At 35.9% G+C, this 144,179-nt stretch overlaps 9 protein-coding genes and 1 long non-coding RNA gene across 14 annotated transcripts in view; 1 reads left to right on the top strand and 9 right to left on the bottom strand.

Annotated features, from left to right (window-relative positions):
• Window positions 1–7,818: 7,818 nt before the first annotated feature.
• LOC141844036 (protein MICRORCHIDIA 6-like) lies at window positions 7,819–60,262 on the bottom strand. 2 transcript variants are annotated; one of them, XM_074732022.1, is made up of 21 exons: window positions 60,139–60,262; window positions 59,735–59,838; window positions 59,200–59,547; window positions 52,225–52,299; window positions 52,090–52,124; window positions 33,979–34,057; window positions 33,798–33,887; window positions 33,642–33,717; window positions 21,561–21,639; window positions 21,279–21,413; window positions 20,844–20,942; window positions 16,690–16,779; window positions 16,465–16,611; window positions 15,924–16,016; window positions 12,418–12,469; window positions 12,185–12,296; window positions 11,151–11,386; window positions 10,968–11,071; window positions 9,677–9,750; window positions 9,339–9,381; window positions 7,819–8,887 (listed from the first exon to the last, which is right to left on the bottom strand). In XM_074732022.1, exons 3-21 carry the CDS (start codon window positions 59,537–59,539, stop codon window positions 8,774–8,776), a joined length of 2,073 nt encoding a protein of 690 aa, XP_074588123.1. In that variant the 5' UTR covers window positions 59,540–59,547; window positions 59,735–59,838; window positions 60,139–60,262; the 3' UTR covers window positions 7,819–8,773. The 2 variants fall into 2 exon arrangements, with proteins under 2 accessions (XP_074588123.1, XP_074588124.1); XM_074732023.1 differs by lacking the exons at window positions 52,090–52,124; window positions 52,225–52,299; window positions 59,200–59,547; window positions 59,735–59,838; window positions 60,139–60,262 and adding exons at window positions 34,239–34,273; window positions 34,374–34,446.
• Window positions 40,504–42,395, bottom strand: LOC141844037 (pentatricopeptide repeat-containing protein At1g08070, chloroplastic-like). The gene has a single exon (XM_074732024.1). It carries the CDS (start codon window positions 42,393–42,395, stop codon window positions 40,791–40,793), a length of 1,605 nt encoding a protein of 534 aa, XP_074588125.1. The 3' UTR covers window positions 40,504–40,790.
• A 5,570-nt stretch (window positions 60,263–65,832) lies between the features above and the next one.
• LOC141843931 (protein ETHYLENE-INSENSITIVE 3-like 1a) lies at window positions 65,833–67,128 on the bottom strand. Its single transcript, XM_074731949.1, has one exon. The coding sequence runs from the start codon at window positions 67,126–67,128 to the stop codon at window positions 65,833–65,835; it is 1,296 nt and encodes a 431-aa protein (XP_074588050.1).
• Window positions 67,129–69,868: 2,740 nt separating this feature from the next.
• LOC141844106 (phosphatidylinositol/phosphatidylcholine transfer protein SFH2-like) lies at window positions 69,869–75,392 on the bottom strand. Its single transcript, XM_074732107.1, has 11 exons — window positions 75,219–75,392; window positions 75,064–75,092; window positions 73,774–73,857; window positions 73,648–73,701; window positions 73,103–73,180; window positions 71,985–72,038; window positions 71,539–71,598; window positions 71,362–71,457; window positions 70,639–70,740; window positions 70,455–70,535; window positions 69,869–70,349 (listed from the first exon to the last, which is right to left on the bottom strand). The coding sequence occupies exons 1-11, from the start codon at window positions 75,271–75,273 to the stop codon at window positions 70,029–70,031; spliced, it is 1,014 nt and encodes a 337-aa protein (XP_074588208.1). The 5' UTR covers window positions 75,274–75,392; the 3' UTR covers window positions 69,869–70,028.
• Window positions 75,393–81,855: 6,463 nt separating this feature from the next.
• LOC141843752 (uncharacterized) lies at window positions 81,856–86,011 on the bottom strand. Its single transcript, XM_074731786.1, has 3 exons — window positions 85,840–86,011; window positions 82,049–85,399; window positions 81,856–81,922 (listed from the first exon to the last, which is right to left on the bottom strand). The coding sequence occupies exons 1-2, from the start codon at window positions 86,009–86,011 to the stop codon at window positions 82,146–82,148; spliced, it is 3,426 nt and encodes a 1,141-aa protein (XP_074587887.1). The 3' UTR covers window positions 81,856–81,922; window positions 82,049–82,145.
• Window positions 86,012–88,439: 2,428 nt separating this feature from the next.
• LOC141843843 (uncharacterized) lies at window positions 88,440–93,405 on the top strand. Of its 2 annotated transcripts, XR_012603090.1 has the most exons (5): window positions 88,440–88,518; window positions 88,786–88,848; window positions 92,218–92,302; window positions 92,381–92,761; window positions 92,887–93,405. It is a non-coding gene; the product is annotated as an uncharacterized LOC141843843 (long non-coding RNA). The 2 variants fall into 2 exon arrangements; XR_012603091.1 differs by having other exon boundaries at window positions 92,218–92,761.
• Window positions 93,406–93,633: 228 nt separating this feature from the next.
• On the bottom strand, window positions 93,634–95,094 carry LOC141844405 (protein trichome birefringence-like 19). The gene is made up of 2 exons (XM_074732461.1): window positions 94,603–95,094; window positions 93,634–94,529 (listed from the first exon to the last, which is right to left on the bottom strand). The coding sequence occupies exons 1-2, from the start codon at window positions 95,092–95,094 to the stop codon at window positions 93,714–93,716; spliced, it is 1,308 nt and encodes a 435-aa protein (XP_074588562.1). The 3' UTR covers window positions 93,634–93,713.
• A 10,704-nt stretch (window positions 95,095–105,798) lies between these two features.
• Window positions 105,799–130,620, bottom strand: LOC141843872 (E3 ubiquitin-protein ligase UPL1-like). 2 transcript variants are annotated; one of them, XM_074731888.1, is made up of 16 exons: window positions 130,322–130,620; window positions 124,751–124,846; window positions 124,466–124,672; window positions 116,361–124,220; window positions 115,977–116,291; window positions 112,096–112,294; window positions 111,729–112,015; window positions 111,359–111,648; window positions 109,619–110,708; window positions 109,383–109,529; window positions 109,228–109,308; window positions 108,013–108,238; window positions 107,803–107,942; window positions 107,339–107,445; window positions 107,019–107,171; window positions 105,799–106,223 (listed from the first exon to the last, which is right to left on the bottom strand). In XM_074731888.1, the coding sequence occupies exons 1-15, from the start codon at window positions 130,352–130,354 to the stop codon at window positions 107,069–107,071; spliced, it is 11,181 nt and encodes a 3,726-aa protein (XP_074587989.1). In that variant the 5' UTR covers window positions 130,355–130,620; the 3' UTR covers window positions 105,799–106,223; window positions 107,019–107,068. The 2 variants fall into 2 exon arrangements, with proteins under 2 accessions (XP_074587989.1, XP_074587990.1); XM_074731889.1 differs by having other exon boundaries at window positions 116,361–124,217.
• Window positions 130,621–132,924: 2,304 nt separating this feature from the next.
• LOC141844167 (uncharacterized) lies at window positions 132,925–140,890 on the bottom strand. The gene is made up of 9 exons (XM_074732192.1): window positions 140,685–140,890; window positions 140,410–140,576; window positions 140,182–140,275; window positions 139,670–139,789; window positions 139,541–139,589; window positions 135,664–135,763; window positions 135,514–135,575; window positions 135,336–135,394; window positions 132,925–133,219 (listed from the first exon to the last, which is right to left on the bottom strand). The coding sequence occupies exons 2-9, from the start codon at window positions 140,559–140,561 to the stop codon at window positions 133,115–133,117; spliced, it is 741 nt and encodes a 246-aa protein (XP_074588293.1). The 5' UTR covers window positions 140,562–140,576; window positions 140,685–140,890; the 3' UTR covers window positions 132,925–133,114.
• A 1,553-nt stretch (window positions 140,891–142,443) lies between these two features.
• LOC141844235 (protein TIC 21, chloroplastic-like) overlaps window positions 142,444–144,179 on the bottom strand; it is a 3,813-nt gene continuing 2,077 nt past the window's right edge. For both annotated transcript variants that reach the window (XM_074732265.1, XM_074732266.1), the window contains exons 2-4: window positions 143,778–144,032; window positions 143,279–143,482; window positions 142,444–142,802 (exon numbers count right to left, since the gene is read on the bottom strand). In XM_074732265.1, coding sequence (XP_074588366.1) covers window positions 142,689–142,802; window positions 143,279–143,482; window positions 143,778–144,032 — 573 coding nt within the window. In that variant the 3' untranslated portion in view covers window positions 142,444–142,688. The remainder of the gene's footprint in view (window positions 142,803–143,278; window positions 143,483–143,777; window positions 144,033–144,179) is intronic.

The following is a 144,179-nucleotide window of genomic DNA, read 5'->3' as shown; positions in this document are numbered from 1 at the left end:
AGAGACGGGTGTCGATGGAGTGGGTCCGAGACCTAATTATGTCGGTGGAGATAGCTCGACCCCGACTATGTCCGAGTCGGGGGAGGTTGAACCCCGAGACGGGTGTCGATGGAGTAGGTCCGAGACCTAATTATGTCGGTGGAGATAGCTCGACCTCGACTATGTCCGAGTCGAGAGAGTATTGGAGAATGGTTGAGAAACTTGGTGTGAGAAAGAGGGCCTGCGGAAGTATCATTGTTTTTCAAGTGTAGGAAAAGTAAAGTACGTACCATGACACTTAGTGTTCTTAACTGCTAAATGCGGTAAGGCCGGAGATGTATATCGTTCCACAGCTTGGTTAAGTCCTTGCCCTCTGCATCGGCCTGAGATGCGTAGTGTTGTTGTAGGGCCGGGCCTGTGCCTGAGCCTGGTGGGCCGAGGCCTGATGGGCTTCCGCAGGTTCGAACAGCCTGCGGATCGGTGCCGGTGGAGCTTCCGCAGAGGAGGAGGGGAGTCGTGAAGGAGCGACCGGCGCTTGCTGTTGTTGTTTAGAGACTGCTAGAACGGCGGTGGCCACTGCCCTGTCAAAATCTTCCTGCATCATGGTGAGAAGGCGAGGTTGATGAGCGTTGTCCGTCGGCATCTCAAATCCGGGCTAAGAACGTTCCCACAGACGGCGCCAAATTATGTTCCGGTTGAAATCCGCTGCTGGACAAATCACCAACGACCAGCCTTCGACACCAAAAGAGGGGACCTGTAAACATGAAGAGAGCGTGAGAGGGAAGGCCAGGGGGTGCCCTAGCGTGACCACTCCGACGCTCAAGTTAGACAGTGGAGGAGAAAGCTGAGCAAGCAGCAGAATAATGAAATGAGAGATGTGAGGCGAATCTCGCATATCTGCGCGAAGTGTGGAGTGGTCGTATATATCATGGAGGGGTGATGGTCCTGTCCCATCTTAATTAATGAATATGTCCCTTCGGCAGTAATAAGAATGTCAGAAAAGATATAATTATTAGATTGCATGTCCCATCTGCATGTGGGTGGTAAGGCTGTGAGAGAGCAGGACCTGGGTGATCTGACTCGGGTGATAAGGAGGACTTGGGTAAGATAACACCCGTAACATGAGATAATAGGAAAAAGGTTATTGCTAAAATAGTGATCGACCACCTTAAGGTCGTGTCGTGTTGTTTTAATTAGCTAGCTAGCATGATTCACCTTACGCTTTGGAAATTTCACCTCAAGAGGATGAATTGGCTTTGATGCAGTCGACAGTCGTGGCATTATATTGGCGGGCAAAGTTAACAGCAACTTAGGATTTGTGGTAGATGATAATTTTTTGAAATTACTAAACTGATAATTGTGAAAGGAAAAGAGTCATGAAAAGGATGAGCAATTACGTACCTTGAGCAATGATTCACCACTTTCATTCACCCTTAGATGGACTTTTATTTCTACGACTGATAGATTGAACTTACGGTCAACTAATCGATTAGAGAAAGAAAAGAAAAATGCCAAAAGAGAAACTTGGTTTCTAAGATAATGAAGAAGACGATAGAAGAAAAATTATTGTTGCGATAGATGCTGCCAATTTCCAAGGTCACATTTGCTAATCGACTGGCATGATTCCAATAGCTTTGGAAATCTCACCTCAAGAGGATGAATTGACTTTAACACAATCGACAGTCGGGCTTTGTGGATTGTGTAATTGTGTAAAAGTCCATTCATTCTCGAGGTGAAATTTTCAAAGCTATTGGAATCATGATATGCCTGAAAATATAGAACCTCAAATATTAATATGCCTGAAAATGACATTGATATACTTGAAAATGGCATTATATTTTAACTGTATAGAAATTCTATTTGAAAAGAGTAGTCACCAAAATTGACCAATTAGAAAACAAGATATAGTACCAAATCATATAAGATATCAAAAACATAGATTTTGACAAAATAATCTAAAGTTGCATATCAAGTCATTCGATTGTTGCTTTCCTCATTCCTCTTCCTCTTCCTCTTTTTGCTCTGTCCACTTCTTGCTTCATCACTTCCTTCAAAAACTTCAGATTCAGCTTTTACATCAAGAAGTATATTCATTGATCTTGACCCAAATGTCTTAATAGTGGGATCATTTTTCAGCAGAAAATCCCCATCAGATAAGCACTTTCTGAATGTATCATTTTTGCTTTTAATCTTGTTCAACAGTCCCTTATTTTGTTTAATGGCTTCCTCAATAATTAACTGATATTCTTTTTTGACTTCCTTCAGCTTTGTTTCATAATTTCTCATTATGTTTGCATGTTCCTTCAGTTTGTTTTCCAGTTTCTTCATCTCTTCCTTATATTCCTCAATTATAGATTTTTCTCTCTTTTCCCACCATTCCAAATTTTGCATAATCCCTGATATATATGACTTGTAAACTTCTTTTCTAGCCATTTTTCCTACAAAAGAATATATTAATATAAAACAAATTAACAATCATGTCTGAATTAAAGATGACTAATAATATAGAAACTCAAATATTGATACGGTACCGAAACTATAATTCTATGATTGATAGATTGATCTTACCAACGACTAATCGATTAGAGAGAGAAAAGAAAAGTGTCGAAAGATAAACTTGGTTTCTAAGACAATGAAGAAGACGATAGAAGAAAAATTATTGTTGCGATAGATACTGACCATTTCCAAGGTCACATTATTTAATTCTCTTTTTTGGTAAGATTAGATCACAATTAGTTGTGATATAAATATGCATAGAGCTCAACATAGGAATAAGATTTATGTAGTCAACTTCAAACTTGGTGAAGATGAAGATGATAATGATGAGTTTGGAAGTTCCTATCATTATGATAAAAGGATGAAGATTCAGTATCGTGGATAAGAAACTCAACATAAAGACATTTTTAATTGCTTAAGATAACAACTACAAGAAGTAATATCTTGATAGTCTTAAACAATGACAAAATTTGGTGATGAAATAATGCTAATGCATTTGATATATATTTTGATGATAATACATGTCCTATTTTATAGAGATGATAACATGAACGATAATGAGACTTAGCATAAATGGAAAATACATAAATAATTTAATATCACAAGGAATTGAGAAACTATATTAGGAGGATCTGATATATTCGGAGACAAATTTAGAAGGAACAAAACCAACTCAGATGGGAGGATCAGAGAGAATTAAGTAGGAGATTAAAAATAATTTCCCTCCTTTAACACCCCATAAACTGAAGATGCTAGATGCAGGAAGTATCTTTAATTTGCATCAAGCATAAATGAACTTATCTAAGACACCAGATATTTCTTGATTACCAAAGTTGCATGAATGTCACACCTAGACTTAGGATGTTCTGCATAAAATTCAGGATGAGAAGATATCTACAGAGGAGACGGAAATAAAGAAAAGAGCGGCGAGATCTTACCTGGACGGCGAGTGCGGCGGCGACGAGGGACGGTGAGGTTTAGCGTTTAGGGTGAGCGACAGGAGAAGGGTGAAAAGGGATAGGGAAAACTTAAAGCCTAACCTCAGTATTTATAAAAAAGTAAACTGTTAAAATATACATAACTTATATTTTATATAGTTAAAATATAATATATTTTAAATTTTTATAAGTTAAAAAATAGAGGTATTTTTTATTTTTATCCTAAATTTTTTATATTTTCTAAGTACCACATTGTTATCACATAAATAATTCACATATCTTTAAAAAAACCCTAATATAACGAATATATAATATTATTGCAAATAATAATTTGTTAAAAAATTATTAAAAATTTATAAATTTAAAAAGAAGGCAACATTAAATAATGAATTATTATAAATAATTTATAAAAAACTATAAGATAATTTATAAAATTGTACTATAGCATATAGGGATTCGTTGTCTTAATGAAAAATCTTGTTTAATATTTCGAACCAAAGCAACGGTTTAAAAAAACCCTATCCCTGAAGCGATGATAATTAAATTTTTGACATAGTTCTCGATAAAAAAAAAACTTTTGAAAAAGTTTGCACTGTGAATACCCTAACTATTATATAAGTTGGAGTAAATCATATGATTAATTAATTATATTATTTTGATTAAAACTCTTTTTTCTCTTCTTGGTGCATGTTTGCAATTTTCATGAGAGAGGCATGGGTTTGCTATAGGCGGATTAACCAAAGTCTAATGACAAAAGTGAAGATTATAGATGAATTAACTAAAGTGTTTCTCAAAAAGATAAAGTTACATTAAAAATTAGTAGGGGTGCCAATTCAGGTAGGACAGGTGGGTTGAGGTCGAAATGAAGCAAGGGTATTATAAAAAATTTTCAACCCAAATTTGATCCAAACTTGAAATCAATCCAAAACCTATAAACTCGTACCTAGATAATCCAACCAATCCAAATAATCCGAAAGCAAGATTGTTGTAGAAAGTCTAACTTTAGGGTCCTCTCTCTTTTAATGATCAAATTGAGTTGAAATAATAACTATTATTCATCACAGGATATATATGTGTGGTATTGAATTAGTTTTTCAAATAGAAAATTGTGCTGCATAATTATTATTCAGTGTTATTCTCATGATATGTTTTGCAAAATGGGGCGTAGCAAATCAAGCGTAGATTAGTTTCCTTTTGACAAATAACAGTTGGTATAATCTTTTCAAAGATTTTTCCACATTTTAAATATTTAATAATTAATCATTAATTTTAAAATAAATATATTAATAAATCAAAAAGCTGGGGGGCGGTGGCCCCTACCTGCCCCCCTTGTGGCTATTGAGAAGTAGTTTGTAAATAAAATTATGCCCCTATTGCAGATATGCTACACCCATAATAGTTGATGTCGAACACACAATAGCAAATCAAGCAACTAAGAATCCAATTTGATGATATTAATTAATCACATATTAGTACTTCCTTGGGAGTGTAAATAACAGTTGCTATAATTTTTTAAAAGATTTTTCTCTTTTTTTATTAAAGGCTAATTTGTTTGGTCATGGGAAGGATGCCACTATAAAGTAGCCATTGTGTTTTGAGTGGGAAGGATGATGCTAAATTATCAAAGATGTGTTCAATATTGTTGTAGAAAGTCTAACTTTAGGGTCCTCTCTCTTTTAATGATCAAATTGAGTTGAAATAATAACTATTATTCATCACGGGATATATACGTGTGGTATTGAGAATTAGTTTTTCAAATAAAAAATTATGCTACATAATTATTATTCAGTGTTATTCTCATGATATGTTTTGCAGATATGCTACACCCATAATAGTTGATGTCAAACACACAGTAGAAAATCAAGCAACTAAGAATCCAATTTGATGATATTAATTAATCAAAGATTAGTACTTTCCTTGGGAGTGTAAATAACAATTGCTATAATTTTTTAAAAGATTTTTCTCCTTTTTTATTAAAGGCTAGTTTGTTTGGTCATTGGAAGGATGTCAATTATGCTATGAAGTAGCCATTGTGTTTTGAGTGGGAAGGATGATGCTAAATTATCAAAGCTGTGTTTGTGTTATATTTCTATAATCTGAACCTTGAATGACGACTGTTTGTATATATTTTGATTGAAATCTCTTCTTTTTTGCTAGGGATTGTCCTCTTCATCCCGGTGATTACTTCATTGTTAAAGGAACTGAGAAAGTCATTTAGTTATTTTATGCAATCTTAGATCAATTATTTCTAAATGACTTTTTAATTTTGACTGTCTTCAAGTTTGACAAAACCAGTTAGGCGAGTTAATTAGTGAGGACCTGATCAATGATTTTGCTTTGAGTCTTAGTATTTAATTTGTCTTTTTCACTCAATTGATAATTCACTAAAGTAATTTAACTTCCATTCCTTCTTTTGAGATTTATTTCCCAATTGAAGCGTGTTGATGCTTGTTATTGAACAACCCAATATGTAATTAGTTGTCCTAGTGTTTTGATATTGACTTTCTTAGCCAATTTTTAAAATTATAAAAAATATTCAGACAATAAAGAAAATTACATCTGGCAATGGAATGCTAGTGCGGTGCTAATATCAATGTCTCATTCAACCATCTTGCAAAGTTGATGTTTAAGTCAACAATGTCAAGAGAGAACCTCATCATAGATCAAGCTTAGTGATATTGATTGAATGAATATAACAATGGATAAAGTGAATTTTAATTTGTATTACAATAATGTTGTCTATTTTGTTTATTTTATTTGGATTAATTTGTTTCAAGATTCTATTGTTATTATGTCTCCACTAGAACTCCATTGCATGTAAGTTGAAATGGAGGAATCGAAGCATTTACCTCATGGTTATCTTAATCTTGCGTCATCTCTTCTATTGAACGACACTACAAATTAGCATAAGCGTGGAAGTATTGTATATTTGTCAATTATGCTTTTGATGTTTGGTATTATAGTGTTCACAATGGCTGCTAACATTACAATTTTAACTTTGCAATCTAGAATGATAGACTACATCTCTTACCTCTATGTTTTATTTCCTATATTATTCTTTAGGTTTTTTTATAGCTTGCCTATCTTTTACCTTTTTGATCTTTTATGCCTTTCCATTTGCTTAATAAATTGGTTGGAGAAGTTGATGGCAATTAATGTTGAAAATGCTACATTTTATGATCTTGATAATGAGGTGTGGGAACACCCCATTTGATGTTGATGTAGAGGTGTCCCTTGATATTATTGTTTGTTTGTTTGTTTTTTTTTTTTGCATTCATTTTTTGTTTCCTTTTTCCTTTATTGAATTATGATTGCATGAGCCAATTATTAATAATATTGTGGGTTCCAAGTGATTTTGATATAGGAACAACTCTCTAAGAATTATATTATCATCAACACTGATACTAAGGGATTTCATGCTTTTCTATTCCTTATCTTCTCCGTATTTATTACTTGTATTTATTTTTTGAGCTATTATGTGATAGTTATTACAATATTTTCTCCCTAATTTAGGGTTGTGCTTTGGATATAAGGAACCATTGATTTTAAATTATTGTTGAAAAGATAACACTATCTTTAAGACTTGCATTTGCAAGAGCACTATCAATCTCTTTTCTCTTTTAGTTCTAGGCCAATGCCACCGGAGCTTGAGACCCTAATGATTTATATATAGATTGATTAAAATCATGTCTACAAATATGTTAAAATCAGGTAATGGTTGTATATCTTGTAGTTCCTTCGTGACTATCTATTCGCTAGTGATGTTTTTCTATATGGATGGACTAGTCAATCACCACTCAGATAAAACAATTTTGTCTAATGTTTAACTCGAAGAAATACCTAAGAGCTTTAATAGATATTATGCACCTTATTTTTGTTGCATAATGTTCTAATTCTTGTTACTATGGTCATGAATACTAAATACCGGAAATTATAGCCTATCTAGCAGACTACCTTTCTCTTGGTAACTGTGGTGTCAATATTTACAGTTGTAAAAATTTCTATCCTTTTGTCTGAAAGGTACTTTTATATTGATATTGATAGTGTTCACAATAGCGGCTAACATTACAATTTTAACTTTACAATCTAGAATGATAGACTACATCTCTTACCTCTATATTTTATTTCATGTATTATTCTTTAGTCAATTACAAAATTGTACAATAAAGGAAGGTGAGTCTATTAATTAATTGCATAGCAGGTTTAAGAAACTTCGAAATGATCTCCACTATGGAGAGAGTATTGAAAATAAAGACCTAATAAGGTATGCACTTGGAGGATCTCTATTGTAAAATGAAATGAATTATTTTATAAATTTGAACTACATAACAAAGTTAACAAGTTTAAAGAGAATGATATATTTCTTCTTACATATTTGAAGACCAAAGTAGATACAAGGGCCAAAAAGAAGGGGAAAAGAAACAAATTAACTCAGATAAAAACAAGGCAATTGAAGAATAATGCAGAAGTATTTTCATAGTTGGTCCACTTGACCCTGATTAATGAACAGGTTGGTCAAAACAATTTGGTCAGTCTGGGCCGACTCACAATTCATTAACTTAAAATAAGAAGCGAGCTGGTCCAACTGTATCAATACAAAACATTTGGTTAAATAAAATTTTTAAATGTAACTCAGCATGGTCTTCGACAGTGATAAATTTTAACTATACCACATTGAACATTCAAAATTTAGAGATACAAATCATACTTACGCTAACCGAGATATCCACATTTGATTCACAGTGGGCTGGAATGTTTTGCGGCCGATTGGACAAGGACGAGAGGCAGAGGCTATGATTCAGTGTGCATTAAGTTTGCAGAGCAGTGTCAAGAAGCCGCCAGAAGGAAGACTCCATCCAGTGATCCTGCCAATTGAACAACTACCTGAGATTGAAAGGCAACTTCTTATTCATAGCCATGAAATCTACAGCATGAATCTAATGATCAATCAAAACTAGGATGTATACCACCTGTCACCTAATTGTTACATGACATGAAAACTAGATCTACTATAAACTTGAAAAGGGAATGATCTTCCAAAAGATAGCAATGGAATGCTAAAACCACTATGCTCATACTTCTACAAATTACAACAGCCCAAGAATGGTTACTTAATAATATGTCACAAAATAAGCACAAGGTAACCAGATTTACAGGTTCATCTCACATGAGAATAATGACCATACAACATATCGGCTGGAACAACCATTTCTGCATCTAAGATATTTGCAAGCGAATGTTTCACATAAGATGAACTCATCCTTTCCAAGAACTTTAAGATCCTGGGCAGTTTATAATGGATCATGGTCGTGATCATCTGATGTTTTGTGGTTTGGCAGAGGGTGACTAATAGACGTGCTTTAGATAAAATGATCTACAGTCTCTGTTTTAACATCTTCAACTGGTATGACATCAATCAGCAATTTCTTGTATGCCTCTAAAACCACTAGAAGCTCAGCTCTAAGTTTCTTCGCCTGCCAGATAAGATCAACAAATATTCAGCAGTCCAAATATCACTCTAAAGCATTCAATCATATGTTACTATGCGACCACTAGCAGGGTTTAATAATACCTTAAAGAGCACATCAATTTTGAAAAATTATCATGCATTGTCATTTCACAAAAGACTATCCTGGGCTACACAAATGAGCATATAGATATGATGATAGGAAAGAACGAGCATTAAAAACAGCCAGTACAACACTTCCTTTACGGAGTGTAAAAGGGAAGATGGAAAGTGGACAGAAGAAAATCCTCATAACTTGATTTCCAAAGTTTGTAGCTTAATTATATTGAATGTAGAAGGACAAGGCAATGAGTTAGGACTGAAATCTAGTGGATACTATGGTATTATCTAATGCTACTTAAAATGCAAAAACATCACAGTTTCAGTTGATCATAAAATGAAACACTAAGGGTTGAGACCTTTTGCATAAGTTGTTTCTCTGTCTCTTCGTACTCCAAGCACCTGAAAACAAGAAACAATGGTAAAAAAACTTGCACACAATTTTACCCAATAACTTTTGAAACTCTTGTGAGATTGGTAACACCAACGATACAAACATTACTTTCACAAGATTTTAAAGATAATCAAAAGAGGTAGCTAAGATGGATAATGGAAAGAAAAGAAAATAATGCCTTGTAAAAGTAGCACCAAAGAGTTTTCAAAATACCCCATTGTTGCACAGATTGACAAAGTGAAGGAAAAAAAATACATTTTAAAGAAACAAAACAACACTGGGAAGAGACAAATAGATACTTACTGATCACGTAGCTCCTTATTTTTTAGAATCATTGCTTTAATATCAAGAATTGGTTGCACACCAGAACCAGAAACCTGGACAAATTGATACTAGAGCATCAGAAAAAAAGTGAAACATTGTCATTACATTATGCAACATGAGAAAGCTTGTGGTTAGGGATATAAACTAAATTGAGACACAAAATCACGGTTCTCAAAGGACAGTTTATCTTCATGTCTGTGTTTTCACATTTTATCATGATTATAGAACAATTTGGACTTGTTACTGCCGCCTGAAAAATATGAGAAATAATATTTATGCAATTACATATCTAGAATTATATGTTTTATTGACTAGCACATAAAGGAAGGCCATGGAATTAAATATCTTATTATTTCTTGCAGCCAAAACTAGAAATGCTCCAGGATTTTGTATCCGGTTTAGCCTTAAACTAGCCTAGATAAAAATCTAGAAGTTGAATCAAGTCTAACTAAATCATAATGGACAAATCTTACTGTTGCACAGGTATGTGATTATAATTGTTAAGCTGTGTTATAATAAACTGTCTCTCAAGTATGCCGATGTAGTGGTTAGCTGTACTTCTGATCTGGGTAGCTAATATTTGTAGGAATGCTGAATATGCTTTGGCTTCACCTCAAAATTAATATCACAGCCTTTGTTCTTTCCTTAATTATTAAGTTTTATATATTTTTTTCCGCCTTCACAATTCCAAATGTTTGCTCTCTAACCCTTTTTCAAGTTTTACTTATTACAAATATTCAACTCCAGGCCTAAAGGAGTTTCTATATGCATACAGATTCTCATATTTGGATTGGCACTAGATACTGGCTACGAGATCCATTAGGTCTAAAGTGCATGTCTGGCTATCAGAACAATTTCAGTGGGGAAAAAAGTTCTGAGAACAGATTCTCATATTTGGATTGGCACTAGATACTGGCTATGAGATCCATTAGGTCTAAAGTGCATGTCTGGCTATCAGAACAATTTCAGTGGGAAAAAAGTTTTGAGAAAATTTCTTTCCATCATTGATTGATAATAACAAAAAACCAATACATACAAATATAATAGTTTCTCAAGGCGCGATCATGGAAGAAAAGTTTTATATTTCAAGTCCTAGAATTAGATCCAAAGTTCTAAGAGAGACAGAATGAACATATTCAATATCATAATGGTCTTAACATTGCCTGCTGCATTTAGTGCATGCACAGGAACATGGTGGTATCAAATTCATGCTGCATATCTTGTGGAAACAATAGAGTTATCAGAAGCCTGTTGCAAAAAACTTCCATACTTTATTCTCCTTGATGCTTCTAGATCCAGATAGATTAGATAAAATCTGCACTTTTTCTTCTGTGGCAGCAACTTGATTTTCATGCTTTCTTTTATGTGGTAGTCCTGGTTTGAACATCATAATATAACTGAGGTTAGCATAAAAAAACAAATTAGCTAACACTGAAGGAAATAGTTAACCTACCGGTCTGCATACTACCATCACGTTTTAAGTCTGTAGGTGTTACGCAAGATACAGGTTGGGTGGATGCGGTAATGAGTGTGGTCCTCTCCAGGTTAGCTGGTGTAAAATGGTCAGTCTCAACCAGATCCAAAGAGCTAGATGTTCCCAACTGAGGCATCTGGCAAACAAGAGCAGATGGACTTGGTGCTGTAGGCTTCTTCTTGTTATAGTAGCCCACCAAATGGCAATGAAGATCCCTGTTAAGAGAATCATAAATACAATATAATTTACTTATGTGCGCAAACAAAAAAGAGGAAGCCCGGTGTACAAAGCTCCCACCTAATGTGAGATCCCAAGGAAGGATCTATTGTATGCAATCTTACCCTGTGACTTCCAGGTCACACGGCAACAACTTTACAGTTGCGCCAAGGCTCCCCTTCTTATACGCACATACAAGTAGATAAAAAACATCATAACAGCCAAAAAAATATTAAAGATAACAATCGAAATATACAACAAAAGCTGAAAAGAATTTATGACCTAAACTAACGAAATTTCTCAATTGAATTTGTTATAACTTCAAAACATTTCCAACAAGAAAGTGACTCTTTATATACTGAAGGAAAATTTGCTTATGCTTGCTTCAATGGTTTTTATAGAAAGGCATCAACTGTTTGAATAAAATGGAATTCCAAATATTTGATTTACATCAATTAACAAAAAGAGAACAGATAATTGCCACTGCAAACCCCAAGAAATGTTAAAGAAACAAATTCTGATTGTGAAATATCCTCAAAGCTTTTAAGTTATTTTCCACCATCCTTACTGAAATTACTTGCCGTGAAAAAAAAACTTATTGCTGGTCAACCAAGTCAAATATGCAAATATATATTCATGCAAATCATTTTAAATGCACAAAGCATGTGTAAAAAGCTTCATCCATAATTGTTAATAGCAAGCAACAACTTCTCATCAAACAGGAAAAAAATATTGATAAGAGCAAAGAATTCTGAGGTTTGGGCCTCGTCTTCCTGTCCTAGAACAATCAGACTTACCAATATTCATATGTCATCTCTTTCAAGCGACTCTCAAGCCTTTGGTAAAGGACAGACTTCTCAAAATCCTGCTTATCATGAGTAGGTTTTATGAAATTTGTCTCAAGTACACCTGACAATTTTATAGGAAACTGGAAAATAAGTTGAGGATAGACTTTGAGCAGGAGGCCTCCAGCGTGACAAAAAGATTGAAATACAAAAAAGTGCCATCGGAAGGAATTTATAGTGCATACCAACAACTCCTCTGCCTTTTCCATAGGAATTATTTGCAACTTTCCAGTAAGGCTGCAAAATATTTACATTGCATGTTTAGTACTGTGTTACATTTGAAAGATACCAATTTCAAATAAAAGGAATCAGTTTCAGAAAAAGCAATGACAAAAAATCAAGCAAGAAACTAGCTTTGTCAATAATGGATTGTATCTCACTCCATAGCTATGTATGATTGAAATAAAAAATCTAATCTAAAAAACAGTGAGGAATATCACTATCAAGCAAGAACTAGCTAATAGCAGGTGACCAAATGGTTTTCTGATTTGCAAACTACTCAACAAGAAAGTGACAAAAATTGGCAAACATTATGGAGAATTATTCAGAATTTCCAAAATGAGTGTATTTTTTATTCAACACGAACAAATCATGCCACCCAACACTCACTCTCGACTAACAAGGAAGGAAATATTGTTAAACTAAAAGATAATTTAATATATGTGAACTTACCGTTTTTATAGACTTGAAATGAGATCAAGTTGCCTAAGAAAAGGCCTATTTTATCTCTAAAACTATAACCAATTTTTAAAAGATCTAATTTATCTCTAAGAAATATACCAAACACTTAAAAATTTACAAACTCATACAACTTGTAAACTATAAAATTTTAGAAGAAATTTCTAAATTGATCTCAAATTCTTGGATTGTGTTATTCTCCTTGATCAAGGAGAACTCAATTCTGAGTGAGTTGTTAGCACCTTCTTTGGTGGTTATTCCTAAGCAGAAGTGTTTGCCTCATAAAGATTGTTGAGTATTTCTTTGTTGTTCATTCTTGGACAACTGTTCCAGTGAGTGAGAAGCTAATGTACTTTCTTTTTATTTTAATTTTTAGAGAATTGACCAATGATTTTTTGTCTTTTCAGTCATCCCTATTAATGCGTCTGGAAATAGTCTCTGATCTGGAAGTGGAAGTAGTCTCTATGGTTCTCTAGTGACAAAGTCAACATGTAAAGCAAAGGCCCGAATGTCTCCTAGTAACTTAGCATACTTTTCTAATTTGAAAATTGGACTAATGTTTAAATAAGTTGATAATTAAATAAACATGCATTACAATCAATTTTTCTCAAATCTAGATACTTGCATAAAATTTATGAAATTTCTAGGGCTCAAGAATATATAAATTGTTGGTGAAATCAACCTTTGGTTAAGGTTGACCAAACTCGAGTTAGATTTTGATATTTGATCAATATATTTATTGGTTGAGCGAGATGTCAAGTAAAAGGGGAGATTGTTGGAGGGAGTGATTGTTGGTGTAATCGATCTCAGGTCAAGGTTGACCGAGTATGGTTTGGGTTTCGATGTTGATGGTTGACGAAAAAGTCAAGTAGATAAAGGTTGGCTAAATACTTGACAGTGCAAAAGTCCAAATAGATTACAGTTGACCGGACATTTAACGGTTGAAAATTTAATAGAGCGTTAGAAAGGATAAAGTCCAAGTGGATCACGATTGATCAGACACTTAACAATTGAAAATCCAACAAAGAGTTGGCAAGAGCAAAGTCCAAGTGAGCCACAATTGATGATATGACACTTGACAATGATAGAAGTCCTAACAAGTCACGGAAGACCAAATGACGGGCATGAGAGGGAATCTTGACAAGTCATGGAAGTCAAGATTGACCGGATGTTAGGCACTAGAAGAGAAGTCCAAACAGGTTAAGATGTTTGGTAATGGTGAAGTCCTAATAGGTCAAAGTTAACTAGATGTTAGACATGAAAAGGGAAATCCAAATAGGTCAAAGAGAACATGATGTTTGACAATAGTACAATCCTAACAGGTCATGGTTGACCGAATGCTAGACAAATGAAATGTTAACAGATCAAGATTGACTGGATGTTAGACGGATTAAATCTTAGTAACTGGATACTAGGCAAAATGAGAGTTCAACCTTGACAAGGCTGGAACAGAGATATCAATCGATTGTTATGAGAATAACCATCGATTGATGAGTACAAAACCAAGAGTTTGAGCTTTAAAGAGGTTTGTGCTATAAGCAATCGATTACTGTGTTCCAGCAATCCACTAATTTATCAATCAAGTTCACTCGACTGATGATGTTGCAAAGCAAACAAAAAGTTTTGAACTTGACTGCCACACTAGACTAATGATGGAATAGCAGTCAACTGTTGCTGAGCTGGATGGAATCATTGGGCTAATAGAGTAGAACAGCATTCAAATCTTGACCAAAGCAATTGACTGATGGGAGAAAGCAATCGACTGTTAGACAGTTTTCAGTCCTGACCTGAACCCTATAAAGGAAGGTTTCATGGAGGATTTTGTATGCTAGTTTTTGAAGATTTTGAGGGAAAGTGCTACTGCAGTCCGAACCTTTGAGAGACATTTCAAAAGAAATGAACAGCGAGCAAAGAAAATATTGTGTAAATAGTTTATTTACATTGTATTCATTTTCATCTTTATCTTTGCATTTAGTTTGTATTGCTTGTAAGAACATATATTGTAAGAGATTTTTCCGCCTTAAAAAGGTATCCAAGAAGGAGAAAACATAGTAGTGCTACCGCTAAGACACTAAGCCGTAGAATAGGAACCGAGAGTTTTGAATCATGTAAAAATTAATTTGTTGTGTTTATGTTGCTTAATTTGTATTTTCAACTGTGTTAACATTTTATGAACGAGCACACAATTGACAATCGAGAAGCAAATCGCTATTCACCCCCCTCCCTCTAGCAACATTAACAATCCTAATATAAAGGTAGTGCACAAGATGCTTTTATAATAGTATTTACTCAACTCAATTATTTTCCTAGTATCAACACAAAAGTGATGAACACACAACACACACACACAATTACTAGGAAGAGCTAATCATAATATTTCTCACTTTCTTCAAAGATTATAATTTTGTTATGAGTGATCTCTTTTGGAACACACACACACACACACACACAATTACTAGGAAGAGCTAATCGTAATATTTCTCATTTTCTTCAAAGATTATAATTTTGTTATGAGTTATCTCTTTTTGTTCCAACAATCAAACAGTCCTTTTCACTAATGATATCTTCCCCTCTCATTCATCCATGGTTTATATTTATCCTAAATTAAGGGCACTCATCTAGTTTATTCAAAGAGATTGATATTGAATCAATAAAATAACCAGGAAAAGGATAAACAATTGAAGATTTAAATAATACAAAACTGTATGTATATGCAGGTATATGCAATGGGGCGAAGCATACTTGAATGCATCACAGCACTTCATGTGCCACTGTAGCAGCAGGTGCAAAGAACACTATTAAAACAATTATACAGTCATACAACATCAAGCCAGAATTTAGCAAGCAAACTTTGCAAGAGTCAGAATCATTTGAAGAAAAAACCAGAAAGGCAATTTATCTATTTCAAGGTTCACTTTCAGATGATATACAAGATGATTCATGAGAATTTAAATAGGCAAACAAAATAAAATCTAGTAATACTAATAAAATGGTGAAAGAAAGAATGTCAAACCAATATAAGGCGATTCTTGTGGTAGACATTGAACCCATGGACATTAACATTTGGAGCACCATCTAGAAATCCAATGGTAGTGACAATAGAAGCCTAAATTAAGACAGAAACAGATCAACAACCCATCAATGATGTATAAGAATATTAAACATTCTTCTAGTTTGTACCACAAGTATCCGATGAATATTCTTACTTAACATAAAGAAGTTACTATGGTAGCTAGTTTTGGAATCATTTTCTTTAAAACATCATTCAAATAGAATTTAATTTTAGGTGCAATATCTTTATCCAGCTAACACAATTACAATGGATCCTTTCCCCGGAATGGCGGGAGCTTCGTTATCTTTATCCAGCTAACACAATTACAATCAATTAACAGAAATCTCAGATGTAAATTTTTAAGACACCATTGAGGAGCATAGAAATAGTCAGTTAACATAAAAATCGCAGATGTACGAAAATTTGGAAGACTGGTTACTGAGACATACAAAACATATAACAAAAGTCGCTCACTAGAGATGAAACAAGTTAAGAGGCAAACCTCTGAAACTCCACAGACGTGTGGTTTATACAATATGCATTCCCGATATATGAGATCATTAGCTATGTTGTGAGGTTTAACAACTTCCCCACGCAATACTATCCTGAAATTTTGTGGTATCCGTAGATATAAGATGGATATGTATGCCTGTATAGTTTTGTATAAGAAGCAATAGTTATATTAGGCAATGCTATTCAAGATCACATATTACTAGTTCAAACTTACTCGAAGAGAAAAACGTAGCCTATTTGCAACTTGTTTACTGTCAAGTTTATTTTTCTGCACTTGTCTTTGTGCTTCACTAATCATAATATCCTGCAGCCAATTAATATCCGCCAAAATAGATTAATCCCAGAACGACTAGAAGTGATATATTTTTAGTAAATCAATCTATTATTACACAACCAACATGAAGGCAAATATCATGGTTATCACAGGTGTTCCATCCAGCAAGATTTTCAAAAGGTTGGAATAGAAAAATACAGGAATATCTTTGATCAAATTGTGCAGGATCTGCTAAGTATCATTTGTGCTCCACCTTAGAGCAGCTTTAACCAATGTTGTACTACCTTGGAGCAACATTGCTCAAAGTTGCACCACCTTGGAGATAAATTGTTCTAGGGGTGAGAGCACCTTTAACCAAAGTTGCACCACCTTAGGAGTAGCTTTGGTTAAAGCTGCTCTAAGGTGGTGCACCGTTGGTCAAAATTACTCCAAAGTGGAGCACAAAAAGGTATTTTAATATCAAATTTTTAAAGGTGAAAGGTTGTTTTGTTAATTTTTAAAAGAGTGATGCCCTTTTGGCTTACATCTTCTCGCACAACTAATTGAAAAGTGTCAAAAAAAGAAATAAAACTTACACAAGGTATTCATTGGCCTAAAAAAAACTTATGACAACGTCAAATTCTAAAAAAAAAGATGTTAATGTAATGTATGTTGAAATAATTAAAGATATATATGAAGATGTAATGACAAGAGTAAAAAAAATATAAGGTACATCAAGGATTAACTCAAATTTCATATAATTTTACACTAGTCATGGATGAACTCACTAGAAATATTTAAGACACATTATCATAGTACGTGTTGTTTGCAAATGACATTATTTTGGTCAATGAGACACATGAAAAAGTAAATGTTAAACTCAAATCTTGTCGAGAAACACTGAAAGTAATAACTTTTAAGTTTAGTAAAGTAACAACAGAACATATGAAATTTATGTTTAATAGTATCAGACATAGCAAGACAAGTGTTAAGCTAGGAGATAGGTATATATGACGTTTTTGTAATCACCTATAACTGAGAGCTATAGGTATATATGATCGTTTTTGTAAAGGATTGAGAGGTTAATAGAAATATTTTATATAGAATACAAGCAGTATAGTTGAAATGAAGGAGAGCACCAAATGTTCTTTGTGATTGTAAGGTAACTCTAAAACTTAAAGGAAAATTTTACAAAACAATGGATAGAACTACTATGTTATATCGGATGATAAAGCGAGCAACGAGTAAAAGATGGAAGTCACAGAAATAGGAATGGTAAAGTGGATGTGCAGATATACGAGGATGGACAGATAAAAAACAAAAATATTAGAAAGTCAAGGTTGCGCCTATTAAGTGAAAATTCTAAAAAATGCATTTAAGACAATATGGTCACGTACTTAGAAGTCCATAAATGGCTCAGTTAGGTGATGTGAGACCATGTCAAATACGCACATTAATAGGACAAGAGAAACTAAAGAAAGCATGGTTAGCAACGATAAAAAAAATTCATTTAAATATAGATGATGATATATAGTAGGGAGTTGAGCCCAATAACAAAAGAAGATCAATATAGTCGACTTCACTTAAAGACTTGGTGGTTGTTGGGCGCCCTTTTGACGATATAGATAATTAAACGCCTCTTTTTGTTTTTTATCAACAATGTTTCAGTTTGTTAAATGATTCATTTCCTAACAATAAAAGGTAACCACATAAATCCCCTTAAATGACTTGACCTTAAAAGATCTTTGATGACATGACATTAGAAGAGCCTCCTATTGAGTTGACGCCCTTTGAAAAACAATTGTTATGCTACTAACCAAGATTTAAACTCATATATTATAATTTTTTAATGTTATCCGAAAAAACCAAATGAGGAATATGTACAAAATAAACATATTGAAATAAAAAATGTAAGACATCCATTTGACAATGACAAATGAATTACGTCCTTAATTAGCAAGTGTCCTTCTGTAGATATTTATAACTCTAAAGCTTGTCAATCTCAAAAGTTGATTTTCATGCCTACTGCTTACCACACTATACTATATTTTCTCCTAAGGTGATACAAGAGACGCATGACAAGGCAAGAACTTATTTCAAGCAAGAATTATAATTTCGAGTCATATCAAAATTTCAATCTTTGACCAAAACAACATAATTTCTAACTATTGTGTCGGAGTGCAAGCATATAGAGCCAATCACGAATTAGAGGTGAATATAAAAGGGAGATGAAGAAGAAAACAATGACGAAGAAGAGACGACAACTACATATCTAGGACCTAAATTTAAAATATTACTCCATGCCACATTTTTGTTCCCTAAAGTGTTATGGTTTAAGCATTGAGATATGCTAACACACTCGATGCGATTTGGTAAGTGAGAATAATGCAAATTAGGAATTTAATTTTTAAAGGTTTTAGATTTTCTAAAAGTTTATTTTCACAAATATTTTTATTAGGTGTATAAGTTAGTTTTGGAAATTCTTAATTTGATAGCTACCATAATTGAGAATAGGAGATTTATTCCAAGTTAGCTTGAGTCTTTTTAACCACTATTTCTTCTTTTAGATACTTTTAATTTATTTCTAACTTTGTTTGTACTTGCACGTTTAAAAGGGACCTCAATTCCCCATGCTAAAACTTCTTTGCAAGTGAAACTTGTTTTTTGTGAATTTTTGTTTATTTGTGTGAGATTGCTTCTCATTTTGTGAGTATTGATATGCTTTTGTGCTGCACCATTGGGTAGTCATCAAAATTTCAAAAATTACCAATTGCACTAGCTTACCTTAGTAATTAAAATGATCAATTATTCCCAACAATTTTGCAAAACATAAACTCAACTGGGGGATAAGATCCATGCAATTGACCCCAATGTAGCTTGACCCCAAATAATTCAGAAACCCATTTTTGTTGTTGAACGAGTATACCAAAGAACATAAATAAGAAGCCAACAATCTCAATTCTTACAAGTCTATAAAAGAACACATCATTAGATCAGTAATGGAAGCACAATACCAATGCCAATCAACAAGGTCCTGTAACACCAAAAGTTGCTCACACCTAGACAGAATCTTGCACAACAGAGGATGAGCACATTACTTTCAAGACATGAAAGATTATTGATGTGTTACTTTCAATTAAAGCAACTGACGTAGAACTACTTAGAGAAAACATGGTTCCTAATGTCTTCATCCAAGTAGAGCCAATTCTCTTACTGGAAACTAGAATCAACCCTGATCTATCAATCTACTAAGATTTCCATGTCAATTCGCAGAATCAATCCATTTACAACCTATCTAAATCACATTAATTGGAAAAGATCAAAAGAATCAACCCACGGTTTGAAATAAAATGTATGGTCAAAATGTACCATTCCAATAAATTAACAAAATTTGATCCGATTTGCAAGTAATCACTCCGATTGCCTATGCCAACATGTTGATAAATATCAATATTATGCTGACACTTGGCACACTTCAGTAAATATCAAGATGACATATGTTAATATTCTTTTAAGCTTGCTTCTTCAAAATTCTAGTTCAAAATACACAAGAAGAGTGTAGGTCTAAAACTTATTTCTTTTGTGAGAGAGGGGGTGTGGAACTTCTCTGAGATGATTAGGAATAGCTTTCCGCAACTTGTGAAGTTCTAATAGTGAAGGAGCTTCTTTTAAGTTCTGAGATGACTCATTATAGCTCTAACCATGATTACTTACAAAATCACTCACTATAGTTCTAATAGTGAAGGAGCTTCTTTTAAAATTGTATAGCTTGTTATAAAACTGAATGAGGGTTTTCTTCATCTCGGAGCAACTCCTTTAGTATTGTAGGCGTTCAAGAATATTTGTTTTCAATCTGTGAATAACTTTTTGAAAGGGCCAAAGAAGCGCCCAAGTAGCTCCTGTAAGTATGCAATTGTCTCCTCTTCCTTTTAGTATTCTTCATCTTCTTTCTAAAATTTTAAACCTTACAAAAAATTGAATCCTCCTAAAGCCAAGTAGTCAAAATACTACTCCAATCAGTTTTCTACCCCCAATTAATAAAATCAGGATGTTACATAATGGTCATGTCTAAGAGGAAAAGAAATGAACTCAGAAATTTAAAACGTCTTGCTAACCTTTGCATCTGACTGGAAATCAAGCTCGATATTCCCATCATCATTCAACCATAAGTTGAATATAATAATCTTTGTACCATGATGCCCTATGTCATTAAACTGTTCAGTAATCAGAAACAAGAAAATAAGTTAAACAAATAAAGCCATAAAATCACAAAAAGGTTGACCTTAGATTTTCATTAAACACACACATATACTAACACTCGCGTAAAAGGCAACCAAATTAGAAAAATGATGTGACATTAATGTACAATTAAAACACCACCAAAGCAAGGAAATAGTAACAAGTGATGTTTGAGAAATTATAGTTACTTCATAACTGTCCAATTTTTCATCATTTATAAGATAAAAATTTTCTTGCATGGTGGTAGTAACGAAATTATTGAATATGACAAGATGGTCCTAGCAACATTATAAATAATAATTCACTCTTACTTGTGCTAACAGTTTGCCTTCTGTGTTAAATGGTGACCACTCTAAGATCGTCGATAAATTTGAAGAAAAATGTTTCTCATCATTACGATATAATCTCTTGAATGAATCAGTCAGCTCGTCAAATTCATAATCAGCCTGCAAAAAATTGTGTACGCCAATTAAACTAGCATTTTTTGGTGGAGAAGGGGGATAAGTCCTACAACAATGGCATAATTTGCAAATAATCATGTAAAGAGAAAAGATGATAGCATAATTATTTTTTTCCCTAAGGATTGAACTTACAGTTGGTACAATAATGTCATCACAACCTGTCTCCCTGAGAAAAGTATAAGAAAGGAGCCCTATACTTTGAGTAAATGCCCTGGACAAAAGTAAATTTCGTCAGGTATTAATGACTTCAATTTATTAAGAGGATTTATAACAACCAAATCATTTTGAAGAAAATTGTATATAAATAAATGAAGTTTCACTAAGTTCAGCAATGAAAATTAGGCAAAAATCAAAAGGGCACTCATTTCCAATTAAAGTCAAATAGACGTCTCATTTAACTCGAACTACCCAAAATACCTTTACATTATCTAATCATTCGGCCGTGTAGAAGCTAACAACTAGCTTCTACAAGTTGTAGAAGCTAATTGCTAGCTTCTACAACGGTGTTATATCATTTTGATTTTGCTTCTCTAAGTGATAACCTGATTAAAATAACATTTCAACGAGCAAAACAAACAATGGAGGACTCCATAAAACTCACTACATTTTAAATAAATATTATTTGATCACGATCGATCGTGTGGAAGCTAACATGTAGCTTCTACAACATGTAGAAGCTAATTGCTAGCTTTTACAACGACGACTTTATATCATTTTGATTTTGCTTTTCTAAGTGATAACTTGATTAGAATAATATTCAACGAGCAAAACAAACAATAGAAACTCATTACATTTCAAATGGGCATAATCTAATCATGATTGAGCATCATTACATTTCAAATGGGCATAATCTAATCATGATTGAGCTGGCATGCAAGGTTTAAAGTATTATTCCCTATGATGCCAAAGTTTCAATATAGCTTTTTCTACAACAGTTTTATTAAAAGTAGAAAATCTAAGTGAAATAAGATTAAATTAGTAATCTTGTTCTAAGTAATCTTGTTCAAACCATCGAGATATGATCTCATGATTAGCGAACTGGCTTTAACTTGAAGGGTTGATTTATTGGACTCTCTCCAAGATCAATGTAGACAGAGGTGAAGTTAGGTGTTATACATATAATGTATATGTGTTAATGTGTTAACAACTCGATTTTTATGTAAACATTCAATTAGTATATGTGTTAATGTGATAGTTACGTATATGTGATACATAATCGATATATGATACCTACCACTGTAGCTAAGAATAGCTTGTTGGACTCTCTCCAAAGTTATTCTTATCTATAATGGATATCAACCCATTTGGAGAGAACCTACTATCTCCCGAATTCAAAGTAAGGGTTCTTGAATTCGTAAAATAAATGAGATCAATTAATACATGTAAAGTGTTTACAAATACATTGCAAATCATCTCTTATATATGTTCAATTGTATTTCTAGATTAATTGATTATGCATACCATGTTATTGAACTTGCGCACTATTTTTGACACTAACAAGTTAACTGATCCTAACTTTTTGGACTGGTATAAAAATTTGAAAATTGTTCTCAAATCTGAAATTGTAAGTTTTATCTTAAGTACATAAAGAGAAAGTAGGCATGTGATACCTCATCCGCTTCATATATTTTCATGATTGAATGTCATACTATTTCCTCGGGCACTCGAGTATTGGATACTGAATGCGGCTCTCATATATGTAATGACATATAGAGCCTAAGGAATAGTAGAAGATTTGTCAAAAGAGATTCAAACTTACAAGTTGGCAACGGAGCAAAGGTTGCAGCTGTAGCCATTGAGACTTATTTATTAAATCTTACTAGTGGACTTGTCTTAAAGTAGGAAAACTATTACTATGTTTCTGCTTTGATAAAGAACATTGTTTCTATTTTTGCTTAAATAGAAAATGTTCCATTTGACTGTTAGTAACAATTGTTGTTATAAAACTTTGAATAGAGTTCTTTATGGAACCGAAACATTAAGTAATGATATCTACGTGTTAAATATTTCCAACAAGACATTCAATATCGAAATGAGTAACAAGCGTACTCGAAAGGATGATCAATTAACCTCCTACTCGTGGCATTGTCGTCTTGACCATATAAGTAAGAAACACATATCTGAACTCCAAAGGGTTAGCAGTTTAGAATCATTTGAATTAGATTCATTTTATACATGTAAATCATGCTTTAAAGGCAAGATGACTAGGTTACTTTTTACTGGAAAGGGTGAACTAGTGGGAAAGTTGCTTGGCCTTATACATACTGATGTATACGGTCCAATGTCAACTCAAATACGAGGAGGTTATAACTACTTCATTACTTTTATCGATTATCATTCATGATTTCCATATATATATTTAATGAAATATAAATTTGAAGACTCTGAAAAGTTAAAAAAAAATTAAGAAATGAAGTAGAGAAACAGCTTAACAAGAATATTAAGATACTTCGATCCGATAGAGGTAGTGAATACTTAAGTCAAGAGTTTCAAGATTATCTGAGAGACAATGGGATATTATCTCAGTGGACTCCGTCATATACGTCTGAGGATAATGGTGTATCCGAGAGGCGAAATCGAACTTTGTTGGACATGGTCAACTTAATGATGAATCATGCAAGTCATCTCAGATTCTTTTTTTGGGTAACGCACTTGAGACGATTGTTTACTTATTAAACAGAATCCCGACTAAGACAGTCTCTCCTATTCCATATGAAGAGGACTATATCAGATAAGCTGGAAGCTAAATCTGATAAATGTCTATTTATTGAATACCATAACGAAATAAGGAGTTACCAATTCTATTCTCTAGTGGAATAAAAATGTTTATTTCAAGGCATACTATATTCCTAGAGAAAGAGTTTCTATGGCAGGAAAACAATGGGAGTAGAAGAACTTAGTAAAATTCAAGAGACTTAAATAGACATTGATGAGACACCTAATCAATAATAAATATTTAAAGAGAATAAAATAAATATTATTTAAATTATTTTCTAATTCTGGATAAGATAAACTGCAATGTGTAGATCAAGTTTTGTGTTTTTTTTAAACATTTGCAGATCTGGATAAGTTCAACAGTTTCTATATAAAGCCTTGTCCAGTGCATGAATCTTACAACTTCGACCAACGTCATTCTTCTGCGGCAACCCGAGCTTCGACACGACTAAGTCCAACTTCTGCCGGAAGATCACCCCCAACATCCGAGCGCACCCAGAATTTTCTGTTGTTGGGTAACAGAACTTTTTTTTTAATTTATTTTCGGCATTTATTTAAAAATCAAAAGTGTGGGGTTGTCACACTTTTGATCATTGTATTCGCCTACTCTACCAGAATTTTTGTCTGGTAGAGAGATTTAGTGGATTGCCCACAGGAAAGGTCCAAGGGACCTGGGCCTTCGAGTAGGAGTCGTCGACGGCTCCGAACGGAGTAAAAAATTACTTGTGTCTTCAAGCACCACAACCGATTACTTATAGTGATGAGTCATTAGCTGAACCTTTGAAGACACAGCCTCTTCGTAAATTCAGTAGGACACACAATATTCCTTAGAGATATGAATTTCTCGTAAGTGAATTGAATGACGTATTACTCATTGAGGATGAGGAACCTACTGATTATAAAGAAGTTCTGAAAAGTTCAAAAAGAAATAAATGGTTAACAACCATGAAGTCGAAAATAGATTTCGTGAAAATCAAATTTGGAACTTGATGGAATACCCGTTTTGATGAGACAATCAAAGAATTTGATTTCTCACAAAATCTGACGTACCCTTTATGTATAAGTGGGAGTGCGATCATATTCCTGTTATTATATGTTAATGGCATATTAATGATAGGAAATGATATGCTTGTTCTGCAGTCAGTCAAACTATAATTGGTCAAAAATTCTCCATGAAAGACGAGAGAAGCAACTTATATCCTTGAGATTAAGATCTATAGAGATAACTTAAAGCGGTAGCTTGGTCTTTCGCAGTCTACATATATAAACAAGGTGCTAAAGAGATTTAGAATGTTTGAATCTAAGAAATGTTACATCCCATCAAGCATGGGATTTACCTTAGAAGTCTATGTGTCCACGGACAAAAAATGAAAGAATTTATATGAGTAAGATTCCTTATGCTTCGACAACAGGATTTATCATGTATACTATAATATGTACGAGGTTCGATGTATCATTTGCTCTAAGTGTCACGAGGAGATATCAGTCAAATCCAAGAATGGATCATTAGATGGTTGTCAAGACAATCCTTAAGTATTTGCAAAAAACTAAAGCTATGTTCTTGGTATGGATATGCTGATATAGTTACATACGGGTATATTGATGTCAGATACCAGACAAACAAGGATGATTCCAAGTCATAGTTTGGGTGCATATTCACTTTAAATGGTGACGTAATAATTTCGAAGAGTTCCAAACAAGACACCATTGCAGCTTATGAAGCAGCAAAGGAAGCGGTTTGAATCAGAAAGTTCATCACTAAACTTAGAGTGGTTCCAACCATTGTTGAAGCAATACCTGTTTACTGCGACAACAATGGAGCAATCGCGCAGACGATGAAACCTAGGTCTCACCATCGATCTAAACACGTGTTTCGGCATTATCAATTGATCAGAGATCATCAGTAGAAGAGAAATACAAATCGAGAAAATTTCCATCAAAAAGAACCTTGCAGATCCTTTGACGAAATCTCTATCTCAAAGTAAGTTTGAGAAACACATAGAGGTGCGTGATATTGAATACCATGGCGATTGGTCTTAAGCTAAATGGGAGTATGTTATATTTGAGAGGTGTCCTACGGTAATCGTCTTATGGTAGTACTATTTATTAGATAAATAATGATTCACTATTTAAGTGCATATTCTTCTATGTGTTTAATTGGATCTAAAACTCATTTACTGAATGTCCGCAATACGATTCATAGCATGAGAGAATTTGTGAGTAGATTACAACTAATGAGCATCTTTACATGTAGAATTATGAATGTATTGAAATTATCCCTTGTCAATGAATTGATGAACACGGATATCATCGATTCTATTGAGACTAACATATTTTAAACTCTTTGGTTTACCAAGCAGCTGTTCCACTGGCTGGATACATTGGATGTTGAGAGTTAATGTGGATGCTAATTAAAAATAACTAGTTCATTGGAGTGACCTGCCATGAGACTTCATATAATTCTATACATATAGAGATATATAAATGAAGATCTCAGTGCAGCTTAAGTGCGAGTTTTCTTTGACTTGCGGTATTCAAGTCATCTTGGTCATGGAGACTTATACTTTGACATATTAAACAAACATCTTTAAGGAGGTGTAGATCCGGTGTATGATTGGATATAAGTCGATATACAAAAAGATATTTAATAACCCACAGAGGATTCACTGCTTCTTAAAAAGTAGATATATACCCTGTGGTCGCTTGTCAGAATTGTTAATGGAAGTCGTTGGTCAAAGCATTACATGTCAAGAGTATTATACTCTTGGATACATGTATAAGTAACTTGAATCCACAGGACAAGAAAGCAAGTTTGGACTAGATGTGACATAATCAGTCTAGTGGAGACTGACAGATATAGATCACGTCCTGAACTAAGTGGGTATAAAACGATGAAAGGAACGAAGCACGTTTTTCATTGTACTACAGAAGGGTTTAGAACATGTTCTACAATTAATCATTGATTTTTTGATCAATTGGAGGTTATGATGTACTACTAGATGTCACTTATGATTATTCCATAATTAATGGTTAATTATGGACGACCAACATAGCCAAGAACCTATTGGGTCACACTTACTACAAGTTTCTCCGAAAGACTTAAAATGAGTTTGAAAATTAAATTCTCAAAACAAGAAAAATAAACTCTGGTTGGACCAGACAAAGGGCAAAGATGATGAACTTCGTCTTATAAAGATAAAATGAATCAAATTGGTTTGGTTCTAATGAAAGAGATTTTGGCAGATCGAAAGTGATGATGAGCCTCATCTTATGAAAATGAAATAATCAAATTGATTTGGTTCTGATTGGAGGTGTTTTGGTTATTAAATCAAACGATTTGATTTTGGACCAAATTAGACCAACTAGATTTGGTTTTGAACCAAACTTAAATTAATCGACATATGAGTTTTGTATATTGAGTTAAGGGATGGGATTTTGGATTGGATCCAAACTTGATAAGAGATATTATATGGGATATAACATTAAAAAAAATTGATAATCCCAGTAGCCACATCTCTGGGGGTGGTCGGCCCGGTCCCACGGAAGTTTCCCACCGACCACCAGGGTAAATCGGGAAGCGCATACGGCGGCCAATCCAAATGCCCAGCATCCTTTGATTAATCCCATATAATCAAGGATAAATGGACGGTTGATATTAAATGGGTTATGATTAATCAAGACCATCCATCCCTAAACCCCATTTTTGCTACAGTAACCTGATTGGTTTTCTTGATCGGGTTTCTTTTCTCCCAAAACCGCGCCGCCTCCTTCCCAATTTTCCACATGAGAAAAAATCCCGATTTATAGGCTTGAAGGAATCGCGATTTGGGGGTGGCTACCTCGGTCGATAGTGCGCGACTGGAAAACCCCAAGAGAAACCCTAACCACCCGCCTTCCTTGGATTTGGCTTGCGTGAGAATCGCGAGAGATGTCGCCGCCTCCTCCAGCCACAGTAAGCAATCGAGCTGCATGAGAAGAAGAGCACAGGAAATCGCGATTTCCCCTGTTGATCGCGTCCCCCCGATCGTGCGCCGTCTCCAACACCAGGCTCTCCCGAGCGACGATGACCGACGGGGTGGAGGAAAAATACCTAACCGTGTTTTCTCCTCCCCGGAATCGTGATCTTCTCTCTGGCCGATCCCTTCACGATCGTGTTTGGTCTTCCGACAGCTGATCTTTCTCAATCGGAAGAATCGGAGGCTCGTGAAGCTTCTCCTGTGTGTGACTATTCGCTGAACCTCATCGCGGTTTCTACCAGCCGTCTTCTTCCCAATTGGTGAAAACCCTAGTCGGCATTGGGCGCCGCCTCTTCTTCCCGCGATAGCCTTCTCCCCACTGCAGCAATTGTCGCCGTTGGTTGGAACATAGGGCTCCAGATCGCTCGTCGACTTCACTCGTTGGATTACGACCGAAGAAGAGGGAAAAGTAAGGCGTTGCCTTTATCCCCGTGAAGCATCTCCCGGAGCTGGAGGCTTCTGAAGCCACCGGAGCATGGCGTACACAGCCGGAGTTGCTGTCGGAACGTCGGAGTCGCTGCTGGAGTTGTTACTGGGTTGCAGTCGGGGTTTGTTGTTGGAAGCTTACGAAACTACAAAGAACAATCCATCTTTGTCGGAAAGGTTCCAACTATTTGCCCCTTTATCGACGGTCAAAGGTTGACCACCGAAAACTACACCAGAAATATGATTATCGGCGTTAGTTACAAAGCCCCAAAAAATGATCGCGACAAATGTTGTTGCATGTTTTCGATATTAAGGTTTTCCCTCGTATCGACCATTGCCGATAGTCAGCTAGTACCGAAGACAGTGATGCGACTCGTGAGTTTGGAAGCCGTCTAGACGAAAGCCTGGCGTGGATCATCGGTAGCAGCGGAGCTTCGATAGAACCGCTCGATTGATGTCAATCTCATTCCCGCTCAACGTCATCTGTCAAGTATACCTAGAATAATTGTTATTTTGTAAAATTTTAATTTTCAGTTATGTCATGTACCTGTTGTATCATGCATACGTGTGTTGCGAGTGTTGTAATAATTAATTGTAATTATTTATTTTTTCTTTCGCTGCGCACATTTGAGAAATGAGTAAACACACGCAACGCACCAGACCGAACCTAACAAGAACAAGTAGTTGTTTGCTTCCCTTGTTAACCAAACAATGAGTATTCAGACTCAAAATTGTTTCTTCTTATAGAGAAGTCACATAAATTAAAACCAAGGGCCTACACAGGATGTCTTTCCTTGCTGAAGTTGCTGCCAAATGGAGGAACAAAAAGAATGCAGGGGGCAACCAAGAAAGTTTCTTTCCAAACAGGATAACAGTTTGCCTGATTCACCTGCAAGAGTTTAGCAGGTTGTTAGAACAATGTCAAGACTAGGTCAACAGCTCACCGAGTTGATTGCAGCAAGGACACAGAGCCGCTGGATCTCAAAGAAGGAAAAGGAACTATTATGATGCATCACTACTTGGAATGCAAATCTAACTCTTGAAAAGAAGATTCAGCAAATCTCTTGAAGATCAGTGACATGGGAGTTATGAATTCGGTCTGAAGACAGTAGCTAGGATTGTCAGATAAAACAATGAGCAGAGTGGGAGCAATGACAATGTGGTGCAGGCAAAGGGTATGCAGAAATTTCATGATGCAAGTTAGCAACCAAGTGCAAGTGATAGTGCAATATATGCAAGCAGCATCTGGATGCACAAGCTGTGAGCTGCATGCAAACTTATATAAGATCTCACATGAATGCAAATATGCAGGTCGCAAACAGCCACAGACTTGGAGATTAGAGATCTCCCACACACATAGATGGAGGTCGCAAGCGAATGAGATCAACTCCAAACAATCACATTAGGAGTGTTGGGCATGAAGGATACACAAGTTGCAAGCAGCTAAAAAATTGATGTTGGCTTATGAACATGCTAGGGAAATCAGCACTGAAGGTGTTGGAAGATCAATGTCAGCATGATGACTCTAGTACCATATAGAAGTTTGCGGGCAAACGAATATATCATACAGAAGGTAGTCCCTCTACTTATGATAGTTATAATTAGGTCCAATTTTAAAGATATTCAAATCAACCCAAATGCCACAATAAGAGATATTATACGGGATATAGCGTTAAAGGAGAAATGGACGGTTGATATTTAATGGGTTATGATTAATCAAGACCATCCATCCCTAAACCCCATTTTTGCTACAGTAACCTGATTGGTTTTCTTGATCGGGTTTCTTTTCTCCCAAAACCACGCCGCCTCCTTCCCAGTTTTCCACATGAGAAAAAAATCACTATTTATAGGCTTGAAGGAATCGCGATTTGGGGGTGGCTACCTCGGTCGATGGTGCGCGACTGGAAAACCCCAAGAGAAACCCTAACCACCCGCCTTCCTTGGATTTGGCTTGCGTGAGAATGGCGAGAGATGTCGCCGCCTCCTCCAGCCACAGTAAGCAATCGAGCTGCATGAGAAGAAGAGCACAAGAAATCGCGATTTCCCCTGTTGATCGCGTCCCCCCGATCGTGTGTCGTCTCCAACACCAGGCTCTCCCGAGCGACGATGACCGACGGGGTGGAGGAAAAATACCTAACCGCGTTTTCTCCTCCCCGAAATCGTGATCTTCTCTCTGGCCGATCCCTTCACGATCGTGTTTGGTCTTCCAACAGCTGATCTTTCTCAATCGGACGAACCGGAGGCTCGTGAAGCTTCTCCTGTGTGTGACTATTCGTTGAACCTCATTGCGGTTTCTACCCGCCGTCTTCTTCCCAATTGGTGAAAACCCTAGCCAGCATTGGGCGCCGCCTCTTCTTCCCGCATTAGCCTTCTCCCCGCTGCAGCAATTGTCGTCGTTGGTTGGAATAGAGGACTCCATATCGCTCGTCGACTTCACTCGTTGGATTACGACCGAAGAAGAGGGAAAAGGTGTTGCCTTTATCCCCGTGAAGCATCTCCCGGAGCTGGAGGCTTGTGAAGCCACCGAAGCATGGCGTACACAGCCGGAGTTGCTGTCGGAATGTCGGAGTCACTGCTGGAGTTGCTACTGGGTTGCAGTCGGGGTTTATTGTTGGAAGCTTACGAAACTATCAAAGAACAATCCATCTTTGTCGGAAAGGTTCCAACTATTTGCCCCTTTATCGGCGGTCAAAGGTTGACCACCGAAAACTACACCAGAAATACGATTATCGGCGTTAGTTACAAAGCCCCAGAAAATGATCGCGACAAATGTTGTTGCGTGTTTCCGATATTAAGGTTTTCCCTCGTATCGACCGTTGTCGATAGTCAGCTAGTACCGAAGACGGTGATGCGACTCGTGGGTTTGGAAGTCGTCCAGACGAAAGCCTGGCGTGGATCACCGATAGCAGCGGAGCTTCGATAGAACCGCTCGATTGATGTCAATCTCATTCCCGCTCAACGTCATCTGTCAAGTATACCTAGAATAATTGTTATTTTGTAAAATTTTAATTTTCAGTTATGTCATGTACCTGTTGTATCATGCATACGTGTGTTGCGAGTGTTGTAATAATTAATTGTAATTATTTATTTTTTCTTTCGCTGCGCACATTTGAGAAATGAGTAAACACGCGCAACGCACCAGACCAAACCTAACAAGAACAAGTAGTTGTTTGCTTCCCTTGTTAACCAAACAATGAGTATTCAGACTCAAAATTGTTTCTTCTTATAGAGACGTCACATAAATTAAAACCAAGGGCCTACACAGGCTGTCTTTCCTTGCTGAAGTTGCTGCCAAATGGAGGAACAAAAAGAATGCAGGGGGAAACCAAGAAAGTTTCTTTCCAAACAGGATAACAGTTTGCCTGATTCACCTGCAAGAGTTTAGCAGGTTGCTACAAAAATGTCAAGACTAGGTCAACAGCTCACCGAGTTGATTGCAGCAAGGACACAGAGCCGCTGGATCTCAAAGAAGGAAAAGGAACTATTATGATGCATCACTACTTAGAATGCAAATCTAACTCTTGAAAAGAAGATTCAGCAAATCTCTTGAAGATCAGTGACATGGGAGTTATGAATTCGGTCTGAAGACAGTAGGTAGGATTGTCAGATAAAACAATGAGCAAAGTGGGAGCAATGACAATGTGGTGCAGGCAAAGGGTATGCAGAAATTTCATGATGCAAGTTAGCAACCAAGTGCAAGTGATAGTGCAATATATGCAAGCAGCATCTGGATGCACAAGCTGTGAGCTGCATGCAAACTTATATAAGATCTCACATGAATGCAAATATGCAGGTCGCAAACAGCACACAGACTTCGAGATTAGAGATCTCCCACACACATAGATGGAGGTCGCAAGCGAATGAGATCAACTCCAAACAATCACATTAGGAGTGTTGGGCATGAAGGATACACAAGTTGCAAGCAGCTAAAAAATTGATGTTGGCTTATGAACATGCTGGGAAATCAGCACTGAAGGTGTTGGAAGATCAATGTCAGCATGATGACTCTAGTACCATATAGAAGTTTGCGGGCAAACGAATATATCATACCAAGGTAGTCCCTCTACTTATGATAGTTATAATTAGGTCCAATTTTAAAGATATTCAAATCAACCCAAATGCCACAGTTGATCATTTTATTTTTTTTTTGCCCATTTGCTCATTTTAATTTGAGGTGCAATATCATACATATTTTTAATAGCAATCAAGGTAGGAAACATGAAAGAACTTACCGAATCATCTAACAGTGAATATGCAATTATTTAAGGTTAGTTGTATTTTATACAAAACGTAAATTAAATATTGTTAAGAACTTAATAGGACAAATATTCTAGTAAAAACCTTGTATTGATCCAAACTCAGTTTGTATATACTGACCAAGTATTGATACATTGTTATATATTGAGGTACAATGAATACTAATCTTTGAGATAACTTATCAGATATTGTAACTTTTACAACTAAATCTCATCTCAAGTCTGATCCTAGTATAATTACACTGTCTAAAACCAGAACACCAATCTTGAGTAGAGAGACAAGATTTCCATAAAGTAATGATGCACTTGCAGAGCCCTTTCAATTACGGAAAATCCTAGCTTCTCATTTGGTTAATTCTCCATATTTAAATCAAATTAAATATAGCCTATGTGTCATGTTCTCAGCTAGTTATTCTTAAAGATAATATAAAACAAAATAATAAATTAGTATCTATGACTGAACTAAGTGAACATTAAGATTGTGTTCTTACATAAGTTAAATGCACACAGTGAAGTGAAGCTGCATATGCAACTGCATCAGCAACCAAATGTACCAGTTTCTAGTGAACACACAAAATTGTAGAATTTGTGAAACCTTTATTTGAATGGAGAGAGAAAATAAAAAAAAAAGACCATACACATACTAGAAAGAATAATCAGACTCAAATCTAAAAGACCAAGCTTTTCTGCATCTACACAACAATTACATATCATGAATCTATGAAACAGACTTCAATATCAAAAAACTAGAAACAATTCTTTAAAAGAGGATGAGTAAGATGTTAAGTAGAAAATTTCACCTTTCCTTCTTGGAACGGCTAAATACAATTACATCTGCACCAAGCCGCATGGTACTTGTCTTGAAACCATTTCCATCTTGAGTTAAATTTATGTATCATTATCAGTCATAATGGAAATAAGCAAAAACCAGAAGCACAAGTAAAAAATGCATGTACATTGGCCAATCGAGAGTCCTGATTGTTTATCTGAAAAACCAAAGCTCATACACCGACGCAGAGATTCTGGATCCATTCCTCCTCCATCATCTTGCTCATCATACACAACTTGTCATTATCAGTACCAATTTGAAGCACAAGTTCATAAGCATGTAAGCACAACTAACACATGTTCAATTACCTTGAATAAGCAAAGCATGACTTCCATCACGTGAATTTATGAATTTTTCTACGGTAACTAATGTCGCTCCATTTTGTGCCTATAGGTTGAGAATGTCAAATCATAGTAGTGTTGGTATAACTGAGAATTGCATGATAAACATTGTAAAGTTTAAAAGATAACTTATTTCAAAATCTCAGAAAAAAGGAGAAAAAAAATTCAAGCTAGTAAATATTGAGTATCCGCACATAGTAAGTAGATAGGTATCAATAAGAGCATACCTCATCAACTGCATTGTCAAGTAATTCTGCAATAGCTGCAACAAATTAATTAAAAAGATAGTACAGCCAACAGTCTCTATAAAGTAATAAAACCAAAAAAGAAAAAGCCAGCTAATATTTAAATGGAACACATACCACCAAAAGCCCATTTGTGTGAAGTTGCATTTGAATGGAGGAATTTTGGATGGATGCGCAAGCGATTTCTACCATCTGCTCAAGTAGAAAAACTAATCACAGATAATGCAAACTTGCTTTTGTAAACCAACCAACATCATATAATTATGGGAAACAAAAGTAAAATTTAAACCCTTATATAGCGTATCAAATTGCTGAACATGTAACAAAAAGGTAAGTCTCATCACAAAGATACAAAAAAAGGCTCAAAACAGCTCAACTTTTGATGTCGTGGTCTGATGTCTAGACTATGCTGCCTAAAACAGATGATGTTGATACAAGAAGATGTTAAAGGACTGACAAAATTGATAAGCAAACCGATATACAATTCAGTAACTCCCCCAGGCAGATCACAAGTTCCTTATGTCTGCTCCATGACGGAGAAAGTAACTGGCTCCACCACTAAAGGCAACAGCAATATGGGAGCAACATTGAAGTTATCTTTTCCACTCAGCTACAAGGACAAGGGCATTCTAACCAGCATGGGGAAAAGGGGGAAGTGGAAGGAAGTGGTGCAGGAAGAAGGGAGAGAGGAAGGAGGACACAATAAGAAGAAGAGAAGCAGGAGATTATTGGGGAAGAAGAAGAGGGAAGATTAGATCAGCCCAATCAAATTGTTTCAACATCCTACTTGTAGCAACACGTCCACATTGGCCTGTTCTCAATCTGGCCAGACACCCAACTCTGGACTAGACTGACCTCAATCCTTCCAAGGTTTAATATTTATTCAAGTGACAACTTCGATATTAGTCTCGCAATTAGCATCGTGGACCCAAGTCTAGTATTTGCATGCTTTGGCATGGATTGGAGCATGTCATTCTTGGGAAAACAATACTTCCTTGTGGTTGGAGTTCAGTACATTATTTAATGTTGACAATATGATTAAAGTTAGGGCTATTTTAGGAGTTGATATTGCTTATATAATGTGCAGGTAGTCACAGGCTCGAGAATGCATAGGGAGCTCATGAAGCTTGTTGGCAATTGATGATCAAGTGATGACAATAAGCAATGAGTCTAGCACTAGCAAAAAGGGAGCATCATGCAAAAACAATAATGTGTGTGTTCACTTCTCTTGTAGATGAACTGCTTACTATTGATAGTCTAACCAATTCAGTGAACAAGAATGAGGATAAGAGCAATCCCAATACGAAGGAAAATAAAAATACTTAAGGCCTGAGTTAGTTCACCTCCATGTGAAAAGGAATAATTAATCTCGTGTTGAAGCTTAAGGTTGAAAATGGAAACCTAAAATTGCAAGTGAGAGGGTTGAAGAAAGCCTTAAAAAAAAAGTATCCAATAGCACCAAATACTTTGACATCATCATAGGAAGCCAATGGATGACTTATAGCAATACAGTATCCGAGACCAAAACAAAAGAAAAACCTTCTTCCACCTTGATTGTTAGAGGTCAACCAAACTCAAAGAACAAATCAAATGCACCCTCTAAAAATGTCATTAAGAAAGCAAATAAAGTAGCTAGTAAATGCATCTCTAAGGAATACCTAGTTAACCAAATTGAGCTCATCTTATTGGTAACCTAAGCAGGGTTTCCCGTTACCAGCTTTTATAGCTAATCAAGAGGACGAGGTCTCTCATTGATAACCTTATAAATCATTTGCCTTTCAAAATTTTAGAGTTCAAGAGTCCAATGGAAACACTCTTAACATTCTATCCAATCATGCACACTATATGTAATATTGTCACTTGGATATTTAAGTTATTCCTCAACTCAAAAATAGAACAAGTGTTATCATCCTTCATTAAATAAGTTATATGTCTTCGTGGACATTACTTTCAATGAACAAGCGTCTTACTTTAATGCACGTTATCTTCAAAGAGAGAATTTCATACCAGAGGATGAGGGTATTTCTTTCTTGACTTGTCATTACTTCCGTTGTCAGTCAGTATCTAAATGTCATTGAGAATGTGAGACTTGACAAGAGAGGCTAAAGAAGATGATTGTTCCTGAACTAGTGCAAGTCTAAAAATCTAACCCACCACCACCAATAACAACAACAACCAAGTCCGTATCCCACTAACTGTGGTCGGCTATATGGATCCTCATTTGCATTGGGACTCGATCCCCTATTATATCCTCATTTATATTTATATTTAAATAAATTTTATCTTGTTTTATCGTTACTAACCAAATTTTCTTTGATCTCCCTCTTTCTTAATTAATGTGTGCATTTGTCATGATCTCACATTGCTAACTAAGCCATGTACCAATCGCCTAAGTACATACTCATATCATCTTAAATGTGTCATCTAGAGTTTTCCCTTAGTAAACGCAACCCTAACTTTCACAGTAATGTTCTCATTTCCTATTCTATCTATCCTTATATATCCGCACATCTACTTTAACATTTTCATCTCTACGACTTTCATCTTCTGCTCGTGTGCTCGATTCATATCCTATGATATAAAAGGTTTAACTATCGTTTTGTAATGTAAGACTTCCCTTTAAGCTTTAGAGGTACCTTACGATCACAAAGAATAACGATTTCCTTCATTTCAATGATCCTACTTGTATCCTATGCAAAACATCTCCATCAATCCTCCATCCTAAAAATGCAACCCACCAAGATATTGAAATAATTTGGAATCTCTATATGAAAACCTTATATAAACTTAAGCAATCACCACGAGCATGATTTGTGAGAGATATGATTGTCATGGGCTATAGACAAAGCAAAGGGGATTACACATTATTTATTAAACACTCTTCTTTAAGTGGAGTCACAATGCTCTTAGTATATGTCGATGATATAATTGTGACAAGAAATGATGTTAGTCACTCCAAGACATCTTTATCTCCCAACAAAAATATGTTTAATGTTTCAACAGAAATAAGTTATAGATCTCCTAGACAAGACAACATGCAACACAGCAAATACTCCGATAGATCTAAATCTTAGACTTAGAATGGTAGTGCAAAATGTCATAACAGAAAGGAAATGTATCATTGGTTGCTCACCAACTAATATGATACCCCAAAAGAACACGGTATTCTATTTAAAAGACATGGAGGAGTAAGAAAGAGCATGTGGTAGCATGGTCTAATGCAAAGGAAGAATTCCAAGTAATGACTCAATGTGTGTCTGAACTACTTTGGTGAAAATTTATCTTAGAAGACTTGAAGCTCAAGTGGGACGACCCAATAAAACTTTATTATGATAATAAGTCCACAATTAGCATAACTCACAATCCAGTCAACATCAAGGAGACTAGACAGCTAGTTAATTTGTACCTCTTATGTTACTAAAGGGTTAAGTAGCTCACTAGATTACAGGTTAATTTTGTAATCGTATATAGACTAAAATATTCCATAAATTCTAGGATATAATAGTGTAACTAGTTTTCACAAAAGTCTTGTCTAGCCTTTTAGAAAACTGCTGTTTTGGGATTTTATTAGAAAAATCTATCATTTATGAAGAATAAGTCATATTATCAATTTAGGATTCCATGTATTTGACAAGTTTTAGTTAATACAATTTTCAACAGTATGAACTCAATACATTAATGCAAGACTTTTTGTTCATGAAATAGCGACTCAATTTATTTATATAAAACTCTAATTATCTCAATCAAAACTCTAATTCTCTTGATCAAAACTCTAATTCTCCCAATAAAAACTCTATTCAAACAAACTAAACACTTTTACCTAATTTTAAAATATATAAAAAAAATGAAGTTTAAATAAATTTAATACCATCAGCAAATATTCAGGCTTGTTTGAACAAAAAGAGCAAACAGAAATATAATACCAGCTTTATATGATTGCCGCTGATGTCTGTCTTTCACCCTTTTTCTCTTTGGAATTTTGCTAGCTGGTCACCACAACTGTTCATGAATATTAAAAAAAAAAGGACAAGAATACCAAAGAAAGAACCCCTTATTATAAAAATCACCAAATAATGCTCCTATGGCTAATATTATAAAAGTACTCCCATGACCTCTAAATGCGTTTATTATATACAATTTAAACAGTCGAATGCACTTGTGAATGATCAAATGGTTTACAAAATGAACATTCAAATGCACTTACATTGGAACCAAGTTTTTTTTTTCTGTCACCCGCTCTGTACACATTCTTTCCAATAAAACTGTGAAGTGAGATATAATGGTCATGTTAGAGGAAATAAAGTGCCAATTTCGTAGTAATCAAAACTGGGGGATTCAAATGTTTACATAAAAGATTGAAGAGGTTGAGGCCGTGACTCTTTTTTTTTTTATCTTTTCATTTATCATGCATTTCCCAGGCTGGAACCTGCTGTGCTGACCGTAGTAGTATTCAATAGTATCCTTACATTGTATGCATATGCATATTAATGTGGTTTTAATAGTGTGTACTTTTTTTTGTTTGCTCCTGGACAGGGATCAATAATTGATTCAGTAATTTTAATTCAACTGTAGTAAAACTTACAGAGCTAATAAATCATTGTTGATGGTAACATGTGACAACATCTGAAGTCAAGATCTAACCTAATTTAATTATTTAAAACGATAAAAAGAAAAGAAATATGTTTAATTAGGTCGGTGTACTAAATCTCCTTTTTGCCTAGCTGCGCATCATCTTCTAATGTTTTTGAAATGCAAAAACAAAAAAGTAGATCAACAAGGGGCAGAAAAAGCTGTTGATTTCAGTTCTGATCTAATACCCATACTTTACAAACTATTATCACGTTGTGTGCCACATGATACAAGTAGAATCAAAATGAAAGAAGCTATGAATTTGGAAACTGATCCTTTGGCATGTATTCTACTTCTGAAAAGTGCAAGATTGGCACGGACATTTCTCTATTTATGCTTTTGGAGGGACAGGAAAAAAAAATACATGAGAATGACATTACTGATAATTGCTTCAGTTAATATTCCGATTGAAAAACTGAATATCTGTCATCATGAACAAAAAAATATAGCCTTCAAGTTAGAAGTCAACAAAGTGGGTGAACATATATTATCTAACGATATACCTTTATATGAGTGTATTGGGTTGATGAAATCACCTGTCATGCTGTTCAAAATAAGATCAGGAAGCATGCAAAAATAAAATAAAATGCCTTAGGACTCCCTACATCACAGGTTAAAAGCAATTAGTGAGATTAAATAGAAATTTATGAAAAGTTGTCAGAATAGAGGAAATGCAAAAGGCAAATGTCCTATGATGCAAAAGTGGTAAATTCTAATCTATTTTGTGATAGAGAAAAATTTGCAAAACATGGGTATAGCAGAGTGAAGATTTTTGCTAGCTATTATAAGTTTGAACACCAAACCAAAGGGATGTGACTCCATAAGTAAATGGTTGATCATTGGATCAAAATAAAGATCGATTTAAGATATTGTAATATGGAAGATGATAACTATCTTGAGGAGCTTTGTTAGCAATGCAAATTCAGAAAAAGAACACAACAGTTGATGAATGAGGAATAATATCACAAATCACTTGCAACTTGCTTATTTAAAAAGTTTAATGATTAGTTTTGAACTTTGAAGTGGAAGCAGTAGCGGTTATGGTTGTCAATTCATTAGAATAAACATCAAAGGAACAAAAAGATAGACTAATTAATGCAATGATGCGTCTTAAGTTAGATGGAGGTTATTATAAAAAATTAAAATGGTCCCGGCCAATAAATATGATACCAGCACAAATAATTGATGATCATCTTGTCATAGCTTTTATAAGGGGTTAATGTGTTTGGCAACCCAACTAGTGATGTAAGTTTGGCGTCTCTAAGTTAGAACTTCAGAAATTATTGGCACATTACCTATGAATCATGTAATCATTTGCTGAAGGTACACAAATAAGAATGCAACTGGATATGCTTCCTTTACAGAATTGTGGAATGAGAAGCATATCTTTAAAAGGTTCACCTCCCAACTAGGCACTCATGCTAGAGAATTTTCAGGCCATCACGGTTCTAGTGTTTGTATGAACTGTTAGGCTAGAAGCTAAGATTTGCATAGTATTCTAGAATAAGAACTGTTTATGTTAGTGTAGTACAAATAATTGCTAATAATTGAGGAAACCAAAATATGCCAAGTGATGCTCATAAATGTGAAATTGCAGAGATCTGATATGGAACCCAATTTCATGGCATCGTGATCTGGAATACTCTTAATGATGGAAAATTATTTCATGATCTAGGCAGATTGTATACATTAGACAATTTCAATACAGCAGAGTGCATCAGAGAAAAAAAACAGTTATACTGTGCCGTAGGGGATTGAAAACTAATTTTCAGGATATTGCAGAACCTACAAAAGCTGAAAAGGTTCTTATTTCATAATCTTTTAGCTCTCAGTCAACTGAGTTATAGTCTAGCCACCCATTTATCCACTGTGGATGTGAAATTTCATTGAAGCATACAATTCTTTTTACCAGTAATCCTTGCAAGAACAAGAACCATTGACAAAGTGGTGGAACCTGATTCTATCCCTAATGGTTATTTCTCGATTATAGACCTTAGATATAAGCTTCATTGCAGTGTGGCAATCCTCACAAGACCTTAAGTTCTTGACGACCAGGATTTTCTCCCCTGGGTTAGTGCTGATCAGCCCAAATGCCACTGCGAGTCTCTCACTATGATGATGCAGTTGTAGAATTTTTTCATCATCTTCCATATCAAGCAACACCTCTGATGCTTTCGGAGTGTAACCTTCTAACCTTAGTTTCTCTGCCATCTCGTTAATTTTCTCATATATCCTCTTTGCTTCGGGGTGCCCACTATCACCAGCCTCAAACTCATGGACTATGCCATTAACTTCTATCCTACTACAACCAGGGACTTTGTTAATTCTATTGGCAAGCATTAACTCCCTAACATTTGCCTTGTCCTCCCACTTCCCAATAGATGCATACATGTTGCCGATCAGCACAAAATTTTCACTTTCAGTGGAATTCTTTTCAAGCACCTTCCATTCATTCATCAAACGCTCAGCATGGTCGAATTTTCCATGTAACTTTGAGGCCCAGATCAGAGTCCTCCACATGATACCATCAGGTTCTATTGGTATCCTTCGAAGAAATCCTTCTGCTTCATCCAAATGCCCAGCCCGGGCAAGTAGATCAACCATGCACCCATAATGCTGAATCCTTGGCCTCAACTCATAGCGGTGCATGTAATTATAGATACGGTATCCCTCTGCAACCTTTCCAGCATTACGACAAGCGCTGAGCACAGCTGTTATCGTCCTATCATTAGGCCTCACTCCATCTTCCACCACCTGGTAAAACAGTCTCAGAGCATCCTCGCACCTCCCATGATTTGCAAGGCCAAAAATCATGGCTGTCCATGCGAACAGATCCTTGTTTGGCATTTGCTCAAACAGCCTCTCGGCACTGGCAATGCAGCCACATTTGGTGTACATGTCTATCAGGGACGTTGCGACCTTAGGCTTAGAATCGAGCCTTGCCTGTACAGCCATCTCATGCACCCGACGGCCGAGGCCCAGAGCTCCTGCTTCCGCACAGGCTCGGAGCACAGCTACGATCGTCGCATCATTTGGCTCGACTCCATGTCTCTGCATGGAGTCGAACAAGTGGAGCGCGCGAAGCGGTCGGTTCGCCTCGACCGCTCCGTTGATCATGGAGGTCCAAGAGACGACGTCTCTCTCGGACACCCTGTCGAACACCTCGGCGGCATGGTCGAGGAAGCCGCAGGCAGCGTACATGTGGATGAGTGAGTTCTGGACGCGACGGTTGGAGGAGAAGCCGCGCTTGAGGGATAGGGCATGGAGCTGGCGGCCCTCGGAGGCGGCACGGAGGCGGGCGCAGGACGAGAGGACGAATGTGAGAGCGAAGGGATCCGGGGTGGGGTCGGACCGAGCGTAACATCGGACGACGGAATTGGCGATGGCAGAGGAGCGACCGGAGTGGGAGAAGGCGAGGGAGGAGTGGGGATGGAGGTGGTCGCCGCCGGTCTTGAGGATCAGAGCATGGAGTTGTAGAGCATGGCCAAGGGAGGAGACTTCCGCGGCCATAAGAACACGAACAGCGCGCGCACGTGTGAAGGAATCGCGTCGCGTGCTACCTTACCTTAATAGTTAATGGTCATGATCAGATTTTTATATAATCCTGACCGTTCGTTTGTTGGATCTGGCGAAAGGTGTTGAGATAAACCTTTTACCATCCAATTTTTGGATGTTTAAGTGTGAGTTAAGCTTTTCATCTTACCTAACCCCTTAATTAAAGGAGTATTACGAATATTTTTATGAAGTCATCTCTAATTAAGTGAGTGTATAAGAAGATCACCAATTGCTCTATTTTGTGGTCATTAGTTTACTAATAATTATGTTGCCAATTGAGTAGACTTCTCAACTTCTAGTCAATTAATTTGAATCTCTAATATTTTATTATTCGAACTTTTCTTCACTTGGTTTATCTATCTCGTTATAAGACTACACAGAGTCCAAGGACAATGATAACTCACAAACAATAACTTGAGACTAACAATCCAATAGTTAAAGACTTCAAACTAAGTAATTAGCTAATCTATTCCTACTCGTACTCTCATGATGCATCAAGCTAATGACTTAGTTCCATTGATTGCATCAAGCTCCCCAAGCACCTCGAGCTTGCTCCATGCTATCCGATCTTCCTCGCCTTTGAGTTCACCTCGAATCACGGCTCTAGCACATTCAAATGCATCAAACTTCTTAAATTTATTGCATGTTATTTAATCCTCCTCTAACTAGGTTTCAAAGCCATAAAACCCATAATCTCATGATCGTATCCACAATTCCTTATGTGTGCAAGTAAAATTCTAAATTAGTGGAAGGGGAACAAGGAAGAGATAGTTTTGACCATATATATACTTGAATATGCCAAAGCGGATATTTTGATAATATTAGTCGATATGTTTTGGATGATATTTTGAGGGCCAATGTCTTCTTGCTACTTGGATAGCAAAGATCGTATATTGGCTAAAAATTGATAAGGGAGGTGGTCTAAATGCATGTGGGGATTGCAAAAAGAATTCTAGGTTTTGCAATTTGCGGACGATGCTCTTCTCTTCTCTTCTCAAAGGCAAATGCCAATATTTCCATTTAGAATTGTGAGTGTTGTTGGCTTCATTTTCTCAGTACATTGAATTGCAAATCGACTTTAAAAAATCTGTCCTTTCCTACATTGGTGAGTTGTAAAGAGAAGAAGGCACGTAAGACTCGTCTATCAAGTATTTGACTTTCGGAAGCCTAGAAGGGAGTATCGGGATTAGGGTTCGAATCCTAGCGAAGTTAGACAATACCCTTCTGCGTCGTGATCAACTGCAGTTTCCCGATTTACCGCCTCACAAATGGTCGTGGGGCCGATCTTGTAAGGCCGCTAAGGTGACGGATTCCACCGTTGCAGAAGAGTATCGGGATTAGCTTATTGCAGGGGTGCATCTAAGACTAGTTTGTTGGCAAAACTTCAACTTCTGCCTCTATTGCGTGGCTGATGGTACAAGTAGTACTAGATAATCTATGGATCTGATGCGGGTGTTAAGTGTGTATGTCACTTGACAAGAAAAATCTTAATGGATTAGGAGGATTGAACATTAGACAGCAAAATCCTAAGGGATTAGGAAGATCGAACTTTATGCAACAAAGTGTTAGTGGATTAGGAGGACCAGATAGATAGAAAAAGTTTAGATGAGTTAATGAACCAGACATTTGATAGAATACACTTAATAGAATGCAAGGGTAGTCCTTTGAGTTAGATATTGATCTAACTAAGAGACCAACATAGATTTCAAATTAAATCGAGATCAGATTTCTTATTGTCAAAATAATAGAGCATGCATGATCATATTTGTACCGTTTGCTAACTCTATTTCGCAGGACTATTATTTCTATTGTGCTAATTCTATTTTGCAGGAAATGAAATTTCAGTCGACCTAGTGGTGCTTCTAGTCAATCGGATGGCTGAGACAAACAAACAAGGAGATTTGATCGACAACTCAAGATAAGATCAAACGATATATAATTCAACTCCGGAAAGAAAGATCAGGATTAGTCAGGCGATTTTCATGGATCCGACAACCTAAAAAGTGAATCGAGCGAGATGCGATCTGACCTGAAAGTAAAGTTGGGGATCAATCAACTATTTTAGATGATCAGACAATTGAAAAAAATAGATCGAGTGAGATTTTATCCAATCTGCTAATGAATTTAGACGGGAAGGTGGAACAGTGCTTTGATCGAAAAAGGGGAATTCAAGTGCTGATTTGACGCGATTATATCTTTATCAATCAATCGAAAAAGTATTCGGTCAATCGATAAAGTTTTATAAAAGAGGGCTCGATGGTAGAGTCTCAACATTCAATTTCTTCTAATTCTTTTCGACAACCAATGTCGAACTCTAAATCTCAAATTGTTGATAACATTTTTATAATTGTGTATTGAATTTCATTTATAAGAGATTCAATAAAGTATTATCGTAATCTCCATGATTGTAAGAGATTTCTTCGCCTTCAAAAATTTTTCAAAATGAAAAGATATAAAAGTACCTATTCGGGAAGCGATACACCTAATGAATTGTAAATTTTGGAATAGCAGTCCGGGAGACTGTGAATTATTAGAAATATGAATGGAAACAAAGAAATGGAAGGATGGAGAAGATCCTCATATGGAGGAGTTTAATCCCACATTAGTAGATGATGAGCAACTTGGTTGGTTTATAATGTATCACAAGCATTGATGTTGTAAACAAATGCATGGGAAGAGGCTCTCTCTCATGCGTGGGTGCACAGGGGGTGCAAATCCAGGGTCCGAATTGCACTAACCGCAATGCGACTCGTGTGCGAGCATGACCTACGCGCGTCGAATGTATGACCGGTTAGGGCATAATTTGCCCAAGCAGATCAACCAACATTTTGCATCCCGTTCCATTTTTTGTAAACGGACGAGTTAATTACCTAGCATTGAAATGACTAAGTGTTATTACAGCCGTTTCAAATCAAACCATTAATCCATTAATTACACCATTAATTGGAGATTAATGGGAGAAATGTTATAAAAGAGGAAGCGATGGGAGACCACAGGCTAAGTGTTCTCGATCTCTGCCTTCCCTTTCCTCTACTTCCCCTCTTTGGTGATAGCCTTTGGGTGTAATCAGTTCGCCGAGAGCAATCTGTGCATGATCGTTTCACCGGTCCTGTCATTGTGTCTTGGGAAATAAACGTCCATCATGACCTCTATATTGGGATCATCCCGGTGTAATGCGCGTGTTTACATGTTTCGTAAATGTGCACAGCGGAAATATACAGATAATTACAGCTAATTATTACAACAACACACGTATGCAAAATAGGAAATAACATATACAAGGCATGACAGAAATTTAAAATTTGCAGAACATTAAATTATTCTAAATGCGTACCTCGCGATGGCGTTGAGTGGTGTTGGTATCAATCGAGCGGTCCTCGTCAAAGTTCTGCCTCTACTGGTGATTCACGCGAAGCTCTCGTCTGGATGGCTTCGGAAGCCACGAGTCACATCATCGTCTTCGGTATTAGCTGATGATCGAATCGAGAGAAACCTTATTTCGGAAACCACGCAATAACATTTGTTGCGATCGTTTCGGGACTTTCCAACTATCACCGAGAATCGTATTCTCAATGTAGTTTCGATGATCAATCATTGACCACCGATAATGGACAATAATCGAAACATTTCTGACGTTGATGAAATAATTATCCGAAAGTTTCACTAACTTCCAATAGTTAACTCGTGCATGACTTCTTCGGTAGTTGAAAACGATTTTCAACAACAAAGAATACACCGGTGGTTAACAACAATATTTAACTATTATTCCAGCAGCAATTTCACAAATCAATCCGCAATAAGAAAAACCAAAAGATAAAATCTACTCCTCCTCTCCCACTTGGCTGAAATAAAACAATCCGGCAGCATCTCTTCTCCGGCAAAGGATCCAGCCTTGGACAGCGAACAGAGGCAGCAGCTAGTCTCCATCACGCGGGTCAATTGACTAGGGATTCCGGTAATCCCTTCCAAGGGAGGTAGCCGGCTTGCTTTGCTTCGGGGAGAAGATGATCGGGCAGAGAACAACTAGAGCTCCGGCATTCATCCTCTCCCACACGAACAGCAATAGAGGACTGCTGCAAATCAGAGAGGATGAGAAGAAGAGGCCGACGATCGCGTTTAGGGTTCAGGCCGGCGAACTACTATGCGGCTTCCTTCTCCTCACGCGAACCAGCGACGATCATGCGGCCGGGAGAGCTTGGCCGACGGTGGACGAGCGAAGGAAGACTCCGCGACAACGCCTCTGTTCTCGGTGAAGAACAGGGCGCATATCAACCCCGTCGGCGGCGATCAGCAGAAGAGGAAGAGGAGAAGACTAAGAAATAGTGGCTAGGATTCCCTTCGTTTAGGGTTTTCCCCACACCATCTTCTTCTCTCCCTGCGCTCTTCTTCTCCAGCGCCGCCCGTTTGAGAGGAAGGGGAAGACCTTCCTCTGTTTTGCGCGTGCAAAGGAGAGCTACAGGACCCCAAATCGCGCGATGCTTAAAAGGGGAAGCTACAGTGGGTTTAAGGGCAGGCGGGGTGAACCGGACCAATTAAACCGGATGAAACGTGTTGAACCAAATTATATTAGTGTAGCGAACCAGATTCAATTTGGTTCGTTCGGTCATTAATCAAACGAATTTCGATTTGATCCAAATCAGTTTTATTCGATTTGTCTTCACAAGATGAAGCTTCTCATCTCTTCCGTTTTGCCAAAACCTCTTCCATCGTGAACCAAACCAAGTTGGTTCAATTCGATTCAAAATTGAATCATTTGTTTCAACAACCAAACGGTCTCTGATTTAAATGAAATCAGTTTCATTCGTTTCGTCTTTGCAAGATGAGTTCCATCAATTTGTCCTTTGTCTGGTCCAATCAGATTTTATTTCTCTCGTCCGAGAATCTAATTCTCAAACTTGTTTTAAGTCCTTTGAAGAACTTGTAGTGCGTGTGACCTAATATGTTTCCGGTTATGTTGGCCGTTCGTAATTAACCATTAATTACGGAACGATCATGAGTGACACCTAGTAGTATATCATGATCCCCAATTGATCAAAAAATCAACGATTGATTCCAGAACAATTCTAAACCCTTCAACAGCTTCAATTAAATGTGCATCGTTCCTTTCATCGTCTTATACCCGCATGGTTCAGGACATGGTCTATGTGTCGGTCCCCACTAGGCTGACTATGTCACACCTAGCCTAATCTATTTTCTTGTCCTGTGGATTCAAGTTACTTGTATATGTATCCAAGAGTACCGTACTCTTGACATGTAATTCTTTGGTCAAAGACTTTTAGTAACAATCCTGACAAGTGACCGTAAGGTATACGTTTCCTTTTCCAAGGAGCAATGAATCCTCTGTGGGCTATTCAAACACCTTCGGGCACTTCGTCTTATATCCAATCATCTCGAGTCCACACCTCCTCGGAGATGCTTGCTTAAGATGTCAAAGTATAAGCCTCCGTGACTAAGGTGACTTGAATACCGCAAGTCAAAGGAAACTCGCACTTAAGCTGCACTGAGATCTTCATTGACATATATATATATATATATATCGAACCATATGAAGTCTCAAAGCAGGTCACTTCAATGAACTGGTTACCTTTAATCAACATCCACGTTTAACTCTCAACATCCAATGTCTTTAACAGTGAGATCAGTTGTCTGGCTAACCAAGCAGTTCAAACGCGCTAGTCTCGACAAAATTGATGACGTCCGTGCTTATCAATTCCTCGACTAGGGATAATTTCAATACATTCATAATTGCACATGTAGAGATGCTCACGAGTTGTGATCCAATCACAAATTCTCTCATGCTATGAATCATATTGCGGACATTCAGTATTTGAGTTTAAGATCCAATTAAACACATAGAAAATGTGCACTCAAATAGTGAATTGTTATTTATCTCATAAATAGTATAACCGTAAGGCGATTGTCTTAAGACACTTTTCAAATCTAATATTAGGAAGTATACTAAAAAGACTAGCTCTTTTGTATATAAACATTTATGAAATAAAGTATCATATTTTGTGTCGCCGCCTCCTCCAGCCACAGTAAGCAATCGAGCTGCATGAGAAGAAGAGCACAGGAAATCGCGATTTCCCCTGTTGATCGCGTCCCCCCGATCGTGCGCCGTCTCCAACACCAGGCTCTCCCGAGCGACGATGACCGACGGGGTGGAGGAAAAATACCTAACCGTGTTTTCTCCTCCCCGGAATCGTGATCTTCTCTGGCCGATCCCTTCACGATCGTGTTTGGTCTTCCGACAGCTGATCTTTCTCAATCGGAAGAATCGGAGGCTCGTGAAGCTTCTCCTGTGTGTGACTATTCGCTGAACCTCATCGCGGTTTCTACCAGCCGTCTTCTTCCCAATTGGTGAAAACCCTAGTCGGCATTGGGCGCCGCCTCTTCTTCCCGCGATAGCCTTCTCCCCACTGCAGCAATTGTCGCCGTTGGTTGGAACATAGGGCTCCAGATCGCTCGTCGACTTCACTCGTTGGATTACGACCGAAGAAGAGGGAAAAGTAAGGCGTTGCCTTTATCCCCGTGAAGCATCTCCCGGAGCTGGAGGCTTCTGAAGCCACCGGAGCATGGCGTACACAGCCGGAGTTGCTGTCGGAACGTCGGAGTCGCTGCTGGAGTTGTTACTGGGTTGCAGTCGGGTTTGTTGTTGGAAGCTTACGAAACTACAAAGAACAATCCATCTTTGTCGGAAAGGTTCCAATCATTTGCCCCTTTATCGACGGTCAAAGGTTGACCACCGAAAACTACACCAGAAATATGATTATCGGCGTTAGTTACAAAGCCCCAAAAAATGATCGCGACAAATGTTGTTGCATGTTTTCGATATTAAGGTTTTCCCTCGTATCGACCATTGCCGATAGTCAGCTAGTACCGAAGACAGTGATGCGACTCGTGAGTTTGGAAGCCGTCTAGACGAAAGCCTGGCGTGGATCATCGGTAGCAGCGGAGCTTCGATAGAACCGCTCGATTGATGTCAATCTCATTCCCGCTCAACGTCATCTGTCAAGTATACCTAGAATAATTGTTATTTTGTAAAATTTTAATTTTCAGTTATGTGATGTACCTGTTGTATCATGCATACGTGTGTTGCGAGTGTTGTAATAATTAATTGTAATTATTTATTTTTTCTTTCGCTGCGCACATTTGAGAAATGAGTAAACACACGCAACGCACCAGACCGAACCTAACAAGAACAAGTAGTTGTTTGCTTCCCTTGTTAACCAAACAATGAGTATTCAGACTCAAAATTGTTTCTTCTTATAGAGAAGTCACATAAATTAAAACCAAGGGCCTACACAGGATGTCTTTCCTTGCTGAAGTTGCTGCCAAATGGAGGAACAAAAAGAATGCAGGGGGCGACCAAGAAAGTTTCTTTCCAAACAGGATAACAGTTTGCCTGATTCACCTGCAAGAGTTTAGCAGGTTGTTAGAACAATGTCAAGACTAGGTCAACAGCTCACCGAGTTGATTAAGCAAGAAGGACACAGAGCCGCTGGATCTCAAAGAAGGAAAAGGAACTATTATGATGCATCACTACTTGGAATGCAAATCTAACTCTTGAAAAGAAGATTCAGCAAATCTCTTGAAGATCAGTGACATGGGAGTTATGAATTCGGTCTGAAGACAGTAGCTAGGATTGTCAGATAAAACAATGAGCAGAGTGGGAGCAATGACAATGTGGTGCAGGCAAAGGGTATGCAGAAATTTCATGATGCAAGTTAGCAACCAAGTGCAAGTGATAGTGCAATATATGCAAGCAGCATCTGGATGCACAAGCTGTGAGCTGCATGCAAACTTATATAAGATCTCACATGAATGCAAATATGCAGGTCGCAAACAGCACAGACTTGGAGATTAGAGATCTCCCACACACATAGATGGAGGTCGCAAGCGAATGAGATCAACTCCAAACAATCACATTAGGAGTGTTGGGCATGAAGGATACACAAGTTGCAAGCAGCTAAAAAATTGATGTTGGCTTATGAACATGCTAGGAAATCAGCACTGAAGGTGTTGGAAGATCAATGTCAGCATGATGACTCTAGTACCATATAGAAGTTTGCGGGCAAACGAATATATCATACAGAGGTAGTCCCTCTACTTATGATAGTTATAATTAGGTCCAATTTTAAAGATATTCAAATCAACCCAAATGCCACAGTTGATCATTTTATTTTTTTTGCCCATTTGCTCATTTTAATTTGAGGTGCAATATCATACATATTTTTAATAGCAATCAAGGTAGGAAACATGAAAGAACCTACCGAATCATCTAACAGTGAATATGCAATTATTTAAGGTTAGTTGTATTTTATACAAAACGTAAATTAAATAGTTAAGAACTTAATAGGACAAATATTCTAGTAAAAACCTTGTATTGATACATTGTTATATATTGAGGTACAATGAATACTAATCTTTGAGATAACTTATCAGATATTGTAACTTTTACAACTAAATCTCATCTCAAGTCTGATCCTAGTATAATTACACTGTCTAAAACCAGAACACCAATCTTGAGTAGAGAGACAAGATTTCCATAAAGTAATGATCCACTTGCGGAGCCCTTTCAATTACGGAAAATCCTAGCTTCTCATTTGGTTAATTCTCCATATTTAAATCAAATTAAATATAGCCTATGTGTCATTTCTCAGCTAGTTAAGATAATATAAAACAAAATAATAAATTAGTATCTATGACTGAACTAAGTGAACATTAAGATTGTGTTCTTACATAAGTTAAATGCACACAGTGAAGTGAAGCTGCATATGCAACTGCATCAGCAACCAAATGTACCAGTTTCTAGTGAACACACAAAATTGTAGAATTTGTGAAACCTTTATTCGAATGGAGAGAGAGAAAAAAAAAAAAAGACCATACACATACTAGATAGAATAATCAGACTCAAATCTAAAAGACCAAGCTTTTCTGCATCTACACAACAATTACATATCATGAATCTATGAAACAGACTTCAATATCAAAAAACTAGAAACAATTCTTTAAAAGAGGATGAGTAAGATGTTAAGTAGAAAATTTCACCTTTCCTTCTTGGAACGGCTAAATACAATTACATCTGCACCAAGCCGCATGGTACTTGTCTTGAAACCATTTCCATCTTGAGTTAAATTTATGTATCATTATCAGTCATAATGGAAATAAGCAAAAACCAGAAGCACAAGTAAAAAATGCATGTACATTGGCCAATCGAGAGTCCTGATTGTTTATCTGAAAAACCAAAGCTCATACACCGACGCAGAGATTCTGGATCCATTCCTCCTCCATCATCTTGCTCATCATACACAACTTGTCATTATCAGTACCAATTTGAAGCACAAGTTCATAAGCATGTAAGCACAACTAACACATGTTCAATTACCTTGAATAAGCAAAGCATGACTTCCATCATGTGAATTTATGAATTTTTCTACGGTAACTAATGTCGCTCCGTTTTGTGCCTATAGGTTGAGAATGTCAAATCATAGTAGTGTTGGTATAACTGAGAATTGCATGATAAACATTGTAAAGTTTAAAAGATAACTTATTTCAAAATCTCAGAAAAAAGGAGAAAAAAAAATTCAAGCTAGTAAATATTGAGTATCCGCACATAGTAAGTAGATAGGTATCAATAAGAGCATACCTCATCAACTGCATTGTCAAGTAATTCTGCAATAGCTGCAACAAATTAATTAAAAAGATAGTACAGCCAACAGTCTCTATAAAGTAATAAAACCAAAAAAGAAAAAGCCAGCTAATATTTAAATGGAACACATACCACCAAAAGCCCATTTGTGTGAAGTTGCATTTGAATGGAGGAATTTTGGATGGATGCGCAAGCGATTTCTACCATCTGCTCAAGTAGAAAAACTAAGCACAGATAATGCAAACTTGCTTTTGTAAACCAACCAACATCATATAATTATGGGAAACAAAAGTAAAATTTAAACCCTTATCTACCGTATCAAATTGCTGAAAATGTAACAAAAAGGTAAGTCTCATCACAAAGATACAAAAAAAGGCTCAAAATAGCTCAACTTTTGATGTCGTGGTCTGATGTCTAGACTATGCTGCCCAAAACAGATGATGTTGATACAAGAAGATGTTAAAGGACTGACAAAATTGATAAGCAAACCGATATACAATTCAGTAACTCCCCCAGGCAGATCACAAGTTCCTTATGTCTGCTCCATGACGGAGAAAGTAACTGGCTCCACCACTAAAGGCAACAGCAATATGGGAGCAACATTGAAGTTATCTTTTCCACTCAGCTACAAGGACAAGGGCATTCTAACCAGCATGGGGAAAAGGGGGAAGTGGAAGGAAGTGGTGCAGGAAGAAGGGAGAGAGGAAGGAGGACACAATAAGAAGAAGAGAAGCAGGAGATTATTGGGGAAGAAGAAGAGGGAAGATTAGATCAGCCCAATCAAATTGTTTCAACATCCTACTTGTAGCAACACGTCCACATTGGCCTGTTCTCAATCTGGCCAGACACCCAACTCTGGACTAGACTGACCTCAATCCTTCCAAGGTTTAATATTTATTCAAGTGACAACTTCGATATTAGTCTGGCAATTAGCATTGTGGACCCAAGTCTAGTATTTGCATGCTTTGGCATGGATTGGAGCATGTCATTCTTGGGAAAACAATACTTCCTTGTGGTTGGAGTTAAGTACATTATTTAATGTTGACAATATGATTAAAGTTAGGGCTATTTTAGGAGTTGATATTGCTTATATAATGTGCAGGTAGTCACAGGCTCGAGAATGCATAGGGAGCTCATGAAGCTTGTTGGCAATTGATGATCAAGTGATGACAATAAGCAATGAGTCTAGCACTAGCAAAAAGGGAGCATCATGCAAAAACAATAATGTGCGTGTTCACTTCTCTTGTAGATGAACTGCTTACTATTGATAGTCTAACCAATTCAGTGAACAAGAATGAGGATAAGAGCAATCCCAATACGAAGGAAAATAAAAATACTTAAGGCCTGAGTTAGTTCACCTCCATGTGAAAAGGAATAATTAATCTCGTGTTGAAGCTTAAGGTTGAAAATGGAAACCTAAAATTGCAAGTGAGAGGGTTGAAGAAAGCCTTAAAAAAAATTATCCAATAGCACCAAATACTTTGACATCATCATAGGAAGCCAATGGATGACTTATAGCAATACAGTATCCGAGACCAAAACAAAAGAAAAACCTTCTTCCACCTTGATTGTTAGAGGTCAACCAAACTCAAAGAACAAATCAAATGCACCCTCTAAAAATGTCATTAAGAAAGCAAATAAAGTAGCTAGTAAATGCATCTCTAAGGAATACCTAGTTAACCAAATTGAGCTCATCTTATTGGTAACCTTAGCAGGGTTTCCCGTTACCAGCTTTTATAGCTAATCAAGAGGACGAGGTCTCTCATTGATAACCTTATAAATCATTTGCCTTTCAAAATTTTAGAGTTCAAGAGTCCAATGGAAACACTCTTAACATTCTATCCAATCATGCACACTATATGTAATATTGTCACTTGGATATTTAAGTTATTCCTCAACTCAAAAATAGAACAAGTGTTATCATCCTTCATTAAATAAGTTATATGTCTTCGTGGACATTACTCTCAATGAACAAGCGTCTTACTTTATTGCACGTTATCTTCAGAGAGAGAATTTCATACCAGAGGATGAGGGTATTTCTTTCTTGACTTGTCATTACTTCCGTTGTCAGTCAGTATCTAAATGTCATTGAGAATGTGAGACTTGACAAGAGAGACTAAAGAAGATGATTGTTCCTGAACTAGTGCAAGTCTAAAAATCTAACCCACCACCACCAATAACAACAACAACCAAGTCTGTATCCCACTAACTGTGGTCAGCTATATGGATCCTCATTTGCATTGGGACTCGATCCCCTATTATATCCTCATTTATATTTATATTTAAATAAATTTTATCTTGTTTTATCGTTACTAACCAAATTTTCTTTGATCTCCCTCTTTCTTAATTAATGTGTGCATTTGTCATGATCTCACATTGCTAACTAAGCCATGTACCAATCGCCTAAGTACATACTCATATCATCTTAAATGTGTCATCTAGAGTTTTCCCTTAGTAAACACAACCCTAACTTTCACAGTAATGTTCTCATTTCCTATTCTATCTATCCTTATATATCCGCACATCTACTTTAACATTTTCATCTCTACGACTTTCATCTTCTGCTCGTGTGCTCGATTCATATCCTATGATGTAAAAGGTCTAACTATCGTTTTGTAATGTAAGACTTCCCTTTAAGCTTTAGAGGTACCTTACGATCACAAAGAATAACGATTTCCTTCATTTCAATGATCCTACTTGTATCCTATGCAAAACATCTCCATCAACCCTCCATCCTAAAAATCCAACCCACCAAGATATTGAAATAATTTGGAATCTCTATATGAAAACCTTATATAAACTTAAGCAATCACCACGAGCATGATTTGTGAGAGATATGATTGTGATGGGCTATAGACAAAGCAAAGGGGATTACACATTATTTATTAAACACTCTTCTTTAAGTGGAGTCACAATGCTCTTAGTATATGTCGATGATATAATTGTGACAAGAAATGATGTTAGTCACTCCAAGACATCTTTATCTCCCAACAAAAATATGTTTAATGTTTCAACAGAAATAAGTTATAGATCTCCTAGACAAGACAACATGCAACGCAGCAAATACTCCGATAGATCTAAATCTTAGACTTAGAATGGTAGTGCAAAATGTCATAACAGAAAGGAAATGTATCATTGGTTGCTCACCAAATAATATGATACCCCAAAAGAACACGGTATTCTATTTAAAAGACATGGAGGAGTAAGAAAGAGCATGTGGTAGCATGGTCTAATGCAAAGGAAGAATTCCAAGTAATGACTCAATGTGTGTCTGAACTACTTTGGTGAAAAATTATCTTAGAAGACTTGAAGCTCAAGTGGGACGACCCAATAAAACTTTATTATGATAATAAGTCCACAATTAGCATAACTCACAATCCAGTCAACATCAAGGAGACTAGACAGCTAGTTAATTTGTACCTCTTATGTTACTAAAGGGTTAAGTAGCTCACTAGATACAGGGTAATTTTGTAATCGTATATAGACTAAAATATTCCATAAATTCTAGGATATAATAGTGTAACTAGTTTTCACAAAAGTCTTGTCTAGCTTTTTAATAAGTCTTTAACTTTTTTAATAAGTCCTTTTAGAAAACTATTGTTTTGGGATTTTATTAGAAAAATCTATCATTTATGAAGAATAAGTCATATTATCAATTTAGGATTCCATGTATTTGACAAGTTTTAGTTAATACAATTTTCAACAGTATGAACTCAATACATTAATGCAAGACTTTTTGTTCATGAAATAACGACTCAATTTATTTATATAAAACTCTAATTATCTCAATCAAAACTCTAATTCTCTTGATCAAAACTCTAATTCTCCCAATAAAAACTCTATTCAAACAAACTAAACACTTTTACCTAATTTTAAAATATATAAAAAAAATGAAGTTTAAATAAATTTTAAAATTAATGACATAGACAAGTTTGAACGATCATAAATTGAATTAAAATTATTGACTATGTTATTAACCGCAATTGTTGAGTTGTGAAAGCTCGTAAAAAAATTCTAGCTATAAAGGGAGGTAATAAGGAAACATCAACAATGAAGGTTGAGTGACAGCAAAAAATTAGCTATGAAGGCTGGTAAAAGAAAAAAAAAATGGCAATAAAGACCAAGCGACAAAAAAATACAACAAAAAAGCAAAAGAAATCAAGCTATAAAAATTGAACAAAAGGAAAAAATCCAGGTATGAAAGGTGCTAAAAGAAAAAAATCGACAATGAAGGTTGAGCAAAATAGAAAATCCAGCTACAAAAGCTAGTAAAATAAAAAAATCAAAATTGAAAGTCAGGCAAAAAGGAAAAATACAATTATGAGGCTATGAACTCTGAAGTCTAGTAAAAGAAATTCAACTATGAAAGGTAATAAAAGAAAAAAAAAGAATCGACAATAAAGGCCGAACAAAAGGGAAAATCCAGCTATAAAGGCCGGTAAAACAAAATATCAACAATGAAGGTTGAGCAAAAGAGAAAATATAGTAAAAAGAAAAATTAACAATGAAAGTCAAGCAAAAAGGGAATTGAACTATGAAGACTAGTAAAAGCAGTTCTTAAAAGAAAAAATCAACAATGAAAGTTGAGTAAAAGAGAAAAATCCAACTAGAAGGCCGATAAAAGAAAAACAGCAATGAAGGACAAACAAAAGGGGGAAAATCTAGGTAAAAGAAATCCAATTATGAAGACTAGTAAAAGAGACAATGAGGATTGAGCAAAGTAAAAAATCTTGGATTAGAGAACTAATGATGGTGGTATAACAAAGCAATGAAAGGCAAAGATGGTAATAGGTGTAGAGGATGCAATGGAGGAAAGAATTCATGATGATAAGGAGAGAAGGGGATGAGAAGAATGTGAATTATGAGATTTGTTGTATTAGAGTTTCGATTGAAAGCATCACACAGAAATGAAAAAAAAAGAATAGAAAAGGAAAGGAAAAAAGAACAAAGAAAGAATAAAAGAAATGAAATTTTAAAAGATGAAAATGGTGGAAAGAAAGAATATAAAGATAACTACTAAGAATAGAAAATCAAAAACAAAGAAAAAGAAGATAAGAAATATAAAGACAATAAAAAATTAAAAGAAGTTATCATGGATATGAAACAATGAGAGAATCTGTGCTTCCTAAAGCAAATAGTTATAATTAATAAGCTTGATGGGTAAAAAAGATAGCATATTTATTGGTAAGGAAGAGATTTATATAGCAAGGAGTATTTCTCCGATTGAAAATAGAGATTAAATTTGAGACATTTTTTTGTATTTTTTTATTTTTACATGCTAATCAAAAGGATATATATATATATATATATATAGTTTTAGAGTTAAGAGGTGATAACAAAAAGAGTCCAAGCACAAGTAAGACAAGGGAATGATAACAAAATGATTTTAGCAAAACTAGAGTGGAAAAACTAGGGGTAAAGGAAAATAAGATTAAGAGGACATGAAAACAAAGAGAGGGGTCACATTTGGAATAAATATAGAATATTAAAGAATGAAAAAGGAAAGAGTTAACTTATTTGTAAGGAAAGAATAAGGAGACAAGGAACCAAACCATATATCAAAGTGCGAATGACTCATGGATGAGCTAGTAATAAGATTGAATTACCAAATTTCAACTTTGATAGCATGTTTACAATTGAAAATTGTATTAGCTTAAAATTTGTTTAATACATGGGATGTTAACCCCTTTTTAAATATTAATAACATGACCTATACTTCATAAAATTACTACTTATTCTACATAAAATAACAATCTTTCTAATCAAATTCCTAAATACTCAAACAAACTTTCCCACATAGACATTAAAAAATTAAATAAATTTTTATTAAAATCAGTTACGCTATCCTATCCCATAATTTTTGAAATATTTTCAACCTATATATAGTTACAAAGTCATGTTTTCCCGCAAATACAATTTTTAATTTCTTTTCTCTAAGTGAGATTTCTAACTTTTCAATGGGTGATAATTGTTCGCCGTTATATTACAACAATTGGATATAGACTAGTCATACTAGAATAAGATCAAACATAAATACAAGATAAAAGATAAATGTAGGTCGCCTAACACGGATTTAACAGATCACCATATCATCCACCAGAACAAAAGCATGTGATACATTGTGTCATAAATTTCTTTTAGACTTAATCTCAACTAGGCTTTTCCTAATATCTTAAAACCTTTTAATGCTAAAGTTTTCTCTACACAATTTAAATTTCAAACTAAGCTAATTACACTCTCATCAATTAACAAAATAATGTCTTAAAATAACTAGTAAGAGCTTTATCTTGGATATGATTGGATAGTTCATCTAACTTTAATGTGAAAGGAAAATGACTTGGAGCTTATCCTTAATGCAAATGTATAACTGAGAAAATTCATATGTTACTTACACCCCAATGCAACTCTAGCACAAATAAATAAGATTATCACATATCTTTATCCCATCAATATAATTACTAAATATTCCTTTCAAGTAATCTACTTACAACAATCTATAGTTTTGTCAAGCCACTCTAGGAAGCTTGATTTATATTTTTGAGTGACAAACTTAGCATGGTAGATATAAAGCTCTAGCTTAAGGATGTATTTATCTAAAATACAATTGGATAATTCATCTAATGCAAATGTAAAAGAGATGATGACTTAAAGCTAACCCTTAACCTAAAACTACAATCATATGAAAATCATGTCATGCTCCACATGGCCTATTATTGTTACAAGCATCTTTTATTTTATCAGAATGATTAATATTACTTTCTATCAATTACTAAAAACAAGTCCACATTTTGGCTAAGCTACTCCATGAAGCTTGATTATGTTTATGAGTGACAAACTTAGCATGGAAGATATGGAACTCCAGCTTGAGGGTGTTCTGAAAGTAAATGAGTTTAGTTGCATTGATAGTGTGCCACAGATTGTGGACTCAAAATTATGAGTGTGTATGTATAAGCCTACATCTCCACTACATGTAAAAGCAAGTTACTCAAAAGAAATAGCAAGAGGATCACTGTCAACAATTACCAGCCAGAAACCAATTATTAGAGCATTACAAGAATCCTTGGAGAGCAATTTTTAAATCACAAACAATAATAGGTAAAAGATTACTTTCAGATGTGGAAGAAATAGCTTGTCCAACTTCATAGTCACCAGATTTCCAGAATTGTCGACATAGAGGACCATGAGAAGATGGTGAGGCAAAGTTCAGAGAAATCATATTAGCTGAAGGACCCCCTTGATCTGTTACGCTGGAACCACTAGTAGAACTTCTGCTTTCCTCAAGTTCTTGCTTTAAAGAGACACCTCTATGAAGTGACTGATCATTTACTGTGGAACACCCACTTTTACCATGACTAATTTGTGAAGGAAAAATAGGTTTAACATCTTCAAAATCTGCTTGCTCAGATTCTTCATCACTGGACAAGTCGATGAAGTTTGTATAGCTCATCCTGAGGACTGCAGTTGCAACAGACATCAAATGAGCATAAACCAACAAAAAAAAATCCTCCAAAGACCATTAAATGAAAAAAAAAAAAAAAAAACTTGCAGGTTATGTAGGACAAACATAGAAACCCTGAATTCTTTGATTCACAGGAAACAAGAAGATAAAAGCAGATCACTGAATAAAGGAAAATCACACCACTTGCTGTGCAAGAGAGAATTGGAAAGAAGTCTCTGGACCTCCACCCCACGATAATAGTCAGCTAGAGCCAAGTCATCACAAGTGAAATAGACCTTGTCACCCACCTGCAGAGGAGCACCGAAGCATTTAGCTTAAAATTTGACAACCCAGTGGCCAAAAATGGAGCTACATCAAACAGGTCAGGCCTGACCCTAGTTAAATTTTAGATGGATGATTTATATATAGGTCATTCGAAAAAATATAAAAAAGGCTTTTGAATATGTTGTACTCGTGTATTTCGCACCAGAAATCATACAAATATTGATAATTGTAAAATATGTGAATAACTTTTTGCAGAAGATTTGATAAAAAAATCATGCATTTTATCTTTTTATATATTTAAGATTTATAAAAGCATCACGCACCCATTCAGAAAATATTCTAGCACTATCTCTGCCTTTGATTGCAAGAGTGATTATGATTAAATAAGCTCCCTTCAGCCTAATGGACTGTACGATCCACTATCCTAATCCACATGAAACTCAAGCCCAAGCCCTGCAAAACAGTTTTAAAAAATTAACAAAAAAGCAAAAAACAACATGAAAGTTTGAATCACCTTGTAGAATCTCTCTGCAAAATGTGTCATAAATAGACCTTATCATGTAGATATTATAATTTATAATTATCCTTTCTTGTCTAAAACTAACCATATCAACTGTCTAAGGACTTCATAATAAGTTTTTTAGGGACTCGACGAATACACACTTGACAACTATTTTCAACTTTGATATCATTTTATCCATGTTATATTCAAGTCGCCGTATAGTTCTCATAATACTCCTACCCTCTCCTTAAATATATTTTGCTTCTCATCCTTTAACTTCCACCACTTAATTCTAGAAGTCGTGCATATTTTCCTTTTATTAATACAATGCTTGAGGCGTATATAAAAACTACTAACCTATATTGGGTAATTAGTTTTCTCTAAGGATAACCTTGCAATCTTTATAAATTTTTATAACCTTCTTCCTAACCATAATAAAATCAATTTGAGATTTATTATTCCCACTTTTGAATGTGACCAAGTGTTATTCTCTTTTCTTAGAAAATGTATTACATAGTATAAAGTCATATGCTATCGCAAAATCCAATATAATTTTTCCTTCTACATTTTTTGTTCCAAACTCATAACTCTCATGCACCCTATCATATTCCTCATTTTTCACTCCTATATGTCCATTTAGATCTCCTCCTATTAAAATTATTTCGGTTAGTAGAATGTTTTGTAATGCCTCATCTAGGTCATCCTAAAATCCAGATTTGGTGTGATCATCTAATCCTACTTAAGGTGCATATATGCTAATTACATTAATAGTTTCTTTCGCCACCATTTTCTTGAGAGCTATAATCATATCCCTCTTTTAACTACTACCACTACTTCATTCTTTAGTGACCTATCGACAACAATATTTACTCCATTTCTTATTTTACTCTTTCCTATGTACCATAACTTAAAGCCTGAATTCTCTATCATCTTTGCCTTCTCTCCTACTTAATTTATCTCTTGTACACATAAAAATATTAATTCTTCTCCTAATCATCGTATCTACTACCTCTATTATTTTACCTGTAAGTGTTCTTAGATTCCATATTCCAAATCTTAGACAATTAGATTTCCTATATTTCATATATACTATAAAATCTAAAATCCAACTAAGTTCTAAAAAAAATTGTAGCCATGACTTGACCCAATATACAACTGAAATATTACAATAAGCACAATTGATTCAACAGACATTGTTCGACCAGCATAATAGTACTCTAGAGAAAACTAAAGATTTGAGAAACTTGATGACTAGCAATCCCCATAAATAGCCCTTCAAACATCCATATACTCTTAATAGATAAATACAATAAGTCAAAAATGGGTTGTCCACAATTTGATTAGGTAAGAACTCCATATTCTATATAAACATAAATAAAGATAGGCATCATCATCATGGTCACTTATTAAAATTTAAATAAAGACTAGTTGAATGACCCACACAACAAGTAACGATTGATCAAACATGAGGGATATTAAACAATTAAACTGAGCTCAAACAAATGGTAATAACTTACATAAAAGCTAGTTGACTAATAGGTATTTGCACATGTGACAACCAGGATTTGATCCCATTGTTCATCCGACCATTCAAAATTCACTATTTTAACATCAAGCTACATGGCAAAAGTAAACAATTTCTCTCATGCAAATCCACATCTAAATCAAACAATAACAAACTTCATAGGCTTCTAAAGGCTTTGATTAACAGGGAGAACCTTACATCTGTTGTTCTACATCCGGTACCTCCTCTAGCCACAATATGTTTTCTAGCTACTCCTTGACCGGAACATGAACACATCATAGCCAGAGGAGTCATTAAACCACCAATTGTGGACATCCGATGGGGCAAACCAATTAATTTAATTAGTAGAAGCAAGGGGAAAAAATGCTAATGTTGTGTTTCTTTTTGAGGAGGGGAAAGAAAAGAAAGGAAACGGGACATTGGAATTTGTATTTTTTTCAATAAGTTGCTAATGTGTAAATAAAGGATTGTTTAAGGACAAGCATAAGACTCTGTGACAAGCATTAGGATTTGTATTTGCAGTTTTCCATTGATTTCAATTCCTTCAGTTAAGTCAATAGACACAGCATAAAGGTTTTGGAACTTTTTTTAATTATGAGCAAAACTCTACTTTCAAGCTTAGATTTCAACAAGTGAGATTGGTGAAAAAGCTAGAAGCAATAACATTCAAAAGACTCGCATAGGTTCCGGGGACTTTTGTTTTTCTTTACTCCAAAATCAAAGTCTCGGGTCATGTTCTCAATGGTTTGAGCAAATGCTGGAGCTTGCTTCCACTAAAAACAACTCGAAATAGTTTGCTTCCACTAAAAACAACTCAAAACAATTCATTTTCCCTTTTCTTGACGGAGAAAAAAAAATCTCAAAGCTTTGATACATTTTTCCACAGAAAGACCACATGGGAATACAATTAATGTAAGCACGAGGAGGAGGAACGGTTGGAGGGGGTCGACCGCAGAGGGAGAAACCCTAATCAATGAGGGAAGGCGAAAGTGTGCAGCAACGGCGAGACAAAGGAGCACGAGGAGGAGGAACGGGTGGAAGGGGTCGACCACATAGGGAGAAACCCTAATCAAAGAGCGAAGGCGAAAGTGTGGTTATCCAAATAGACGCGGCCGGCATCCACCACCACAATGTCCGATCCAAAACAGAAAGAAAGCCAAGACGAAATCTTGGGAAAGACTCTAACTGAAAGCAACTAAAACAACAAAAAGGGAGAGGCCAAGAAGAAATACCTAGCCTGCGGCACTTCGAACGAGGGCCGCTTCCGCCCAAGACTGTAGAGGGAAAGAAGAATGGAATATTAACAGGAGAAACCACTCCCCTCGTCTTGCCTCATCGATCTCACCAACAACGCGCGCTCGCCCGCCTCAGATTGACGAAATGAGTATGCACCAAACCGCACGCAAGGCGGGGTGCATCCAGATTGTGAATCTGAAACGTGGAGCTTTAAGGAAAGTTTTCAGAAATATCAAGTTGACCACGCGTCAAAAGAGTTTAGTTGAACATTCGGTGCCCTCTAAAAAAAAAAATTCGCTCGTACCTGCTAATCATTTGATGGTCGGTGACAAAATTAATTTCATGATTTATTTTTTTTTCGTATAAATTTGAGAATCGTCTAATCTAATGAATATAATCAACTTTTCCTACAATTAGTTAATCATTCGGCAATTGATCTAAATTAAGAAAAGGGCGAACATATTTTCCATTATACTCCCGGTCAATAATTCATCCATTATGTTGTTTTCTAAAGCATCTAAATCATAATTTATAAAAAAATTAATTTTATGATTCGAATGTATATAATCATCTCGTCTCCCTTCTTTTCTAGTGTACTGAGATCAAGATAAAAAAAAATAAAAACTTAGTTATATTATCAAAAACTTTCATCTATAAAAGATATGTTGATGATTCAAATTTATTTTTTTATTTAATCAGTAAATTCAAAATAATCCTCTAAATTTATTTTTTTATTTCTAATTTTAAAATATTAATTAAAAAGAAGATTAATAAAAAAAATAAAAATATTTTTCTATTTATATCTAATTACAAAAGAATGAAAAATGAAATAAATTAACATAAAATAATAAAATAAATTTTTAATTATTTTATTAAATATTTTCATTAAAATTCATAGTTGATCATAAAATTCTAAGATTTATATTAATTTAATAGTATTCGCTCTAAATAACTATGAGTGAGAAGAATATATAATATATTGTGTTATTTTTAGAAAATCAATATTACAGTAGTGTTAATCTTTAAAAACTAATATACGGATTTCAAAATTAAGATTGTATACTATATATACCTCATATACACTCAACACTTTTATCACATAGTAAGTTTTCATAAATCAAAATCGTCTAGATCCATCGATGGATTTTAACTAAAACACATTGATGAACCAAAAGAACTCTGTTCAAACTCATTTTAACTCTTGTAGGTTTTTACAATATCCAATGGTCCAAATGTGTCCTTCGTTATTATCATAAACTATTTTCAACATTGTTCAAAAAGTTTAAAACGTTTCAAACTTTTATCAATTAGCGCAAGTCCATAATTTCTTGTAAGAGACTCAGGCTCGGGCTTTTCACCATATCTACCTTCTACACGCTACCTTCTTCCATTATATGTCAATTTTTTAAAAATTTAAATTTCTTAGATCCATCAATGAATTTCGATCAAACTCAATTGATGGACTAGAGAGTTTTGATTGGACTCATTCTAATTCCTATGGATTTTTGTAGTTCATCGAAGTCCAAATTTGACCTCCTTTACTATTTCACGTTAGACTTTCAACATCATCAAATATCTAGTCAATCGTGACCTACTTGACATCTCACTTTACCATCTTGATCAAATACCGTATTGGTCAAATATCAAAACTCTCTAATTTTGATTTGAAGTCAATTGCCCTAACATATCCAACAATAAGTGTATATATAACATTTTCTAGGTTCAACCTACGTCTAAGACTCAAATCAACTTGAACTTGGTCAACTTGGACCTGAAGTCGATTGCACCAATATATTACACTAGTAACATATCTAACAATAAGTGTATATATAATATTTTCACATGTTCAACCTACGTCTATAGACTTGAGTCAACTCAAACTTGATCAATTTAGTTGATATTGACCCGAAATCAATTGCACCCGACATTTACACTAGTAACATATCCAACAATAAGTGTATATATAACATTTTCAAGGGTTAAACCCACATCCGTAGTGTGTTGATCTTCTTACGTGATGAGTAGTAACTTCAAGTCTAAAGATGAATTAAACCTGTTTACATGAGACCGCTTATAGACACTAAATGACATTCGAAATAGATTTTCATGATGAGTCATATTTAGTGAATTGCACTTCAACAAACACACATACTTGCTTGTCGTCTAAACATCAATGTGTCTAGATGTGACACTGACTATTACTATCACATAGTAGAAATATAATATATACTAGTCTTATCTTAAAACCAATATTTCCGACCTTTCAATAGCATAACTATTACAATATACTAGCTAGTAACATAAACTTAACAAGATCATAAATAAAGAATAATGAATTTATAATGTACAATTACAATTGTTAGTCATTTTATTTACAATCTAATTGTTTCAGTGCATTATCATCAAAATTACACTTGCTCACACACGTTCATATGATATGGTTAATGCTTATATAATTTGAATATAAGGCATAATATATTCATGAAATTAACTTATAATGATGTTTTTCCTTAAAAAGATAACAAAATACATTGTAATTGTTGTCACTTGGGAACAAGTACAAATCAACCAGTAGCTAATGAAAATATCAGTTCTTCCTCATAAATTTTCATTATCCTGAAGCAAGAAGGATTCTAAGTACCTGAAACAAACATTTTCCCCCTCTCTGTTCTTGATAATTTAAAACAAGGGTATCTAATCGCCCTAAAACAACAAGTATCAAGCTCTAAAGTTGATAAACAGACAGTCAGTCCCTTAGTCTGCAAACTCTTTGGACCAGTCATATTCCTCAAACTTGGAGAAATTTTCCAACGCTCGAGTAGCAGGCAATCCATCCAGTCGACTCATGATCAAGAAGTTATCCGCAGTAGAGCCTGCTGCATCATCCTGCTCAAGAACAGGCTCGAAGAATTGGTTGTTCTTCCCAGCGGGGAACAGCTCAGACCAAAGTAAATTGCTTTCTGCAACAGCATCAGTGCTCCTCCTTTCCAGCAGTGACTGGTTAGTAGGGTTCATCCCCTCCTCGATAGCAGGCTGCAGACGAAATGGTAGTACAGGTTGCCGTTGCAGATTGAAGCTTTCTTGCAACAAATTCACGCCGATGGCAGCGTTCTTCTTCACGCTGCTCCATCCGTCGAGGAAGAACGGCGGAATTTGTCTTGGGCCTTCCCTGGCCCTGCTGCTCCTGAAATGGCTCTTGAGCTCGTGCGCCAGAACGGCGTCGAGAATTTCAACCTCCTTGGCGGTGATCTTGTCTTGCAGGCACACGCTGCGCTCGACGGAGTGCTGGATCCTGTCGACGTCGGGCATCAGGTGCCTGAGGATCGCAATCAGGACGCTCACCTTCCACGACTTCTTGAGGTCGTGCGGTTTCTTGTAGGGCGGACGAGACCAGTCCTCCTCCTCCTCCTCCTCCGCGGCGGGCCACCACGGCGGCGGGTTGCCCTTCCTGAGCGGGAACTTGCGCTGCGGCGGCTCGCAGATGGGCATCAAGGCCGAGATGAGCGAGCTCAAAATGCCGTCCTGCAGCTCCGCCAAGGCGGCGGGGATAGAGAAGTCAGCCATGACCAGCTGGCTCCGCGCCTCCGCGCAGTGCGCGGCCATCGCCGCAGGGCCGTCGCGGTCGAAGCGGACGGCGTCCTTCCACCAGGCGCGGAGGTTGGCGGAGGCGCCGCCGACGGCCTCGCCGTTGCAGGGCACGAGACCGAAGACAAACCCCTCGATAACGCCCTCCTCCATCAGCGCCGTCAAGCTCTCCAAAATCCTTCCCTGACTGCGCGCCAGCCTCTTGCGCTGCGACTGCGTCTGCGCATGATCGATCAGGGCGGCGCGATTTCGCCGAAGCTCCTTGTACCCTCGGCGATCCTCGAGGTGCTTGAGGGAGACGATGTTGTCCCAAATGCTCAGTCGGAGTTCTTCAATTGCGGCCTCATCGGCGTTTTTCCAGTCAATCACTTGCGGCGAAGCGACATCGAAGCTGCTCGACGGCGGAGCGCCGAGAAGACCTTCGACCTCTGTCCATGGATCGAAGGCGACATTCGCAGCGTTCATTCTACTGGATCTGCAACAGAAACACTCTATTTAGCGATATTTGGGATGTTGATCTTGTTTATGTACACATGCGTATGTCGGGAGACTTACTTTATTTGGTAGGAAATCTACAATAAATCTTCTCGTGATCTATTGATTGATACGCGAAATTTTACTATATAAGGAAGCTAAACCAAATTGACTATCGTACCCTCAAAACTATACAGTTCAACTTATTTTTCTCAGCTTAGGAAAATAGATATATTAATTTTTAAATAGGAAAAAAAGATAAAAATATTGTGTATATTATGGAGTAGTAGAGACGAATGAAAGTTGCATGGGCATCTTACGACAACAAAGAAAATCTTTATCAAGAGATCTAATTACTTTATTATTTTAGTAAATATGTGCATCCGATTTAGCATTATGATAATATGGAAGGAGAGTAATATATTTTTAGTGAAACCCAATTTACATAAAAATATTTGCTCGAGGACTTTGATTCATGGACATTTGAAATATATTGCTTGCTTATTGTGCTTTGATTAAGTTTGTAAAGAAAAATTTGTTCATGAAGATATGTGGGCATTTTTCATATTAACTGAAGGCTTGAAGGTCATCAATTGCTTCATCGAATTAAAATGTTGAATGTATAGATATATATTGAGAATAGAAAATTGAATATTATATTTTTAAATTGCATTTAATGATTTTCTTTTTGAAGTATAAAAGGAAAATAGTAAAATAGATCTTGAAGATCTAGTGTTCATCAAGAAAAATTATAAAAATCTTGTCACTTCCCAATTAATTAAGATTCTGGATGCATAATTTCCTATAGAAGAAGATTGAACTTGACATAATACATGCATCAAATCATCTGTGATTGAATATTGCAAAGAATATTGTTGCAAAGTATATACAATATTGACTGTCTTGCTACTATTTCAAGATCATGTTTGAATTAGAAAACCTAGAATTATTATGATTTAGATTTGAAGCTTGATCTCCTACTCAGTGGGAGCTTCTTTTTGGATTATTATTATTATTATTATTATTATTATTATTATTATTATTATTATTATTATTATTATTATTATTATGTAATAGATTGTCAAATATAAAAAAAAGATTGTCAATTATACTTTGAAAAATCTCTCAAAATAAGTAGATCTCAAATTAGCAATTTAAAATAAATTTGTTACATGAGCCTAAACGAATCAAAATTGTAAAAGAAAGTCATATATCTTGACTCTAGACGATTAAAAAAATTGTATAAGAGTATTTGCTTATAAAATTAAAATAATTTAAGTGTATATAACAATTTTGAACAAAATAATTATATATTACGCAGCCTTAAACTAGACAAAAAAATTATTTTTATATTTATAAATCATGTAACAATTAGAAAACAATTTATATATTAATATTTTTAAAAAATTTAATAATTTTGATCATAACTGTGGTAAAATATATTATAATTCTTTAAACCAATTAATCTCGAAAGTGATGATTTTACAAAAAAATTTTGCACCGATCATCCCAGTAAATGAGTAAATCTTACGAGAGAGACATTCTTTTAATTTTTCTCAAAATTAAATGTAATAAAGTGCCAATTAAATTATTGTATTTTTTTTTTTCAAAATTAAATGCAGTTTACCCTCAATCTATGCTGTCTGGAAACTTGAAGACGAGAAACGAAAAATACGTAAACAAAAACGGAAAACGGCAATATATAGTTGAAGTTTCCAGATTTTGGAAACGTCGAAGCTCTTCTTCCTCTTCCTCGCTGTGGGCGTTGGGGCGTCTTGTCGTCCTTTTCCTATCAAAGATAGACAGACATGCCAAGGCTCTTAGACTCTGACGTCCTTCGAGGCTCAAACCTACCGCAGCGAAGCCTCGCCTTCCCCTGCCATTCTCCTCTGCTGATCGAGGATGGTCAGGGATGGCGAAGGGACAAGCAGAGGGGAAGAGATCGGAGCCGGTGAGTCGTTCTAACGAGGCAGTGAAAGGGTTCGCGTGGAGTCTCCTCGTCCTCAAAACCCAGGATCTTAGGAAGATCGGCCCTGGTCTTGGAGTTGGCGCCCTGGCTGCGCAGATGGGATCTTCGACCGAACGCCTCCAATGCCGCCACTGCTGGGACCTCATCGTCCTCCTTTCTCTCGGCCACCTCGTCTTCTACGTCGCCGTCGCACAGATCCTCCGCTGCATCAACGGGTTTAAGTACCAGCGGCGGTGCCACAAGCTGACCCTTGCCCTCGCGACCGACCGCCTCAAGCTCGTCAAGCTGCGATTCGCCGCCTCCTCTGCATCCGCCGGAGGCGAACCCTCTCGGCTTCTGCCGGAGGACTTCAAGATCCACTACCAGGAGCCGCCGAAAACTTAAAGTTCACCGTTTCTTATAAGTTTCTACGGATGGAAACGTTTCCCAGCGTTTCGAAAACGGGGACGTCACGGTAAACGCCGTTTCCAGACAGCGTAGCCCTCAATCATTGAATATAAAAATGGTTAAACGAGTAGATTTATTTAAAAAAACGAAATTAATTGAATATGTAATAATATTGCAGTAATTTTGCACAAACGTCTAAACCTCATTGTTCTTCGCCATGACCATCGTTGGCACTCCGGCGAGGCAAACCAAACAACTCTGCTACCCACCTCCTCCGGCAGCTAGCCGTTGACTATCCTCGCCGGGTCCGGCACCGCCGGTGTCTTTCCTACACGAATTGGAGGAAAATATTCATCTGTGATGCTTCTTCCCATTCCTTCCTTTCTAAATAGAACATAAAACTACATGGTTTGGTACATTCGCGTTCCTTTGCATCAAGATAAGAGATTGAAGAACTTGTTAATTAATACAGATAACCTTGCTGCACTAAACATTTCTGTGCCGCTAGAGATAGCTTCTTCAATCAGTGGCATCTTTACACAACATCAACACGAAGAACACTGAATGAGGAAGCAAGCTTGCTGTCGTCTCCGATCGAATGGTGCTTGGACTGTCTCGTCTCGGCCATCTTTGTTCCCTCTGTGTCTCCTCTGGGTACATCTACATGCGAGGATCCTTGCTTTGGTAGCAAGGCATGCCCCCGGCTTGGTGCATTGTTCTTGATGTAGCCGTATAGCTGTTGGTGGAAGGGATGGTCCAAGGAGTAGCAGTCACCAGTTCCAGCAGAAGAGACTCCAGCCGAGCTGCCATTTCTTTTGCTTCGACAGAAATGAGGAAGAGAAGCATAGTCCATGATCTGCAGATAGGGTGTACATTAGAGAAACGATCGATCGCAAACGAGTTTGTAAACAAGTAATCGCACAACATATCCTGGTTATTGCAAAGATATGCGTTTTCTTACCTTCAACAGCTCATCTCTGCCACAACCATGAAGTACTTGAACCTTTTTTCTCGTTCGCTCTTGCAGAAGAGGTTTCACAACCTAACCAAGCATCAGATCAATGGAAAGCACCATCTCATCTTACTCAGACTAGAGATATCACTCAGAAAAAGCAAAATTTGCTAAAATTAAAAAATATATGTACCTTCCAACAGGCTGTGAAGACATATGGAGCATTAACTACATAGTAAGTTTGTGTCTTCTCTGGATAATTTAGGTCATCAATAGTAGAGATCATCGTCAATATCTGAACCAAGATCAAAGCCATAGTGAGAAAATTGAAATGTTGCAAAGACATGCACATGTAATTCTAACAAAGCACAGTAGGACATGGGAATAAAATCTAAATGCAACAAGATATGAATCTAGTTTGCTGAGAAAAGTTGTGTGGTCATATCTGTACTTAATGCCTTAAAGATGTGCAGCACCAAAAATTTTAATCCATCAACAGGAACTCAAGATACTAGAAACTTTTATCACTGTGTCTTTTGGCTACTACAATACACACTCGATGGCAACTTCATCAATGACCTGAACCATGAAGGGAATAAATGATCGACGAGATTATTCTTAACATTGCCGTATTTTACAGGGAAGGCCTCCTGTAAAAGTAGGATCATAGATATCATGAACAGACACTCGAATTTCATTTCTCCAGATGATTTTTTTTACTTTAATATGAAGTATTGCCTGGTTATAACGTTCGACACCAAAAGGGGTAAAGACAAACAGAAGTAACAATTCCACTGTCATTTAAAGCGAAGAATTTCTTTCAGATAGGATTTAGAGAACTCTGCAGTTATTTTTCAGATTATTCAACTTCATAGCTTGTTAATAAATTTAAATTTGGAGGGCAAAAGAATTGTACCTTGAGATGGCTTAGTGATGAAAGCCTCAGACCAGTCATATCTAGAACTTTCACGCACTTTCCAATATGCCGACCATACATTTTAGTTGCAGCAGGCTAACAGAGAAACCCAAAATGAAAATTAAAATGATGTACTTGCAAGAAGCTGCATGTAATTTGTTGAAAACTGCTACTTACCAATATTACCCTATCCCTGTATTCATTAATTTGAATGTGTGACTGCACATAATAATTTACCTGATATGAAGATGTGGAATTAGATATAATGCAAAAGGACTATGATAAGCGAAATAACTTTCTGAAAGTTCTCTGGTGCAAAATTTAATCAAATATGATCAGTTTGTTTGTTGGCATCAAAATGAAGCTAGCATCCTAACATAATGTCTATTCAAAGAGAAGTAGCTCGTGTAATATCTGGTTCATGAGAAATAATTTAATGCGAACCTTTTCCTGTCATTCCTTAAATGAATTTATCCTTCTAAGTTCTAAATACCGAGACAATAAATAGTAAAGAAAGATACCAAGGTCACAAGAGATTGGCAGGGGCATACCATAAGAAATGAGACATCAAATTATTTGTTTAATAAGAGCGTTAATTGAATACAAGAACATGACAACCATACCGATGCTTTGTCAAATGTGCTGAGTCCAACACCAAGTGCAAAAACAGGAAGGCCCTGTAGTAGATGTTAACTTGAAATAAGCTATTTAATTATATTTTTCTGATATAAATCACAAAGAAGACAGATATAGAGCCGAATATAATGTCCTCCAGGCATTTCTTGACTGCAAACAAGTAAACTAAACTAAATTTTACTAAGTGATAACATTTCAATGCATTGCTTTTAATTATGCACAAGTAGGAAGATGATCTAATTCATCTATGCTATGCAAGATAACTGTGAGAATATATACAAAGATTCCATTAGAATCGATAAAGAAGGCTCTTGGATAGATAAGAGTATTTGAGACCACCAAATCAGTTGTAAGACAGAATCCATGCATTCAAATCCAAGAAACTGGGATCTAGTGCTTGCTGATAACTCAATAATCATAAGTTGTTGATGAACTTAAACCACCCCATTTGTCAACATAAGTCAGAACATATGCATAAAGGTCATGTGTTAGCTATTCTAGAGCATGCTAGTGAAAAGTTCAACAATATGAACTTCAATATAAGCAAGCAAGAAGGGATGGATGTGGATGCAAATGACCAGAGGTATCCAGAAAAATCTTCAACAAAGAAAATACAGGTGAGTTCTAAAGAAATATGCTGTAAATTGCCACAACATGGCACTGAGCTTTTGCTTCAAATCCCAATCTATTCTGAAAATTCAATTTGGCATAGTTCTTAAAATCTAAACCATAATATACTTTTTGCTGTTTTTCTTTTTCATAAATGGATAATGTTTCATCTACTTTAAGCTGCTCTTCATGTTACAAGTTTCCTTAATCATCTTCAAGATATGCTTGAGCACAATACCAACACCAAGTTTGGGAATATGATCTTTAGTGCTGAATAACAAGATAATTAAACAAAGACAATAAAAAAATTTAAAAAAGATCCACAAGCTAGGATAGATGACTATTGATTACAAAATGAGATATTTTTGGCCATAGAAAGTGTATTATGTTTGCAGCAATAAAGAAGCTAATAGTTAAAGATGTTTAACTGAAAACATGTGGTCTTGTAGCGCTATAATAGGAGACGAAGTATGTTCTAGAAACAACAAGGCAATACCTCTTTCGTGTAGCCTGACAATCCTACAAGCTGTGAATCTCGGATCCCTCTGTACAAATCTGCTGGAATTATAGGCTTCTGTGCTCAGAAAAGCCTGAGTTAGATCAAATAATCTTAGTGTTGGTAAAGCTACGCATCAAGTGATAAGTACATGTTTATGTTATCTTAGTGACAGAAAGAACAGACACTAGGCATTCAGGTCCTCTTATATAAGTTTGTGTTCTAAGATTATGCATACATAGACATCTTATTGTATTTGAAATATCCTAAATTATATTTTGATTGACCAAATTCTGAATATATTCTAGGAAAAATTTGTTTCTATCCAACTAGTTGATTGTGGATCGTTTAACATTTAAGGTTCAGGTCCAACTTACAAGAAAATGGTAACCAACAATAGGAAAAAAGCAAATACCAAAGATAGTCAAGAATATGTTTTTAATATACATTCTATAAGGCCTTACAAATTTGTTATAGTTTTGCCAAAAACACAGCTTAACAAAGAATTGAAATTTAAAATATTTATTTCAGCAACAGTAACTTACACACAAGATGCCGTCAATATGATTTTGTATCCTCCAATTTAAGCAATCTATCAGCTGTTACAGGAGAAGTGTTATTATTTTTATTGCAGACAGAAAAACATAATGCAAAAGAAAACATGAACAAACCATCTTATGTGCTTTGGAAACAGTCCACTCTCTAGCCTTCAGAAAGCGCAAGAGTGTCGCCGTTGGGTATCCCTGATGCATATTCTACATATGAAACTATCCATTAATAAATCAATCATCCTGGTAAAAAAAATTCATGAATCTCTTTTGTCTTCCTCCTAGTGAAAATGCATTTCCACTTCTTTTTTATTTGAATAGCCATTTTAATCCAATAAAAAGAACCAAGTAAGATGCATGTGATGAACAAATCTGAAAAAAATATATATATATAAATTCGCCCTACCAGCATGGGTACATGAAAAAGTTTTAGGAGTGAAGCAACACGTTCCACATTGTTGATAAATGGAGAAAAGAATTTTAAAAAAAAACTTTGCTTTAGATTGCACACATGCAGGTATCATAAGACATTTGGTGTATATGGGCTAAAGAGTAAATGAACGCTGACTCCGATAAGTCCAATCCACCAATAGGATGAAACACATGATGATGAAGCAGATGTTGCTGCTAATAACCGTGTGTGAAATGATTGCAAAAGCTAAGTTGCCACGTCTAACAGATCATTTCATGCTAGCTAGAATATAACACAGGAAATGCTAAGCATCTCTCTTTGACAAGTCACAAATCCATTGACGAAAATACAACATTCTAGATAAATTCTTTGTAAATATTAACTAGAATGGTGTCAAAAACAACAAAAAAGACTGTAATAAGATCATGAAGAAGTACATGAGTTGACATTGGCAATTCATGATCAACTAAGTTATGCTTATCTAGGAGCAAGTTTTGAATAAAAAACTTCCACTAGGATGCCAAGTTAAGAACTACATATGTACAAGATGAAACTGGCCAGGGTCCTAGAGAAATTAAACATTAAAAGCATGAGCATGACATGACCAAGACAAACAGTCATCTTTTCCAGCGTCTTCAGACTCTAGACTTTATGCTTTCAGGGAAACATAATACAAATTACGATCTAAGTTTTCTTCGAATGCAAATGCCTAAAAAAGCTTCTTGGTTCAGATCCTACCACTGGCATCATTATTCTCCCAAAAAGATTCAGAGTCATTATGAAGCACCATCACCCAGAATGTTCATCCTAGACTACACTAAAGAAAAACAACCGAAGGGGAAAAAAAACATACATGACATTTTTAATGACAACGCCACTCTCACATGGCTGATTAGCTCAGAGGGCATGTTTCAAGAATCAAATTCAATGAAGCGAAAGGGATACTTCTTTTTTCCTTAAAATAAAAATCCCATATTTCAAAGTTAGAAGAATCTTAATACCTTGAACGTAACCTTGAGCGGCTCATCCACTGTAACAATTCAAACAGAAAAAAAAACCAAAGAAAATACTAAAAAATCAAACTTTATGAAACAAAACTATGCGAAGAAAATAGTTTAGAAGACATCGACACATAATCGTTACGAAAAGCAATGACCTTGCTCCATGAGAGCTGCCAGCTGCTGGATGGCCTCCTGGGAAGTGACCGCCATCCTACTTGGGGAAAAGGAACTGGGGGTGGTGGGAATTAGGGCTTGCTGATTAGATCGGAGCAGAAAGGAGAAGACTTGAAAAAGGAGTCGTCGTCTCTCTCTCTCTCTCTCTCTCTGCCACAGCGAAAGCGCTCTTCTGCATCTGTATGGCTCTCCATCGCTTTATATACAGGAAAATATTTAAACCGGGAAGGAAATTTGGGTGGAAAAGCAACACGTGCATAGAAAAGTTGTGTGGAAAAAACATTTGTGGAAAAAAATAATTGTCATTATTTTATTCTATTTACAATTACTCACTTGATATTTAAAATTTTAAAACAAAAATTTGGATTCAATGGTAATTGGTAGCCTAGATCGAGGATGTGCTTGCACAATTCAAGGATAGTTAATTAATTCCGATCAAATCAAGTCAAGGTGGAGTCGCCCTTATTTTTGTTATGTGCTTGCACCAAGGAGTGGATCATCATCTCTCCTCTCATCGCTGATGAATTTTATAGCAAATTCACATGCAAATCTTAATTAAACTCAAATGTATTGTGGTAGCAATTACAGTAACTTAGTTTAAAGATTCACCCTTGCAAATGATCACACGTTGAAGCCCATCCTATGCCCTACGACACCCATAATTAACATATTTAATTAGCGAGGACTAACATTAGATTATATTGCTAATTCAATACTGTAGTAAAAGGTGGAATCTATTATCCAGTGTGAAGAGGCAAATTGATAAACTACAATTGACCACTACATAGAGAATATTTCTTCGACTTTATCGAGATTCGATCCTTATCCACTACAACAAATTTGTTCCATAATAATCAACTCAACTATACTTTCCGGACTAGATTACTAAAGTAAGTATCTAGTTTTTTGAATTAATTAATTCTGAAGATGTTTAATTTTCTTATAAAAATTTTTCATCTATAAATGAATTCTAATAGATGATCCAATATCATGAGTGAAGTATCTTGGGAATCAAACTGTACGTATAAAAAGATTTAATAGGTTACTCGAACACATTGTATAAAATATTTTTAAAAATTTTTATTTCTTTTAATTTAAATATTAAACTTTTATATATATATATATATATATATATAACTGATATGCCGCGCGACAAACGCCGCGCGACACCGTACGCGACAGCCGACCTCCCTTCGTTCATCGTCGCCGTTCGTCGCCGTCCGATCACCGTTGGCCGCAATTTCGGACTCGTTGGAAGCGCAACTCGACGGCGCACACATTGGCATCGGATTCCGGCCGGATTGTGGCCGGAATCCGACCGAATCCGGCCAGAAACGCGACAGAGGATCTGTTCGGCGCTTTCAGCGGAAATCGACCGGTCTCCGACCGTGATTCGGCCGGATTCCGGCCGCGTTTCGGCCGGAATCGGCCAACAGCGTTTGTTGGCGATTCCGGCAGAAATCGGCCGGATTCCGGCCGATTTCGGCCGGAATCGCCCAACAGACGCTCTGTCGCGTTTCTGGTCGGATTTCGACCGGATTCCGGCCACAATCCGGCTGGAATCCGGGCCCGGCCGGAGCGCCGTCGAGTTGCGCTTCCAACGAGTCCGAAATTGCGGCCAACGGTGATCGGACGGCGACGAACGGCGACGATGAACGAAGGGAGGTCGGCTGTCGCGTACGGTGTCGCGCGGCGTTTGTCGCGCGGCATATCAGTTCTCTATATATATATATATATATATATATATATATATATATATATATATATATATATATATATATATATATATATATATATATATATATATATATATAGAATTTTGATCTACTGCGCGACATCCCCGTCCACTACCCGTGCGCGACACCCGACCCACGCCCACTGCCGCTGCTGCCGTTTCACCGTCCGGCCACCTCCGGCGGCCGGACCGGGCCCGATCGACGCGCCACTCGCCGGCGCGTCGACCGGCGTCGGTCCGGCGGCCTCCGGTGGCCGGATGGCCTCGAATTCGGCCGGAATCCGCCGCTCTCCCACCCACGCCCACTGCCGCCGCGATTTCATCGCCGTCCGGCCATCTCCGGCCGCCGGACCAGGCCCGATCGACGCGCCACTCGTCGGCGCGTCGATCGGGCCTGGTCCGGCGGCCGGAGATGGCCGGACGGCGATGAAATCGCGGCGGCAGTGGGCGTGGGTGGGAGAAGTCGCGGACAGGGTCGCGGAAAGGAGTCGCGGAAAGGAGTCGCGCGGCTGATCAGTTAGTTGAAAGAAAGAGAGCGTAGACTTATTTTGATGCATGCATGCTGGCATCGTACGTACTAGCTCATTAGGAACATATTCCTAGGGCTGGTTCGGTACGGTATACCGAATTTTGTATACGATACCGTATACCGTACCGAAAATTTCGGTATAAAAAAATCTATACCGTTACCATACCGAAAATTCGGTATACCGGAATTTCGGTATTTTCGATATACCGAAATACCGAAATACCGAATTTTCAGTATATTACATCGAAAATATTGAAAATTTTGGTATACTGATAATTTCGGTACGGTATTATACCGAAAATGTTGCTATACCGAAATACCGAACAATAATAATTGCGTACCGTTACCGATACCGAAAATTTCGGTACGGTATAATACCGTACCGAATTTTTCAGTATACCGAAATTTTCGATATGGACGGTAAATATCGGTATGATATGTGCGGTATACCGAAAATTCGGTATTTTTTCCCACCCCTACATATTCCATTCAACTGAGTCGTCATTAACACAAAAACATGTCCAACGTGGAGCATTTGTATACTTCTTAAATCTAGAAGACAAATTATTTTAAAAACCAAAAAAAAAACCCGCCCCGAACCTTTTTGGTCGGTCTACTTTGACCATTATATTAATCAGATCAGATTCCTACAATGACACCGATCCGCGTCATGGAAGTCTTTGTTTAATCAGCGCACACTGTTGTTTGGTGGACCGATGCTCCATTTTGACCGCTTGGAATTTGGAATTATATTGGTTTAGGAATTATTTAACTACTGTTTGATCGACTTTGACTAAGCTCAGTGCATTACACATCAGCTTTGGATTATGAAACTTTCCTTTTTAAAAAAAACAAGGACTTGGTTTGGTAGTTTTGTGTTCCTAGCTACTACACCCTTCGCATGATCATAATTAGGTTAGGGTTTTGTTTTTATTGATTATGATCGCAACATACCACAGACTCCGTGGATTGAAAGAAAGATTTTACAAATTGTGGTCTACAGCTTTGGCTTGAGTGATCACAACATAGATAGATTTGAGTCGGATTACGTTAGCTTAATATAGAAGAACTCTGTGGAGGAGATAGTGTTTTGTTGAACGATAAAAGCCTATAAAAGATGATCGACTCTCTCAGTAGTGCGCTTCACTTTGCTATCACATTCACTGTTCATGATAACATAATTTTATTCAAAGACTAATCCTAAATTAGTAGATTCTTTTTTTTTTACTTATTTTTAGATAGACGATCTTCCTGTTTTCTTGAACTTAATTCATGTATATTGAGAAAATAATTTTTAAAATATTCATTTCTAATGGAATTCGAATTTTGATCCTTAATTTTTTTTTTGATAGACTTTACCACTGCATCACACACATGGTGGTGTCCTAGACCAACAAATTGAAACTCTACGAGGCGACATCAACTTCATAGCTTGAACATCCACTTTGAAATCCTTTAATAATTTTGGAGAATTTTACTAAAGGGGAATATATGCCTTACACATACGACAAAATTAAGGGCCAAGCACGAACATGTTATAGATCACGCTAGCTCAACATGAACTTGAGCACGATACTACCATAGATTTTACGCATGCTCAACTTGGCATGTAGCCTAGCACGACACGATCATACTCAACCTGCTCTAAATCAACCCAATGCTAGAATTAGAATACACTCAGTTCCCAAATACCCCTTCCCCCTTTTCTATGTTGTATAAAATAAAATTTTGATAAAAAATTAGCTAAATGCTAAAAAGGAAAGTGTTACATAAGGCTAATGTGAAGTTGAAAAAACATATAATATGTTTTGACACACAATCAAAATTTAATCAACATATAATGGAGTTTAACATAGGAAAAATGGTGTGTAAATTCCTAGCAGGGCCACAAATGGTTATAACACAAAGAACTGAAGGTAACAATCCCTCTGAATCCAAAATTATGCAGAACTGAACAGTCAGCTGAGAGAGCTTTGAGTAGAATACTTTTCAAGCAATTCCTGAAAATACTTTCTGACATTTTTCAAGCAATTGCTCAACTCTACATTCATCTGGTTGATAATACCACCTATCCGATTGCCATGTTTCGGTCTGAACAAACAGCTTCATCATGTGAGATATTTTAGCATGACCCGGAAGGGGCTGCTTGGGTTGGCCTATCTACTTGAGATGCAGAAGGAGTGTTTAGTTGAGACTGCTCACATAACTGCAGCATGAGAAGGGACCGAATGAGTCACATTCAAGTTGCCAAAAGAATACGCCCAAGTTTATAGGACAAAGCAGCTTTGTCTCTTCTCAAATGGCTGAAAAAGTAAACAAAGAACAGGAGATAGTTAATAAGTCTAAGAAGCTGGAGTTGTAATTCAATTTAAGACTAAACAAGGCAACAAATTGTACCAATAAAGTTCAAGCTTAAAAGAGGAACTGTCGGTACATTTTGAATGAAGTTTCATCAAGTAGTTGGTTGGCCACATGGTTCAATATATAAGAATGTTGCTAAGTTGAAATTTCTAAATGATTCGGATCCTTTACATTTCCTGGGAGTATTAACTAACAGCTTACGGATGAAAGTTTATAGTGCTAGATATACTAGTGAAGACCAGAAGCCATCTCAAGTGTTATTCACCCATCAAAAACCAGAACGCCAAGTAGAACTTCCAATGTGTACGTTCGATTCTTATTAAACAGATAATGCTATGAAACCACTCAATAAAATTCCAGATAGTTAAACGGAACCTTTTTTTTTCAGGAGCAAGGTTGCCTCAATCATTGTTGCATCAGCTACTGGAGTTGCTCACCAGACTTCATTTGTCATCACCTGAGTCTATCTTTGACTTGGTGTTGAGGTTCCAAAGGTCCCTCAATGTCATTCTCTAGGCAGGATGAATGAAATCTCAAACCTCATATGCTCCCAAGAATTTGCACAAAAATAGCCAAGGGCTTTATAGCACCTTACATAAGAGATGACCTGAAGATCACTATGTTTTTAGCATGCAATTTACTGCTTATAATCTTAACCAATGAAAAGGACTTTAGGTACAAAGATAAGTCACAAGAGAAACTTTCTGCTGCAAACCTAATTAAATCCTCATGCAGCAAGATCACTAAAATTAATTGAATTTTGCTAATGACAAATTGTTGATACCAAACCTAGGTTATACTCGATCACTTCCTAAGTGATAATTAGCCAAATGAGTAGCCAATGCTGCACACACACAAAAAGAAAAAAAAAAAGACATTTTTGTTTGTGACTACAGTATCAATGGAGGGTACAACTACAGCATAGTAGATTAAGCATCATGTCATCTTCTCTTAGTATGCACTTAGTTCATGGTAATGAATAACTATTGATAAATACAAAATATAGCTGTCAGTCATATACTGCCCTATGAGACTTCACAAAACCATTGAACAGCTGCAATCTAATGCCTTTATTTGAATATTCTAATAGAAAAGTCTACGATGAAAATATAATGCAAATTGTAGCACCTAATAATCGATGTATTATAAAATTATCTTCTTTGACCAGATCAGCAGAATCCATTCTTAGATGAACTAAACATGCAGACAAATGCAAATCGTGGAGCGGACCAATAAATTTATGGTTTACATAGCACAGGAACTTGCTCAAACATAGCAAGAGTTTCTCACTCTGCTAATTATCCATAATTCCAGCATTCTTTCAAATGAATACCAACGTTCATGTTTTTGCAGGACCACATCCCTCTACGAATCAGCCATCTTTCCAAGACAAGTAATTGTAAACACTTGCTGCCAAAAATTTCTCACAGTCAAAATATTTACCAACATAAAACAATAAATTAATCAACTAATATGCCGGGTTCCCATCGGAAGAATGGAAAATACAGAGCTTTCATGTTGCACATAGAAATGTCAACTATAACTTTCATAAAGTATGGACAACTCTGTTCAGCTCATGTATTCTCTGGTAACTGCAATAATTCTAAGAGGAAATAAACGACATGACAAAAGAAACCTGATATTGATAAATAATTTGCAAATCAAGAGAGCCACAAGATCAAGCTTACCACACATTTAAAACACACCAAAAGCTACAGCCAACTGCAAGCTTGGACTCAATATTTTAGGTAACCAAGCCAGGCACCAACACTTCTGACACTAACACTTTGAGTTGACATTTGACCCTCCTATTGGTCATATATAAAAAACTTTAACCAGATTTGGGTGTGTCAGATACTTAGATCAACAGCTGTGTCAGATAGTCTTGCTCGAGTTTGGATGACATAAAGAAAAGCAATCCAAATAATATTTTCCATTGCAGTGGATACTGCACAATCATCCGATGGACATACTTTAAATAAACAAATGGTGCATCAAAACAGACTATTGATGAGCAATGGCGTCCAGTGGGTCCACAGGGACTAAACAGAACCCTAATTCTGAAAGAGAAAGGAAAATCAGTATTGTTTATGTTAAGCAGTAAGCAATAGGAAAATAATTCACAGTGAGAAAAAGAAATGATGACAAAAGGACAATTCAAATTCCTAGGGTCCAAAATCACAAACCTGTACAATATCCTTGTCAGGAGCATATCATCGATGTGATAATCACCAGAGCTCTTTCAAAATGATAAAGGATGATTGAACCATGAAGTAAGGAGTTTCATGTGTCATTTGAAATAACACTTTTCCTACATCGCCTTAAACTATTTAGTCTTCTCATAGCATTTTCCAATCCCTTAGGTATGTTTTTGGAATTCAGTTGTGGAGAAATGAGGCCTCTGATTTCTAAATCTTTCAAAAGTATGTCTACCTCAATAAGCTTATGTTCCTTGGAAAAGGCATCGATGAGAACAATATATGTTGTGACATTAGGCCAGATGCCCTTCTCTTTAATTTCCTCATAGAGCCTCCAAGCATCAGAAAGGCGGCCAGTGCTGCACAATCCTGTAATAAGTACATTATACAAAATAATATCCAGCTTCATGCCATAGCTCTCCATAACATCCTTCAAACATAATGCATCAACAAGCATCATTTCTTTGCATAGCCTATGCATAAGTGTGGTGAATGTTGGAATGGTTGGCAATGAACCAGTCTGAAGCATGCGTTTGAAAACAAGTATCGCTTCTTCCAGTTTTCCACACTTACAAAGACCCCTTATGATAGTGCTTCCAGTGACTTCACTAGGAACTAGATTCAAGGCTTCCATCTCATCTCTCAGTCTAAGTGCCCCTTGAATATCACCAGTCCTGCATTTTCCATTAATTAGTGCAATATAATGTGTGTGTTTGATTCGAATTCCTTTTTCCATCATTTCATGCAAAACCATATAGGAGTCATGGAAAAAACCTTTTCTGTTTAATCCACTTACAATGGCATCATAGGTCTCGGCACTTGGCAACATGTGTAACTTTTTCATACAATCAACAAGCTTAAAGGCATCAATCATCTGAGTTTTATCACAGTACTTAGTAATGAGCATATTAAAAGTCCGATCATCTGGGGTGACACCCTTCAACATTATCTTTTCCAAAAATTTTACTCCAAGATCAACCATATCAAACTTAGAAAGCCCAAAAATAAGTGAATGGTATGTTAAGCTATCTGGCTTGAAACCCTTTTGTACCACTTCTTTGTAAAGTCTAAATGCTTGTAGTAGTTGTCCTGTCTTACTATATCCACGCATAAGAATGTTATAAGTCACAAGGTTTGGAGTCAAACCCCTTTCCTTGATAAGATGAACCAACTTATCCACATGTGGCATCAACCGTGCTCTTGAATAACCGTCAAGTATTGTATTAAAAGCAATGATATCAGTGTCTAGACCTTTTATATTCAGCATCTCATCAAAGAGGTATGAAGCAGCTCTTAGTTGACCTTCTTTAATTAATGCATGAATTAGACATGTGTAAGCAATACAGCTCGAAGAAAATGCTTTACTCCTCATGCTTTCGAATACAGTAAGTGCAGGAACAATCTTTCCCTTCTGACAAAAACCACTAAGAAGAATTGTATATGTATAACTATCAGGCAATATGTTCATCTTAATCATTTTGTTGCATAAATCCAAAGCATCATGGAGGTTTCCAAATTTACATATTGCTAGAAGTAATGTGTTGTATGTATGATTATCAACAGCAAAGGGTATATCAAGAATTTGAATAAAAAACTTTTTTGCTTCAAGTAAATTCCCTCCCTTGTACAACCCTTTAAGTAAATTTGTATAAGTAAGATGTGTAGGTGGATGACCCTGGACAACCATGTCATCGAAAACAGACAATGCTTCTAGAGCATTACCCTTATTTCCATAACCATTTATAAGAAGATTGAAACTAGTGCAATCAGGACGTAAGTTCATTCGGTTCATATGTTGCACAAAGAGCTCTGCATCTCTTAGTTTCCCCATTTTGCAAAAACCAGAAATCAATGAGTTACAAGTGATTAGGTTCGCTTCCTGGCCCAAGTGATACATATCCGCATAAAATTTCATTGCCTCTGTAATATCTCCACAGGAACAACAATGATGTATGACTGTCCCATAAAATATTTGATTTGGAAGAACACCAGTTTTGTACATCTTTGACTGAATCTGTTTAATTTGGCCTCTCTTGCCTACTTTGCACAAACCATTAACTAGTGTAGAATAAGTAACAACATCAGGAGAAACCCGAGCTCTGACCATGCTATTAAGAAACTGCAGAGCTTCATTGACCTTGCCTTCTCTGCAAAGGCCATCAATCAAGATTGTGTATATCACACAGTTCATAGCGATACCTTTTGATCTCATTTTTCCAACAAGATGTAATGCAGCATCAAGATCTGAAGTCTTGCAATATCCATTGAGAAGAGCACCATAGGTTACCTCATTGGGAGTTACTCCCGCAGTTTCCATTTCATTAAATATCCTTAAAGAATGATGCATTTTCCCAATTCGACAATACCCACTAATCAAAGCATTGTAGGTAATGGAAGTTGGCTGAAGATTAAACTTCAACATCTCTTTCAAAATATGATTAGCAGCACTAATTTTACCTTCCTTACAGAACCCACTGATAAGAGTATTGTACGTGCTTTCTCTTGGAGATAGTTTCATCTGTCTCATCTGCTTTAATAGCAAATAAGCTCTAGCACTCTTATTTTCTTTGCACAAGTTGTTAATAATAACATTATATGTATAGACATCTGCTTTGATGCCCTTCAGCTCCATGAAATCCAATACATTAAGAGCAGCCTTGAATCGCCCTTTCTTGCAAAACCAATAAAGCAATGTATTATAGGTAACTATATTTGGTAAAACTCCAAACTCTTCCATCTTATTGCAAATGTAATTAGCCTTTCTAAGTTTCCCAGCTACACAAAGAGAATTAACCACTACATTAAATGAGCTCACATCAGGGCAGTTCCTTCCCGTGAGCATATGTTTGAAGAACGATAAGACAGAAAAATAACCTTCCTCTCTTGCAAGAGCTGAAAGCATAACATTGCATGTATAAACAGAAGCTGAATATCCATGGTGATTGATCAGCCGGAAAGTTTCCATAGCACACTTGAGCATCCCTTCCTCAATATAATACTTAATTAGAATATCAAAAACTGAAGGCTTGGAGTTACAACGAGGATGGATATGCACAAGAGAATTTATAAGGGAATGACTGGTAATATCACTATGGGAAAGATATTTGATTATTGACTTGGCGGCAGTATACATCTGTGCCCGAACTAGTATGTCGATTGTAATACAATATAATGGTGTTAGTCCATCAAATTCAGGCTGCCGTATGATCCACTTCAGGAACTTCAGAGCTAACTTGCCATGAACCTTCCTAAGGTTGGTTAACTTGTAACTCATATGATTTAAGGACTCCCAACGGTGAATGGTGAGCATAGTGTAGATACTATTCTCTAGAGCTCGAGCTATTGCAAAAATAATCAGATTTAGACACAGAAGAAGACAACAGTCTGAGGAATAATTACAAATACTTCTAATGCAAGTGAAAATATAACACGCACGGCTACATATCAATAAAAAAAAGATAAAAACTAACCATTGTAAAATAATCTAATTGAAGAAACAATAAGACAAACCCTAAACAATTGTAAAAACAAAAGAAAATGCCAGCGAAATGTAAAAGATCAAGAGACTGCGACAATGTGTGGGCAAATACTACAGCAAACGGAGAAATCCCAAAAAAAGGATAAAAGAGATCCAGTACGATACGATAAGAAATACTCTAGCAACAGGACGAGGAAGAAAGCACAGAGAACAGATACAGAAAGCCAATCAAAAGAAGTAATAAAAGGGCGGAAAACATCTTTCAGATGTTTGAGCGATGTGATGGATGGTAGAGGTGTACATGCGGTGGAATTCCTGGCTCTTATTGGGTTGCTGGCATCAGTCCATCGCGCGGCCGAACAAGCAGAGGAATTCGAGAGGCGGCGGAGGAGAAAAGAGATGTTTTTGGTCTCAGCAGCTCTTGCGGCTGCAGGGAGAGCTGCTGCGCGGAGTCGAGGAGATAAGCCAGGCATTTTTTTTTCCGGCGGATTTGCCTTCCTCCGTAAGTTTGGATTGATCGGCGGTTACCGCTCGGATGGAGGGCGACGCAGTGCTCGTGGAGAAGCAGCAGAGCGAGCGTAGACTAAAATTAGTGTAATTAAAAGATTTATTGTGGTGATTAAAATTATTTAATCACAATCACAATTTAAATCTCACTTACAATATATTATATCAGGGGGTTTTAAAAATTTATGAACGTTAGACTTACCTATAATATATTATATTTTATTTATCTTAATAAAAAAAATTTTATAGCATAAGATCAATCAAAATAATTAAGTACTCTATTAAATGAAAGACATGCTCATGAACTTCAACAAAAGATAAAATCTGTCATTCCAACGATCCTATACTGTCAATTTTACGACCATATATAAAAAGTAAATTGAGATGTATCTTTCAAACATAGAACCCATCAAACAATAGTCAGCATGCTCGTGAACAAGTAGTAAGGAAGGGAAGTGAATTGAGTAAAGAGTTGGAATGACCTATAAAGTATTTCTCTCATAGTATTGACTGATCAAATATAAGGTTATTATATTTGAGCTTCTCCTATATTAGTAGAGTGTTAGAGGATACCTCAAACTCAAAAGATGAACCATGTGGTGAAATCAATTTGATGGTACAAGAACCAAAACAATAAAATCTAATTCATTGCATTAATAGAATATAATCATAATTAATAATTGAATCACATATATAGAGAGACACCTTTGGTCCTTGTAAAATGAAGCATCCTACTAGCCAAAGCTCTAATATCTCATGGTTGACAAACTATGCCTCTTGAAATTTAGAGGTAAACTTCAACAAAAAATGAAATTTACCAACCTAACAGTCTCATACGGTTGGCAAAAATTTAGAGGTAAATGCAATTCCTCAAGGTGGTTTACTTAGAAGATTGGCTTGAGGGGAGGGGAGGGAATTTAAGTAGTCTTGAGGTGATTAAGATGTACTACACAAATAATTGAATAATCATAGATTAAATTGGGTCTTTGAGATTTGCTGCTTTAATCAGAATTATAGGCCTCTCAAGAGAAATAGACATGATCAAATTTCTTTTATGATAGTTAATGTATTATTATTATTATTTAAGTATATTAATTTTGCAACGTTATTCATATTCTTTTGAAGTACATTAAAATGAAAAATAATTAGGCAACAAGAATTAACATCAAGAAATAACGAAAAAGGTAGGGAAGAAGAAAAATTTTAAAAAAAAATAGAAAGAGTAGAGAAAAGGAGATGTTAAATGGGGAAATGACTTGTTTTGCCCTATGTGTGTGATACAGTGGTAAAACACTATAGAAAGTAAATAAAAGGATCATAATTTGAATTTCAATAGAGACGATTCTAGAGATCGGTCCTTTGAACTTTAAATAGAGATGATTATTTTTATAATTTATATGTCTTAATGCTAATTTGATTTGACTTAGTGGTGTTAAGAGAAAATTCTTTAACTAGAGAGGTAGATATAACTAAGTGGATCAAAATACACTAAATTATAAATAATTAAAACAGTAAATAAATCAAGTCGAATTAAATGTTATAATGTTCAACTTGATCAAACTCAAGTTAATCGAAATCTAAAATGAATCAAGATTTTAAAATGATTATTTAAGTTTAACTTTTAGATTGATTTTGTTTAGATGTATTATTAAACTTTCAATTAATTTAAACTTGTTTGATTATTTAAAATTTTTACATTTTAAATTTATTTAGTTGATTATTAAGTTTGATAATATAAATTTATTTAAATTTTTTATTTTGATAAAATTTTATTAATGAATATGATTCATAATTATTATTCATAAATATTATTTATGAATGTTGTATATGAATATTATTCTTGATAATTGTACATGATATTATTCACGGATGATATTTATAAACATTAAAAAGTTGAACATATTCATGTTCAAATTGATTTATTTAATTTAATAAATTATTTAAATTTATTTATTTAATTAATTTTATATATTAAATCAATATAAATAAATTTTATTAAATCGAATATTAAAATTATTACTAATATTGCTACGGATAATTCACTGGCATTTAATTTCCATTCACTCATTATATTTTTTAAAATAAAAAAAACTATTTTAAAGTAGCGATGAAGAATAAAATAATCATTATATTTTTATAATCCTAAGGGGTTAAAAATCGTGTACCTTCGTGATTAATCGGAAGAAGTGAGCTCTATCGTATACTTAAACATGCCGAAGCCCATATGTGGAGTGGGTGTCAGTGTGCGTCCCACTTGATTCTCCAATGAAAGAGCAGGTACAGGCCCGAGTGAAGGACTCTGTCGCTCTCCATAGGAATCGCGCTGAGCTCATCGATCCTCTCTCTCTCTCTCTCGATTCCATTTCTCCGTTCCACTCACTGCCCCGTCAAATCGCCTGCTTCAATCCTCATCCACCACCATTCTAACCATCTCTGGTTCTTTATCGAAGTGCGACACTGGATCATCTCCACAGTAAGCGTCCCAATCTCCGAAGATTTTTTTATTTTTTGGATTCTTTTTCTTGTTGCGGCTATTCGGTGGTCTCTGGGCGCAGCGGTTTATCGATCTCTTCCTGGCCTTGATGGTCTATTTCGTGGTGGATTTGATCGGTTTCCGTCTTTCCTTTACGGTCACAAAGCGGGAATCGGTCGATAAACCTCTGCATCCGGACTTCCAGATCCATCCTACTCCATTCCTTTTTTACCTTCCTTTTTCTTTTTAATTTTTGTTTCTAACTAGGACGAATGTGAAATGAATTTAGTTTGAAGACGCCCGATCGAGACAGGTATTGTAGATATCATGGTAAGTAATTTGCATTGATATGGTTAATAGGTTGTTCAAAAATTGATTTATCAAAGTTTTTTTTTCCTTTTCTTTCTTTCTGTATCTTCCTTTTAGTCTGCTTAATTTCATTCTTCTTATTCGTTCGTCACTTTGTTTAATGGATCTATCCTCATTCTTTTTAAGCTATCCATGCATACACTGCTGCTATTTCTGTGTTTGACATGTAGTTGGTGAATAGATAGCAAGCACTATCAGAAACCTTGATTTAGTCTGAAGCTAACTCTATTGGTTGGTTGGTCGGGAACAGTTGATTAGAATATATTCTGAGATGCTTTGAACTTTGCTTTATGAGGAATAAATGAAGAAGAGAAAGTAGAGCACGTCAAGTTTAGTGACAGGAAGGCATGGTCTTTGACCACGATGATTGATTCTGATAAGGTCTATTTTGGAGGGGGATATCTGGGTTTTGCCTTTTGTTAAAAGACGCTTCTTCAGTGTACAGACCCTTTTTGAGCTTACTGTTGGAAAATTGATTTTTGTGACCAATAAATTGAATATGGACATTGACGAATATTTCGCGAGTAGACCATTGTGAATCAATTTTTCAAGTGAATGAGAAAGTACTATTTAAGATTATTCGAGTAATGAAAGGTTATCTTGGTACGATAGAACGAAAGTATTGGCTCGCACACAAGTTGAGTTCGTGGATGTGGATACACGAATGGTCATTCGAGTCTAAGTGAGCATCAATTCACATGAGACCATTAAGGGGTGAGAAATAGATTGAGAAATTGGAATTAATTTTTGAGATGCGACTGCGAATTGATCAATTAATTGATTGAAAAATTAGATAACTAATAAATGAATTAATTAATTTATAAATGATTAATTGATTAATCAATTGTTTGATTAGTTAATGTATAACAACAACAAAAGTAAAAATAAAATAATTTACTTAATTAATTAAATTAATAATATTTATAAAAGATATACCTATGTCTTTTCACCCTTTAAAAGTGTCTCTTTACCTTTTGGGAGAAACCCTTTGTCACTATAAAAGGAACTCTACTCCTTTGGTTCTAATCACTCAATACTCAAGTTATGAATTCTCCTTTTGAGTTCTTCTTGCCCTCTCCTCTCTAAAAAGTTCCAAGGCTTCGAAAGTTTGCCAGAACTTAAAAATTTGGAGTGCTCCTATTTCGAATCGTAAGTCATTATGTCTTGGTAGCTGATTGCTAATAACTGTAAGCACCTAAGCGGAGTAATATCGTCTTAAGAAAAGAAGGTCTTGCCTTCGCCTCGACTTACCCAAAGGGGTATGTCATTATCCGAAGGGATAACTTGACGACCAACAAGATTAAGTCGGTAACGATGATATTAGGAAGGGTATATCTATTACCAGAAGGGGTGCCTCGATAGCCGCAAAGGTGTGTCAAAAATATAAATGGGACAAGATCTACGTCGTCATACTCGAGTTCCACAGGTTTAAGCCATCGATTTATCGACGAACTGACTCATCCGATCTAGACTATTGGATCAACTCCGACGATGTCCAACAATACTTACATGGCCTTAAGACTACAACCTTGCCAACGTGAGATTCATCAGATCAGACTTTCCATACTGGAGAGCTCAATCACATTTGTCATGGTTTCATATCTGTTTTTGCTTTCTTGTCAAAAGGAAGATGGACATTTGGACGGGATAATATGGCTGTGGAACCAAAGTTCTTTAGTTAAATTTGATTCCAAAGCTAGTAGTTGAATGCCGAGTAGCAGGCTTCTCATTTAAGCACAGAGATGAAAGCATGGTTATGTGAACTTCATCCAAATTGGTATCCTTGACGTTTAATATAAGAAGTGAGTATCCTTTGAGTTGTATTGGGAGTTCATGCTATATAGAGATTTGAAATCTCATACTACGTAATTGCAAGTTACAAACTTCCTATAGGTTTATAGAAGAAAAATCGATTGGATCAAAAAAGTTTAATTCAGGGAAATATTTAAATAATACCTAAAACACAGAAAAGCAGAGAATGAACAAGAAAAGAAAAGAAAGAACACAGTGGATAAGAAGGGGGAAAAAGAACAGCAAACTACACATGGTCAAACAATAAAAAAAAATTTCTATAATTGATGAACTGAATAGGGACTATGTACATATTGAATCGAAAATTTGGATTGCTTTCACTTCAATTTTGATGGTAAAATTGCATTTGACATACAAAATTTTAATATGAGGTTTCAAGCATGAAATATCATTGATTGATACAACATGACAGTCAACCTGAGAAAGTTGAACTTGGGTGCTAAAATGGAAACATAAATGCCACCATTCTTGCATTTAGTTTATTTTCCTTGTTAATCAACCAACTAATTTTTAGATATGGTTTATCACTTGCATTAGCCGACCCCACCTAGTGGGATAAAGCTTGGTTGTTGTTGTTGTCGTCGTTTATCACTTGCATTAATTGTTCGAAGTCTCAAAGAAATTTGTTTTTTGTCTTTGCCTTGCTAATTTTGTGTGTAATCAGATGTAAATATCCTGTTTTCTCCATTCCTCTTCCAATATTTTCTATGAACCTTCATAGTTAACCAACCTACAACTACAATTATTTTTAGAGCCTTCATGCACACTCTTCTTTTATACAATTCTAAATAAATCTGTAGCATTACTTAAAGGACTTCTATAGGGACAGGGCTTCTTAGTTTGCACACCCTTTTAGTGACTGGTGCCCGAGGTGGAGGGGCCTGTGAGGTTTCCCAATTTCAGCCCATTTCCCTTGAGCAAATACTTATCAAAGTCATTTTAAAGGTGCTTACTTTCAACTGGAGATTTATTCTTTGATCAGCGGCCATCAGTTTATATTTATGCACAGGAGGAGCTCCATTGGTTGTTTTATGTGCACTTCTAAAGCTGTTACCCAGTGGAAGTTGACTAAGGAGGAGGCAGTGATTATTGTAGTTGGACTATGAGAGGCCTTTTGACCAAGTCATTTGGTGTGCTCTTGAGCAGATTCTGAGGCATCATGGTTTTTCTTTAAGATGGATTTCTTAGGGTTGTGGAGATTGTTACTTCAATGAAACCTGTTACTTGCGCGTAGTCAGGTGGGATATGGTTTCAGAGGAGGCTTCGGTAGGGGAATCTTCTATTTCATTATCTCTTCATTCTATTATCGGATACGATGGATCCTTGTAGAAAACATCTCCCTGATGGTGGGAGACAAACCCCTATTAATAACATCCTCACTTTGGTTTTCTTTCCCTCTTGAATCTTTTATTACACATTGGGTGATTATAAAATGGATGGATTCTGAATTTTAGTCTTCTCGCTTGGATGTGGCTGTCCTGTTTCCTTTCTTCATTTGCTTAAGATATCCTTTGTCAGCAAGAGGAATTTTGGGATTCGAGGATCCTTAACTCGGCCTTTGCCTGTGGTGGTGGTTACTCTTCTTGAAGCCCAAACCACCTTGGCTAGATTTCTACTGCCTGAGTCTGTCTCTGTCTCATTCAGTCACTAAAGCTAGCTCAGCTTCTTTATGGTATTGCAGATGCCACGGAGTGTGTTGTCGAAAAATACCATTTTTTGGTCTGGTTTTCTCATGTAGACAAGCAGCATATGGATTTCTATGGGCTGGATTTCTCTTTGCGCACTCTTGGTTTGAGCCTCACTCACCGGTTGCAGCAGGAAAGTTTGGAGGACTTCATAATTGGTTTCTTCCATTCAAGCTGGAGGCAATGTGATTTCTACTTCTTGTAGATGGACTCCCTCTGGGATATTTTCAGTTATCCCAGCATATATATTTCTATCTTGCCGCAGCCAGCTTGACAGCCTAAAAAAAATTTTGCCTTATGTAGCTTAATGCCATGTGAGAACTTGCTCGACGTATGTTTGGACATGTTTTCATGAGGTTTGGAGATGGATCATAGAGGTTTACCACATTCTTTAGCTGGTTCCATTACTCTTGGCCCTTGGCTTAGTTGGATTTCCTCATTTTTGAGTGTGTTTATTGGTTGCAAATGCGATGCTCATGCATGGTTGTTTTTCGTTTGGCAGGTCACATTGGTATTTGCATTTGAGGAGGAATTCCTCTCGGTGATGAGCTCTTTGCTTGGAAGATGGCTGAACTTTCGTAGAGCAAAACAGTGAAACACAATAACTGCTGTTTTAAGTGCGGCAGCTCCCGCAGATTCAAAAGAGAGGCAGCAACTTACAAAGCAACACCAATCCTACAACCATCAACCCATACAACAACAAAACACAACTACCCTAACATCACAACCTAGCAAACTCCCTCGAAACTCCTTCATTGCCTCTAAGACACCAGTTGAGAACCATGCATCTCCTCCAGGTCATGCTGTGCTGTGAAGGTTTGCAAGTTGGTCAAATTCTTCTCCTGGTCTATAGTACTTGCAGGGGGCTTTGTGCTATTGAGTTTGCTTAAGAGGCACATTTTAATGATATGTACTATTGAGTTTGTTCGAGAGGCAGATTTTAATGATATGTACTTTTTCATCAGCATATGTGCAGTTGTCTTCATACGATTGTCATCATGAATTATTGGATCACGGTATATATGTGGTGTCTGATTGTTCTTTACATCTTTATTGTTTCAGTTCAGCAGCTGGTTGACTTGTACGTTACTTTTTGCCACCACAAATTGTTCTGTGGTCATCAGATGGCATGATTCAAGAAACTCCAAGGGTATTCTTACGTTAAATCATGTCAGATGCTTGTCAAACTGTGAATTTGTCGATTTTTATGATGATGATAGTTGAGAATTTAGTGGAAAATCACCTGCAATTTTTGTTCTTGAAACGAGGAAAAAACAAAATAAAGGCAGAATTTCTTTTTTTTTAAAATAATAAAAATAAATTCTCCGTCTATTTCCTGCTGGGGTTCCTCTCATTCCCCGGTCGCCTTCTCGTCGCCAGCCTCCCTCCCTCATTCTTCATCGTGTGCAGCAAGAAATCGTTCCACGTATCGATCGGCCCCGGCAGGCACCAGTGCACGCAGTCGTTGTACATGCTCACGTTCGCTCCGGCGACATGCCCATATCGGCCGGGGTGCCCGTCCCCTCTCAGCAGCATCGCTTCTGTCGTGTCCAACAACCTCAATTTCACGCCCTTCTTCCTCCCCTCCCTCTCCGCCGCCCTGAACTCCTCCATCTGCGTCATGTACATCTGGAAAGCCACCTCGTCGTCGAGACTCGCCTCGTCGCGCCGGAACGGCCGCTGCCGCACGCAGCTCCCCCCTCTGTCCCACTCCCCGCCCTCGAAGTGCGTCGGCGAATACGTCCGGAGGAACACCGTGCCGCCGAAGCCGCTGAGGTCGTCGGTGAAGACGCGGAGCGCAGTGTGGAAGGCCATGCGGTAGCCGTAGTACTTGGTCAAGTCGGTGACGTTGGGCGATTGGCAGTAGTGGCACCCCACCAGGCGGCGGTTCTCGTAGAACATCGTCGGCCGGAGGAATGGTTGCTCGGCGGAGATGATCACGTAGTCGAACTGCGCAATCTCTTTGGACCAGTTGGTGTCCGGCTCGTCCAAGTACAGCTTCAACAGGCCGGAGGGGTCGTCGGCTTCTTGGGCTCGGACCAGGAACGGCGACCAGAAGCTGGCGACGATGAAGTTATGGCTGGGGAAACGATACCGCCGGAAGTTCTCATCTTGCACCGGCGAGGCGTCCACCGCGTACGTCGCCTGTGGATCAATTAAACGAATTTCACGTGCGATCTCCTAGAGCAATAACAGTAACAAGAACCGTGCGTCTTACTCTGAGGAGGAGGCAGAGCAGGGACTGCATGTGGTTCCTCCCCACGGAGTCCCCGACGAAGGCGAGCGACTTGTGGCGGACCAGCTCCAGGAACTGCGCCGGGTTGAACACAGGCAGATCGCAGCCGTCCGGCCGCCACCGCCACCGCATGAACCCGTCGTCCGGCCGCCCGTACTTCAAGCAGTTATGGTGCTCGTGGATGGCCCAGCAGGTGTCGTTGGTGTAGTACGGCGCGTTCGGGTTGGGCACCCACTTCCCCTTCGATATGTCGCACTTGCTCGACTCCTTCCCCGCCATGACTGCACCGGGAGCCGGCGGAGGAGGAAGAGGAGGGGGCGGCGCTGGCGCCGACTGCCTCCATGAGAAAACAGAGGCAGTGAACAAAGGGAAGAAATAGAGTCTGATGACGGCGAGGAAGACGAAGATGGCGGCGAAGAGGTGAACAAACTTGGGGACGTTGTGAAGCAACGCCATGGAAGTGGATGATGGCATGAGCGATGCCATTGATGCATGGCTCTGCTTCCGATTTATACTGAACCGAATCGATCGATCTTAAACAGTTATTTATCTGAAATAATCAAGTTAACAAGGGATTAATTTTGACTTAATGACAAGGTCAGCTCGATTAATATTTTTAAAATTTTTTATTTTTCTAATCGGGGAACGTACCGTAAGCATCTTCCTCACCTAATTAATTACTGGTTCAGCAACAATGTGATAAACAATTAATTGCAAGTAGCCATGTGACGCCGGCAATTACTTGTTTACAGCGTGTTTGGTGAGAAAGACCATCCTTTCCATGCCAATGTATGAGAGTTACTGAGCCCTCGGGACATAGCTGAGTTGGTTACGACGCAATAGATTTACAAAAGAGAGTTATTGAAAAATATAGTAGCTAGGAAATGAGTCTCATTGCCATGTGTTCGATGTGTTCTTATGATTGCTCCGGAGAAGACTTTTGATAAGATTGAGATTTCCAGTGGATTGCATCGGAGGGTTTTGACTTTCTTACACTCCTACATAGATTGGATCACGAATATTTTCGAGGAATTAACGGCAGTAGAATGGCCCAAGTGTCCATGTGCATAGTATATAGGGATTAGAGTCGCACACTTAACTTATGCCAGTGATGTATTGGTTTTTGGACGAGATAAATCCACTGTCACTTGGCCAACTATCTGCTGATATTGGGGATCTAGTGAATCTGCACTTTGTTGAGATTCAACTTTTATTATTCATTATAGTAATATTTGATATATATAGTAATTAACTCAATCCTGTCTCAAAAATAATTTACTCAAGTTCAAGATCTATATGATAGGGATTGATGAATTCATTAGCTAGAGATAGATTATTAGGACATCAGACTTCAAGTTTGGGACACCCTCCTTTATATACTTGAGTATACCTCTAACGACAATATAGTTGAAAGACACCCTCTAGGTATAGTGATGTAGCTTACATCCTTATTTGACTCTTGATATACGTGAGGATTAACGACACGCTTTGAGGGCTTATGATTTCTTCAAAGCCCAAGGAGCATAATAAGCATGGGCTTCCATAGTCTAGCGAGCGAGTATCATGCCCAAGCATAGATTTGTTCTCAAGCTATTGACTCACGGGTGACTGTAGACCAAAGACTGGCTTCCTCATGTGCAATATAAATGTATTCTCTATATCAAAAGAACAAATAGTAAGTTTATCTCATATGCACATCCAATGGGGAGTTATGGGTTAGGGTGTGTGCCTAGTTAGGTATGAGGTAGGAGATGGGCACAACCAAAAGCATGCTCTTAGTCTTTATGTGTGAGTTTTGCGGAAGTGGTATTGTCACTAAGGTGAAGGTATTAGCTATTTCTTACATAGTGCATCTCATATGGGAAATTATAAATCATTATTATTTTGAGAGTGAATATCAAATCTTTATAAGATGTTGGTTAAGATCTAAATACATGTGTTTAAATATGTGACATCTAACTAGTCGTATATTCTCATGATGCATTAATAATTACTTATCCCCTCAAAAAGAGAAAATGCATGACTTCACTTTTTCAACATGATAGATGAGGTAGGGGATCAAAACATCTATTTTTCTTTCTTTTTCTTTTTTAGTTGGCACTCTACCTCCTACTTTCTACCAAGTAATATCTTAAGAAACCTACATAAATTGTTATTCAATCATCTAAATGTCTAAGATGACTAGACTCTTCCTTCTTCAAGTATTTCTATTTTGATTGTTTCAACATTTTCATATATTCGAGTTTGTTGTGTATAGTTCACTATCTTGACCCTCACTAAAGGTTATTATTATTATTTTTTATTTCTTTAGGAACATATAATAGTTTTGCCAATTTTTACATAGTCTTATACTGGTATAAATTCAAAATGAAAGACATCACATAATTCCAAAAATTTCAAAGAATGTATAAAACTACTAGTAGAAAATTTTGACTATTTTATGTTCTTGTAATAATTTTGAATTAAATTTCAAAAGAGAATGAATTATACTCTTTTAGAAAAGGTTGATAAAATATATAAGAGTGAGCTCGGACAATGATGCAGTTGCAATGTACTAAGTGGGTTACTTAAGCATTTATAATTCGAATTTCAACTACGTGCATTGTATGTATTCTTTTTCAATGGGATGAAAAATTTGGAATGTCAACTACGTACTGACTACTGAGCGAGGATCCGATGAACATATAGAATTTTTGTTTGTAAATCTAAATTAATTTAGATCAATATAATTGAAATTGATCTAAATTAATAAAAAAATGATAAATCCCAGTCAGTCTCATGGACTCAATCCCTGAGGGTGATCAGTCCGGTCCTACGAAAGTTTCCCACCGATCACCAGGGTAAATCGGAAAACGCATATGACGGCCAATCCGGATGCCCAGCATCCTTTGATTGTGTTCCCCATTTGGAAGAAAATTCTAAATTAATAAAGAAAGATGTTATAGTGTGTCTAAATAATAGAAATTTCTAGTAATTTTGGCCCAAACTTTCACATACACATAAACCGCAAGAAGTTTCATATAATATATTTTCATAAAAGCTCTAAAAGTATTACCTCACTCACGTGGTTATAAAAAAATATTTTATGTTTGAGAGACGAGATGGTGAAGTTAGATGCTTTACCTTTTAAAATGGTAAAATAACTCACAAGGATGAATGTTGCACTAATAGACCAATTAAGCCATCCATTTATTTATTTATTTATTTGAAACGAGTGAAGATTTTTATAATAAAACACTTCAAATGAGATATCTTTATATTTTTTAAAAAAGAAATGATCTTTTAACTTTCTTTTTTTTAAAAGGTGTTTTTTCATTTTTGCCATTATTTTTTTTTAAAATTTTAGTACAAGATATAAGAAGTTACTGGGCTTGTAGAAGGTTTTGGGCTTCTTCAAAGCCCAGCAGCTCTTAGATTTGTAAATTAAATTTGATGGGAAGAAGATAACAATTGAATATGAATATTCTAAAAGTTAATTTATTGAAATTGTGTTTTGAATTTATTTCATAGAAGAATTTAAAAAAATCATCTACCTTTAAAATTAATTTAATCCGGTGAAATTTAAACATTTAAATTATATAAAATAAAAATCTCCACTACAAGATTGCTTAAATCTTAATCCTTCAACTTAGGTTAGTCCAAGTTTTTAAGCATTAATTACAAAACATTAAACAATACCTTTACTTATTTGAGTTACGCTTGCTTTGTCATTTTAACAATAGACTATTATGTTACACGTATAGTTCACTTATTTTATTTTTCATTTCACAAAATTTTCATAATGATTTTTCTAGAGAAAATCAAGTATATTTAGGACAGAGTTAAAGAATTTCATTTTGTGAGGTAAAAGATATGTGTTTAAGTTGAGGGGATGACCATGTCATCGCTTTCGATCGCGGATCTAGACGGGTTAGTCCGATTGTGGATCTAGGCGAACAGATTGATCCATTTGACAGCTCTAATGATAACTCTTATAACTAACTCGAGTTTTGGCCGCGGGCTCGTGTCTCATGGCCAAGCTACGAATCATGGCTGCGAGCTCGTGGCCAGGCCATGAGCCATGAATTGGGTTGCGGCGGCAATGAATCTGGTCGTGTCGACGACCACATATTCACAGTTAACAGTTGTTGTCGTTCAGTCTTTTCTTTCTTTTTTGCTAATGATAAATTTTTTTGGTCGGGATTCCTTTTCTTTCACCATCCATCCATCCATCGATCCTTTGGGAATAAGCAGAGCATTATTCTGTTTCTCTGTTGATCTAGTTTTCCATTGGAATACTTTACTTTGCAATTGGCTGTGCGTAACATCACACTAATTAATAACAAATGATTAGCACTGTGATTACAGCTAGCATGCATTATATTCTGAGATCCCTAATGACATATATTTATTGGTCGAATCGAGTATCATTAAAGCATACAACTGCTGCAAGAGACAACATTTCCAAACAAGCTTCTAATGCTCTTGGTCTTGGAACAATTAAACCTCTTCTTCTCTCCCTAGTCCCTAATATATACTTTTCAGTCAAAGATTACAAACATGCACTACAATTGAAATCTTGTCCAGACCTGCCTACTGTTCGTGATGGATTCTGGATTCTAACATGAGAGGGAGTTCATTAATTATGATCGATGCCGGAGAAAGAAGAAAAGGGGTCAAATAATTGATTGATATTCAATGGAAGGAAAAATTGTTCGGGTATCTATCTCTACTTTGATGCTTGTAGTTTTTGGTCCTTGTTCTTTAAATTTACATCCCTCAAGTTGCTGTGCGTCCTCATAATTGAGTATTGTTCTATTGGTTGTGATTTGATCCTCGACCACAATCCTCCCCTCTAAATGCTTCAAAAGGTATCATAGAATCTATCTTCTCATGAAAGACATGGTCGATCGAGAACAATTTGTACGAGTGAACTATGGGACTTTGGGTTCAAACACTAGATGATCGAGGTCGAATTCACAAACATCTAATATATCATATAGAGTTATCGACCCCTAACTTGGTACTTCCGATCCACTTGAATGTATAGATGGAATTCCGACAGTGCCTTCTCAATCAAGTTTGCTTACTTGTGTCTAGCAAACACATATTCTTTTAAACAAAGTGAAGGCGATTACTTGGCTTATAAGGGTGTAAGCCGAGTGATATCAAGATTTCTTATAATATTAAATAAATTAAATTAGAATTTGACTTAATACAAATATTCAAAAATATTAATTAGAATTACTTACTTTTAAGTTAATGTCTATTAACCCCTCCCCTCAAACATGTCCAATCATCATCAACCATAATAGTTCTTGGATAAGTTCTTTATTTTTCTACTTCTAATGTTGTAAAGGGTAAAAAAAAAAGATGAGGATTAAAATGAATTAACAAGCTATTTCAATCAAATGCTCATAAAATTCTCAAAGAATAGCATGGATAGAGAGAAAATATTGAAAAAAATAAAAGAAGAAAAAGAAATTATTAAATAACTCAAAATCATGAGATGTTATAGGATAGTCGTCTCAAAGAAGATAGCAAAGGATTTGAAATCAAGTTTTGAGTTAAAATTTAGACCCTGAGTATCAAAATATAGTATAGAAAAAGATGAAGAAGTACATTTATGAATACTAAGAGAAAATGAGACAGAGTCAACCACTAGAGCAAATGAATTTTATGGTCAATTGATATATTGATATAATCATTTGAGACTCATACTCGATGTCATATACTCTTTTAGTCTGTAAATCCTAAATAGAAATAGAGTTAGTAGTAAAGGTTTATTGAATAATTAAGTAACTTGGTGATGCGTATTATGCCAATGTTAGAATCCACTACAATGACACTATAAAAGTACAAGTATAAAAGACTAGTCTTTGTACAGGTTCTATACAACTCCTTTCAATTGTTGGTACGAATGCAATTTACATTTACAGATAAAAGAAAAAAAGAAGAGGAGAGACGATTGGACACCACTTAGGTTTGTGTCTAGCCTCCAAAGGGAACCAATGACTGCAGACACCATGAGCACAAGATCCCTCCCCCTTAGCTCCACAGCTAGTTGTTGTTCCAACTGAAAGCTTGTCCCTAGATATTTACCAAAAGTAGCAGAGGACAATTAAGTGCATCTTCACTTCAATTGCGGCATTGCCTCTGTGAATCAAGCTAGCTAATTTTTTAAAACTTTATTGGCAAAATTAAAAGGCATCAAGCTGGCAGTAGAATGAGATGTAGTAGTTGGTCAACAAGGAAAGCAGAGGACTGCATGTAATTCAGCTGGAATATGAACCTTAACCTGTGATGGTATCTCCACCACCCTTTAATTTGCTCTCCCATCACCTCAGCACAACTCCACCGTCGGCTCAAAAGCCCTCTCCCGGCCCCCTATAAATGGCCTTCATTGTCATGTTCACCCTCCTTAAGGCCATAGCTAGCACAATTAATAACCACAACAGCCAGGGAGCTAAGCTAGCTAGCTAGGAGGGAATGGGAGGAAACCAGTCGTGCTTCTGCTTCAAGTGCGTCGAGGATGAAGAAGAGCGGGAGCCGAGGTACTCGTCGTCGAGCAAGGTGAGGCCGAGCGATGAGGACCGAGGGCGCCATTGGGTCGGGGAGCCGGACGTGGACAAGAAGGCCACTGCCTTCATAGCCAAGTTCCATGAGGCTCGCTTCATGGACCTCGAGACGCAAACCGCGGGGGTTTGAGTAGTTTTTGTTTGAATAATTCATGTTTAGGGCCTGTTTCATGATTCATGGTAATTAGTAGTTGTATTAGCATGCCCGGCCCTCTACCTCTACATATTGGCATTAATTGTAATTTGTTTATGTGAAATTAATTGTCTAGTGTTGCACTATATATATAATATATATATGAATAATGTTTTAGAGAATGATGTCGCTTCCAAATGCTCAAGAATTGGAATTAATGTCGCTTTCTTCGATTTCCTTTATGCATGCTTTTATTTATTCCTCCATTTAACTATAGTTTCCACAAGCAGCTGGTTATATCATTAGTGCCTTAATCTTCTAGTTAGTGACCATTAATTACTTCAATTGATCATACTAATCCAAGAATGAATAGAGAGCTAATTAATTAATTAAACTAGCTAGCTAGGTCCCTATATATATCCCATTAGGTGTAGTGGCGTACTGTGGCAAATACTAATCTAAGAAGTTGCATCTCTTTATACTTAATTAGGAACAATAAATTATGAAGAGAGGTTCTAATTTTCTGTTGTACTAACAATTGGAACGATATGCATATATATATAAGCCGATCCGATTAAAGTCATGGGCTCAAAGCTAAATTGCATCGCCCATATAAATGTTTAGATTCATATAGCACATCAATTTGAAAGACAAAATTAAGCTCAAAAGAATAAGGAGCTTGGAAACTCAATCTCAAAATAGATTAAGGTTATCCTTAACGTCTAGCTGGTGAGGAACTGTGAATCTCCATTATAAGTGTTGATATGCCCACATAGTGGACTTTATGGGAGAGGTCGCGCGGTTGACCTACACCTATCTTTTCTGTAAAAGGTGGAATCTGCCTACGACCTATCGAATGGGTGGGACGCGTAGGCATGAGTTATTAATCTGGAGCAGGAGAATCGATATCACCTGAAAACTATATGACTTGAAACTCACCTCATTTTGAACCCTCGCTCTTCCACCGCTGTTTTTCTTGTGGAACCTAGCAACTTAATTCCTACCTAAATCACACAACTAAGAAGTAATGATGCTTCCCACACTTCACTCACAATTATACCTAATTAAACTAGCCTATCTTCTTCAATGGATGTGTATCACAAAAAAAAAAAAAATCTGCTATCTCAATGGCTCCCTTAGAGTTGGTATCATGGATATGAAGAAAGGTTCATTCAAGTACACAGGCTGTGTATCACAAAGAATGTAGAAAAGGTGGGGAGAGATGTTGTTAAAGCTAAAGTAAATATGAATATATAATTCTCATCATCATATGATTAATCTGAGAGGTGGTCGAGCTAGTCCCATAAAAGTTTTTTATCGACCATTAAAATAAATATGAATCTTGATGGAAGACCTAACACTATAATTTTTTAAACTCTCTAAGTATAATGTGTCCTCATAAGATTTAAACCATTATTATTTAAAGAGTTTGTCTCACCTCTTACCATCACACCATAACTTTAGAGATAAAAAAATTATATATATATTTGGTCCATCATATAACTTTAATAATGTGTCCTGATCTTACGAACTAACTAATCTTTGAGTGTACAATCCAACCTTACATTCCACACATCAAGCAAATTAAGAAAGTGAGGTAACTCTTGACGTGCCACTAATTATTCAAGTACTTATTATGTGAATTTTGAACCTTGATTGTTTGAAAAAAATACTCTATCACTTCACATCATACCTTAAGATAAAAAAAAAAAAACAAAACTATATATGAATTAAGATAAACATGCATATCATTCATTGTTCCCTATGGAATCAAGACATGATCCCTACGAGAAAAGAAGGATTCATCAACGACATAAAAGCCAATAACTTTATTATTTTAGCCAATGGAAGACAAACTCAGCCTCATACCTCACTTCTTTTCCCTCTGATGTCTGTCTTATTTGCATGATAGTGTCACTAGCATACCGTCTCAATATTTGTAAGGTTATAGACAGAATAAATATTTGAGGTGATCTTAATATTAATTTTTTAAAAATAAATTTTTTATATAAAATATTATTAAAGATATTTAATTTTATTAATAAAATTTAAAAGAATAATTTCATACATTACAAAAGATTATTTTCATGACTAAAAACTATGATGATTAATCATAAGATAACACTTTTACATTACGTCAAGTTTTATTTCTCTATTAGTAAAATTGAAAAAATAAAAAATTATTTCTCCTAAACTTTCAAATATAATTTATTAAAAAACTAATATATTTATCTAATAAATAGTTTTAATCAACTAAATAAAATTAAATTTTATCAATAAAATATTAATTAAATTTGATGATGAATAATAAGTTATTATAACAATAATTAATATACATTTCAATAATTAATATACATTTTAATTTTAATTTTTAAAAAAAATTATTAATAAATTTTAACTTCAATGAATTATCAATCAAATATATATATATATATATATATATCCGGTCCGGACAAGCAAACCATTGAATGCCCACGAAGGCAGCTTTGTGAAAGACAAATGGAGACCTATGGTAATTATAGTTAAAAAAATAAATTTATCCCTTGCAAAAAAGTGAAATCCGCCACTCAACAACCCTACAATCATATATGAAAAAGTAAATCAGAAAGTTACAATTGAACACGACGGAGGAGAACATTACCTCAACTTCGCTAAGATTTAACCCTTATCCACTTCAACAATTTTACCCATCGTAACCAACTTAACTATACCCCAAAAGTAATTTATCCCCTTTCTTACTTAAGGTGTTTAAAAGTTTAAATAGGCCACCGATTTTCAAGAGTACTATGCAACCACTCTAACAATCAAGCATAGATTGTTTATGAGGAATTGAATTCTATACCCTTTGTAACCATAATTAGTGGATTAATTATCCGACCATTATCAGTGAAAGATATAAAATTAAAAATATAACAAAAAATTAAAAACATAATAAAATTAAATCAGCACAAACTCTTTTGGTGTTTTGAAATTTGAATGAACGATTGATTTTTTTCAGGATACAACGCTTAAACCACTCTAGCAATCAAGCACAAAATGTTTACAGGTATACGACTCTTAACCACTAAAACAATTAAGCATAGGTCGCTTATGACGAAGTAAATTTTGTATCTAAACGCTACCACGGTAACAATAAATAAAGGAAGAAGAAAAATAAGATAAGTCTAAGAAAGAGAGAACATGGGATCATCTACAGCTATCTAACCACAGTAAATGGCAACTTGTAACCATAATTAGTGGATTAACGACCCATAATAGCTATTACCACACATTTTCTATCATAATTAATTGCAATTAATCATTAGCAAAAATTCTTTAATGACTATTATTACCATGTCCCAATAATATTTATATTATTTTAATAATATAATTCAATATAAATTGACCTATTTACCTTAAATTTTTAAATGAATAACTATTCCACCTTTCTATAAGTGTAATAATGATTGAACCAATTCAATCTCAAGCATGACAAGGTTCATTTACATTATGTGAATAACTTTTAAACTTTTACCATGTTCATGCATCCATGATTGAATGACCAGATTCATCTCAACAATGCATGTCATTCATTAATTTGTAGTATGTGTAGTTCAGATTAATAACAAAAAGGCTGCAATCGATCAAGATGTCAATCTATCTACAGGCAAGTAACAACCAACTCTGATTATCAAAAAAACAAAAAAAGTATCAACCAACTCTTCAAGAAGAGAAATTAAAGAACTGAATTACTAAAGATGAGAGCAAATCAATTAGATTTGCATAACAATGATTAGGTATAATGTCTGATGAAATGTTTATAAATTCCTTTGAGCTACAAATTTCATGTATAGAAGTCAAATGCAATCTAATAAACCTTTGTTGTTAGTACAACATAAAATTTGAAGTTGTAATCTCCACAAGCTTAACCTTTTAACCGTCCAACAGATGGATAATTTAGAAAGAAAAATTATGATGAAACATTCTTTTAATATATTTTTTTCAATAATAAGAAAAAAAGGCTCTTCAGTTCTTGCAGTATATATATTATTGTGTTTCTCCTTGCCTGAATCATTTCCTGTTGCATATTCAGATATAATTCTAATCAATAATTTCGTTATTTGTTTGTTCTTTTCCTGTTAAACTGGTCTTTCCTTGTTCTGTTTTCCCATAGTTAATAACATCATGATGATTTATGCAAAAATAAATTGAATATAGACCCTCATTGTAAGCTTGAAAACTCAAAGAATTTTACATTTGAACTAATCAAACTCAATAGACAGCCAGAACCTCAAGGATAAAACACAGAAAATTTCTTTGATCATTCGATCTATGACACTTACCAAGTTCACTGGACATAGGAAGAGGGAAGCAAAGAGGGCAGAATCACTTGCCGCAGGACTTGCCACTGTCATTTTTGCTTTACTGAGACTCATTTTTCAGCTCCAGAAATTCTACTTGCAACATAGACCATTATTCTCAATGTTTCTGTCATGATGCCCCTTTACCTTTAAGGAACTGAAAGCATAGATTTGATCATCTCTATGAAAGCAAATTGTAGTCCAATATTTACACGCGAAGCAAAAGAAATTTCAAAAGGGGGGTAGAAAGAGCCAGTATACAATCAATGGGCAAAATTGTAGAGGCTAATTGATTACCAGATTGCAGCTGCTACTTACATTTGAAAAGGTACACTTCAAGAGAGCCTAACATATGTTAACCATAGGCAAACAAGACAGAAGGTGCTTTCGATTGTTAACAGATAGATGCATCAGGCAAGGTGGAAGATCCCATTCCAGGTCAAGCTCCAATAGCATGATCCAGACTGCAGGCTGCTTCAATTTACTGGAATCTTATGGTGTCTGATCGAGCATTTTCCCAATGTTCAGCCCTGCTGCTCCTAAATATAGCCCAGCAAACTCTGCCTTTGGAATCTGCATCAATCATTAGAGTGTTTCATGGTTCAGTCATTGTACGATTGCTCAAACACTAAGGTTATATACACTTTAATACAGCAACCTTTGGTAGTTAAAAAAATAGTTTCCTCACTGGTTAAAGAAAATAGTTAAAAGTTAAAAGATTTCATGAGCATTAACTTAAGATTCGAAATGCCAAAAGTTAAAAGATATGCACTGTAAGGAGAATAAGAAATTTAGTTTAATTCTTTAGGGAATGTGGATTATCCCTATTTCACTGTGAATCTAATCCTGTGACACCCTACTTTAGCCTCGTAGAGTGAGTGTGAGATAGTGGGATAATAAAGGGGATTTATAAACAAAGATAGATGAGTTATTATTGTATTGAATTTAAGCATTTTGGGCTAATGGTGACCTGACATGTTAATGAGTCAATTCTCCCAACTAAGCATGGTTTGATGTTGGAATTGATAGAGTCACCATTAGGCTTCCCATGCTGTTTGATTAAGAATGATCCTCAGTTATGCATCATACTTCTGGGCCTTGACAGGGACTTAAGTGGAAATTGTGATATTAGTTCCATATGGTGACTTGTTGCTAATGAAATGCTTTATAAGTTAGGGTGAGAGGTTATCTAGTAGAACTTTTAAGCCAATGGTTGAGTCTTAGTGAGTCAATACTCCCATCTAGGCAGGTCGTGAGAAATCCTATAAAATTGAAAGATCGGTTAGTTAATTTTTGGTACAAAATAAGCTAGTCATCCTAAAAATTAAGGCTAACAATATATTTGAGAGATTAAAGAAAGCAACTGACCTGTACATGGCAGAGAGAAAATAGTCATATGTTACCAACTGCCACAAGGTCTAACCAAAACCAAAGCCTTCACTAGCTTCATGGATAGCAAGCAGCAACCTTTCTTCTAATTGTTCCCTAGAAGAGTATTCTGGTAGATCTAGTTGGTTAAAACTGCACATTGATTGAAAGTTATTAATGTTTGGTTAGGATTTATGTAAAGAGAAACATGAAAGCATCATATGCAAGAAAATATAATTGAATGGAGGGAATGGAAAACACCTAAAGTAGAACATAATTATACCCCTGAAAGAATTTTACAATTGGTGGCAAGGCATTACCAGGTATGTGCAGAGGGCAACCTTTCAGGAGCACCATATGCTTTGTGAATCTGAAACCGCTGGGGACCAGATATACCCTGTAATGCTTTAAACCCCTCCAGGGGAACCTGAATTACATCCAAAAGATTATAAATCCCATCAACCAAACTTTACTATTCAACCCACCAGGCAAGCAAGGCGTTAATTGCTTGTTAGGAACAAAATGCTACTATACTATTGTGTAAGTGTACTGAAAATCAACAAGAGATGCATGCTTGCTAAATCTTTTTTTATTATGCTGCATTTATTCAACAATGCTGCATAATCATGCACCATTCATTTTCAACTTCTATGTGATGGTTTGTTTTTCAGTGTAATTAGGTTCTCTTTGCCTGCATTAGTAACTAGTTATAGTGTCAGTAGTATCTCCTGTCAAAAGATCAAGAAAAGTCAAGAAAAAAATACATAAAACTGCCATCATATACCTTTGATGTTCCAGTAACAAATTGTAGTAATCTCGCCATATCCTCCTTGTTAAATGATTTAACAACTTCCCAGAACCACTGAATTACAGTAGAAGCAGCCGAATATCCAGTATACTCTGCGTTGGCTTGAAGATCATCAACTGCATGATGCAAGATGAATTAAAGGAAGTACAGTACTCTGACTTTTAATTAAACAAGAAACAAACTTACGGTCAATCTCTGGAAGTCCACTTAGAAGAAGCTCAAGTTCCTTGTCATTGAATATTGAAATAAGTTCCTTAGGCACTAATTCATTGAAGCCTTCTAGAAAAGAATTGATCTGAGGACGAATAGCTGTTGTCAAAATGTGTTCAGCCACAAGATCCACATATTCATGCTTTGTCTCCTCAGTTACTCTGATATTCCTCCCTCCGGGAATAAGCTCATAGTCAGTGACCTTCAACAAAAGTAGTTACCAGAAAAACCAAAAGTTTAGTTAATTAAGTATATGTATATTTATACATTATTTAATTTCCTTTTCTTCCATAGCTAAGGCCAGCAATATCTGAGTATGGTTTCAGTTACCCTAGTTGCACAGATACTGAAGAAGAAATTTGACTATTAATATACATTTAACAGGACTTAAGTAAGATTTAAAATATTGAGCCGTGCTGAGGTTTCGGTCCCGGACTGGAACGATACAGTTTCGGTACCGTATCATGCCGTGTCAGTATAATTTCAATATTTTTAAAATATATTAACTAAAAATAAAAAATTTAATCTAAATATTTAAAATTAAAAAATAATTTTAAAAAATAATAATAGGATAATTTTATGAGGTTTTAATTAAGTCTGTTTAAATTATCCTAACTATAGCTAGGAGTTGATTAAAATTATTAACCTAAGTTATTATTAAAATCTAAAAAAAAAATCCGATCTATTGTTTCCCTGCGACCAGGGCACGAACAACTCGAATGACCGAGGCACGCACGGCTAGAGGCGTCGTGGGACTCGAGTGACGCCTCCAGACAATGTCCCGGCCGGAACCGCTGGTGTCGGTGTCGGTCCGCTGGCAAAACAACAAATTTCGCCAGTATCGAGCGAAATGGCTCGAGATTTCAATCCTTTGACCTAAGTTTGTATCCCTCCATCCTCATGTTAATGTCCACTTTTGGCCTCACTTTGGAGAGAAGTACCAATAAAAGCTTAAAAACCAGATTTTAAGAGAAAATGCCTTTGATGCTTTGAACTTTTTTTCCTCTTGTTTTCTATTGCTTTATGATTCCTTCAATCATTTCCAAGTGCAATGGGTTAAAGAATGTATACTCATCTGGATGTATTATAAACTTAACCCAAACCATATTTTATCAAAAATTAGGAAAACAAGGATTCGCCATGCAATCTCAAGAACGTACCAAAGCTGGAATTTAATGCTCAATCTGTTACCTGATTCTTCTCATAAAGGATGTGTTTTTCTTCATCAGCATCCTTGCTAAATGTTAAATCTGGAATGTCACTGACATCATTCTGTCCAAAACAGTAGGAAATGCAGCTTCTAGATAAACATTAGCAAATGGAAAAGATAGAAATACAAAACATACCTCTAGCATCCATTTTAAGTTCTTATAATAGTCAGGATCCACAGCTTCTATGTCATGATAAGTCACTTTTACACCAAGAATGTGTTTGTAAAAGGACCGGGTGAAGTACACATCTAACAGCTGACCATCAAACAAAGCTTTAGCGACCTGCATAGACACAATAAGATGAATGATACATAATCTTAAAAATGCCAACAAAAAGTTCAAAAGTTAAGCGAGGGGCTAAAAGACAATACCAAACGACCAACAAATTTGAAATAAGAAAGATGTTCTGTTTGGTATACTGAATTAGAGTTGGGCTGGAAAGTTGAATTATTGCCAACTGTAGTAAAAAGTAAAGCTCCTTTATCAAAAATGACCCTTGAAAGCAACTGATACCATTCCCTAGTCAAGCCACCAGCATCAATTCCTTCCTCGCCTTGAAATTGCACTGTTAAACGTCCCTTCAAGTCCTGACTGGAGCGCAAACGTAACTGATTATAAGAATCCTCTAAAATATAGGCTCGACGAATACTTATCCTCAAAGGAGCAGCAAAGTGCTGATCATGTTGTTGTCGGATGTGCGAGCGAAAGTATGCCCTTTTGTTATCAAAATCAATAAGTCTTGGAACTTTTAACATCAGTGAAAGTGACTTTTCAAGCAAACTAGGGTGCTGTCTAATAAAGATGTTAAGAAGGCGACGATGTTTTTCCACAACCTTAGCAAATGTCATGGTACTTGGTGCAGTACACTTGTGAATAGGTGATAATGAACTCCCATAAAACTCTTTGACTTCTTGTGCAGTCACATTGTTATCTGGCTGACCAATAATCTGATTACTTTGAAGCTTTTCACACAAGAGGAAAAAAGCTTCTATATATGGCAATAGATTCTGTGCAGCAGGAGGAAGAGGTGCAGTAGGAGCAAAAGGACCACCAATTTCTCCTACATCATGTAAAGATGACAAGAAGGATGCTGTCTGTCCTATCTGTATTTCTGTGGCACTTATGCAATCACTCAGTGCATGCCATAGTGGATCAAGTAATGAATTAAGATTCCACAGTATGGATTGTTCCTCATCAACATTTACGTCTTTACTTGAATCAATTGAAGCAAGTTTACTGAGTACTTGTAACACACGCAAGATTGAGGTTCCCGCCACTGAAACACCACCATGTTCCAAAACATTTGAATTCCTCATAGTCGAGAGCTCAGCAATAGCAGAAGAACTCAAGCGATGAACTAAATCAGCCAACTCATTTGCAAAAAAATTACGGTGTGGAGTAGCAACTGATGCCAGTTTCTTCACCACCTCAGCAGTAAGAGAATATACTTTTTCTGAAAGTCTGGTTCATATAAATAATTTTTAATCAGATAATTGTTCATAAAAACAATAGAAGAGGCTAGTAATGCAAAAAAAAAGTATTAAGGATATTGAAGAAAATTTAATAAGAAATTACAAAAATAGAGCTATATTGGTGTGCAGTATAGGTGGAAATTGAGAATAAATCAGATAATGCAAAATGCAATAACAATATTGATCTCAAGGTTCAAAATCTCAAGCCATATGGGAGTTTTGGTCTTCAATACTGTTTCAGTATGTTCCGATGCATGGTGTGAGTTGAAATTTGAAAAAAGAAGAAGAAGAAGAAGAGGAAGTGGTATTGAGTTTTGGTAATTTACTGAAACATGTTTCAACCGTTTTATCTGGCATGGTACAATATTTCAAACAATGATTGATCTATCATCTAGAAGTTCCTTGTGTAATACAAAAAGAAGAAATCATGTGAATAAGAATACAAGCGTATCTAGACACAGTAAAACCAATGAAACTACAGCTCTTAGAACAAAGCTTGCAGGAACTTGAGCAGAGTTGCTATGGTTTTTGGTAAAAAAGACGGAAAAAAGCAACAGATTTCTCAGGCAATGACTTGGTCCTTATGCATTACACATTTAGTCCCAAATAAGTAAAACAGTTATAGAAGAAGATAATCACCCTTCATGTGCAAGAATGCGACACAAATTGAACAAGTCAGATTTTGGAAGCTGCAAGAAAATTTCGTGTCGATTAACAGTATTTTTTAAACTCGAAGATGGCACATCATCACTTGACTTTTGGTTCTTCTCCAAATTAGGCCTTTGTTTGGGACTCAAATTTTCACTTATGTCATCAGTAGTTCCAGATGCCAACTGTGTTTCAGAAAATCCCACACCTTGTCCGAAGCATGGTTCACAATCAATTTCTGAGACAGTGTTGCTTACCACTACTTGGAGCAAGCACATGACCTGAAACAAAAATTAATGAGCAATACATTCAGGTACAGCTTCAATGGAAATTTGACACTCTAACTTAAGCATGTATGTACCTGCTCAAGATGTGCATTGCTGCGCAAAAATAAAGGTCTGTCCAAAAGCTTCAGAAGTAATATTAAAGGTACAACCCCACTGGCTGAAGTTCGCATGATATCAAGGGGTGCATTTGTTTCAAGAGTCTTCTCTTTACCTTTCTCCCATTGATTTGATGAATACTCAATTGAAGCAGGTCCCACAGTTGAAGGATCAAAGTAGAAAAGTGTGCTTGCAAAATGCACATGATTTTTAGCCAGATATGTAAGAATTTCAAGAAGCCGGCGTGACACTAAAGGCGGAAGACCTTACGTGAAAAAGGAAGACTATACTTAATAAAGAACACAAAAGCAACAGTAGATAGCAATGTAAATCAGAAGACAGTACCATCAATGTGTTGTGGTTGACCATAAACGACATCCCACCGACATCCATAAAGCCGTTGGGAAGCTGAACAAATTGATTGTGCAGACCCTTCAGCTTCAAGCCTTACCATATCAACTAGCAGGCCAACCAGAATACTGCAGGTGACACTATGTGCACATAAGTTCAGCAGTAGTCTTTGAAGAAGGCCTTTGCTGAGGGGCTGACAGGTAGTAAAAAAAAATAACATAATCAGTTACATATACATGTATCTAAAATTTAGCCAAAATAAGCAAGTAGCAATTAGATATGTAATTACTACCAACTTACCATTGAAATTTTAGCCACTGCTATTATTCCTTTTCTTTTTCTTTCAAAAAAAAGAAAAAATTTATTCTAGAGATGACTCACTTTCAGGCAACCCCAAATATACCTCCTAACTCAGTAATCAAAACAAGGAAAACATTGAAAATGGAAAGCCAAAACAATTCCATTGATCCAGCAGATCTCAATGCTAGTTGCCTTCCTACTCAATCTTAAAGGAGCAAATATCAGTCTGAGTTTATCATAAGATTGAAAACAGTATAGAGTGACAATCATGTTTACTATAAAATACCAGAATAAAAAATTCTCCATAAGTTGATTGTCCATATTCCAAGTATAAACCAGAATGACAAAGTTTAGCATCATGGTTCAAAACGTTGGTCCATGGTGATCAGCTCAGACAAAACATCGCATTCCACCCACAAATCTACCCATGGAATGCATCTAAGACATGAGACACGTCTTAATCTTGTTCTGCACACCTCTTCGGCTTCTGCTGCTATCATTCATCTATCTGAGAGGCTTCTACTGAATTTCAAGGGCAAAGTGATTTGCAAGACCAAGACACAATAGGTGGTGATGGGTAGAAAATGTGGTCTTAATAAAAGAGTCTTCTTCAACCCCTTGAAACACAAAGGTTCCAAACTAGAAATCAACTTGGACAAGCTGTGTCACTATTTGTGGTCAGACCATCAGGTCCATTGGTTGAGTTGCATATCAACAAGAATATTGGCCTGATCAAGCCCATGGGTTGAACAAGTCTAAGTTAACTGATTGAACCACAGATCTATTAAGTTTTATTTTAAAGATATATTAAAAAATCTAAATGTGTTATATTCCTCTAATATTAGAAAACTATTATCTAATTGTTTGGTACAAGAATGGATAAACTCAACGAAAAAATCATAATCTTTTTTCCAGTTGCATCATCCTTCTAGTCATTTTTTGCACTAGAGCAAGCGTAGACAATAGATAAAAATTAAGATTAAAATACAGAATAATTATACAAATGCCACAAATAGATAAAACAAGTATTGCCGAATAATGTGTAAAAAAGTACATCTAGGAATATAAGGATTGCTAGAAAAGAATGTCACAATTATAAAGTTCATCTCATTTAGAGGCTTGTTCAACAATTTTCAAGTTAAGAAATGCTAGCTATATCTAAAAGTCGTTCAAGTTTCATGATAAAAAAAAACATACAAGTCATGGGAGCAAAAGATTTCTTGAAATGCATAAGATCATAGATATTTAGTACTAATAATATTACAAAGTTCTCATTACCATCACAAGATTCCAATTTTAAGTGAGTTGTGACTCAGATACCACCAGCTAGCCAAAGAATCTCCATTAAATCTCGACATGTTAACCTGACCACAATTGCAAATCACCAAAACAATCCTACCCCATACTTTCAATTGATGCCACCCTTTGGTCCATGCTTGGCCAAATCAATCACCCTCCCCCATTTCGCTTTCATTTGAGCCTTCTAAGAGTGACCACCCAAAACCTCTCCCTTAACAAGCTGCAAAGGTGGGGTTGACAAATGAATAAAGGGAGAGGAGCATAACCTTATCATTTTAATCATTTTCTCCAATGCTCCTACTGATCAAGTACTCAAAAAAGGATCTAAGAGCTTAGATTAGGTTGAAGGTGTCATCTCCATCAAGCTCTTGGTATTTTCCTCTCTCCTTTCCTTTGATTTCATTATTAAGAGGAGAGGTGAGGTTTATTGCGAGTGAAATTCCATTAATGATTAACCTTGTGATAGCTTATGAAATCTCATTGGCTGAGTTTTGGTGTATTCTCATTTATAGAGGCTTACCAAAGTTAGCTTTTGTGAAGAGGCGGTAATGGTGGATCTATTCCAGGATGACACATTGAGCACGTCATAGGTAGTAGAGTAGAAGCAGAGTTTCTAAAACACGTATAATTATTGTATTACAGTCCTGCATACTGTTTATCTTTCATTTCCATTACCTATATTTTTTACACTAATCATTTGTGTTATTGTTGTTTTTGTGGGTGAATCACAAAATTTAAGTCTGTTGTTTATTCACCTGATCTAGCCAAACCTTCACATCCCAACAGTTTTTGCTGTGCTACAAACTATGTAGATTTTGATGTGTATAATCTGCACTAAAAAATCTATGTGCTTGCAATTTGTGAATCTCTAATCTGAACATATTGTGTAGATATTTTCCAGGATCAGAAACTATTTTTTCCAATATGAGAATAGTTGATGCTCTGGGCTGTAGGTGCTTATGAAAACGGAGAAAAGTAAATACCAAAGGAGGAAGAAACAACCACTAACAATCTGGGGAACTCACAAACCATAAGCAAAGCCATCCCTGTCTTAAGACCTCACCAACCATAAATGAAGTTGTTGTCTTGAGACCTTGCAGAAGCCTCACAAAATTCATTACCATCTCCTAGAAGCCTTGCAGATCTTGCATGGAATCATTGTCAACCTCGCATGGATTTGTGGTCATCTTAAGGCCCTATGAAAGCTTTCAAAATCATCACCCTTATCACAAAGTGTTGCCAAAGTCTGACTTTCATATCAAGCCTACCGCATGTGTTGATTGGTTAGAGGAACAAAAGCATCGCCATGCTAACCAAAGCAGAATAAAATTCTAATCCATCCACGGTTGAGATTTACTAAAAGTACACCAATTTGCCATTGTGTCAGGTTATTTCATTTCGACCATTAGCTCACGTCAATTTTAAACCTGCGGTTTCATTTTCGTTCAAGTTAATCCACCAACGCATTCGGGTTTTGATTTGTTCAACTCCTCTAGCTTCGTCTTCTTCCATGGGCTATGTCGAGGCATGACCTCCTCCTTTCTCTTCTTCATTTCATCAAAGTCCACAAATTTGCTGATTAACTAGGATTTTGATTGGTCTAACTGTTTCTTCAATTTCATGTTCTTCCATGTGCTATGTTGAGACACAATCCAATACTCCTCACATGAACCAAACTCCTCTATGTAAGTAGCCTTCAACCACCGGCCATCAGCACCACGTATCAATATGTCAACATGACATCAAAATAGTATTAGTCTGTCCAAGCATTGAAAACTCTAGCTTGAAATTATACTTAAAAACCTTGGTTAGCATCGCATTGAATGTCGCACACTGATTTCATCCTATAATAAAAATGTCCATTAAGGTTGTGAGATCATGAAAGTTCCAAAACCACCATCAAACGTGCAGGATGAAATTTACTCATTAAGGATGATATAACTTATTTAAATATTAGGAATGATATAACATATTTAAATTTCAGACATTAAGTGCACCTACCATATATACAGAAATCAAAATATCAATCACCATTACACATAGAAACACAATGATTTCACCCTATAGTAGAAATGCCTGATGAGGTTTGAGATGATGGAAATTCCGAATGGTCTAACCACCATTAAATGTGCAGGAGGATATACATATTCAAATTTTAGTCATTCAGTGGTCCAACCATGCATAGCGAAATCAAAATATCAGTATCACCATTAAGTTCATTGTCAGGCATCATCTTTAACTACAAAATGTATTTTAATGAAGAGGAAGAGAAGTACCTGAGCTAATCTCAATAGACGAATAAGAGCCTTTAGAGCACTTTCATCAACAAGAGGCAGCCCTTCAATTTCTTTGCTCTTTGAAGTGCTTGGGTTTGCAGATAGAATCCTTCGGTCAATTGTTACACCCACTCCTCTATCCACTACTGTTTGCCTATTAACTGTTATTCTCCTGCCATCATGCCTATGGTTGCCTCCAAAGAGGGTGTTTCGGTAGTGATACCGATTGTTTCGTCTGTCTCTGAGCATTTGTGCCTCGGCAACCAAAGCTGGAGGTAGCCTGGACAAAACTGCTTCAGGAGAGGTCAAAAGTACCTGGATAGAAAAAAGTAGAGAATAAGGAATTCTGTTGTGGAACACAAATTATAAGTCATAAAACAACACCTCTTCGCGCAGTTCAGGAGGGAAAGTAGCTATAATGGATGCATTGTCCATTTCAACTGGTAGCCCCTCAGCTTGCTCAAGTTGTAAGTTTTGTTGTGCTCGTTGTTGAGCCAAAACTTCGGCTTGGATATCTGGGGGAAGAGCAGCTAAAAATTCAGGATCTATTTCTTCAGTAGGTGGTGGATCATAATTTGTAGCTTGGTTAGCTTGTGTGGGCCTTGTATCTTGCTGTGAAGCTAGAACTTCAGCACGTAGATCCTCTGGAAGTGCCTCAAGAAATGTAGGATCAATTGCATTGGCACCGAAAGCCTCATTGCTATCTAGTTGATCAGCCTGATTAGTTTGTTCAGTAACTTGTATGATTTGAGGAACAGATAACTCATCTCTGTTTGGCAATAGATCAATGTTCTGATTCTGAACTGTATTGACAGAGTTCATATGAGCTTCAGTACTTCCAGGAGAAGAACCAGCATGATCATTAATAGATTCTTGCATGCCAGAGATAGGGATACCACCTTCATTGTATACTTCTGTACCATGAAGATTATCAAGTATTTCAGTGTCAATTCGAATCTGGCTATTCATAATTGGCAAGGAAGAGGAATCAACTTCAGGTATAGTATCCATCCTTGCAATTCTAGGGATAGATTCAACTTCAAGATTAATTTGAGTATTATCTGTGGCATTCAGGTTATCAGGAGTTTGCTTCCTCATTTCAGATGCCCCTTGATGCCTATCCTCCGTAGTGGCAGCCTGCTGAACAGCCACTGTTTCATCTGACAAACTTGGAGGACAAGAACAACCTTCAAGAGGAAAATTCAGATGTTGATTAACTGAAGTACTCCTCGGAACTTGAAATTGGTTGTTGATTGGTTCAGCAGTAAGTTCAATTGCTTCATATGCTTGGGCATTAACAAGCAGTGTTGGTAATTGTTGATTAGCTGAGTTTTCATCCACAGATTTTTCTTTAGTTTGAGGGTTAATGACAGACATTGTCGCACACATGTGAGTCAGAAATTGGACTTCTACTGCTTGAGCAATTGCAGAAGCATGACTCCCTACTTGAGGCTGGCCATCATCAGTCCAACGGCTATCGCCAAGCCCCCTTCTTCCAGAAACATGGCCAGAGTTCATTCCATGTGAAAAATTAATTAAATGTGAGTGGGCATCACCATCCAAATGGTCATCAAAAATAGGAGGTACAGAAGCATGCTCAGATGGCAGTGTAGTACCAAATATGTTGAGATGGGATGAACCAAGACCTGCAAAGGATGAGGTTAAATTTCTTGATGAGCTTCCATTTGTAGACCATGATGAGGTAAACAGGTCCCCAGAACCTGGTGGTCTCACAAGTAGAGGGTGTTGAAATGCAGACGCATCAAGCCTAGAAATCTCAGAAGCCCTGCTACTACTTTGACGGTTGTGTCCTATACTAAATGGGCGATGAAGGTGATATAAATCATCAGAATCAAAACCCTCAAAATAATCCTCAGCAATGTCAATGAGAGCATTTGAATCAGCAGGTGCTCTAAGAAGACGCATATGATTTAAACCTGTCAAACCTTCCCTCCGCCTAACTTCTATAAGGGGATTATCAGGAAAGTGGTCATCTTCCCTGTTAAACTCATCATCCATGAGGTTATCATTATCATCATGATCTTCCACATCAGTATCTGCTAAAGACATGGCAGCACCTTCCTCTGCTACATCCTCTTCTTCATCTTGATCATCATCCTCCTCATCATCCTCAATGTCTTCACCAACATTCTCATCATCTTCATCACCCGTGTCATCAATATTCTGGTCAGCAACCTGATAAGTCAATCCAACGTCATTTGTATTAGGTGTTACACCACCTTCATCCATCTCCTCATGCATGAATACAAGCTCATCATTAGCAGGTGGATTAATCGTTTGATTCTCTAGATTTGCTCTAGTATTTTGCACAATAGATACATCTTGAACATCATGACTCCTCTCGCTATGAGAAGATTCATTTGGAAACAGAGCAGCACTTCGATTGGCATTCATGTCATCATAATTTCCATTTTGGTCATGGTGAACATTATCAGTTGCTGCATTACTCTGATCACCAGCTCCCAGTGCCAATGTTGATAATTTCTTAGTATGTCCATCCAACTTCAGAACTTGATCAGTATTGGCAGCCCTTGTGAGATTTTCCAAACACTTGACAATCAAATTTACAACCTTCGGAGCATTTGGATGATCCAGATCAATCACCTGAAGCATGCAAGAAAGGTAACGAACTGTTCCTCCATCTATCATGGCTTTTACAATATCAGGTGAAAATCCAGGGCCAGGTACATTGCTAGAAGAATTTCTAGATAAGATGGAATTTATCAACTCCACAAAAGTCAGGATCATTTTGTCAGGAATCAAAAATGATTTAGAGGAATCTTCCTCTTCATTAATAAATGATGAAAATGTTTTTAATATTTCAATAATAAGTCGCCTGCGGCCCTCAGTAGATCTACCACAAAGCACTACTAAGAAACATGATGCTTTTTCAGACAGTTTATCATTCAGTTCATCTGAGGCTCCAGATGATTTTTCAGAAGCTAGTGGAAGTAGATGATGCAATATATGATGCAGTAATGCACTATGACTTGAACCACCCAATTGACCACAACAACCTTGCAATTGGCCTGTCTCTACATCACGTTTTAATATTACTCCAGCAGCATGAGTATACATGAGAAGAATATCAGTCAACAACTTCAGCACAAATGTCATCTTAGAAAGCCATGCAGATCTTTCAGGTAGATTTTCTTCCATTCCTACGTTTTCACCAACTTTTGATTTGCCTTTCTCTTGTACTGCATGCTTATCTGTTTGCACAGGACTGGAGGACCTAGCAACTTCTTCTGACTTCTCTGGTAATGGATGGCTTAAAACAATTTCCAAAAGTTGATCAATAACTTTAGAAATGTTTGCGGGAAGCCTCTTATGATTCCTAGAACATTTGCCTGGTATATCCTGCAGCTTATTGTCAGGCATCCGAATAGACTCTGTGGAGACAAGTCCAGTATCAGTACCAGAAACTCTCAGTTTGTCCTTATCTTTTTCTTTTTCCTTCTTCAGGACAATATTTGTTCTTCCACCTGATGACTCTATTTGGCAAACTGCAGCTGCAGCTCTCATAAAAACAGCAGGATCTCGGGTAAGTAAAGATGCCATGGATGTTAAAAACAATCGAGGGGAAAAACGACCAGCATGACCTGTCAGACTCTGTCTCATCTCCAATTCCATTGCAGTTTGAAGAGTCTGCGGGTCTTCAATGAGATGTCGGACAATAACAGACACCAAACTGTCAAATCCAGGAAAGGAACAGGATTTTGGAAGATTAAGAAGTGCAGCCAAACCTCCACTTTCAAGAAACTGGTTTGCCAATGTATGTGTTTTAGTCAACCGTACAGATAACTGTAGGACAGCTCGCATAAGAATTTCTGGAACATGCTGTTTAATGAATTCACAGGTGATAGACAATGCTTTTTGACTTTCCTCAACAGTGAGAAAACCAGTAGACTTTCCAAATATTCTTTCAAAAACATCAATAGATTCTTTCTCATGACCATCTACTGCTGCGCTATTGTCAGTAATCGGTGGTAAATTTGCTAATGTAATTTCTGCTCCACATAAATTAGATGAAGATTTACCAGCCCCAACAGCCATTCCAGAGATAAATTTGGGTTTCAATTGGACCAAACTATCAATTATAAGCAGCAAAGAAGTAGCAGTTTTTGTTGAAGAAGCCTCATATTTAGACTCATGCCCATATTTAATGTTGGATAACACATCTAATGCAAAGGAAATGAGACCACTTGCTGCAGCTGCCTCCTTAGTACTACTTTCCTCGTGAAGTAGCAATGCCAATATATGAGAAAGTGAACAAAGTGCAGTTGTATCCTTTGAAAAATCTGAGGGACAAAGCTTAAGCTGCTGAATAAGAAAGCGAACCACCATCGGACAATCTTCCCCATTCTTTCTGTGACAGAGTGCCAGAAATAGATCCGTTAAGGAAAAGACCAAGTCATCAGTCCATTTAAACAACTTGACTGACACAGCAAGAATATCATCAACAGGAGGAGCCTCCCGCATAGTCTCAACATAGGCATTTATTGACATGGCATTGCTGTCTTCTTTAGATGGTTCAAATGTGTTCCCCAGTGAGAGAGCAAGTGCCTGTGCCAACTGCACATCCTCCTGAACATAGTCCTCAGGGTGACTGAATAGCCAATCAGTCGCCATTTCAACACTATTTGCACCCACATTCCTCAAAGCTTCCTCAGCACGAGTTCGAGTAAAACCCATCTCAACTATAGTGGAAATAGTTGATTCATCAAGTGGACTAGTAAATATTCCCTTAGTACCTCCTGTGGCATCACTGCGACCATGCTTCAGATCTCCAACCCCCAAGTATATGTAAGTCAGCACAGAGTTCACAGAGGTAATAAATGATGGGCTGCAATTTGGGAACTGAGGGTGGTTCCATATAGGAAGTATCACATCTAATACTTGTGATTGCAGTATACGAACAAACAACTGAGGATCCTTAGGCACAGGAAAAAGACCAATTGACAAACCAGCTGCGGCAGGCTGAACAAGAAGCTGCGTATCAGAAGATGCATCCGAGGATAACAACAAAGATGAATTGACATAATATTCAAGTAAGCAGCAGTATGTTTGCAATGTATCCAGTAGCCATGATCTATGAGATGCTTTCTCAACAATAGTGTTCTCCTGACCTAGCCTTGAAGCTGGAACTGTGAAAGGCATTGCCCACAGCAGCTGGCTTGTGGCCACAAATGTAGTTAGAAGCTCTTTGAATGTACCATTAACATAAAAGCTGTTCACTAGTGCAGAATTACATGTGCGGCGCCTATCCACAGTTATAGCAGCCATGTCTTCCACAACTTTTCCAAGATAATGACATTTTACTGATAATGTTAATTCATGGCCAAGTGTGGTATGTCCTGGATAACAAAGAGCATCATGAAAAAACTTTGCAACAGTTGCCACAAGATTCGTAGCATCTACAGAACTTGAATCCCTCCGATGAGCAGATAATCCTTTCACAATGACAGCAAGGAAAGAACGTATTCCGATGCTAAGTTTTCTCAGAAGTTCAAGTACAAGAACTTCAACGCTTCTGACCTGTTGCATATGGGAATTTTCTAATGTGCTAGAAGACCCCTTTGAATCTGACAGTGGCAGGTCTAGCTGCCTAGGAATCCTGTCACCACGTCCACGTAAAAGTGAATGACGATTATAACGGTGAATAGATCCAGAAGAATGATGGATGGATGCTAGAACATATGCAGTTCTCCAACGCCTACGAGCTGCTAAATTGGCCCTAATTGACAAGGAGTTGGAATAACGAGAGACTTGTACAACGTTTCCATCATCATCCATATCCCTTCCAGCAATTTCGGTCACTGAAGTGTCTATATTACCATCCTCCTGAATAGGAACACCTTTAACATCAGATGAGCCACTACATAAAGATATCTGCCAAACAATTTCCTTGTAAGTCATGGCAAGCTTTTTAAAGATATCAGCATCTGCAGATCCCAACTCTGATATCATATTTGGTGATCCCTTCAAAAGAAGAGCAGAAAGAGTAAAAAGCCCCACAAGGCAAGAAAGACACTTCAAAACTTCTTTCTGCTTTAGATTTTCGATTTCCACAAGCTTGGTTTCGGATACCGAACTCAACAGTTCATTGGTCAGTTTAAGATGTTCCCTCATAAATGAAAAGACAGCCATAGCCAAAGAAGAAGAATTTTGAGCTGAACATTTTTTAAAGGCATTTGATATGGTCTGAGAGACAGCAATAGAAATAGGCACAATTTGCATTGTTAACAATTTAAGAAGGGATTCAATGCCCTTTTTTTCAATAAAAGCATTGATGGTGTTAGCATTCTGAAGTACAGGTTCAAGAAGACGAGCAGCATTGGAAATATACTCCCGAAGAAATGACCCAGTAGATGATTCATTCATTTGATATGCATTCTCAGATTCAGATACATCTCCTTTGCCAAGGGAACTAGGCATGTTTTCTTCTAGGTCAATTTCCATTGGAATGTGCTTTGAAGAGCTCTGTGATTCTGAGAAAAATTCTGAAGATCCAGTCCTTAAAATTGTATTAAGAATATCAATGAGCACATCAACACCAGAAGCACGCAGCACTGATGAATGGCGCATCAATTCATCCAACCCATTAGACAAGAGTTCCAACGATTGTTCATTCAGTGCTCTCAAATATGATGTAGAAGTGAAGATCTTTGTAAGGCACTTAAGTGCATTACGTTCTTTGACCATTTGAAGACCACTATTATTCAAACACAACGCATCTAAGCACTGGGGAATACAACTTACAGCTTCGCTAGAGTAAGGTACACCAATGTCAATAGCATCAATAAAAGCACCAGGTGCACCAGCTGCAGCAAGGATAGAAAAGCATGTTGGATCTTTGTGTATAAGATCATTCATAACATTTGCAGCAAGTGAAAATATCCCGCCACCAAATTCTTTAGCTCTCTTGAAAATTATGGACAAACATGTTGGTAAGATGTTCTCTTCAGATCCACCAACACGAGCAGAGTTTACAGGAACATAGGTTGCAAGTGAAATTGTACGAAGTAAAGCTTTAATGAGTGACCTCCTGTCATGCGTAATAATAGTTTCTGAAGAAAAAGGTTGCTTATCTAATTGAGACAGACTACTTATGATTTGTTTGCCCTTGCTATCATTCAATACTCTCTCTCCAGTGCCATTTGTTCCGCCTTCAACTTGTGAAACTTCAATTTTAAGACGTGCAATGGCATCATCTAAGCCCCCTAAATCTCTGAATAATGCTAAAGAGGGATTATGAAAATCCAAGAAACCTTCAATTACACGAACTGCCATACTAACAAGATGCAAGTGTTGGGTGTTAGTATCCTTGAAAAGGGGTAAAATACTGGGTATAAATCCTGCTTCTTGCAGAGCTAAAGAACCTGGAGTCGAAGAAACCAATAAAGAGACAAGAGCAAGCAGTGCTTCAGCAAAAAGAATAGAAAATCTCATGGAGCCATTAATAATCGAATCTACAGCTTTTTGCATAAGACTGGAAAGGGTCCCACAATGACCACCAGCAGATACAGAAGACAGAACCATAGGTTGGTAAGTTCGATCATGGTGGAGAGCAACCAATGATAGAATAGCCAAAATTCGAATTTTTTCAGGAATTCCATCTTCATAACTTAATAAAGATAACAACTCACTGATAAACTCTGGTGCGTTATTAAAAAATGTCGTCAAATCATCAGCATTGTTGCTTGATTGAACAAGAAGAATGAAGGCATACAAGCGAACTCGAATGAACTGATGTCGAGCTGTTAAAGAACAAAAGGCCTTGGCAAATCTCAATCGTGTCAATAGTGAAAAGCGTAACTTCAGAGGTATACTGTAGTTCCTCACTAACTTCTGCATAATTTGGAGATCATCCTCATTGTTACTGTTGATGCTTGGAAGATGAATGACTTGCCACCCCTGTTTCACATCTTCTGTACTACAAGATACATTTGATGACTCATCAGTTAAATAGAACTCAAAGTGAAGTGTAGAACCAACATCACAAGCTACTGGATCACATGTATCTGGCAAAGAGCAAGCAATTAATCCAAGCCCATCTTCCTTCCCTCCCCAACCTTGTGAAAGAGCAAACAATTTAGATCTCAAAGAGGCATCTCGAATGGAGCACTTCCCTACTGTTTTTTTCAAGAACGCGGTCAGTGTTTGAAGGCTTGCTTCAACAACATCAGCATCAGTTGAAGCTAGGAGAAGGGATAGATGCTGCTGCACCATTTGTAAAATAGAAAAGAATAAGAAATCAGTGCATATTATGCAAGAAAATTAGAAGGGATAGATGCTTCTGTAACATTTATAAAAAAAAAAAAAAAAGAGTGCAAAAATCATGCATGTGATGCAATAAGACAAGAATTCCTGTTCAAGGAATCAATTTTACATGATCAAGGTATAAAGCATAATTGTAGCAAAGAACTAGTCGTTATTGTAGAAAACATCAATAAATAAACACATACTTCAAATGAACTATAGAAGTACTTGTTTGTACAATTCTCCAAGATAACTCTCATAACATGAAGAATCTGAAGAACTGCATCCTTGGGAAATAATGGATCCGCATTAAGAAAATTATCTTCAATCTGCAAATCTTTTCTTGGCTTTGTGTATTTATCAAAAAATGAGTCAAAATGATTAAACAGATCAATCCAGTGATGAAAATCTCCCTGCAGAAAGTTAATATAGAAAGATATTAGCAAAATAGAATATGAATTTAGAAAACATTGAAAAAGTGCAAGACAAACCTTATCAAACTCCCATACAAAGTCTTTTAATGTTTCTGCTATGTTCTCAGAAGCAGTAGAAGTGACTTTGTTAATGAAAAGTGTTATCCTTGGAGGCTGTACCAGCAGCAATAGAAAGTGTGTTAACAACAAACAAATGTAAGGCAGTAACCAACTATTAATCAGGACAGTAATATGAAACACGAGTATGGGGCACATACGCATCAGAACACCTGATTATATTCCAAAGTGGGAATAATGAGTCACAAATTGATTTTTTTATGATCAAGAAGAGGGATAGAAAATTTTGTAAAGATTGCAAGGTCATCTCTAAAGGAAACTTAACCACCCAACATAGTTAGTGGTGTTAGATACATGCCTCAAACATAGTATTAGTAGAATGAAAACGTGCATGGTTCCTCAGATCAAGCAGTGAAAGTTAAAGAATGGGAAGTAAAGTATCTATATAGAGAAGGTATGAGCATAAGTATTAGAAGACCGCTCAAATACGACATGGGATAAAATGATATCAAATTTGAAAATGTTAAGCAAGAGCTTACTCAGTGGGTCAAGAGAGGATGGGCACCACCAAATAAAAAAACTTGATGTTGAAATGAGAAAGTATAGACAAAATGATGGAAAAACAAACAACTTATAAATTTCTGCACACTTATAAAAACAAAGAGAAAAAAAGAATACAATAACCAAGAAAGAGACCAAGAAAGTAGTAAATAAAACCAAGAATGAAACTTTCAAATGCTTGTATTGATAGCTTGATACAAAAAAGGAGAAAAAGATATCGATAGAATAACTAAAGCAAGTGAGAAAAACAATGGATCTTATCAAATAAAATGCATTAAAGATGAATCCAATAAGATACTAGTGCAGAATGAGAAAATAAAAAAGCGATGGAAGAGGGATTTTCATCCACTTTTTAATGAAGGTTTAGGTGATCAACTTAGCTTGGGAAATTTAAATAGGTAGTATCAAATTTACATTTTGAGTAGAAAATTCAAATCTCAGAAGTAGAACAAACGTTAAATGAAATGCAAAATGAAAAAAAAAATCTTGGACTAAATGATATTCCAATAGAAATATGAGTGCTTGCGAAACAAGGTATTGAATAGCTTGCAAAGTTATTATATTGAAACTGAAGAAATGTTTGGTGAGTGGCGGGTAAGTATTTTAGTCCCCTATTATAAAAACAAAGGAGACGAACAAAATTGTACAAATTATAAGAGCATTAAACTAACAAATCATACCATGAAACCTTCAAAAAGAGTAATAGAAAAAAGATTAAGAATACCAAGATGACCAAAAATAAATTTGAACTCAGGCTTGAAAAGTCGACGATATAAGCTCTACATCTTCTTAAACAAATGATTGAAAAGTATCGAGAAAAGAAGTAAGATTTCCACATGGTATTTATTAACCTAGAAAAGGTTTATGACATAATCCTAAGAAAATAATTCTGAGAAAGAAATGTGTTAGCGTAGCGTATTTAAATAATTAAAGATTTGTATAAGGATGTAATAACAAGAGTGAAGACTCCACGTAGATTATGTGTTTCCTATAAAACTGGGATTACATCAAGGATCAACTCTAAGTTTATATCTTTTTACATGAATTTACTGGACATATCTAAACCGTGTTACCATGGTGCATATTGTTTGCAGATGACATTATTTTGGTCTATAAGACACATGGAGTAAATGCTAAGCTCAAATTTAGTAGTAGTACACATATGCTTTGTTTACTCCGAGATATGGATTGAGGAAGGAAAGGAATCAAAGGTAGAAAAAATTCCTTAGGGAAAAAGAATAGAAAAGGAAAATAATAAAGAAGAAAAAGAAGAAGGAAAAGAGAGGGAAAGAAAAAAAATGAACTACTCTTGCGTAACCTCATGGCTATGAGTAAGGCCGACTGCGGGAGAGTGCAAAACCACCTGCAATCACGAGTTTGCTTATGGCTGCGAGCAAGCTCGCCCATGACCGCAAGCAAACTCAGTTGCTTGGGAGGCGGCAAGCAAATGGGTAGCTTACTCACGAGGGCGAGCGAGGCTGCCCACAATCGCAGAGTCGCTCGCGACCATGAGTGAGGTCGCTCGCAGCCACGAGGTCAACACCATTAGGAGTGATTCGACACAAGGAAGGAAAGAAAGTTCATTCCATCCAATTTGGATGGATAAAAAAAATATGCAAAAAATAGTCCACAAATGAATTGTTAAATCTGTTAGTCCATTATTTGACAATAGGTAAACAAATAAAAGGATAAAAATCCATCCCTGCTCACGAAACAAATAGTGAAAAACTTTCCACCATGGAAAATTTACCTCAATTTTTTATTTCGGCCCTCCCAAGTAAACAAGAGGGTAGGAAGATAATTGTTAAAATACGAGACAACAAGTTATCATGTTTGTTTTTGCCAAAGGATGGAGTTAACAGAGATGTTTTACATAAATAGAAGTAGTATGGTTGAAATGGAGGGTATCAAGTGTTCTTTATGATCGTAAGATACCTTTAAACCTTAAAAAGAAGTTTTACAAAATGATGATTAGACATATTATGTTATATAGAGCTGAATGTTAGACTATGAATTGAGTGCACGAGCAAAAAATAATAGTTGCAAAAATAAAATCAGAAATGAAGATGGAAAAGATAAGAAATGAGAATATTAAAAAAATCGGCTTCGAGATTGCACTTATTGAGGGAAAACTTCTAGAGAGATGCATATGAGATAGTTTAGACATGTACTTAGGTGACCAATAAAAGCCCTAGTTAGGCGATGTGAGACCATGACAAATACACACATTAATCGAGAAAGAGAGATCAAAGAAGATTTAGTTAGCAACGATAAAATAAGATAAAATTAATTTAAATATAAATAATGATATAATAGGGATTGAGTCAAATTGCATAAAAGGATCCATATAGTTAACTCCACTTAGTAAGATTCATATAGTTAACCCCACTTAATAAGATTCATATAGTTAACCCCACTTAGTAAAATAAAAACTTGGTTAGTTGTTGTAGATAGAAAGATAGCATCCATATGAGTTGAAACAAAAGGATAAGCAGGATATAGAAGTCGAACGACATGTGATAATATAGTTGTGTAATTCTCATTGAAATTATAGCTAAAAAAGAAGATAGAACAATTATTTTGTCATATACTTGATAAATATATATTTCTTCAATGATGATGATGAGATTGCTTTAACTATTGTGATTCTACACCATGATATCCAACAATCAATTTTAAATTTTAGTCTTACACAGATGCTTTCCTAACATAAGGCATGCCATTGAGTGTTTTTTTGGCTAGTGACTTCATCCAACAAGAACTACCACCAATAAGTTTGCATTTAAATGCCTATGTTACTTGGATGCAAGTATCCAAAAAGATATGCAACATAGTTGTTTCTAAAACTTTATTCACATGATCAGTAGGGAAATTGAATGTCCACTCTTTGCATTGCTAGTGTCGGACATGGGTATGAAGGTGTAGATTAAGAGTCCACATATAAGTCCTAACTGCTAAATGAAAATTCTATACGATGTAGGAGGTAACTTAGCTTTCAAATGTCAAATGCCACACTAACAGTCAAAAAGTACTTTCAAATGTCAAATGCCACACTAACAGTCAAAAAGTACAATATGCTTCTTGCTTGAATTCTATACGACCAAGGTTTGAAAGCTTGAATTATGTCAGAGTTTCTATCTTGACCAAAATTATACAATATACATTGATGTTGATGCACTTTGTTAACAACGAATTGGAGGTGGAGGGAGGAAGTAGATGAAGAAGAACAAGGAAAACAACTACATATTCATTTTTTACTTCAATGTAATTCATGTAACTTATATTCATATACTCTTCATCCACTTAACTTATTTCATTATAAATCCAAACCTACAGAAATAGTTAATTGAATTAGAATTTTAGAGAAATAAAGTATAAAAAAATAACAAACATTATTTGAATTAATCTTGATCCATGTCATAGCATGTCAAGAGGTGTTACACATCGGAATAACATAATACTTGTCGGCATACCATAAGAGAGAACTGATGTCAATCTTCCTATAATTTACTAAAATGCTAAATTCCAACCATGCAGTCTGGTGTGGTAGAAGATTTCAATCCATGCATATAGTCTAGTATAGTAAAAGATTTCAAACCATGCGTTTGACACAAAGAAAGATTCTACATATATAAGTAAATTGTACCAAGTAATATAATGCTTAAGATTATAAATCTTAAGAAAATTTTAGCAATCTATAGAAATAGAAATGTAAGTACAATCTCAATCATCACTTCTCCAATTACAAAAAAAAAAAAATCAGAGTACAAGTAGAAGAATTGAAATGCAAGTTGTATGAATACATGACCAAAACCTTTCCTAGAACGGATTCAGATATCCTAAAGTATAAATATCCAACTCCACTCCAAATAATAATAACCACTCTCTATTTCTCTCTCTAATTACAAAAGAATTGAAGTATGAACAGAGGAATTCAAATGCAAAAACAGACTCAGATACCAAGAAGCCCAAATATTGGACACCAGTTCAGAAAATGATAACAGATGTCTAAGTTCTCTCTCACACACACATAGATATAGGACGTCAGTCCACCAAAATGATCTGATGTGGCAAAGTACTCTCTCACACACAAAAGGAATTAATCATGACTAGAAGAATATAAATGCCAGCTGCATAAGTAGATGATCAAAACTTTTCCTAAAACAGACTCAGAGACCAAGAAGCATAAATATTGGACTCCAGCAGATGATGATTTTAGATGCTCTCTCTCTCTCTCTCTCTCTCTCTCTCTCTCTCTAATGGCAAAAAAATCAACCAGGTCTTATGCTCTTTTATCATTTTAAAAGACAGTAAAACGATTTGGCATAGGGAGTTCAAGATTAGTTGCAATAAAACCAAAGAGTATCACTGAAACCATAAATGAAACTATTTGGTGAACTAGCAAGAACATGATATTTTGTGCTATTTCATTTTCTTCTCAAACTTAATATGACCAACAGAGACTTCAAAATAATGCAACATGTTAGGGAATACTAAGCATTTTTAGGACATACCAAATAATAATATCCCAATTAAAAAAAATGCTAACCGGAGGACTTGAGTTTTCAATAGAAGATAACAGAGAAAAGAACAGTGATTCAATTAATCTAGATAATCAAATAAAAAATGAATGTGTACAAAGATCAATGGTATGTTAATCATGAGAAGTGAACTAAAGATATACGAATGTGACACAGGAAAAGGTAGCAAATCAAACTAAAAACTTCTCAAGAATAGTTTCTATATAAAAAAATTGTAAACACTTATTGTTCTTCTCTATATAATCGAAAGAGAAAAGGTTTGCTGTATCTAGGATATATGAACAGCATTGCCTCGTTATCCAGCCAACTAAGGACTCCAACAGCTAACACGACCGGGAAGCACAATAGGTCGCGCCTTTCCAAAGAAATAGAATATCAAAATACATAAAGTTTACAAATTTAACCAGAAAAGTCGGGATCTCAAGTAGGAAAGAAGAAGAATATCAAAGTGATCAAACATCTCATGTACCGTCTCGCAAACCCTTCTCTTATTAAACTTCATCTCCAAATTCGCATCGCCAGAACCAAAGGGACCAACAGAAGCCCGTCAAAACTCTGTAATGAGTATAAATCCGCCTCACTAGAGCACCCGACGACAGCGGAGCCGCGTGGAGAGCACGCAATTCAGATCAAAGCCAACGGAGAAGGCGATCGGATGATGAGTGCGGTGATGCGGGAGCAGAGGCGATCCGAGAAAGGAATCTAGTAGAAGAGGAGAACGTCGAGAGTGTTAGGGTTTCAGTCGCCCACGGCGCGATCCCAGCGGAATAAGGAGAGAGGGGAGGAGACGCGAGCGAGAGAGGGAGGTGAAGAAAGGAGAACCGAAGGGTCCGAATGGCGTATTTATATATTCCTATGGGCTTTAGGGGAAAAAACAAAGGGTTAATAAAAAAAATAGAGAAATGCACGCTCTTATTTTATTGATTTATCAAGGAAAAAAAAATCAAACAAATCAAAATTTAAGAAACATAAGCATAGTTTTAGTTACAACTTTTATATCAATTATAAAATTTTTAAAAATAATAGAGAGTAAAGTAATATAAATTATGTTATAACTTTTTAAAAACTACTATTATAAATTTTTGTTGAAAAATTTAAAAACATATTATTTTAAAATATATATAAAATAAAAAGGGTTTAGAAATAATAAAAACTAAAATAATACTAATAATTTTGAATCAAAATTATTAAATGGATTATATACTTTTATATTCAAAATTTGAGTAGAAAATAATTTAGGTAAATAAATAGTTTTGGTCAAAAGTGTTATATAGGCATTTTTGAAGTTATTTACTCGTTTAGGCACTTTACAAATATAGATGAATTTCAATAGTTGAGTATGGTATCTAATTTAAATATTGTAGTCGTAAATAGAAAGATTTTACTTTTACTTCAATCAATTGAAGACAAATTCAATCAAGTAAAAGATATCAAGTAAACTAGATAGTAAAGAGGTTCTAAGTCAATGTTAAAAAATCATTAAATAAATAAATTTATCATTGTCACTCAAATCAATTGAATTAGATATGAGTTAATAGAACTAGGTGTGAGTAAATGTTTATGATCTTATCCATTTGAATCATCAAATAGAGTTGAGTTAACTACAATGAATTTGAGTCGACTGAAAATGTTTTCAATTAACTCGCAACTAGTCAAACATTAACACTAAGATGACAAATGATGTCGATGTTGTGTGCACAAATGTTGATGTGATGGGTGTGCATATAATGTTTGGCAAATGATATATGGTGGCATACAAGGAAAACCATAAGTAAACAATAAACAAGTGATTAGAAGTTGAATGCTATGACAGATTTGCGAACCCATATATTCTAACGTAACCGAAAAAGTTGAATAGTTTGCGCTAAAAGGTATAAGAGGTAGACGATTACATCGCGGATCTTGAGCTGAGAGTTGTTGCCGATTGTCATAGAATCTTCAAGGGCTCTTTGAACTTATGCATGACTCACCTTCGTCGTTATTGAAGATGCTCTCTTTTGTTTGAGGAGTGGAATAGAAATCTATATTCCATGATCTTAGTCATAAAATGAACTAGATGTTTCATTTGCATTGTTTATGCTTGATTTGTACAAATATCATGAGGTACGACATAAAGAGTAGCTTTTAGGGCTACCCTCTGTGATTAAGGGATGTTTACCAGGGGTTTAAAGGGGGTTGAACTTCTCTGAAAGAAATCTGTGTCCACTTGAAGTCCATTGTACATCCTAAAGGTAAAATGGTCTGGAAAATATAAAGAAAAATTCCACCATAACTTTAACCTCTTTCAAGGCATATATAACCTTTGTGAAAGAGGATCATTAGATCTATATTTCTAGACAAGGGTGGGTCATAGGGACCTTAAGCAAATGGGAGGCTACATAAGGAATTTTAAGATGGATTGAGGATTTGATATCCAAAATATCTTTTAGTACTCCACCTTAAAACAAATTTGAATAAAATTATATTACAATTATATTAAAGTAATATAATTTTAAGTAAACCTACTTCAAGGAGCACAAAATAGTATTTTAGGAATTAAATTATGGATACTTTAAGAGCACAAAAAAATATTTTAGAAATTAAATTATAGATAAAATATTATTCCATAAATTTAAATATCAATTTAATTTCTCATGAATGAAGGAGCACAAAATACTTCAAGGAGCAGCACCTTAATTTCTCTATTTCTTCCAATCTAGTCAACATAAGCTCGCAGTAGCTCATAAATGAAGATCATAGATTTTTTTTTTGTTTTTTTCACTCCGTTCCTAATACATTTAAATAGAAACAATTTAGAGCATACATTCCAAATTCACAGTTTTGATATTGAAAAGTTACTTTTCAATTCAGCTTAATTAATTCCTTCCATGAAATATGCAACAACTATTCCAAGCTATCAAACATATTTTTCCTTTCTGCCATTATTAAAATTCTTGTGACAATTTCTATAAAAACTTACTATATGCCATCTCATACAACTCTAGCTTTCAATTTCATGATTTTCTAAGTTATTGCTTCTCCACCAACAACCGGTATCGACATTTTTTAACCGAAATATACACCAAAACATAGTAACACATTGAAACCCTAATGATGTCTCAGACTTGAATAAGTTTTCAAATAATGTATCATGGTAATCCTTAGTATAAAACCTGTACTCCTTAGGGGAAGATCAGATGAGTTAATTCTCACTTGGAAAACTTCGTAAAATGAAAAGCGAATTTTTTGTCATCCTATGGGCGTTCAATCTTCGCTAATCTGGCTACTTAAGTAGTTTCTTCAACACATCTTCAGCACGTTTCTCCATCTTAGGAAGGATCCACTCATGTTGGATGATGTCAAGGCTATCCTTCTCAGCACCTAAACTCTGAAAAAAATTTTAAAAAAGAAAAGAAAAGATGATTAATTGTTTGATATTGGAGTAAATTTATCACTGATGAAACATCAAATTTTAACGAATGATTCAGATGGTGCAACAGCAGCAATACAAGGGTCCATCACATGTTATCCTTGTGAAAATTGCATTATTAGATGAGAAGAGTTTATGGACATTGCAACTTCATTACCAACAAGTAATATTAGTTACAACTATTTCGGAAAGACTTCATAATCTTTATAATCTACTATCTTTTAACAGTAATTAGAGTTACATCTAGTTACTTGGCAATAATATATCTTTTTATTTTATCTTTTTTCTTGTTACTTTGCAGATGAATTTTAACTTTCTGAATTCAACTAGACTTTTTATGAATTATGTTCTAACTATCATATATTTTGACCCATAACAAACAGCTGGTCATACCATAATACTTATATTTCTTTTAGACTAAGGTCACAAGACAAAATAAAAGAGACTCCTCTCTACTTCAACCACTCTCTTTTGATCCTATTAAAAATATTGTCATCAATATCAACTTTTGAATGATAGATTCTGTCTAATACTCTCACAGATATTTTTCGTTCATCAATCTTAAACTACATACTGAAGCCCAATCTATACAAATTCAATTACAGCAAATCCACAAGCATTCCATAGTTTTTGAGTTGAAAAGAAACAATTTTTAATCAAAAGTAACTAAAAACATTTGGTCTTTTTCAAACCATTTCAACTCAAATAAATAAATAAAATCATATACCTTTCACTCTCAGGAACCTTTTGGTACAACTTTTTGCACCAAACCAAGGTACTTTGAGTTAAAATAAAATAAAATAAAATAATAAAACGAGGTGCATGAATTGAGCAAGCACATTGTAAAGTACACGATTTAGTTAATAATTTGCACATGAAACTGTGTAGCTTCAAACGGTTACAGATTCTTTTGTGACATGTTTCAGTTATCCATTTATTACTTGTGTTCTTGGATTACGTGTTATTATTTCCATGTTCTATGTTGGTAATTAGTGACAGGTTGCCATGTTGCATGCAGTTTTGTAATGCTTTTCCTACATGGTCCAACGACCAGCAGCGTAATGTCAATGGGTGCCAATGGGACTGTCTACTCAACAAGTAAATCTAATTTCCATGAACCAATTAAGTTGTGACAATTATTCTTGAATATTAGTATAAATCCATCTAGTAATGTAAAAGATAGTGACGTTAATGATAGAGACTACTAGAGTTGAATCTTTGGGAGTAAATTAACAGTATAGAAAAATCATTTGTTACTGCTCTAGAATTAAATTCTGAAACTAGCAACTACACTAGCACGTGTTCTTCAACACATATTCACATTAATATAATCACTAGATGTCCTCTCTCTAGAAATCACCACAATAATTCTCTACAAACTCTATAATAAGCTTTTTTTCAGTCCAAAAAACATATAAACTATTCTTCGTTTTTCATATCTCACATTAATTATTTTGTATATTAAATAGAATCCAAATTAATCAGCAAGGCATGAGATCAAATTTATCATTTATTCTTCTATTAAATCTCAATCATAGTTCCCCAAAATTTCATGATGCAGCTCACAACTTAATCTCTCTATAACTAGAACATTGTATACCACTTATATTAGCATAAAATAGAACCTGTTCTCCATTCCTCAAGGTTCTTAATTCTAAAAAATTTGTCAAATAACTTATTGCCAAATTATGTTGCTCCCTTTAGTTCTTTAAAACTTCACTAGGAATACCATTCGAACCTACACTTTTCCAAACCTTTATTTTGTTTTGAGATTCATTAATCTCATTTGATCTAATACTACAAACAATTCTATAATTATTAATCATGATTTTCAGTCTCTAAAACTAAATATCTAAAGACGTTAACTAAATAGTTTTGCATCTGCGATTTACAATGTAATACAAATGTCATGCACAATATCTGTACTTCATTATTCCATCAAAGATCGTGTAGCATAAGTGTAGGAAAATCACACATGAAATAAAGTGTGTATTATCCAAAACGTTAAATAAAAAAATTGCAATCATCAATATATTTCATCATTAGAAAGTAATAAAGGTTGTAGACAATTTACCCTAGTCGGATCAAAACCAAATCCACCCATCTGCATCATTCGCTGTGCATCATCCGTGGCTGAGAAGACATACCAAAGAATCCACAAATAGCAACATAAGTAAAACAAAATAATCAGCCATATGAGCGACTCAATTCTGCATCCTAAAAGTTGGTATAAAATGAATTCCTGTACTGACCGTTCTCTTCACCAAGAACAAGAGTGAATAGACCCCTTAGTCCAAACAAATTAAGAAAGTACCTGTTGGAGAATTGAATTTCGTATGTTGTGCTTGAATAGTGAAAGATAAATGGTAGCAAAACAGAAACAATAATGCAGCAAGACAAACCACGAACGACTGCTGACATAGCTGACATCAACAGTGCTCAGGTCAATCCCATTCTGCAGCATTCCCCTGAATCTATGGGTTAAAGGAAATGGTATTTTTGCTGCAAATATATTAACAAGGTCAAAGTATTGAATAAGAAAAGCAAGTCATAGTCAAATAAATATAAAAAAGGTATTGCATCTTTACTGAGTACCATATCACTGTCTTGGAAGATTAAACAAAAACATTGTGTTAACCAATGCAATGCATTTGGAGAAAATCTGAAGATAGTTGAATGGATCATGTCCTATACCACCATAAGATAGGTAATTCAACTAATTTTGCAAAATACCACAAGATCATATACATTGCTTACAACATATACACATGTATACTCTGAAAGTTGCCAAAAGTCAGCCAAAGAAGGATGTAAGATTGGACCAACATTACTTTGCCACAATACTAACCCCTAAAAATCGAATTTGAAAAAAAAAATGTATTCAATTACAAAACATGAAGAGCGATAAAAAGTAAATATAGCTTTAGACATATTTACAATAATCATATAAGAAGCTTCAGGATAAACCAATAACTAATTTTACAACAAAAAAAAATACTGAGTTCACTGTCAAACTGTGGAGAACTGAAAAGAACAATAAACAGCTCATGAGTCTCAACTATTAGGTCAGCAACGTAAATCTTGTTATTGAACGCTACAAGTGTATACTTAGTAACAGTAATAGAAATGGGAAACAAAACTGAAACCAAAATCAAACTAAATCAAATTTAAAAAAAATTATTGGTTTTTTTATTAGCTTTTGGTTCAAAGGATAAAAAGATTTTGGTTTCCCTAGGGTTTCAGTTTGGATAAAAATAAGCCAATTACCGAAGTCTACATTCTTGTCTTTGTATCGACATAGTCTTCATACTGGCCTTTGTATTTGACATGATGCCTTCCTTGATATCCATTCAAATCTATTCAAAGTATACGATTTGTTTTACCAAAAAAGCATTAATAATTTCATCATTTTTTTACTAAAACTCCACCTTTTCATTTGATCAATCAATTCTTTTTGAAGAGCATAGAGAAAAAGTGACTAATATTAAGTATCATAGTTTGTTATCTACCAGGGCATTTATACTTTGGCATTTTGTACATGTTTTAATTCTTTATACTAAAGTTTCCCCATGATTCATCACATCACGAGACAAAAAAAAGAAAAAAATTAGCAACTTTTAGGTGCTAAATCTATATTATATTTATGCAAATATTTGTGTTAATATTCAAGTCAATTACATGGTTTTTATTACGAACTTATGCTAAATAAAATATTCACTGGTTTACTTCTATACCTTACACTTTTCACTTTTAACAATTCAACTCTTCTAACTATAAAATTTATTGGTCGTCTTTAAACATACTCATACATCTCAGCTATTCTCTCATATTATTATCTATTAGCACTACATTATGCTCCACAAAAAAAAAAAAAAAAATCAGTCTCACAGGACACAACAATCACACAACTTTAGAAGCTTCTCTTCATTTTAATCACCCATTCTTTATATATTAATGTTATCTTTATAAATATTTCTTTCTTGTTGGATAATTGAGACATATTTCCTTCTTGTTGGATAATTGAGACAAGATAACAAAAAGATATTCCTGAAAATAATTTCACATTATTCATCTTATATATTCCCTGGATTCTTTTCTCTTACTTAATCTACATCTCATATATTCAGTTTGTTCCACTTGAAACCCTTAATATTAAATTTTCTCCACAGTTCAAAGCTTCAAATTTCATCTATTTTACACACACATCGATTATCACAATATTATTTACAAATAGCATGCACCAAGAGAGTTTATCTAGAATATGATTGGTAAGTCATTTAATATTGATGTAAAAAGAGAAAAGTTGGAAGCATAGTTTGAAGGATCACAATCCTACGCAGGATCGATTTGGGATCAGAATCGGATCATAGAATCGTACGATCCTACCAAAAACACTTAAAATTAATTTAGTATTTGATAGGATGATCAAATTGATCAGACTAAATCAATTTGATATTTAATTAAAATTCTATTAACAATAAATTAAATCAAACTAATAACAATATTAATGACAATAATAAGTTTATAATATATATTAAATCAATATAATTTATTTATTATTTTTAAAATTTAAAATAAATATATATATATTTTAATGGGATTTAGGGTTTCTAATTTAAATTATCTTAACTAAGTTTCAATTAAAATAACTGTGCCGATGTTTTTTTATTTACTATGCCAATTTTTAATTCATTGTGCATCCCTTTTAATTCTCTTTCATTGCACCTCCCTTTTAATTCTCTTTCACTGTGCTAATCCTCATCCGCGCTCACCGCCGCTCCCCTCACCCATGCTCGCCGCCACTACCGATCACCAACCAACACCTTTGGATTGCTAGCAATTGGAGAACAGCCTCCGCCAATCATCAAAGACAGCCCCTGCTACTAGCGACGCCAAAGTTCACCACATCGACGCATCCCTCCACAAGCCGCCGGCATCGCCTCCTCCACTATCGCTGCCCGCCAACGAGACGCTGTCTGTCGAAGGAGAATCATTTGCAGCGTAAGATCATGTCAATTCCATCAATTTTATGTGATTTCAGCAGTCCATTTCCAATTCCACTACAAAATTCGATCCCCAATCAATCCAGATTGATTTCCTACTTTTGGATCGTACGACCATAGGATCATAGGCACTTGCCAATTCGATCCAACTTGATCAATCCCTATCCAAGCATTGTCTAGATGTTAATAATTTCAATCTACCATCAAATACGAAGGACAAAAATCAATTTGATTATTATTCTTGCACTTTTGGAAGGAATCAAATACTCATTTCTTTTCTAAAATAAGTATCAACGATCATAAGATATATAGTAAGATGAAAATCCAAAGTTGTATTACCTTTTTAATTGACTTATATTCCCCAAAGACTCCCATTAAATCTCTTCCGATCCAAAAATTTTCATATATGTTACCCAAAATTGCCTTTAAATTTCATCATTCAATCCTCGACTTTAAGGGTATATGTGTTTATAACATTTAGTTTTTATTTCCTAAAATCCACATTGGAGCAACAATTTTATCTCCAATGCAATAATTTAGGGATATAATTAAAACAATGTAACTTTGGGTATGAGGTTTTTTTTCCCTTTAGGTTGGTTATTAAATAGTTGATTTTAAATATAAATTTGAGTAGTCGTGTATTACATGTCATGCACACTTATAATTAGTATATAATGTAAACTATGTTGCCCTTCACTTTTCTTATGCATGAATCAAGATGTTACAAATTCCTAGCAGCTAAACTTACTCCTTATTCCTTTAAACCCAATCTGTTTTCCCCTTTGTATAATCTTTAAGTATGAGAAAAGCATTCCATCTTAAAAGGGTAGTTTTTTATCCTCTAACATCACTTCCAAAGACAAAAGATTAGTGTCAAATCCTGGTCATAAGAAAGCAACTTTGCCTACAAAGAATTAGACTTCAACTACAGAGAATCATTTTTCTTGGACAAGTTAAATATGCTACTCTACATTTAAATCAACCGTATAGGACAGATAAAATGCATTAAGGCTTTGACATAAAGTAGCACAATAGATACTTTACTTTTCTATTTTTTTATCATTCATCCCAAAAGCAAATAAATTGATCAGTGATCCCTAAAATGTAGAGGCTGATTAAAGGAATACAACATAATAATAATGACATGATCCCATAATAAAATGGATTATAGAAGAAAGTCTAGTAGTATACATTAGTGCAAGAAAACTATCAATTCAATCTATTGCTACATAAAGTCAACATGAAATGGACAACACACAGTGGAAGGCATATGTACCTGCCACAAAACCAGAGAAGAAAAAATTCACCCATGTATAGGTAAGTGTCTGAAAGAAATAACAATATTTTCCATCAAAAAGTAAAAATGGAGCTAAAGCCTTTGAAAAGAGAGCTGATAATCTTTAACCTGTGGAACAATCATCGAAATGTTCTTCTTCATCATATCCATAGCCATGTTTGGATCTGAAAACATCTGTGCTTGTGGATTCTGAGCTTGCTCTTTTGGAACATGCAGCAAGCCATTCTCCTGCAGCAGCACAAATAGTATCACCATCCGAGAAGATTTATGATTGGTTAATAGAGTTTCTACTATAATTTTCTGCTGTACACAACTTTTAGGTATATCAAATAGACAATGTTTCTGCAACATGTATTATGATAAGTGGAGATTCACAAAGCTAATGAAGAAAACCTTTTGAGTAGTTATGAGATAAAAGAGAACGCATTTCCACACTTCAGCTATTTTGCAACGATCAATAATTTTACCATAAACATACAACATACGAAACAAACACACAACATATTGTCACTGAAGTTTGACTCTTTCTTCCTTTGCTCACAAAAATTTAGGGAAAGCAAAGAGATAAAAGTATCAAAGACACAATTTTTTTCTCCATTTCACCCAAACGAGATGTATACCTCATTGGTAAAATAAACCCTTCGAGACCAGAAAGACTTGGTGGGAATAAATCCAGCTGCAGCCCTCAAATTCCTCGCCCTAAGAACCACTTGCCTGAAAACGATAAGAAAAAAAAAGGAAGGCCAAATCAACTACCAGAAGAAAAAAAAAAAGAGGGAGGACAGCATTAATTACACTAGGAAGTGTCAGAAAGGGAATGGGTAGAGATTAGAGAAAGAGAGACGAACCCTTCCTTAACAACTTTACGATCTGGCGTCTGGTGGGATCGCATAAGCTTGGAGACAAAGTAGCGGAGGAAGCCGATCAACACCATCACCACGGAGAGAGGGACCAAGACCCAATCCCTTATGGCCCTGTCAAGGACGAGATCTTCCGCCATCGTGATAAATATGTCCTTGCAAAACCAGAGCAATTGCTTTTTCAGTTATACCCACAAGAATCAATCTAAGAAAACTCGAGATTAATTACAGATCCGGAGAGGAGGGGGGAGGAGGAAGGGCACCTGTCGTTGATAAAGGACTTGCTCCGGCGAAAGGCTTCAATTGTTTCTCACTGCGACTTGCGGAGGAAGGAAGAGCTCGAAGTCTCGTACACGAAAAAGCGGTGGACTGCTGGAGAGCGTCGCGGGAGTGGGTGACTGGATTCCGGAGGAGGAAGAGAAGAGTTGGGTGCGTTGCGTTCTGAATCTGACGGCACCTTTGTACGACGACCAAAGAACGGACGGATCAATCAGGATGCGTAGATGATGATGATGAAAAAGAGATTTTTTTTTTTGTTCCCTCTTATAATTTATTTACTTTTTAAAATGTCCTCCATTTTTTTTTAAGTTATAGCTATTCATTTAATATTGAGGTTTAGAGTTAATTTAATGGGTTTTAGATCTATTAATAACTTTTAGTTAAATTTATTAATAACCAAAAAGAATTGGCATCATAAAGGTTGTGTATGAATTTCAGGAGAGTGTCAAGTGCGATTTTCAAGCAAATTTATTGGTAAATTTAATGCGTTTATCTCAAAATTAATTTTAAAGTAGATTTAATTTGTCATGTTTATTAATGATTTTTAATCATAACTCATTTAATGACCAAAAAACTTCAAATTTTTTTTAAAAAGGCATAGATGAATTTATTTATTTATTATTATTATTAAATAATTCAAATATTTAAATTTCATCTAACTAATGTTAAAATAGACAAGTTTTCCCCTTCACCTACTCAACCGAATAAATTTAAAATATAATTTATATATATTTAAATTTTAATTTTTAAAATATTCATCTCTATTAAAATTCAAATTAGATAAATTTATAAATCATTTAAAGTGCAATAGAAAAAAATTTGCACAATTAACATTTTTTAAATATATATATAATCTTTAAGCACAGAATTTTTTTTAAAAAAAATGTCGGTCTTATTTTGTCATATAGATTTCATTTTGCCATCAAAAATAAATTTTTGAATCAATACTGCCTAATAAAAATATTGATCAGGGTATTTTGGAAAAGATAAAGTAAGAGATGGTGTGCCTTTTGATCAAATACAAAGTACTAAGCTTACCTTTTGGAAATTTTGCCTTTAATTCAATAATATCTAGACTAGATACCATAAATGCTAAATATATCTTGTATTTCACAACTTCTAATAAAGTTACCATTTACTTTCAAGAATAATTAATTAATCATATACTTTACCAATAATTAATCATGTACTTTCAAAAATAACTGATCTATCACCTACTATATATAAATGAACAAATCTATCAAGTTGCCCAAATTTCTTTAAATATTTGTTCTCATGTGTCCGTATGTTTAATCATCCCTTAGGCTACATCATTTTCCATGCAATCCAAATTCGTATATAACAAGTTAACAATTCCTTAAACAAAATTTTGATTGGCTACTCTTCAAAGTACTTTACAGATTTGACAAAAGTTAGTAAAGTACATTATAGATGACTTATAAAGTATGTGGTAGACTACATTTAGAAATTAATCTTCAAAAAAAGTATTTGCTACAAAGATAATTAATGAATTTATTCTTTTGTTATTAGTCCCATTATATGTGTTTTACAACTTCAGTGATGATTTAATTATTATGTGATACAATTCCAAAGCAATTAAATTGCACTATTATATCAATATGATCAAAATGTCTCTACTATATAATAACAAGAGCATTGAAATTAAGCAGAATGAGCTTATGACAGTTAAACCACACGTTAAGGCATTTGATGAACATGATCCAAAGAATTCTGGGAGTAAAATATTCCTGATTTAAGATTATTTGCACATATGACTAATAGACTACATGATTCCCTATACGAAATGTTGAGATCTGAGATAAAACATAGACAAATAGACATGAAATAGTAGTTGGAATGTAAATTCATATTACAGCTAACTATCTATTTTATCAGCATTCAACTTAATTTGGACGAAGAAAAAACTCAAAACTTTGATCAACGAAGGGATAGGTATAGAACATGAATACCTAATAGCAGAACATTATCTACAGAGCTCTGGGAATAGGAACAGCTTCCAAATGCGGCACCGTGACCGATCGCAACAGCTCAAGTGATAAAACAAGCCCCAAGAGATGTGAAAGGACTGTGTTGCTTGAAGACTGTAATCAGAAAGTGACAAACAATTAGAACCAACGAATCAGAAAAATAATTGTATTAGTTACAGTCAAGTTGGTGTTTAAGGATGATAACGCTAGAAATATGGATGGGATAGGAGATCCCAGTATGTGAATGTCATCTCACCTTCAACTGAAATAAAACATATTTGGAGCTTGAGAAAACATCAAAAGAAATATGTAAGCAAACTAAGTGAATACTTTTCCTTGTGTAATAATTTTTCTTTTTTGAGAAACTAAAAAAATGCATTTGTTCTTTATATAATCTGTACTATCCAGTTATAGAACTCGTTAACCCTGACTCAAGTGCTTGACCAAGTTCAACTTGACAATTTTTTTCCAACCCCTAAACTGTGATCTCTTCCCCCTCCTGGATACTGCAACTGAAGGATATTAGGAACAAAAGGAAAAAAAAGGCTAAGAAAGGAGTTGAGGAGAACTAAGTATAAATCAGAAATTACCTGTACTAAGAACACATCCATGGCCAGCACTGCATTCTTGCCAGGAGCTATTCCCTGGTAATAAGGAACTGATAGGGTAGTAAGTGCCTTAGCAACCAATAACCCAATAGTTGCTTGCATACCAAGAATTGCAGCGCCCATTCCCAAAACATTAACCACTATACCATATTTCAAAGTTTTTACCACTTCAGCACGTGGAGGAGCCTGGATAGTATCGTGATGTTTTTTTAGTTCAACAAAAGAACATGACAAAGTAATAGATAACTTTAGGTATTCTACTATACACGTGGAGAATGGAGGGCTAATATAATAACATGCATGACATTAATGATGCCCTTAATTCTATGCTTTATGCTACATCATTAACATACTAATTTGAGTGACTCCTAGAATACTATAATAATCTATCATGCCAACTCACATATATAGAAGAAGTATTCTGCAGTACAGAGAGAGAGAGAGAGAGAGAGAGAGTGTATGCGCTAGGAAGAAAAAGCACCTTTGAAGGTTCATTAGCTGTTCTTTGAAGCTTTTCTGATAGTCGTATATAACCAAAAAACCAGAACACCGAAATAAATGCAACTGCAATTGCACCAGCGGTAGTATAAAAGGTCACTGGTGTAGTGATCTTCCCTACAACTGTGGAAAATGATAAAATAACAGCAGAAACAATGGTGCATACTAGCTGGCCCCATAATCCTATACTTCCCAAGCGCTTGAAATATCTCGCAGTGTCTCCTAATCTCTTGGAGACCTGCTTAAGTTGAAGCCAAAAATATGATAAGAGGTTCAGAAGACAAAGAAGGATCTAATTGATCACCGATGAGCAATTATATGTGGGAATAATGAACTTATGAATACATTCTGCCATTAATGGTAAACATAATTGACAATACAAGCA

The sequence above is a fragment of the Curcuma longa genome, chromosome 13, assembly GCF_044706935.1.
Source record: "Curcuma longa cultivar G26 ecotype Majalengka, Jawa Barat chromosome 13, ITB_CL_G26_1.1, whole genome shotgun sequence".
Classification (NCBI taxonomy): Eukaryota; Viridiplantae; Streptophyta; class Magnoliopsida; order Zingiberales; family Zingiberaceae; genus Curcuma; species Curcuma longa.
The sequence above is the reverse complement of the archived record's forward strand: the minus strand, read 5'-3'. Positions and strand labels throughout refer to the sequence as shown.

What these genes read in the sequence shown, in the direction of transcription:
- LOC141844037 (XM_074732024.1), bottom strand. Translation starts at nt 42,395, where the DNA reads ATGGCCGCGGAAGTCTCCTCCCTTGGCCATGCTCTACAACTCCATGCT.
- LOC141844036 (XM_074732022.1), bottom strand. Translation starts at nt 59,539, where the DNA reads ATGAGCTATACAAACTTCATCGACTTGTCCAGTGATGAAGAATCTGAG. An exon ending in ATTTCCAGTCAGATGCAAAG is followed by an intron (nt 16,780 to 20,843) that starts GTTAGCAAGACG and finishes AATTGGCTGCAG; the next exon opens with GATATTATGATTAGTGAAGC. An exon ending in AAAAGGCAGAGGAGTTGTTG is followed by an intron (nt 12,297 to 12,417) that starts GTATGCACTATA and finishes TAAAATTGTCAG; the next exon opens with GTGTACTTGAGACAAATTTC.
- LOC141843931 (XM_074731949.1), bottom strand. Translation starts at nt 67,128, where the DNA reads ATGAACGCTGCGAATGTCGCCTTCGATCCATGGACAGAGGTCGAAGGT.
- LOC141844106 (XM_074732107.1), bottom strand. Translation starts at nt 75,273, where the DNA reads ATGGCGGTCACTTCCCAGGAGGCCATCCAGCAGCTGGCAGCTCTCATG. An exon ending in GCACATTTGACAAAGCATCG is followed by an intron (nt 71,599 to 71,984) that starts GTATGGTTGTCA and finishes TCTTCATATCAG; the next exon opens with GTAAATTATTATGTGCAGTC. An exon ending in CATCACTAAGCCATCTCAAG is followed by an intron (nt 70,741 to 71,361) that starts GTACAATTCTTT and finishes ATCTTGGTTCAG; the next exon opens with ATATTGACGATGATCTCTAC.
- LOC141843752 (XM_074731786.1), bottom strand. Translation starts at nt 86,011, where the DNA reads ATGCCTGGCTTATCTCCTCGACTCCGCGCAGCAGCTCTCCCTGCAGCC. An exon ending in AGCCAGGAATTCCACCGCAT is followed by an intron (nt 85,400 to 85,839) that starts GTACACCTCTAC and finishes TTTTTGCAATAG; the next exon opens with CTCGAGCTCTAGAGAATAGT.
- LOC141844405 (XM_074732461.1), bottom strand. Translation starts at nt 95,094, where the DNA reads ATGCCATCATCCACTTCCATGGCGTTGCTTCACAACGTCCCCAAGTTT. An exon ending in TGCTCTGCCTCCTCCTCAGA is followed by an intron (nt 94,530 to 94,602) that starts GTAAGACGCACG and finishes ATTGATCCACAG; the next exon opens with GCGACGTACGCGGTGGACGC.
- LOC141843872 (XM_074731888.1), bottom strand. Translation starts at nt 130,354, where the DNA reads ATGAAGTTTAATAAGAGAAGGGTTTGCGAGACG. An exon ending in CTCCTGAACTGCGCGAAGAG is followed by an intron (nt 116,292 to 116,360) that starts GTGTTGTTTTAT and finishes TTTTCTATCCAG; the next exon opens with GTACTTTTGACCTCTCCTGA. An exon ending in CGCATTCTTGCACATGAAGG is followed by an intron (nt 110,709 to 111,358) that starts GTGATTATCTTC and finishes TATATGAACCAG; the next exon opens with ACTTTCAGAAAAAGTATATT.
- LOC141844167 (XM_074732192.1), bottom strand. Translation starts at nt 140,561, where the DNA reads ATGGCGGAAGATCTCGTCCTTGACAGGGCCATAAGGGATTGGGTCTTG. An exon ending in GGGTTTATTTTACCAATGAG is followed by an intron (nt 139,790 to 140,181) that starts GTATACATCTCG and finishes GTGCTGCTGCAG; the next exon opens with GAGAATGGCTTGCTGCATGT. An exon ending in TATGTCAGCAGTCGTTCGTG is followed by an intron (nt 135,576 to 135,663) that starts GTTTGTCTTGCT and finishes ATTCTCCAACAG; the next exon opens with GTACTTTCTTAATTTGTTTG.